The 144,179-nt window shown below is 34.9% G+C and overlaps 8 protein-coding genes, 1 long non-coding RNA gene and 1 pseudogene across 16 annotated transcripts; 4 read left to right on the top strand and 6 right to left on the bottom strand.

Annotated features, from left to right (window-relative positions):
• Positions 1–7,973: 7,973 nt before the first annotated feature.
• On the top strand, positions 7,974–19,157 carry LOC121267013 (annotated as a pseudogene).
• Positions 10,778–23,612, bottom strand: LOC121267014 (F-box protein At5g46170-like). Of its 2 annotated transcripts, XM_041170899.1 has the most exons (4): positions 22,036–23,612; positions 21,401–21,418; positions 11,771–11,780; positions 10,778–10,792 (listed from the first exon to the last, which is right to left on the bottom strand). In XM_041170899.1, the coding sequence occupies exon 1, from the start codon at positions 23,212–23,214 to the stop codon at positions 22,057–22,059; it is 1,158 nt and encodes a 385-aa protein (XP_041026833.1). In that variant the 5' UTR covers positions 23,215–23,612; the 3' UTR covers positions 10,778–10,792; positions 11,771–11,780; positions 21,401–21,418; positions 22,036–22,056. The 2 variants fall into 2 exon arrangements, with proteins under 2 accessions (XP_041026833.1, XP_041026832.1); XM_041170898.1 differs by lacking the exons at positions 10,778–10,792; positions 11,771–11,780 and having other exon boundaries at positions 21,031–21,418.
• A 16,478-nt stretch (positions 23,613–40,090) lies between these two features.
• On the bottom strand, positions 40,091–60,909 carry LOC121267675 (ornithine aminotransferase, mitochondrial-like). Its single transcript, XM_041171663.1, is given in 11 exon segments — positions 40,091–40,434; positions 40,682–40,915; positions 41,961–42,030; positions 42,033–42,040; positions 54,101–54,198; positions 55,370–55,512; positions 56,474–56,539; positions 56,726–56,885; positions 58,913–59,143; positions 59,599–59,707; positions 60,627–60,909. Coding segments are annotated over 11 exon segments (1,422 nt in total). The 5' UTR covers positions 60,767–60,909; the 3' UTR covers positions 40,091–40,271.
• Positions 43,328–44,049, top strand: LOC121267676. The gene is made up of 2 exons (XR_005941060.1): positions 43,328–43,654; positions 43,748–44,049. It is a non-coding gene; the product is annotated as an uncharacterized LOC121267676 (long non-coding RNA).
• A 5,682-nt stretch (positions 60,910–66,591) lies between the features above and the next one.
• Positions 66,592–74,745, bottom strand: LOC121267682 (KH domain-containing protein At4g18375-like). Of its 5 annotated transcripts, none has more exons than XM_041171677.1 (9): positions 74,490–74,661; positions 72,054–72,658; positions 71,179–71,673; positions 70,688–70,927; positions 70,344–70,610; positions 69,209–69,264; positions 69,012–69,108; positions 67,716–67,873; positions 66,592–67,074 (listed from the first exon to the last, which is right to left on the bottom strand). In XM_041171677.1, the coding sequence occupies exons 2-8, from the start codon at positions 72,636–72,638 to the stop codon at positions 67,742–67,744; spliced, it is 1,872 nt and encodes a 623-aa protein (XP_041027611.1). In that variant the 5' UTR covers positions 72,639–72,658; positions 74,490–74,661; the 3' UTR covers positions 66,592–67,074; positions 67,716–67,741. The 5 variants fall into 5 exon arrangements, with proteins under 5 accessions (XP_041027611.1, XP_041027609.1, XP_041027610.1 ...); XM_041171675.1 differs by lacking the exons at positions 66,592–67,074; positions 74,490–74,661 and adding exons at positions 67,307–67,625; positions 74,688–74,739 and having other exon boundaries at positions 72,054–72,657; XM_041171676.1 differs by lacking the exons at positions 66,592–67,074; positions 74,490–74,661 and adding an exon at positions 74,668–74,745 and having other exon boundaries at positions 67,307–67,873; positions 72,054–72,657.
• Positions 74,746–91,880: 17,135 nt separating this feature from the next.
• Positions 91,881–92,219, top strand: LOC121267077. The gene has a single exon (XM_041170955.1). The coding sequence runs from the start codon at positions 91,881–91,883 to the stop codon at positions 92,217–92,219; it is 339 nt and encodes a 112-aa protein (XP_041026889.1).
• Positions 92,220–92,801: 582 nt separating this feature from the next.
• On the bottom strand, positions 92,802–100,005 carry LOC121268024 (protease Do-like 5, chloroplastic). The gene is made up of 8 exons (XM_041172126.1): positions 99,655–100,005; positions 99,005–99,154; positions 98,435–98,497; positions 98,186–98,275; positions 95,292–95,414; positions 94,564–94,651; positions 93,203–93,277; positions 92,802–93,049 (listed from the first exon to the last, which is right to left on the bottom strand). Exons 1-8 carry the CDS (start codon positions 99,925–99,927, stop codon positions 92,943–92,945), a joined length of 969 nt encoding a protein of 322 aa, XP_041028060.1. The 5' UTR covers positions 99,928–100,005; the 3' UTR covers positions 92,802–92,942.
• Positions 100,006–103,721: 3,716 nt separating this feature from the next.
• Positions 103,722–104,603, bottom strand: LOC121267078. Its single transcript, XM_041170956.1, has one exon. The coding sequence runs from the start codon at positions 104,541–104,543 to the stop codon at positions 103,722–103,724; it is 822 nt and encodes a 273-aa protein (XP_041026890.1). The 5' UTR covers positions 104,544–104,603.
• A 7,814-nt stretch (positions 104,604–112,417) lies between these two features.
• On the top strand, positions 112,418–117,711 carry LOC121267870 (peroxisomal (S)-2-hydroxy-acid oxidase-like). Of its 3 annotated transcripts, none has more exons than XM_041171964.1 (12): positions 112,418–112,671; positions 113,963–114,132; positions 114,340–114,464; positions 115,123–115,169; positions 115,320–115,397; positions 115,884–116,008; positions 116,202–116,268; positions 116,362–116,424; positions 116,512–116,581; positions 116,664–116,764; positions 116,970–117,074; positions 117,283–117,711. In XM_041171964.1, the coding sequence occupies exons 2-12, from the start codon at positions 113,996–113,998 to the stop codon at positions 117,466–117,468; spliced, it is 1,104 nt and encodes a 367-aa protein (XP_041027898.1). In that variant the 5' UTR covers positions 112,418–112,671; positions 113,963–113,995; the 3' UTR covers positions 117,469–117,711. The 3 variants fall into 3 exon arrangements, with proteins under 3 accessions (XP_041027898.1, XP_041027899.1, XP_041027900.1); XM_041171965.1 differs by lacking the exon at positions 112,418–112,671 and adding an exon at positions 112,753–112,777; XM_041171966.1 differs by lacking the exon at positions 112,418–112,671 and having other exon boundaries at positions 114,021–114,136.
• A 13,244-nt stretch (positions 117,712–130,955) lies between these two features.
• Positions 130,956–132,395, bottom strand: LOC121267328 (protein TIFY 5A-like). Its single transcript, XM_041171185.1, has 3 exons — positions 132,136–132,395; positions 131,881–132,004; positions 130,956–131,414 (listed from the first exon to the last, which is right to left on the bottom strand). Exons 1-3 carry the CDS (start codon positions 132,219–132,221, stop codon positions 131,199–131,201), a joined length of 426 nt encoding a protein of 141 aa, XP_041027119.1. The 5' UTR covers positions 132,222–132,395; the 3' UTR covers positions 130,956–131,198.
• Between the last annotated feature and the right edge of the window lie 11,784 nt (positions 132,396–144,179).

The following is a 144,179-nucleotide window of genomic DNA, read 5'->3' on the forward strand; positions in this document are numbered from 1 at the left end:
AATTAGACAATGACCCTCAAAAGCTATCTTTCATGTTTAAATTAGTTTTTGATTAATATATTTGTTGGTGGGAGATCAGACTCATGATCACTTCTTCTCCCAACTCGACATTTGGGGTGGTGGTACTGTATAGTGTTAAAATTACTAATTTGCCCCCCCCCCCCAATCCTCCTTGAAATCAACCCTCATGTTTACTTATAATTACAATTTTATTTTCGTTTCATAGAATTCTTATCTCGATATCGTTTATTTTTAGAGAGGAGACGAGTTGAGATTAAAATTAAAAAGTTAAATAAAATATTATTAGAATATATTTTTTAATATTATTTTTATTTTGAGATTTAAAAAAATTGAATTGTTTATTTTATTTTATGTGATAATTTGATAAAGTTATAATGATGATATGAGAGACTTTTAAAATTTTTAAAACTTTAAGTTTTAGTCTTGAAAAGTTTTTTTTTTTTTAACACTCACTAGTTAATATTATTGTTTTTTAATTTTCCCTAATTAAAAATTTAAAATTAGGGAAACAAGATGACCTATAAATTAAGATAGCCAATGATAATTAAGAGGAACAATATCAAGATGTATGTCTATATACACACATATATATATATGTTGATGAATGTACGTATGTATGCATGTTGCATGCGTACACAACATGTACGTACAGTACTTCTTGTGCTTTTTCTCTGAGTTATAAAAAGTTTGAGATATACGTATATTAATAATATAAAGTCACCCTGACGGGCCTGACTGTAGGTATGTATACCTGCATGCGAATATTGACCATGCATGAAGCATGCATGCAGGTGCATTCATGAAGATTTATTTTTTCAGATTTTCCAATGGATTTAATGACGTGTCAGCTAATAAAATTTGGTCTGCATGTATTCATGAGCGCGATATCTGGAAAGAGTGCCCTTACCAGCTAGCTACTGGCCTCTGAATGATCTCCATGTGTAAATGTCTTTGAGAATTAGCTATTTAGCTGTTGGGATCGATAGTACCATATTAAAACAAGACCTCAGTGTGTGTATATAAATATATATATATATATATATATATATATATAATTTTACTCATCATCACTGCATCATTATTTTATTATCGATCACTTTTGAATATTAAACTAAGTTATTTATAAAGAGTAATGAGTTGAGATAATAGAATAAATTTTATGAGATTCATTTAAAATAAATTTAGATGTATTTATAAAAAGTTAAAAAAAATTATGGATCTCATGTTTAAAGAAGTGTTGTGTTAAAAAAAAATTGTAGATTTCATGTGTAAAAATATTTTGAGTTGAGATGAATTTAGTGATTTGACAATTAAATATTTGAATGTTAGACTCGGCTTAAAATTAGAGTCTAAGTTTCAAACGGGACTATTTTTTTCTTAACAAATGTGTGGTGTAAGAATGATAAATAGAAAAACTCTTTATATACCATAGTAATGATCATATATAAAACATGATCAACATACGTGCATCATATTTATTGATGATCTATACATGATGATTACATCACATTAGATAAAATAATATTGAAAAATGAAATTTCACTCAAACTCACAGCCTGATTCTCTGATGATCTCTTATATACATAAAACTAGGAGCAATATTTCTTTTGATGAGAAACGTATATATTATATGGTACTGCTCATAATGATCACATACAACTTAATTAGATTTAATTTCCTGATCAGGAATAAATCAATAACTTCTATATATGCTCGTTTCATGGAAATAATATGACCAGCTTGTTTTAGTATTATATATGATTGATTAAAAAAAAAAGAGAAGAAAATAAGGAGTGCTACATTCATAAAGAGATTTTATTAAAATAAATTCATAAACTAACATAATTTTATATAATAAGTTTGATCCACTTTACAATAAAAATAATTTTACAATCAAACATACCATATAAAACTATATCAGTTTGTGAAATGATTTTTATATAATAACTAAAGCATTTCTTTGAAAAAAGTAAAATAATATTTGCAATCATAGATCAGTGCGTAAGTGTCATGTACTCTTTTAAAAAAAAAAAATATGAGACCTATATAAAAAAATTAATTTTTTAATAATAGATCTTACTATTTTTCATTTAAAAAAGAATATACAACACTTATACAACTTATAACTATATCTTTCGTTAGGGGCAAAAAATTTGATATTCATGTGCGCCCGCGTGTATGTATATATATATATATATATATATATATATATATATATATATATATATATATATAATTTATATATATAATGGTATAGAATGTCCAAATAGTGTCTTGTGCGCTCTACGTTTATCAATGAAAAAAGTAGTATTCTCAAGTCTGTCTATCCTAGCTAGATTAATTTATATGGATTAAGTAAAATAAAATTAAAAATTAAACAAAAAAAAAAAAAACCCGGATGTTTTTCTTTTCTTGAGCCAAGTGCGCGTACTCTAAGAGCTAGGATTAATCATGCATGAGATTTGTTGAGAATAAATTATAAATAGTTATATTAAAATATATATACATGAATATCTCAAAAGCAGTTCTTTTGTTTATTTATTTTTTTAATTTTTGCACCATATCGGAATTTCAGTATATAAATATTCTTAACCTAAACTTTGATATTTTTTCTTTTAAAAAAAAAAAAATTCTCATGAAACCCAGATATTAAAACATTTTCTTGCATATATTAATAAAAAAAATGCTTTAGCTGCACATAGATTTTATAAAAAAAAATTATAAACTAACAAGACATCTTGATGTAATATGTTAAATTATAAAATTATTTTTATTATAAAATAAATTTAACGTATCATATAAAACTATAAAAATTTTTATAAAATCTGTTTTATAAAATATTTTCCAATCACATGCACAGAATACTATGCGTGAAAATGTAGCTAGGTAGTTTGAAATCTAATGTTCAACCATTATTATAATTAATTATATGTAGATATATATTGGCTAGGTACATTCAAAGTCTTTAACGTGAGTTGTAGTACATGAATTAATATAACGTACGTACACTTATGCACATTAAAGACGTGAACATTTGTAATTGTACAAGAGAAGCTTTTAAGTTGGTATGTGGAGTAGGTCCATTTAAATCCCATAATTAATAATTAAGGTACTTTCTGCTCAGAAATAATAATAATAATAATAATTAAGGCTTTCTGATATTATTTCATGCACGATATCGTGTAATATTGGGTGGGTGAAATATTAAATTATATGTGATCTGAATTTATAAATATATATATATATATATTTATATATATAGCTCTTTCTAAGGATATTAGTAACATGATTATGAACTTGAGAGCTTGGGAGTTAAGTTAATATATAATTTCCAAAATGGTGCATCCATCATATATCAGTTCTACTTTTTTTAATGAAAAATAGACTTCATTCATTTATAAAAGAGAAGTTATAGCTGTGACTGATAAATACAGGAAAAAATTCAAATTACAAGCCAACTACTCAATATTGGGGCTCCACCAGTATACAAATTTCTTTGTGACTCATATAGTTTTAACTTCTGGAACTCTCTATAGACAAACCATCTAAGAGACCACATTATGTCTAAAGCAGAGATTTCAAACCCCACTCTCTAGAGGAGGAGAAGACTTTTACTCTGTGGACAAAATGTCCAAGAAACTATTTCTTTTTTTATTATTAACTTAAAATAAAGGAAATAACAGAAAACGTAAATGATATATGGGAAAATAGTGAAATACAGCTTGGAAAGTTATAGATCTGTATTTTCAACCTTAGAGGAAATCAAAGAAGCAAACACATGGATTGTGGTGGCGTTTGAGGGACACACGCCACCTTGGAAGTACAACGGACAATCGAGTCTGAAGAAACCGATGATCCTGGTTCAGAAATGTCGCGAGTGGCAGTAGTAAAGCTCCCCTTGCGGTGGCGCGTGAATGTCACGCGTGCACTTTGGATCACTCATGTGGCTTATGCACTGTTCCGTCCGACGAGATTCTTCACCCTTCTGAAGGATCGGCCCTTTGGAATCTTGCGATGGGATGCGTGGTAGTCACCGGGCTTTGGAGAGCAACAGATCAACATTTTGCCCTACTTTAAAAGAAAAATACAAAAAAAAAAAAAAAAAAAAAAAAAAGAAGAAGAAGAAGAAAACGAAGAACTAGAAAGAAGAGGGAATAGGGAGGGAGGGAGGGAGGGAGGAGAGGAAGCTCCAAACCCCCTCATCAGTTCTAATTGATGATCAATGCTAGCACACATTTATCTATTGTGCTATGTAAATAGGAATGATTTTATGAGTTATAAATAGTCAATCACTCTCAAATATGTAACCTAGTTTTCTTATATAAAAAAAAAAAAAAACTACACGGTACTTATTGACAAAGTTAGAGAAATGATTTGTACAGTTTTTTATTGTGTGAACCTCGCTTAGTACTCCCATTGAAAAAAGTTGTCAAATTTACAACCTACATAAAAAATTCACTTTTTACTGGAGGATCAAACTTTGTTTTTCAAAGAGAAAATGCGATTCTTGCACATATTAAAACTGTATGTAGGATTACTCTTAACAATATTGTAAACAATCCTGAAGTTTTTATTTTTTTATATATTTTGCAAACCTAAATTTCATACTACACATGTAGAAAGCATGCAAGACTAAATTTCATATAAATTGCCATGAGTGCTTTGCTTGTTGCATTTCAAAATGAAAATTATTTTAATCACAAATAGATTTCATAAAAGTAAACTTATAAACTGACGTGATTTAATGTGATACATCAAATTATAAAATTATTTTTATTGTAAAATAAATCTAATTATGAAGTTATATCAGTTTGTATGCTTATTTTTATCTAACCTTTTTGTTGCAGAAGTATTTTTTAAAAGAAAAAAAAAATGCCAAAGGAATAATTAGGAAAGACAATAGAATTGTCTTGGCCACTTGCAGTACTGTAGCAAATCTAAAATCTTTGGCTGTTTTAGTTTTAGCAAAGCCAATGTTGGTTCTATTATGTTTTGGCCTTTTTTATATGGTGCTAGCCAGCCTAGTTAACTAAGAGCATTGGCAATATATGCTCTGGCTATTGTTAAATTTAAAATTTTATTAAAAATTGAGGTTTTGGCTAAAGTCATAATAAAAAAAATAAAAAAAAGGGAAGAGAGAAAAAAAAAAAAAGGAAAAGACGAACTGAATGGTAGAACTTGGAGAATATTTTTAGACTAAAAATTATTTTGGAAATGTACAATAAAACTCTAAACTTGAAAAATAGTTTGACTTTACTATAACTTAAAAGTGAAACATTAGAGTTTTAACTACTTCAATGCAAACTATTTTAGTAATAGTTAGGTAAAATTTGACTAGGCAGTGGTATTTGGCTAGATAATGCCAATGCTCTAATTTTGGCAGTTCAATGCAATTATAATAAAAAATATTATAAGTTTTTTTTCGACTTTGAGTTTGATCTGTCTTATTTGAATTTCAAATTTTTTGTAAACATACACGATTATGAAAAGAACTGTAAAAGGAGAATATATATATGTATCATTAAATTTTTCTTCAAATTATTATATATATAGCATTATTGAGAGAAATACAAAAGAATTGACCAATTAATTAATGGGAAATTAGAAACATATAGCTAATTTTGGTTGTTGCCCTACTCTGCATGAAGGGTGTGCTTTAATTAATTAGGTCTTACTCTGAGCTTTTGAATTTAGGCTTAGTTTAGATAGTAAGGTGAGATAAGATAATCTGTGAATAATACTAAAATAGTTTGTAAATAATAATAAATTATCTAAGTTAAGATGTTTTATAGAGTTTTAAAAAATGAGATAGAAAAAATTGAATAAAAATATTATAAAATTAAAATATTATTAAAATATAATTATTATTTTTAAGTTTGAAAAAATTAAATTATTTTTTATATTTTATTTAAAAGTTTATAAAAAATTAAAATTAAAAAATATTTATATTTATAATATTTAAATATTAAAATAAAATTAGATAAAAGTCTTGCTATTTAAACTATGCCTTAAATTTCTTCTTTAATATTTAGGTGGGGAACTTTAGAAGCTGCAGGCTACTGATGGTATCTCCTCAAAATAGGGGAATTAGTAGCTAGGTTAGGCTATGCTGAAGACAGGCAGGCATGGCCCCTCAGCATCCCTAAAAAACTTGAAAAATGTTTTTATTTTTTAATGCACTTCAATCCTCCACCATGTCTATTTTCTAGCTTTGCTGTGGCCTCCAATTTTTTTTTTGAAATGTGCATTAGATCAGTTTAGGATTTCCAATGCATGTTGTGAGAGTTAAATATATTTAAATAACTACAAATTACATGTTTTAATTTTTTTTTTCCAATTATGAGAAACTATACATTAGAAATTATTGTATTTTTTATGTTTTCTTTGCTTGAATATATATAGTGATCTTGCTGCTATATATCAAAATTACTAATATATAATTCCCAAGCTTGCACCAATTAACTTCTTCAAGGAACCTCATAATTATTAATCTCTTGATAAAATATATCCATCATAATAGATTATTTATTAATTTTTAGTTCTACTTTTTTTTTTTTTTTTTTATAAACCTTCAAATATAAACACTATTAATTAAATTGATAAAAGAATTTAAGACTTGAACCATTTTATTGCTTATTTCTCTCATATTATAATTAACTCAGAAAAAAAAAAAAAGAATTCTGATAAACTACAGGCAGTACTATATTTTCAATAATATATATATTGTGGTCAATAAATCCAATTGCTGTCATAGTGTACTGTTCTACTTTCAATTTGTTTTGGATTACATGCATTTTCCTATAGTTTTGCATCAAAATGGAAGACAATTAGAATAGGATTTTGTGACAATATTATACCATACATTAAATTTTGGATCAATTCGATCGGTTCGAAATATAATTTTGTTAATTATTTTGATGATCTAGAGTTTTAATTTGTTGTTGTAATTTTTATCAATTTTGTTTTGATCATCTGTTCAATTTATTTATATATTCAACCAGATCAACACATGCATATATGCATGAGATCCAAGATGAGTTCATTTGACAAATACCCTAGTCTTAATTTGTTTCCTTGATATATATATATATATATATATAGCTCTTGATCATAAATCTCCCCAGTCCTCCATTAATTAATCTCAATTAATTACTCATTAATAGTACTGCAAGAATGAGAAGAAAATGACAAGTACTAGATCTAAATGGAATTAGTGGAAATGAAAATGATGCAACTACTCATCATGCATGATCATCTATCTCAGTACTACAACACTACTTCCTGCTGATGATCCATCAGAAGTTTGGTGTCCAACTGAACATTAATGCTATATCTGTTGCAACCTGCTTCTTCTTCTTTTGCCCAAAAATTTAACAAACATCTTAACCACTAAAATTCATTACTCCGCTAGCTTATAAACTGCAATGCAATCCCCCCCCCCCCCCCCCCCCCCCCGGTTTTAAGAGTAATAACTAGATACAGTTATGGATTGTGCAAGCGCGATTCATTCCTTTTGAAAAAGAGTAGAGTCTATTTATTAAAAAGTTATTTTTTTATGTAAATTTTATATTTATTTACTTTTTTTAAAGAGAGTGTGCAATGATTGTAAATATCATTTCTCTGATTCATCACTAATAATTTTAATTAAATTGTTTGATCATTTAATTAAAATGAGAATACAATGTGGAGTTACAATTCCAATTCAAGACAACTTTTCTTATATCATATATATATATATATATCTATATATATCTATATATATATATATTGAATCACAATTTGTCCAGAAAATGGGTAATTATTTATTTTATATTTCTACAGCCAAATTAAATAGAAATTTATATATGTAAAGAAAAATAGATAAAAGATAATGGCAAAATAGCAGAAAGGCGAAGAAGGAGGGGCAAAATGCAAAGGAGATTTTAAAACAACTGAGGGAACGGCGCAGTGTGTGTCATTTCCCGATAAGCCCGGTGATTTTGCTCGAACGGGGAAGAAGAACCCTTTGTTACTTCTCTCCTTTAGGGCTCTTTTGAACCTCTCTCTCTCTCTCTCTGCAATTCCCTTACATTCCCCCACAACCCCGGATTTTCCTTTCACTTTCTCACCGACCAAACAAACGAACCAACCCTATTCCTCTCTCTCTCTCTCTCTCTCTCTCTCTCTCTCTCTATATATATATATATATATGTCTCTCCTCTTCGACCAGTCCCGTAGTGTAAGTGCCGGTCTCTTTCCAAATTTTAGCTCCTTAATTTTCCTCTGTCGAACTGAATTTTGTATATTTTTTTCATTAGCTGTACTGGATAAAACGACGAGTGAACTAAAAGTGACGGGAAGGAACTGAAACAAAGAAACAATAATTGGAAACTCGAAGTGCACCAAGTCCGCCCTCTTGACGGGAGTTCCGGAAACACAGAACTTCCAAGAAAGGTCTTCATCTTTGATCTCTCTTATCTTCTACTTTTTTTTTTTTTTTTTAGTTTTTTTGGATCTCTTACTCAGGGTTTCGGAAATCGAAGAGAAAGATATCGGAGAGTTTTGAAGAATATTGTTAAAAAACTTATAGGTTTGGTTTCTTTGGTGTGTGGGTTAGTAAGAAGGAGATTATCTAATTAAGAAGTTGATGGATGTATTTTCGAATGAGCTGAAATTGCAGGTTGCGATTCAAGGAGCTTTAGAACCACAGATCTGCTGTGAGCTCTGGGTGCTTATCCAAATTGTCTAAAATCAAACGAAGTTTCTCAATAACTATAACAAATACAAAGCCGAGGAACCGAGAGCTTAACACCTGTCAGACTCCGACCAATCTTCAAAGTATGCAAAATTTATTCTTTCTCTCTCTCTCTCTCTCTCTCTCTCTTCCCTGTCTTTTGTTGGTACTATACGGACAGTGTTTTTATTAATGGGTTTGAATTAATTATTATTGAAATGGTTAAGCTTGGTAGAATGTCTGGCATTTTTAGGGCCAGCGAAAGCTTTAAATAGGGACTAGAGATGGAAAAGAGGGTTAGGCTCAGATCGGTGAGTGGCATGCTATTTTCTGCCGCTTGAATCTGAAGCACAGAGGCTCAGATCATGGTAATAATATATAGGGTTAGTACCTTTGCTAAAGTTTCTCGTCTTTAAAAGCGTCCACTAAGCTTTTCAAGTCTTTAATGAGAGAGGAGGCATAAGACTCTGAAGCCTCGTAGCTGTGCGTGGACGAAGCAAAACCAAAGTCAGATCTCTGATCTCTCTCTCTCTCTCTCTCTCTGTGAGCTCTGTAAGGACTGATGAGATGCTAAAGCAGCGTACAGCGTGTATACGTATTAGCTATTAAGCATCTGACCCTTTCAGTTTTCTTAACTCGCTTTTGTTTTGGTGGGTAATTTTTGCTTTTGGGGTTTGCAGGGGGCTGTGAGGAGGCTGAGGCTCTGAGGCCGATTCAGGCTTTGCTTTTGAAAGGCGGTCTCTGGTGTGGTCTGCGACTGCAAAAAGCTTAAGCAAGAGCTACTGCTAGCCTTCACTGACTTGGACGGTGATATATCGATCGGTAGCGTAAAAAAATGCCTTTTTATCACTAAATAGCCAAAGTACTCAATGAATTATCGTCATCAATATGCATAGGACACTGCAACCCCACCTGCACTCTCATCACACCTCTTTCTCCATCTAAGGATAAAAAATATCGATTTTCTCTCTCCATCTCTCTATTTATATTTCTCTCTCTAGAAGTAGCAGAAGGATAAGAGAGAGAGAAAAAAAAAAAAAAAAAACTAAGTAGGTGTGTTCAATTGTACGAGTTTCTGTTTGAGAAAGGCATGAAAGTGGTATGGAGGTGGAGGATATTCATGAGCAGGCACCAGCTTGTAAGTTCCCTAGGATTGGAAATGGCAGAAATGATTCTGGCAAGATAGGCTCGAAAGGGGTTCCTGACCACTACCCAGATGATGAGGAAGATGGAGAACTCAACAGGGTTGGCCCAGGAAGCGATGCCGGTGGGAATGTCAACCGGCTTCGCGGCTGGAACCATTCCCGCATCATTAGGGTTTCTCGGGCCTCGGGTGGCAAGGATCGCCACAGCAAGGTCTGGACGTCCAAGGGTTTGAGAGACCGGAGGGTTAGACTATCGGTAGCCACGGCGATTCAGTTCTATGATCTTCAAGATCGGTTGGGTGTCGATCAGCCTAGCAAAGCTGTGGAGTGGCTGATCAAGGCGGCGGCCGATGCTATTGCTGAGCTTCCATCACTAAGTACTTTTCCCGATACCCCGAAGCAACTGAGCGATGAGAAGCGGGCGAACGGGGGTACGGAACAAGGGTTTGATTCAGCTGAGGTTGAGTTAGATGGTGACCCCAATTTCCAAAACCAAAGCCAGCACCTTTCTTTGTCCAAGTCCGCTTGTAGCAGCACCTCGGAGACGAGCAAGGGCTCCGGTTTGTCGCTCTCGCGGTCCGAAATCAGGGTCAAGGCTCGTGAGCGGGCAAGGGAAAGAGCAGCTAAAGAGAAAGAGAAGGAAAATGACTCTCGCATTGCTCAAAACGTGAACCAGATTTCCCACAATGCTTCGTTTACGGAGCTTCTCACCGGTGGAATCAGCAGTGTTAACAACAATGCAAATAGTCCCACTCGCTCAGGGCATCAAAACCCCGGCTGTGAGACTAATTTGTTTCATAAGGCGGCGGCGAGGCAGTGGACTGGTTCGACACCAATGGACTATTTCGACTCGGGGCTTCTGGGGCCTTCTTCCCGAGCCCATCATTCGTCGGGGTTTTCAGGTCAAATCCATCTGGGAAATTCCCTTCCAATGACGATGTCGGTTCCAGCGTTCAATTTATCAGGGGATAATCATTCAGAGCTGCAACATTTCTCATTCGTTCCTGACCCTCTCATCCCGGTGGCTTCGGCGACATCACAGCCAGGCGGTGGGCCGGTTGACTACAACCTCAATTTCACCATTTCATCCGGCCAGCTTGCTGGTTACAATAATAGGGGACCCTTCAGTCCAATTCACCGTCTCTTTTGCCTCACCTCCAGAGGTTTTCTCCTATAGACGGACCAAACGTACCCTTCTTCATGGCTTCGGCACCTTCAGCGTCTTTAGCCATGGAGAATCACCATCACCACCAGTTCTCACCTGGAATATTCGACGGTCGCTTGCAGCTCAGCTATGGCGACGCTAGCCGGCATTCAGACCAGAAGGGAAAAGGAAAGAACTAAGTTCCTGTTAGATGAGCTATCATCTTCGCCCATCTTCTTCCTGGTAAGCTACCGAAATTTCGATCCTTACTTTTTTTTTTTTAATTTTCTATTAGTTTTTGCCTCCATCTTAGTTACATTGCTTCTCTATACCTGTGCTTGTTTGGTTCTTTCCCTCATCGATTACACGGGTTTTTACTTTCCCGTCTCTGATGTTTGTATGATTTTTTTTTTCTCTTCTTTTTGGATCTACGTGTTGTGTGCAATACCATGAACTGTTTTGCTTTCTTGGTAATCATAAAGAACTGAACCGCTGAGCACATTTTTTTGGGCGTCACTTCATGTTTATTTGATTCCTGCATGAATTGGTGTGAATAAAAGATCAGGTGGTTGTCTCCATGTTTGATCTCTTCCTGGTTTCCTTATCTCTAGCATCTGCAACTCCACGACAGGTGTTAGCTTGTGTATTGGCGAGGCCATGTGTTGGGCACTGAATGGAGTACTGGAGCAAGGTATACTTTTTTTAATAAAAATGATACGAAGCTCTTGGTAGCTTTAGAATCCCAACTTTCTTTTCTGCCCCCCAAAATTAACTTAAGCTGCACATGGCAGTAGCTCGGCGCACTGTCGTGTTCTGGAAAGCGTTGCTTAGGGTTTGAGTTGTTAAGTCGTTTGGTCTGGTGAATCAGACAATAGGCGTACGATAGGCTACGGCTGTTCTGTTCGGAAAGGCCATGCACGTAGCCAGTAAGGAAAATCACTGTTGCATCAATAGTAAAATTTTTTAGAAATAATAGTAAACTATTTATATAAATAGTAATAAATTGTTTATAAATAATAATAAATTAGTAAAAGAGATATGCTATATATCAATTATTATTTATTTACATTCTATAAGTTTTATAGGATGTATGATACGAGGTAATGAATAGTAGAAGATTTTTTCGTTAGTCTAAATGTCATAAGCCCCCACAAAGTGCCTTAATTTGTACAGGAGATAACTGATGGAGATGAATGAGACGTTTGGAGAAATTTGAAGAACGAAAGAAATAAAAGAAGTAATAATTAAAACACTTATAATTTTTTTTTTTTGGTCTGTATTTCATCAGCTAGCTAGGTTAGACTGTAAGTGAAAGAGGAAATTAGATTCAATGACTTTTAAACAAATGAAATTTTTATAAATTTCTTAGTGATGTACAAAAATAAAAATTAACAATGAATATTTTTTTTTTCTCAAAAAAAATTGTTATTAATGCACCCCTGGCTTGGTTTGGCAACATTAAGAACATTTCATAGTTGCCAAAACAACATGAAAACACCTTAGAAAAGAATTCTCAACCCAAAAAAAGTATAAAAAACTTCCACAAGGGAGAGCAAAGATATCTCCATGCACTGCCTTGCAAGTACATGTCCCATTGTCACTTCACTAAGCAGGGAAGAGGGTGTGGTTGGGAGATCTACCTCTCGACCCTAGCTAACACTAGGTGTAGAGAAGGGATCTCGATCCATTCTCATGCATGGAGGAGATTCCATCTCTGTGCTAGCTAGAGGGACATATTCTCTATATATGAATTGTGCAGGACGGAAGGGATATACCCTCATTGTTGTGTGCACACCAATGGGATCTGCACCATCGTGCAAATGGCAGAGACACATCTTCTATTCCCTCCTCCCCACATGATGCATTGTAAGGGAGATCAATACTAGCTTGTGTGGAGGAGGAATTACGTGGTCAAGGGGGATCAGATCATCATCACCCCTTGTTTATGGAGGAACCTCACGCACAAGAGGGAAGATCTATCCTCTGCACATTATGCGCAAGAAAGGAGATCTCTCCCCAGTGCTAGAACAAGCAAAGGTAGATATCTTCACCGTCCCCCTTTGTACATAAGGGGGATCGAGATCTTCCCTTTGCTCACCACCCACGGTGGGGTCATTTAGTCCGACCTTGCACAAGGCCAGGTGAGACTGAGATATCCCCCTTTCTTTGTGTGCATTAGGGGAGGTTTCTAGCTCCATCCCCCTAATTCTACACTCTGGATCAGTGGAGAACCACCCCATTATGATGTTTGGGGTGTTGGCGAGGGGTTCTCCCCAATTCCTCGCTTGTGAAGAGAACCCTAATCATGAGGGTTGGCATCCTAAGAGTGATCTCCATCACGCAGTGGACACCTGCAATGCAAAGGATCTCTTCCACCACATTAGCTAGGCAGTCCCTCATCATGTAAGAGGCCACCTTATGTAGTTTGGAATATCTATCTTAGAAAAATTCTTGTGCCTTCTTTTTGCTACTATCTAGTTTTTTTCTTTTCAAAAAAAGCTCAAGTAATTCCCAAGGGTATATAGGCCTATAAATAAACAATGCTATTCGCATGCAAGCTCTTCGAGATTCAGCTCGATATTCATACCCGAGTTCAATTTGATTATATTTTTATTGAATGGACCGTCTATGAACACAAAATTATGATCGATTATTTGTACAAGTATAAACTCAAATACCTTCATATTTATTATTTTATAGAGTAATATCTTCTACTTTATAATGAGAATACCGCTAAATATAAGTACTTAAAAATATAAGATGAAATCATATTCCTAATACTATGCATATTGTTTATCTTTATGAATATAGTCATTGATATATGTAGATCTAAAATACATAAAGATATTCACAAAAGCTCAAGATTTACTTGTTAAAGTAGATAAAGTTTTGCTAAAGGCCTTTGTACCGTCGATATTAGTCTGAACTTTGTTCCCGGACAATCGATCGGTACCAATAAAAAAAGTTATAGATAAAGTAATTATAATATAGAATTTAAAGAACATACTATCAAAACTAAATAGCTCTTGAATAAGTTCAAGCTCGCTTGAATAATATTAAATGAGTTGTTCGTAAACATAAAATGCAACTCGATAATAAACTTGAGCTTGACTCCGCATGTTCAAAATAAAAGTTAATTGAATAAGTCTTGACCCCCCATTACTCACTCAAACTCAACTCGTTTATACATATATTTGGCTTTGATCTGAAGTAATAATTTAAGTACTGTTATATGTTTGCTAAAAAAAAAGGATAAAAACTAATTGAAACCAATCTTTCTAGTTTTTCATGTTTTCTGTAGTGCCTAGTACTTCAGAATTAATTAGCTCCCACGCAATGCTTTAGAAAGTATACTTTGAGTTAAGTTTTCATCCAAATTTGAAAATGGATCATAACTTCGAAATTCATGAATAAGAAGCAAAATTTGTGAATAAATCATTTATACCAACATTAATTATATATTTCAGCAGTCATCTCACTTATGACAACATTAATTAACATATATACATATAACACACACATAAGAAACTTAATTACTTAATTGAAATACTTCTGTAGGTTATTTTGTCTTAAGGTTGACGATCGAGCATAATATTGATCATTATCTTAGGGCAAGTTATAATCTAATTAGTTAATTAAGGAAAAGGGAAATCATGAATTCTAATATAAGTTGCCATGAAGTTCTCTTTTATTACAGCTTCATCTTTCTTTTACGTCCGTTTTCTCATTTTTCTTTTGAATAATTTTATGTTTACAGCTTGAATTTGGAATTATATTATATTATATTATATTATATATATATATATATATATATATATATATATATATATGGGGCTAGCTCCATTTTCATGAACCATTAATAGGTACAATTTATATCCCATATAATTTTGAAAGCTTTGAGCTTTGCTCTTTTATATATATATACATATATAAGCCACGTCATCAATATACTATATATATATATGCCAAATATATACTATTTGTTAAATAATAATTAGGGTTTCTAAAAGCCACATGATGATCATTCACCTACTGTATATTGGTGTAATTATTATATAGTATTACCATCAAGTTAAATTTATAAAAAAATAACATGTCCATGAATTGAAGCATTAGTTTTATTTAAAAATATATTATATATACTGCAAATTATCAAAGCAAGAAGGTTTGCTCCTGTAATTTTCAACTAGTCCCGGCCACTGTATATCATTAATCAAAATTGTATAAAGTAGAAAACAATCTACCAAACTAAATCACTCATTCTACTTAAAGTTTATTTCTTATATAAAATTAATTAATATATTTAATTAAATTATTATTTATTTATTTAAAATTAGCTAGTAGTGATCTTTTAGTTTGTATTTCTCATCACTAACATATGGTATTTTTGCTTTGATAAATTGAAACAAAAAATCTATTTCTAAGCCAGTGCCGATCATAGCACACCTAGGAAATTAAGTGCTTACATGGCATAATTTTTTTGGAAGAGAAATTTTTGAATTTGAATCTTACAAATCAAATTTTTACCATTTTAAGTGATGTGGGTGGTGTGTTCTACACACTAGTTTGAGAATAGAATAACTCTAAATTTAAATATTTGCACACGATGTAGGTCTAAGCTTATTAGTACTTGATGAATATTGATGGGTTCAAGCTTTTGAAGACTAAAAGGTTACTGATTAATGAATAATGTGATATATAGCAGTTTAGTTGCATCAGTGTTTTAGGTAATAAAACAATCGTTCAAGAGAAAAAATAAAAAAAAGGATAAACAACCAATTAATACAAAGAACATTATATATATATAAATCGAATTAAAGAGGCAGATCACAAAAGAAATTGCATGCAGCAGTACTAGTAGAAGTAATCCTCAACTCAAATGAAAAACTCCTAATTAATAACATTGATCAGTTCCATGTTGTCCATAATATACCTAGTTAAAGTAAAAAAGTCATAACTTTTAATTCTGGAATCAGAATTAAAGAAATCTTGGCCATTGCTTTGGAAAGACAATTCAAAGTTCTCAACTTCATATTTTGTGAAGATCGATTTTCAAGTCAAGTTTCAACATTTATGTGGTCAAAAGTGCTTGTCAACATATTTTCCTAGAAACTTTCATGGGACTCTCAATTGATGATGAATTTCAGGTGGATTAATTTGTCTAGAGAGTTCATGACCTAGCTAAAACATGTGAGACTCTCGATCAAGCGATCGATCTTCTCCTCTCAGCAATATCTTGACATGACAAGTACAACATCTATATATGTAGTTTTTCTAGATTCAAAATTTTGCATTTTTAAATTTGGATCTTTATAACCTTAGACCTATATAAGAATCATTTTGCACGAACCTATAAAAAGAAGAATTATTTTGCACGAATTTTTTAGAGGAAGTTTACAGTACGTGTTGTCATTCCTATTTTGTGCTATATATGAGAGACAACCTCAAAAAAATAGATTTTATGCGCGCTTCTAGCTAGTACTCTCTAATATTTCTTACAGCTTTTGTAAACCACATAAAAAAACAAATATGATGATTTTTCTTTTTTAGTTGAGGCAAGTACGTACGTACTTCAGCAAGTAGAGTTCCAGTAGAAGAAACCCACTGATCATCTAGAGATTGTACATGTCATAGTTCTGATTGTTACTGTGATAAGGCTGCAAATAGTTTTGTTGGTATAAGTAGGGATTCTTGCTACTGTTATGTTCAAGGAAATGGTTGTAAAGATTTTGTAATTAGACTTCTTGTAAGTTAATTTTCAAATAGTGAATTAGTTTTTCTAAGTAGCTAGACTGCGCGCTTGCTTAAGAGTGTTTTAAGAAAGAGTTCTACTAAGCACTCTAGGAGATCTTTAAAATTTGGACATGAACTTTAGGAGATCTTAATTTATCTTTCCCTAGCTGCTAGTAACGAGCAGAGGGTAATGATCACTTGCAGCCCATCCAATACTATTCTCACTATGAAGAGAAACTATGAGTACTACAATGTTCCTCCTCTCACATAACAAAGTGCTTCAGATAAAACTTATGATGGGGCTAACCATGCATTTATGTACGTAACGGAGATCGAATATTGATTCTCAGTCTGTTGAATGCTCTCTGCACAATGGCACGCTATATATTGACTTGAATATATAGGTTGATAACATGTTTAAATTAGAATATTAACTATGAGCTAAAAAGCCTACACATGTTCTAAAACAACTTGTTGACTAAATATGATTAATGCATGCATTATACTGATAATTAAAGAGTAGTTTAAAATGTTTTTCACATCATGAAGGTGTAACCTGAAGGAATACCAATTGAAGAAAGCACAATAAGCACATGAACACCTCTCACTAAGGGGCATTTCACATATTCATACCAGTGGTCCTTGTGGTTTTGATCTATATGCTTAGATTGGAGTCTCAAAGTTATTGTCTTAAAGCACACTCCCTGATAAAGGCCGGAACAGTTACATTATATATAGTGAGTTGATTGGCTTTTTTCGACTGTAATTGTTCACACTGGAGATCGATTTCTTGAACTCTCTCTCTCTCTCTATATATATATATATATAGTAATGCTACTCATCATCCCAATTTTCATCATCCTTTTATCATTCTATGATGTGACATTAGATGATTGGAGATTATTATTATATTTTATTTGTAAACCTATTATCTAATGCTACATCATGAGATGATGAGAAATTAGATAATGAATAGATTTACTCATATATATATATATATATATACCGATCAATATATATATATATATGCCAATGTATATGGTTAGAAGTCGTGAATCACTTATATTAGAACTGTCTTTGGCCGTTTGTTTCGTTGGCATGTCCTATGCTGATATGGTCTCATATTGTCCCTTTTTTTGTTCTGTTACCTTATATGCTTTTTATTGCTAGAATTCATCCCTTTTCCTTTTGGAAAAGACATGAATCCTATACTGGCTGCCACTAGAACCCATTGTAGATCTTTCGGTTTTCTTTATTCCTAGAATTAGTGCTGATTCTTCTTGAAAAGGACATACAATGCCACACTTTACACTTTCTATTAGAAAATCAAGTACGTACATAATTTATGACTTCTGGCCGATGCTTTCATATTTCTCATGATTGTGGCCGTTGGTGCTATATATATATATATATATATATATATATATATATATATATATATATATATATATATATATATATGAGGATCATGCTTTGACCTGATCTGCACTTGTCTCTACTCATTGAATTTTGATTAATCTTCTTTTCGACTAGTATTTCTTGCCATCTAGTATATATAAAGAATGCAGTTGAAATCTTGCCATCGAGTGTCGTAGTTAAATCAGTGACTCATGTCCTGATTGAAGATCTATTCATTTGAGATTCTGATTGTTTTTATTATTTAATCTGATCATAATCTAAATATAAAATGATACGAAGATCAGAACTGGCTACACAATGTGATCAACAATACTTCAATACATTAATATGACTTGGTACATATATCTCTTTTCTTCACGAAGCTTATCATTCTTCAATGAGATAATATATATATATATATATATAATTATTTATCTGACTGTATATGTCATATTTTGATTGGTACAAAAATTGTTTGCATGTTGGCGGAAGCAGCTTCCAACTGCGGTTTCTCCATGGATCCCTTTTCTCCTCAGTGAAATGTATATATACTTATAATGATTTTTGGTCCAGTATTAATTTGAATGACAAAAAGTCTTCTTATATAATTTGGATGATGAACAGTGCTGATATATAGTGGCAAACGCTCATATTAATGCAGGGAAATTATGAATTAAGGAGATCATCATCACCATCATCATCATCATCTAAGCGCGCGCAGGCCAGGGGCCAGCAAGCAAGACGTACGTACGTGGGTGAGCAAATGCACGTACGCCTTAGCTGCATAGCTTAATAAGTACCCCCTCCCCCTCCCATTAATGCAATTACGTTTTACGCTTTGGAAATTGTTTTACGTCTGATTTCAAGTCATTCGGCTTGCCTGGATAGATTTTATGATCATTTAGTCGAGCCTAGCTAGCTAGCAGCTCGCAATATTGTGTGTTTTTAATTGAATAATATGACATAATTACAATTCAATTGAAGCTATTCTTTTGAATATTTACTTGATCTGCAAAATCATATTGTCTCTCATGTACGTACCTTTTTGCATGGTTGAGAATAACATGAGTTTTGTGATGAGTCTAGTCTTCTCTTCTCATCACATATATATACCAGAATTAACGACTTGATGAAGATGGTAGGTAATACATCCGTACGTAGCTTGAGTGTGTGTTTATATTAATTTCTCACAAGATTCCTCTCCCCTTAACTCGATCCATTTGATGATGATCTAATAATAGCTAGGATTTATAATTAACAGAATCATCAATATGGTCAGGACATCCTCAATTAATATTAATAACAATTTCATTTTTGTTAGAATCGAATTAACATATATAAACAAAGGTAGACTTGTAGGTGGTGAATGCAGAGCTTGACAACATAAAGGTTTGGGCATGTCTAGTTGTTGCTACCTACAAAAGCCTAACCCTCTCCTCCTTTGTCGCAAAAAAACCAATCAAACATTTATGCCTCATTAGATTGAGATGAAGATAAATTAAGATTAAAATTAAAAAGATAAATAAAATATTATTAAAATATTTTTTAATTTTATTTTTATTTTAAAATTTTAAAAATATTAAATTATTTATTTTATTTTGTATGAAAATTTAAAAAAATTATATTGATGAAATGAGAAGTTTTTAAAATTCTCAAAATTTTAAGTTTGATAGTAAAAATGTTTGAGAATATTAGTAATAATAAAATATTAAATAATAATAAAATATTAAATAATAAATAATAATAAAAATAAATAAAAAATAATAATAAAATAAAAGATAATAATAAGAGTGGAGTAGCGAAATTTATGCTTCAATAAAAAAGGATAATAATAAAAAATAGAAGCCACTTCATAATTATTATTATTGAAAATAAAATCTTGTGAAAGAAGTTAGGTGAGAATAAATTCTATGAAAACCAATCTCTCATAATCAATGCTTCTGTTGAATGACGTGTCAGGTGTAACGTGGCAAGCTAAGAACGCCAAAACAAAAAGATGGGACAAAAGCAGTCACGGAGTTGAATTTAAATAAGTTGAATTATTTACAAAATTTATTTAAGATGAATATAAATGTATTTAAATATTAAAATAAATTAAAATATATTTATATAGAGTTAAAAAAATTATAAATTTCATATATAAAAAAATATTGAGTTAAAAAAAATTCTGAATTATATATGTAAAGAAATTTTAAGTAGACTGATATTGAGAATTGAATTTACCTCAATCTGTTTCAACATCCAATCAGGGCCATATAGAGCTTTGCTATTAAATCAAAACCATCAGTTTCAGTGATTCACGCACTAAATGCGTTTTCTACTCTATACCTATAGCCTCTCTCTGACCAGCAATTATCAGCATCAAACGTAGTGTCGGTGTTACCCTGTGTCAAAAAAACTCCAATGCCTATCCTAGCAATTCAAATGTTTGCCCATGAATTCTCACTGTTTGGCATGTTTTCTTTCTGAAGTCACCTCAATCAGAGACCTAAATTCTGTGCAGCAATTGTCATGCAATCTCTGTCAGAATCGGAATTGTATATCAAGTAATCTTTGTAATCTAGAAAGACTCCTAATATATAATCAAATCCGTACATATCTGAGTCTACAACTCGTCTCAAGCTCGCCCTTTGATCTGGACATGCAACTTGAATATTTCACAATGGCGTAATAAAAAATCCAAAGCAATTTCAGAGAAGACAACCAGAAACACCAATAACCAGTCATACAAGAAAAAAGTCAGGCCGTTATATTGTCAATATTTGTTAATAGGGAATAGAAATGCAGGACCATGAAACCTCTAATGACAATAAACGCCATGGTAAATCCCCCTTTACCCCCACACTACACGACCTGATGTTCATGCTACGAGTAACTTAGAACGAAGCAGAAGGATAGTACATTTCTGTATAAAGTATATGACAAGCATGACATATTCGCACCAGCAATATTCACATACAGATGCGAAAAAAGGAAAGTAAAAGACTACAAACTGAAAGATCATACAACATCATTCTAGTTGCACGAGTGCACCCTTTTACAAGTATATGCCTTTAGTTTAAAACAACTAGAAGATGCATTTCCACCATCTGTTTAAGCATGAAAGGAGAGAGAGACTAGCATTGCTTGCATTTTAACCGGGGATTGGTGTTTCCTTGGCAGTCCAATGCAAGATTTGGACTGGCATCCAAATCCAGATACAAGGAAATTTGTCTTCTAATTCCCTGTTTTGCCAAAAACATGTCTTGAGTGATTGCGCTTTCCCTGGAAAAGTCCAAGTTCAAAGAGAGAGGTGTACAAGACATGTAAGAATGCTTCATCGGTATATTCTGATTTACTTCTTTCAACTAGAATAATTTACAGGAGAGAACGAGAATAAATTCAAAACAGAAAACAATGCAGGAAACTGATGCATTCGTACTACAGCTGAGCCTCAGTCGATATGATATGCAGTGAGCCAGTTGGGGGTGGGGGAGAGGCCGATCATTTCTGTTTTTTTATTCCCCATCATCACCTCATAAACCATCAAGAATACAGCTAACTCGAATCATTTAGTTCTCCCTCTAACCACAACAAATTAGAAGTTCAACAAAATTGAAACTGACCAAAACATTTTTTTCTATGTTTTGGGCACAATAATATTGAGGTGCCCAAAACGTTAAAAGATGCATCACTTTGACAACAGGATCAATCTCAAAGCCAAAAGAATTATTGTTTCCTAGAGAATTGCCATCTAGTGGGTAATGTGTAAACCTTCCCCCCTCCAATAGTTCAAGCACAATTAACAGCACACGAAACCAAATCAATACATCAGACAAATTTGAGGGAAAAAGAAATCCAATTCTCTTCACTTTAACAATAACGATATGCAACATTTATACCTCAGATCCCATTGCTCACAATCAGAAGGAGTTCATCTCAAGACAGTAAGTCCGCCGCTTCACCAGTATCTTTGCCGCAGTGCCGTATGGCTCCTCAAAAGCCGTGGAAACCCATGACACATCCGAAACTTCCTTCCTCGACATTGCCACCGCCGACTGCTCGCTGGGACGAATCGCCACCAGCGTCGCCCCCTTCAAAACCATCCCACCTGGCAGTTCCAAGTGCGGTGCGTACCAAAGGCGCATATTAAGCGCAGGCACTTGCGTCCTCTTTGATGACGACGAAGCCGACAAGGGCTTCACTCTCAGCTCCTCGAGCTGATCCCTGTTCATACACAATACGCCCTGCCCATCCGCATCGGTCAGCACCAGATTATCAAGAGTCTTGTGCTCCGAAATGATCGGCTCGAGCAAGTAATGCCTTGCCGAGGCCGCGATCAAGGAGCTGATAGTCCAAACGACTCGTAGCTTGAGGCCCCCATTCGTATAAAATGACTCCGGAATGCTTCCGTTATCGTCACCTCCACCTCCATTGTTATTGGTACAAAACCCATCTCCATCATTGTCGTACGCGCTCTTCGAAGAGTAGACCACCGAAGACGCGCCGAGAATGACGCAATTGTCGAGAGTAGAACCGAAATCGGCCCTCCACTTCAACAAAACGCCGTCGTCAATGCCCAATTCGCCGCTGGGGAGCTCGATGCGAAGGAACCGAACCTCGTTAAAGTTTTTGAGAACCTGGGTCGGGGAGTGGTGGGTGACGCCGCACTGGTCGACCTCACCATCCTCAGCGAGGAACAACGACGAGGAAGAAGACGACCCGGAAGAAGACGGTCTCTTGGGGCCGCCCAGGAATTGGTTCAAGAACTGGAAGGGTTTGACGATGGTGCCAAAGAAAACAAAACGGAAGAGATTGGAGAAGGGGTTGCGGGATTTGTCGGAGGAGGAGGAAGGAGAGGAAGTGGTGGAATCGTCGTCGGAAATGACGCAGTCGACACGGACGACAACGTTTTCGACCTGGCGGACGAGGGAGTGGAACCGACGGGAGACGACGCAGCAGCGGCCGAGAGCCTTGACGTCGCCGATCTTGTTGAAGACAAGGAGGAGGAGGGAGTCGGGTAATCGGTCGAAGTGGTCGATGAGTAAGTCATCGGGTCGAACAGAGGCCGACGGAGACATTGTATCAACAGTGGGCTTCGGCTTCCGCCTAAACCTGAAAAGAGATATATAGGCAGAGGGAGAGAATACGGGTCGGTAAAAAGATGAGAAGAAGTGTGCGGGGAAAGTGGGTTAGGCGTAGATCTGGGAGACGATAAGGCATGGGTTTGATTTTGAGATTGAGATGGAGATTTGGGAGAGAGAGAAAGAGAGATGAGAAACCAACCCAAAAAACATAAAAAACCGTAATCGTTCGTCTTACAGGGAGATAGAATTGTGGAAATGGTGGAGGAGACACCTCGGGGAAGAAGAGAGGATCATTGAAAGAGAACGAGACGGATCACGGAATCGAGATCGACAGACGAGAGAGAGAGAATCTTGATTAATGCGCGTTACAGCTCAGAAAAAACAAAATGGAGTTTTGCAGTGATCGTTGTTACAAACCATATACTATATTTATATTTATTTTTATTTTTTTTAATTTTATTTTTTTAAATTTATTAATTTCTTTTACTCATCATCTATATATCATACATTTGATAAAAATAAATAAAAAGATTATATATAGTATGTAGTATAAAAATGTTAGAATAAAATTTTTCAAACAAAACGGACATTGAGGTGTCTATGGCTATATGTTTGCACTGTGTTTTTGTATATTATTTTTCCTTCTAAAAGTTTTTGCTAATTTCTTGATGAAAAAACCTTAAGATCAGCCACTATTTGGATGCATCTAATCGCACACTTTACGTGTTGATTAGAGCATTGCTTTCTCTCTCTCAAACTCAATTCACAATAGATGAAATTATTTTCTTCCTCTCTTCCTTGTGTCGTCCCCCACCTTCTTTTGTTCCTCCCTCCACTCAAAGTCGTCGTGTAACTTTCACTGCCCTGCCCACGCAAAACTGAAATTTTCCTGCCAAGTTCCTCAGCATATCTCATACACCGTAGCCACTACTCAGCCACTCAGTTCTTTGTACTAGCAACTGCCTCCACGTTCGGGAGGCAACCTAAGCCACCTCGACGTGTACCCAAGCCTCCACCTAGCACCACCATCACCAAGTTACCGGAAACCATTACTAGTGGCCCTTTGTTTTAAGCCCCTGAAAACAAAGCATTTTTTCCCTCGCTCTGCACCTCTACTGCCAGCAACGCAAGTTGCCAGCCACTCGCCACTGTTCATCGTGCCTTAGTCGTGAGACGCTTCCCCGCGGACTTGCACCGACCACTATCATTGTAACTTCTGACCTCTACTGTACCGGTCATAGAAAATTTATAGAGGTAGTGTTATGTGTTTCTCCATTGAAATAAAGAAAAATACTCACGTTGCCACCAGTTGATCCAGCTCTAGACCCACGACGGAGCAGTCGTGAATCACCAATGTAACCAGAAGACGCCAGTGGTATACCATAGGCTCGTCGTTTCTCCTCATGGTAAACTCTTGCCGATCGTGTTCCTCGGTTTCTTTACCTCTCACGTCGAGGTACAAAAGAAGATGGGCAGGCGACGGGAAGGGAGGAGAGCTAGGCAGCGGAGTTGTGTGGACGGAGGAACGTCGCTTGGGGTCGCTGGATAGAGACGGCGTCGCCGGGGGTGGTGGCCAGAGGAAGGACGCGACGAGGGCGAGGGAAGAGTTTTTTTCGCGCGGGACAAATTTGAATTGGGGAAGAAAACAAAATCGTAAAACTAGTAAAACACACGTTTTGCATTATTAAAAAAAAAAAAACCCACATAGAGTGTGCAATGTGTGCACCGCTACAGTGACTGCTCCCTAGGAGAACTCTTTCCTACAGTGACTGCTCCCTAGGAGAACTCTTTCTTAATAAAAGAAATATTATTTCTCGTAATGAAACCATATTTAATTGTATTATGAATTTTAATATTGAGTGTGAGGATTAATAATTTTATTTTATAAAATCTTAATATTTAAAATTTTACTAATAATATATTTTTCTTAGAAATTATATGATTGTTCTAAGAAAAATTTTATTTATGAGCTAGTGTGGATAACACACATAGTAAAGTATTTATCTGACATCATTTATTTAGGAAGAAAAAATTTAAAATTTAAAATTTAAAATTTAAAATTTAAAATTTAAAATTTACAAATCAAATCTTATCATATAAATAATGTGGGTAATGTGTTCTATATATCGTATTGAAAGTATAATAACTCTTGTACAAAAAGATAAAATGGTGTTAGAATGACATAATATAGCTCCAATCGCTTGTGTGAGGGGGTAAAATACACCAGGCTCAAAATGGTTCTCAAGACCAAGCCCATTAAGGGGCCATAACTAGAAGATAAAGGAAGAGAGAGAGAAATGAGACAGAAAAAGGACAAGGGAAGGCAATGCGTAATGTGTCAGGAGAGAAAATTGATGATTTGACATAAAGTAAAGGGAAGTGATATAAAGCAAAAGGGGGCAGGAGATAAAGGGGACAGGGTACCTACGGTCTCAGAGACTTTTATTTTGAATGCTTAGAGGGATTTTTGGCCAGGCTTCTTGGGGGGCTTCTTCGTCAGCTACTTCTCCAACCTCTAGAGAGAGAGCTCCAGAGAGAACATCTTCTCCACCAAGTATATTTTCAATTCTCATTGTACAGTGAGAAATGAGAGACTATGAGAGATTGTGAACAAGCATATTATAATGGAATCTCCTTATTTTTTGTGCATTTAAATATTGTTTATTGCCATGAACATACGCACAGACACCTTATAGCCGCACTGGATTATCGCCAGGGGCTCCACACCTCACCGATCGAAACCCAGCTCACCTCTATGCATCTGGGAATGGATCTTTCTCCCTTCCGGGCTGCGCCCTTTTTGACATTAACAGCTTGTTTTATGTATCAATTTGATATTCACTGACTTGGACAATAAATAGTTGTATCAAATTTTCATGATAAAATTGGTAACATCCCAAGTACATAATTTCTTTTTCTTATTTATCTTCAATGTTGATGTCATGTTTCATATTCCAGGCAACTCATCGGTTTCACCGTTAACCTACAAAATCCACCAGGGTGAAGGCTCAGGGTGGTAAGGGACACCTCCGATGCATAAGTTAGGATCAAGTCTCTTGTGAGAAGTTCGCATATAGAAAGTATTTGAGAAAGTGAGTATCCTTTACCTGAGCTAATAAATGGCTTTATATACCTTGGCAGGGTGGTCTCGAGTACTCCTTAACTACAGTGCAGGGTGTATACCAAGCGCCACACTAATGGCAAGGTGTCCGCCTGTCATGCAAGTTGTTGTCTTGTCGCATCATACAGGACCCAGTCGTACTCCCACGTCTATCCTTTGTGGCAGGAGTGAGGAATGTGCGCCCACCACTGCTACCTCGAGGACAGGCTGGTGGTAGGCTCCAAACACTACTTGATGCCCCTTTTGACTAGTGCGGCGTGGCGTCCCTTGTCCAATTGCGTGAGGAGTTGTTCATACAAGTGAGATGATTGTCTCTTTTCTCTTCCTGTGTACGTACCCCGCGGGCCTTGCTCGACCCCTCGTTAGGAGTGGGCTGTGTACCTACCAACTAGGCTCTCATGGAAATGGGTTAGTCAGGCCAACATAGGAAGGTGGGAAATAGGGGTGGGCAAAATTCTGAGATTTCAGACTCCGTCCGAAATCCAATCCAACTCCGACTCCATCGGAGTCAGAATGGTCAGAAAACGGTGTTAGAGGGAGGAATGGCTCCGACTCCTGATGTCGGAGTCGGAGTCGAAGTTCATTGGAGCTCCGACTCCGACACCAATTTTTTTTTTTGAAAAAAAATCAGGTGTAAAACTACGTCGTTTTACACCTGGATTTTTTCCAAAAAAAAAAAAAAAAAATCAAACGACGCCCTTCCACTTAAAGTGGAATGGCGTCGTTTGATCATACGGGGGGTCCAAAACGCAGGACCCCCTTCCCTTCCCTTCCCTTTCCTTCTCCCTTCTCGGCTTCTTCCTTCTTCCTTCTTCCTCATTCTCTCTCAACTCTCAAGTCTCACGTCTAAACTCTGAAGTTTGAACGACTGAACCTCCACCTCGGCGCAACAATCCAATCCCTATCTGTTGCCGCCGTGAGTCCTTGCTCCTCCATAGTGCGCGACTTCAATCCGAGCTGACCCCTACAGTGAGAACCTAATTCCGAGCCCTAAGATTAATCCGATTCATAAATTCCTTAATCCGATTCCGAGCCCAATTCCAATTCTGGGTATTTTGTTGTGATTGAGATGATTTTTTTTGTAAATTTGTAGTAAGGAAATGTGTTTGGTAAAGTGTGTAATGTGTTTGTAAGTTTTGTTGTATGCATGCAATGTGTTTGATAAAATGTGTAAGAGATGTTTCTAAGTGGGGTAGGAGCCTTTGATGGTCCAACCAACATGAAAGATATTGATTGTAATATTGAGAATATATTCCCTTACAAACATGAGGGCAGTGACTGCTCCCTAGAAGAACTCTTTCTTGATAAAAGAAATATTATTTCTCGTAATGAAACCATATTTAATTGTATTATGAATTTTAATATTCAACGTGAGGATTAATAATTTTATTTTATAAAATCTTAATATTTAAAATTTTACTAATAATATATTTTTCTTAGAAATTATATGATTGTTCTAAGAAAAATTTTATTTATGAGCTGGTGTGGATAACACACATAGTAAAGTGTTTATCTAACATAATTTATTTAGGAAGAAGAAATTTAAAATTTAAAATTTACAAATCAAATCTTGTCATATAAATAATGTGGGTAATGTGTTCTATATATCGTATTGAAAGTATAATAACTCTTATACAAAAAGATAAAATGTTGTTAGAATGACATAATATAGCTCCAACCGCTTGTATGAGGGGTAAAATACATCAGGCTCAAAATAGTTCTCAAGACCAAGCCCATCAAGAGGCCATAACTAGAAGACAAAGGAAGAGAGATGGAAATGAGACAGAAAAAGGACAAGAGAATGCAATGTGTAATGTGTTAGGAGAGAAAATTAATGATTTGACCTAAAGTAAAGGGAAGTAACGTAAAGCAAAAGGAGGCAGGAGATAAAGGGGACAGGATACCTACGGTTTCAGAGACTTTTATTTTGAATGCTTAGAGGGATTTTTGGCCAGGCTTCTTGGGGGGCTTCTTCTTCAGCTACTTCTCCAACCTTTAGAGAGAGAGCTCCAGAGAGAACATCTTCTCCACCAAGTAGATTTTCAATTCCCATTGTACAGTGAGAAATGAGAGATTATGAGAGATTGTAAATAAGCATATTATAATAGAATCTCCTTATTTTTTGTGCATTTAAATATTGTTCACTGCCATGAACATACGCACAGATACTGTATAGCCGCACTGGATTATCGCCAGGGGCTTCACACCTCACCGATCGAAGCCCAGCTCACCTCTACACATCTGGGAATGGATCTTTTTCCCTTCCAGGCTGCGCCGTTTTTGGCGTTAACAGCTTGTTTCATGTATCAATATGATATTCACTGACTTGGACAATAAATAATTATATCAAATTTTCATGATAAAATTGGTAACATCCCAAGTACATAATTTCTTTTTCGTATTTATCTTCAATGCTGATGTTGTGTTTCATATTCCAGGCAACTCATCGGTTTCACCGTTAACCTACAAAATCCACTAGGGTGAGGGCTCATGGTGGTAAGGGACACCTCCGATACATAAGTTAGGATCAAGTCTCTTGTGAGAAGTTCGCATATAGAAAGTATTTGAGAAAGTGAGTATCCTTTACCTGAGCTAATAAATGGCTTTATAAACCTTGACAGGATGGTCTCGAGTACTCCTTAACTACAGTGCAGGGTGTATACCAAGTGCCACACTAATGGCAGGGTGTCCGCCTGTCATGCCAGTTGTTGTCTTGTTGCATCGTACAGGACCCAGTCTTACTCCCACGTCTATCCTTTGTAGCAGGAGTGAGGAAGGTGCGCCCACCACTGCTACCTCGAGGACAGGCTAGTGGTAGGCTCCAAACACTACCTGATGCCCCTTTTAACTAGTGCGGCGTGGCGTCCCTTGTCCAATTGCGTGAGGAGTTGTTCGTACAGGTGAGATGATTGTCTCTTTTCTCTTCCTGTGTACATACCCTGCGAGCCTTGCTCGACCCCTCCTTAGGAGTGGGTTGTGTACCCACCAACTAGGCTCTCTTGGAAATGGGCTAGTCAGCCCAACATAGGAAGGTGGGAAACATCCTTGCCATTCACCTCCCATTTAAAAAAGGAAAAGTTTAAGGTCTCGTTTGGTACTTTGGTTATACAGATGAAATGAAATGAAATTTGAAAGTTGAATAAAATATTATTAGAATATTATTTTTTAATATTATTTTTGTTTTGAGATTTGAAAAAGTTGAATTGTGTATTATATTTTGTTTGGAAATTGAAAAGTTATAATGATTAGATAAAATGAGATGAAATGAAATGATATGAGATAATTTGTAAAAACAAACCATGCCTTAAAAAGACCCTAAGTTTTCTTAGAAATTAAGTAGCCTTATCCTAAAAGTTTAATAGCCATTTTTCCATACATACATACATACACACAAAAAGTTAACATTAGTTGTAAAATTGACTTTATTGACTTGTAGGTAATGACAACAAGAGGATGTGGGTGAAAATATTCTGCTGCAAGTTGTGAATGAGGTAAAGTCACCTAGGCAAGTTGGATGGGCTTACTTTCATAGCCTAACTTGGTATTGATCAGTACGAATACTATGTTGAGCCCATTAAATAAATGGTTGGCCCAATGATAGATCTCTTTCATCAGTATTTATCGTCTTCAAATTCTTCATTAATCTGTTAAAAAATCAAAAGATTAAATAAAACCTTCCATCAAAAATAGAAAGGAAGTAGGGAGGAAAATCTTAAAAAAACTGCAGATAAGAAAAGATAAAGACCCTTTACTTTAATATTTTCATCATTGTAAAAAGATTTCTTTTAAATCTTGGCCATTCTCTCGTAATGCTAGATTTTTTTACACGGATTGCACACCAAGGAGGGAGTAGGCTGAACAATACTCAAAATTATCTAATCAATTTTGAGACGAGAGGAAATGAAAATTCTGTTAATAGTATTAAAATAATTTGGTGAATAGTATTAAAATGTTTTAGTTAAGATATTTTATTGAGTTTTGGAAAATAAGAGAGAAAATGTTGAATTAAAATATTATAAAGTTAAAATATTATTTGAATATAATTGTTTAATATTATTTTTGTTTTGAAATTTAAAAATGTTGTATTGTTTTTTGTGTTTTGTTTGAAAGTTTGAAAAAGTTGTAATGATTAGGTAATTATTAGATAAAAAAGTTGAAAACAAGTAAATTAAAAGTGTTTTGTGTTTGAGTAATATTTATGAAGAAAATTATGAAAATTTTTAAGATCATTTCATCTCATCTAAGTGTCCAAACATATCCTAAACATTCTACCAATCTTTGGCCCACTCCTAGAAGAGATAACAACTTAACAATCCCTCTCAATTGCAAATAGATGTTTAATTCTCTTCCTTTTACTTTTTTGTTAGGGTGGTTTGGAGTTCGGTAAATAATGCTATAGTACTAAAACCTTCAAGTTTAAGGCCCCGTTTGAATATAAAAACAGTTTCATCTCATCTCATCATTACAATTTTTTCAAATCTCCACACAAAATATAATAAATAATTCAAATTTTTCAAATTCTAAAACAATAATAATATTGTAACAATATTTTATTCCCGTTTCAACTTTCATCTAAAACTATCTCATTTCATCTCATTATCCAAACAGGGTCTAAATTTTTCTCCCTTTCATTCTAAGGCAAATTCACTTGTCTCTAGGTTTTAGATAGAATTTGATAGTAAATAAAAATATGAGAAATATTATTTAGTTCTTATAGTTTACTTTCGAACATAATATAGTAGTTACTAGATAGTAGATTACCAAAAAATAAAAAAGAAATAAAAAAGAAAAAGAGGCCCATTCCTCCTTATGTCCACTTTCCCACCCAAGTTTAGGGAGAGGGGGAGGTGGGGGAGGCGTATTTTCCTTGAGCCATCCTTTTTGACATAGCCAATGGGCTTATGTGGTGGCCATATCACACCAATAGGTAAAGGACATCTCCTCATGATCTATTGCTAATGGCAACAAATGACTTTACCTACTCCACAATAGACCCTTTCTTGATGTGGCTGGAAATCTTATCTACCTTGGATTGAGGTAGTAAATGAGATCCCTTAGGCCATTTATAATTATTGTCAATCAACCTGCATGCTTACGTCTTCACTAGAGGTTTATCTAATCTTCACTCTACTGCATTGTGCGACAAGTGTTCAAATTGAATATTTCTTCTCCTAATTTACTTCTAGAAGCTGTTACCAATTACAAGAGAAGTAAGCTCCTACTTCAATTACTAGCACAATTTTATTATGAGACATTGCAGAATCAAATCTGAGCAAATTTGTTTGATCAAGACGTCTCAAGCATGTCTAGAGAGTCAATTTGCTTGATCGAGACATCTCACGTATGTCTAACAATTTTGCGTGATATCGGGATAATTAGAATAGGGTAGGGCAAAAGATATGTTCTTATCATATTATCAACTTGTCATGCATAAGGAACTTAAGTTAAAAGTTAGAAAGGTACTTTTGAACTTTGCAATGAGAAAGTGAAAGAATATCCTCGTATCAAATGGAAGAGAACCTATATATACATACCCTACCACAACTTGAGGCTTTTATGGACACGAGTATCATATACATTACACACAATGGGCAAGGAGGAAGGAATCAAAGCCATGATACTCATGTCGGCTAAGCCAAAAACTATGATTGCATTGCTGGGAAAGAAATGACAAATTAACTTTGAAGTTTCATAGGAATAAGGAACAATAATCAACATGATTGATCATGTCATGTGTGCTTGCTTGTCACCCAATTGTGCATATGATTGTAAAGTAACCCATGATCTCTTTTGTCCAATATGATAATGGACATTGTAACTACATGGTCCGTCCTTTTGGGAAATGTTGTATGGTGACCTTGGCCTACCTGTTAGTAGAAATGTGAAATATATGCATTAATGCCTCAGTGATTGTTTAGACAACATAATTATCTTAAATTCATCATGTGACACCCACTTTGTAATTAATATTCATGTCCGTACTAAATTAGGAGGTAAATGATGTTACATCCACCGCCATATTTATGACCATAAAAGAAGAATTAGAATAGATTGTATCAATAAATATTAGATAATTTGGAATTTTAGAAGTTTAGAACACTTAGCATTTTTTAATCTATATAACTTTTTCTTCTTTCCTCTATGTCAAATCTTTTGTAATTAATAATCGACGAATGTTACATTTTAAAAACTTGCAATCAAATTTTAAATAAAATTGATAATTAATAATTTGTTATGGTTGCATAACTAGTATACTTTGTAGTGGGTGACAACTTAGTTATAGGACAATTAAGAATGCTTGTTAGTCATAAGACAATTAAGATCAATACATGCTAGTTATAAGACAATTAAGCATGATCGAAGAAGCTGCATAGGTTAATTGTGATGAAAAATTCTATTATCAAGCCGGTATGTACATAGAGCACACTTACTAAAGTTCTTACATAACATAATTTGAGTGAATGGTAAGTTCTACACAATGATTTGAGAATAAAATAACTCACTAGCCGTGATACATTCATAAAGAAAACATATATAATTCTTTTCTTCTTTCCTTTCCTTGCCTTCTTTTTTTTTTTTTTTGGTTTTGCTTGATTTAAATTAGAAAATAAGTTTTTAGCATGCATGCAATAATAAAAGCATCATGAAGATGCAATTAAATTGCCACTCTTGAACGTAATTAGGAATGTTCATCCGGGCCGGGTTTTTTCCTAGCCCGGTCCGGAACTCGAGAAATCGGATTTCGGTTTTGGTTTCAGGTTTTGGCTTAGAACAAATTCGGGCTGGAACTCGAGTTGCAAAACTCGGATACACCCGGTCTGGGTACCAGGTTTTAAACCCGAAACCTTGTTTGAAAGTGGATCCACCAAAGGCCTCACGTGTGATTTCACCATTTTCAAGTTTTAAAATACATGCATTTAAATAGTTACTATCTAGCCCCAACATTATGTTTTATGCCTTGATACAGACAACCTGGCCCATTGTAGACCTTGAGAGCCCCAAGCAGGCCATGAACATGCAAAGGATATAGATAAAAAGAAAGCAGATGAAAAATAATAAAATAATAAAATAAAAATAAAACATTCAAACTAGAAAAAGAAACCTGGTTCTAGCCTGACCTGGGCTAATCCGGTCCGGGTTCCAGCCTGAGTTTAAAACTCAGGTGAGCAAAAGCAAGATCAGCTAGCCTTTTTTTTCTACCTTACTTATGCGTGAGCTCTTTCAAGCAAGTTATATTCAACTTTATTTCATTACATACTCTTACCAAGAACATGGGTTATTTTCATATATTTATTCCTACCAAATGGCATGACTAATTCTATACATGAATTAGAATGATTAATGAATGGGAAAACCTTCAAAACGGCCGGGTGTGTATTTCTCATTTACACCAACCAGTAAAAATCCAGCACATAGTAGACTTATCATATTTATGGTGGATGCACATCCAGTTAAACCCCTCTCCCTTTTCCCCTCTTCCTTCTCTCTTTCCAGTACCTTCTTCATCTTCATTTTCATCTTCTTCCTCTTTCTCGTTTTCTTTCTCTACCAACCAGCCTTTTGCTGTAGCAGGTCTACAGTGCATAAGCAACAGAGCATTTGGCAGAGGAGCAGCAGATGCAACAATAGATTCATCATCAGTGATTTTCTCCCTTTCTCATTTCCTTTCTCTCCTCTGTGATTTTTGTCCCTCTCTCTCCTCAAAGTACTCAAAGCAACTGTTATTTTCGTCCTTTTTTTTTAAATACCAAAACCAATATTGCTCAATATCCATTTCTATGAAATACTGATAGTCTGAACTTTGAAAGCTTAAATCAAGAAACAAACAAGTGGCAATTACTTCTATACGAAACTAGAAAATTCAAACCATATTCCATCCACCTTAATAAACAAAAACGATTTGGCTTCAAAATATGACATAAATTTAGTTGATCAAAAGAAGTAACTGCATAACTCAGTCATCTACTCAATCTGGCATTGTACACAACCTGAGAGCTTGTATATTGTTGGGTACATGAAAACCCCAATTGTAGCCCCCATGGATTTCGGTAGAAGATTCGACTTCAAATGAAAATACCCTCACCTCTCGTCAATGCCCACAGCTCTCTCGGTCTTGCTTGAGGGGAGCAACAATCGGAGACTTGATGAAGGGGAGAGCAGGCTAGGGAGGAGGGAGGGAGAGAGAGGAAGATGGAGAGAAAGGGAGAGAGCGACGGAGGGTGGGGGTAAATCAGAACTGTAAAAAAAAAAAATAATTACTTGTGCATGAGTCTATGTTCTAATTTACTACACTTATTACGTGGCAAATTATGATTTGTTTGGTGTAAATTGACACTAGTCACCCGACCGGTCTGAAGTTGCACTCTTAATGAATAAATGACTTTTCGATAGAGAATGAAGATCACGTTCTGCATATATAAGTTTTAATTTGAACACGAGGACTCCAAATAAGTGAGAGATAGATATGTAAAATGGATCTTATAACATTTATTTGCTATCTATATCCAGAAAGAACTTGAGATATATAATCCTTTTTCAAAATAAGAAAAACATATAACCAATTCTCTAATTAATAAATTAGAATCAAGCATAATTTTGGAGAAGACAATGATCAATTCTAAAGACTCAAAATCAAAACAAAGGAGAGGCTACTCCTTAGGTTGGGGCTCCCACGGAGTGGTCCTCCCTTGTTATCTTCTGGGCATGATGTAAAATGAAAGTTTGAGGTCCAAAAAGTAGGAAAATGAGATTGTCCATTGCATTGTTGGAGATCAGATTACGACCATATCATATATGGTCCAAGCTATGTATTGACATTAATTTAACTTGTTAGAGAGACAAGTAAAGCAGCTGTGCGGCTCCCACCCTTGTCCAATAACCATTCAGAGTTGGGTACAGGCTTTTTGAAGACCTTTAGAAGATCTATTGTGCTGATTACGACTGGGCTTAGGGAGGCAGATTCTCCAATGAATCTATACATCTAGGTTTTCCAGTTCCTATGAATAAATCAAATGTCGCATTAATGCTAGACTCTTTGGTGATGAAAGTTTGTGCTGATCAAATACATGTTGTCTAGCATATATGCCCATAAATTTTCTTTACGTTGAATACTTCTAAGAAAAAAGTGTTAAAAGCTAAATGTTTCTGAAGTGGTTAATGCTGAATTTTCTTGGGGTCATGATGAGGCTGGAAGTTGAAAAAAATGGTATCTTGAGCAAAGGTACTGTGCCTTTTTATTCAAGAATTACACAGCGTCATGTTTCTTAATTGGCTTCTAAATATAGTTGTCGTGTGACACTCTAATGCATGTGGACTATGGAGTCTCTATATCATCATGCGTTATTCTTTGGGGAGTTGGCTGCATTTCTGTGGAAGTTCTTTGCTGATTTGTTCCGTTTTAGAATGGATATGACTCAAGATAACAGGCATTGCTTTGTTACCTTGTTTCATTAGCTGGTCCGTTTAGGAGATCATCATGTAAAGCAAGATTGGATAAGAAATTGGAGGTTAAGGCATCGGTTTGTTAATTCAATGTCAAAGTTGAAGCTATTTCTAAAACAGGTAAGGCTAAAGTTGTCTCTCAGCTTATGTAATGTGGTTTTGTTCAGTAATAACAATAATAACAATAATAATAATAATAATAATAATGTGCTTTTCTATATTAGATGAGGTTTATTTTATTAGATATGCTAACTTCAAATAAAGCGAAATTCTCCTAAATTAGATTTCATGTCCATTTCTCGAGATTGTACTTATACGTCACTTAAGAGATTATTAGAGTATCCTAAAATAATTTCACACTTCGAAATCAAGAATTTAGATAGAATAATTTCTTTAGAAAAATTGAAGAGAGAAATAGAAATGAGAGATCATTTGTATATTTTATTATCCCAAGCCCAAAAACTAACAAAAGACTCATATGGATTATAGAGTCTTCTAGATTAGTTGGAGAGTTAATTAATTGATAGGGAGTTAATTAACTGATATAGAGTTAATAAAATAACCTATCCACCCAACATCTTAACCCAGGTAGACACACCATGAGTTAACACATATTCCAACATCCAAAAAAATTGAAAATTTTAAAAAATTACACTCTCATCTTACTCTTAATTTTATTATCTCATCTGGCAACATTATCCATCGACTTTTGAATTTTTTTTTTTTTAATAAAGAATAAGAAATGATCTAATAGTGATGAAAAGTATCACATTTTACATGGTGAGATAAAAGTGAAATAAAAGTATAGTTTGTTATAAAAAAAAAAAAAAAAAACCAAGCCTAGTAGAGAGATGTTTTTGCAATAAAGAGAATGGACAATTTTTTTTGCATTTAAGTTGTTGATAAATTGCTCTATTTGTATTTGTATCTTTTATTGTTTCCCTTAACCATGTAAATGTTTGTATTTCTATCTTTTATTTATTTATCTTCTCTTTTTCTTTCTTTTTTTTTTTTTAGGTGGGGATTAAGACTCCCTTAACATTTTACTTAAAATGAGAAATAAATAAACATATAAAATGAGTTTCACAGAATTTATTGAACATTTAATACTACATTAAAAGTTTACACGGAAAATAATAACTACTGTAAGATTCATTTCACGTCCTCTACTTGTCCAAATTTGAGAGGAGATATTTTTCGGATGGAGTGAGGTGGGGTGGGGGTGGAGGGACAGGAAGTTTTCTTAAGAACAGGGTTCATATTAACAAGATTGAGTAATTACTGTGGTACCCAAAATTGATAGTGACAGGCTTGTATAAGGCATCTAAAACTGTAAGTGCAATTTCCTCCATAGGTTCTATGAAGAAAGATCCACCCTCAATGATACATAGGCTGCACCTAACCCTTCTAGTCTCTGATATTTGTATGATATGATTTAATTGACAGTTCTTATTCCTGTTTTCTAGCATAGTTATTGTAATTAATAAGATAATTACAATGATAGACACTACTCTAGAATGATAAAAATATTGTCCTTTTGGTCGAGATTAGTGGTACCTTTCTTTGTGCATGATATAGAAAGATTAGTACTATAAATGAACCAGTTTGTTTAATAGCTCACTCGGTACTTACTCGGTTAAACTTGAATTGAACTCAACTCATGAAAAAAAAGACTCGACCGTAAAAGTAAATACCTGCTCGATTAGTAAATGATACATACCCGACTAAACTCAACTCGACTAAGGCTAGTTAAGACTCGCTTGTTTATGCCCGAGCCGACTCATTAGCTCGACTCAATTAAATCTCATTCATATATTGATAAATATATACATACATATATATGTATGTGTAAAGATGATGAAATCTTCTCTCTACAAAAAGGGTAAAAAAAAAAAAAAAAAGAGAGAGAGAGAGAGAGTGAGATTAAAGGCCAAACGTTGTTATTAATTAGTGTGTGTAGATAGAAAATCATAAAGTTGGTCAAGGTACTTGTCGGATTGTCCCCAAAATCCACCTTTTCCAATGTCGTTAGTTTAGCTAAAGCTGGGGAAAAAACAAAGTGTTAATTTCATTGAAAATGGTATTAAACTAATATCTCTTTATGGAAGCATCTCCTTGAAAACACAAGTTTATTGGGTAATCAATCAATTGGAAATACCAAACTGAATTCTAGTTTTGACCCTCCAACCACATGTTGGTGAGCTTTCTGTGTTTCTTGGACAAGCTGCTTCATCTAACTTTGTGATATTTTGGTATAAGTGATGTGAAGGAGCTATGACTAAAAAATGAATCAAACATTTCTTGGAATGATTAGCAATCCCTATAACTTAAAAGAACACATACCTTTTGTCTGATGCACCTGCCTGAATAAGTACACTTTCGATAGCTGCCCATAACTTTCAAAACCAAGATCTTATACTGCTGCTGCAAGTACTGGATATTCTAGGCAGGGCATAAAAAGTGGGATACTTCCCCTTGTCAACAAAGCAATTATAAAGAAATTCCTATCAAGATTTTCTATAATCTTCTGAATCTGATACTTTTTTATAATTCATAGACAAAACATGTCGATCTACGCATTATATATTGGGGTAATTCACATTACCCATGAACGAGATTTACATGCTGTGTCCATAAGCTCATTTTAAAACACTCTTCAAAAGAACAAAGTAATCAAAACACACTCAGATCGTCCGCATGCAGACACCTCACTGCTGCAGAGAAATCATTCTCTTTTTTATTTTCATTTTATTTTAGTACAGAAACTGAGACATCATTAAAGGAAGATCATAGACAAACAGGCCGACCTTACCTGCCACCCACATGCACATGTGCATGCAGAAAATGCCTATAAAAATAATCGCACCCATTCTGGTAAAATGATTAGTCCACAAATCAATAGGTAAACCCTTTGAAAACAACTAACGTTCCAACTTTAAGTAAACCATACAGAAGATTTTTACAGTCTACCATAGGTACAAGCATGTCAATTAACTTTTGCTTTTTTGGTCTCCAATTCAGTTCCCATATGGAAATTTTCTTGTCAGTTTCATCTGGTCTGTTGAGTCCAACACTTTCTGCCCTAATTGATGATACCTGAACAAAATATGAGCTTTTGAGTCTGTAGAGTCTACATTCCTTACCCTGCTATGTTCTTTATACATGTCCTAAACTCCTGGTCTCAACAAATTCCCATTCCCAGAATTGAGGGCCCACCTTCGTTAACATTTTCTTTGAATGCTATTATGCCAACATATTTTCTATATTTTATACAAGAAAAAGTAGAATTATTTTTATAATATTTGACTATCTATGCATAAAATAGTATTTAAGAGCAGATGCGCTTACTAGGTCGATCTGAAGTTTACTGAATGCAAAGTGACAAATTCCATTCAATAAAATAATCAGAAAACAGTTCACACTTTTGCAGCAATTAGTTGCATTATATAATATATCCAGCTAAGGTTAGTACAAAATGTCTAGACCATGTCTCATTTTAAAAGGCTCCCGAATCTCTCAGGGTTTAACATAATCTATTTTTCCTAAAGTTCAATATGCAAAAAAGAGGCAGCATTCAATATCCACCAAAATTCTAGCATTATTGAGTCTATTCCATGTCATCTTTAACATAGAACAATATTAGTCAGAAAAACAGATATACGAGATCAAATAGAACAAAAAAAAAAAAAAAAAACAACGAAGCTATAGTAAATCAGATATTCCGAATCTAAATGTTAGTTTACCCTTTTTGTTCTTTAAAAAGGGAATATATACATATATATATAATATATATATAAAGAAAAAGAAACATGTGGATCAATATCCGCACACGAGAAAAGCGATGCTATTCTTCATCCTGAATTTATCTTCCTTGATTACACTAAATTATGTGGCACATTTCTGGTATTATGATGAATGTTCCAATCAGACCGACCACGACCAGTACACATGCCTTGCTCCATTCCAGCCAATGCTTTGAAAAAAGCACAACATAAACTCAATAAGCTAGATCTCTATGTATGGCAGCTCTAGTAATGAACTTCATTTTCCGTAGTTCTGCTAAGACATTTCCCCGAATTCTATTATACTAAATGGGAAACATCTAAAATGTTCAAACTCATATATGTTTTACTTCTGATCAGTATCTAGTCTCTGGACCTACACGCTCAGGTTAGTTTGTTGTCAAGCATTTGCCCCAACATTTATGGATAGCTTATGCTTCACTCAAAAACTCAACTACAAATACAGTATAAATTGGAAAAATCTCAAAAAATAAAGAAGTGAAAATAATCAGACTGTGCTAACATGTTTATAATATTCTTTCATCATATAGTATATTTGATGAATAGACCAAAAACATCATCCAGATTGAGATGAGATATCATGATGTCTAAATACCACTTGAAAAATATTTAAAAAACTGGAAATGGAGTTCAGAAAATCCATGTGATAGATACGCACGACAAACATTTCTGCAATTACATATTTCTCAGATATCTTTATCTGGAGAACCATACAAGTCTCGCCCGCAACGGTCACATATGTTGGAACTAATTGAGGAGACATGCTCTGGCTTTGCTTTCTGCATCTTTGGTAGATCAAATTCCAGAACATCACAAAGTGCCTTTGAGCCTTCTTGGAGCTCATCCAAACTGAGAATGCATATATAATGCATGTCATAAAATTATAAAAATACAGTTATTCAGTCTATCATAATTTCTATTTGGTGTCTGGGACTCTGGCATCCAAAAGTCCCTCACTTACCAACCTTGTTTTCCCAGTCATAATTATGTCAAAAATGTGAGAAAAAAAAAATTACGAAACCATTGGAAAACTAGTAAAAATGATGAGTTTCAACCACATAAAGATGTTGAATATGCACGAAGCAAGCTTCCTTACCTTATTGAGAGTGGAGGAGTTAATCGGATGATAGTATCATGGGTGGGCTTAGCAAGAACTCCTCTCTCCTTCAACTTTAGGCAGATATCATATGCAGAAATCGGGAAGAGACTCTTGCTGTTGAGCTCCAAAGCATTGAACAAACCTCTTCCTCTAACTTCTTTTATGTAGTTTGGATATTGCTGCTGAATCTTAAGTAGCTGTTGCCTTAGCTCCTCTCCCAGCTCGGCAGATCTATAGAATCAAATAATATAGAGACAATATATACACATCAAATGAAGAAAAACAAAATCAAAGCAAGAAAACAGAAACACGACCATGGATATATGACAGGAAGCTGGAAAGTGAGCATGGCTATATCAAATCCTAAATTTATTCTAGAGACAAAAAACCCCACTTTCTAATCCAATTGAGTTGGCAGGACAGGGTTCTACCAAAACCTTTGGACTCTAGTTAAAAGGGAAAAAATCAAATAGGTTGATGAACAGATTAAAACCAAGAGTTATTCCAAACTATAATATTGGTGAAATCCAGTAAACAAACAGTTCATGCTGAAAATCCACCATTGCTATGAACTAGGGATGGTAATGGTTCCAAGGCCATGCCCCACCTTTAATGGTTTAGAGGCAGGTTGGCGTTTGAATAAAGTGATCTGGGCAGTTTACATTCAGGTTTTGAGGCCAACATGGTAGTTTATAACCATTACTTTTGCACCAGACACTTAGTCGTAAATTATGTTAACTTTCTCCTCCATGCATTCACATACTTTACTTCATTCGACGATGATGCGCCTATAATTTATAGGAATAAACAAAAAGTTGGCAACTATAATGTCAAAAAATGATTCAGCTTTCAATTATATATAGTAGACTAACAGGGCCACCTGTTCTGTATGCCTTGCCTTGGGCTACAGACATGGGAGGATTTGTACTTCACTGGGATTGGCTGCCATTCTAAATGCATGTTAGAGACTTTAAAACAACAAATCTCGGGATGAATATAATTTACAGAAGTGACAAGTGTAGTAAACCCATTAATCATCACAATGCATCATTAGCACAAACATAAATTGGGCAGTTTTTTCCAGTACTGACAAACACAAAATCAGGTCTTGACTAATAGTCTTTTCCCCCTTTAAACCTTGATACCTTCTGAATGCCCAAACCAATGTAATCAGAAAAGAAAACACTTTCTGTCATGAAGCCATTGACTTAGCTTTTCTTATCCAATTAGCTTTATATGATCTCAATGATACAACAATAGGCAGTGGATTTGATACCTCTCAGCAAGTTGCTCATCTTTGATCACGTTTAGTGAGGCAATAGCAACTGCACTGGCCAATGGATTACCCCAAAGGTACTGAGAATGTAACAGACAAAAGAGATGTGAACTCTCATGCAATAAATCCCAACAGCAATGCCAATAAAGTAGCAGAATTAAATGAAAGTAAAAATATTACAAAAAGAAGAAGCAATTGTAATGACAGTAGCAGACTTAAATAAAAGACAACAAAATATGGAAAAGAAAAGTAATTGTAATGATAGCATATAATAATTTTAGGAAAAATAAACTTTGAAGAGTCACCTAAACAGACAACTCTTTCCAAATCAATGTTTTTTTCCCTCTCTTTTTGTGAAACAGAAATAAAAACTGTTTAATAGAACAGAATGGCAAATATTGTAATATAAAAGAGACAAAAAGAAAATTGAGAAGTAAAAGATGCCCACTATGTGAAATGTTTTCCAAAGAAATAGTTTATGGTCATGGCTCCTCACTATACTAGTTTATCAGCCATCTCAATTGTATTTCCATATACTTAAAGCAGAAGATGCCTGCAAGAACCAAGTGAATAGACTGAGGTATATTGCCATATTCAACTTCTTCAATAGACTCCAATACATGGTAACATGAGCTCGACTTGATAAGAACGTCAAGTTCCAGCCATGTTTGAAGAAAAATAAACAGTTCCAAATACAGGCTAGGCTGAATGAAATTAGTATTCCAACCTCACTCGTCCTTCCAAGAACAAAGGAAATAGGTAAATCATGTCACTCTGGACTCTAGACAATTGACTGTTTGAATGTGAGTGCCACAGATCAAAGGTAGGCAGCAGATCGAAGGCTGATACACTCGATCTAAAATCTGAGATGATGTTTCTTCTGGTAATCTGTTCTACGAAACTCTATTAGTCTATGTATACAATTTTACAAGCCGAACCACAACCCAAATTAATTGGAAAAAAATCCAAATAAAAAAAGGATCTATACTGCTTGTCCCATCCAAACGAGATTAACATCTGCCTAGACCTGGACACACCATTGTCCTGTTGGTAGTTTATGCGTGTGGGTGCAATATCTTCATCTTCGCCTGTTATATGCCATATAACATTATCTATTCATATACCTTCTATCAAAAGATTATCCATACGACAATGGGGCCATGTCTTGGTAATAATTTCTGAATGAAAATGTTTACTGATAACAAAAAGATAATTTCTGAATGAAAATATTAAAATGGATTTTGGAGAGAAGATCCTCCAGATCAAGATAGGTAATGCTAGTAATTAAAGGTTAATTACATAAAATGGGGGCACGGGAAGAAAATACTGTTATGTATATCATTTAGGTCTTTCTATACTTAGGTCTTTCTATATTTAGATTGTATAGCAGAGAATTAGGTTAACTATAAATAGTCTTAACGTGTGACAGAGAAATCGGTAGAAGAAATATCTAGCAAGTTGTAACTCTTTTCTATAAATAATGAAAGAAACCTAATGGAAGCGGTATTAAGACCAATCTTGACATGGTATCAGAGCCCCTACTCTGATATTCATCTATGTGATCTTAATCCTTAAGTGTTGGCGTGTTGCGATAGGAGGAATTTTTTTCCTCTCACTATTTCCGCAAGTTTCTCTTGTTTTTTGGTATTCTTGGTTGGGAGTCGGAGTTGTCTGTGGTGTTTTCACTTGTGGCTGTCAGAGTTATTTTGGGTATTGCAAACACTGTTTTGCCTTGCGGGCTCCTTCTTTGGGTGCCTTCTCGTGGTGGTTGGGCAGTTGTGGGGCAGTCGGCCATTTCTGTGGCAGATGGCAGTTTCTATGGCGGTCGACTCCTTCTGTGGGTGGCTGTGTGGTGGTCGGCTAAGTCTGTGGTGGTTTGTTGGTGCTTGTCGGCAGTTTCTGGGTAGTTTCTGGTGGCTGAAGACGCACGGGTGTCACCTTTGGTGAGTATCGGCAATTTCTGTGGAGGTTTTTTGTGGCGGTCCGAAAGTTTCTGGGTGGCTGTGTTGCAGTCGGGTCACTCTGCTGGTTTTCATAATTTTTTGGGCAGGTATCGAAGTATTCTCCTTTGTCCGTAAGGTATTTCTCTTTGAGTTTGGCTTATTTTTATCCTAATTTGAGTTTGGCTTGCCGCTTATTTGATTGACTACTTGAGCATATTTCTCTCAGTGTTTTTCATCATGTAATTGAAAATACAATTGTTCGCTTTACTGGAAAGAATTTTCCTACATGGGAATTTCAGTTTAAGATGTTTTTGAAAGGAAAAGAATTATCAAATCATATTGATAATTCTACTAAAGTTCCCACTGATGAAAAAGAACTTGCTCAATGGGAGGTCAAGGATGCCAAGGTAATCTCTTGGCTATTGGGGACGATTGAGTCTCACCTTGTGACCAATCTTCGTTGTTTTACTACGGCTCAGGCTATGTGAGATTATCTTCACCGTATTTACCACCAAGATCATAGTGCTCGGAAGTTCCAATTAGAATTGGAAATTAGTACTTATAATCAAGGCAATTTACCTATCGCACAATTTTATTATGGTTTCATTAACCTTTGGTGCGAGTATGCTGCCATTGTTCATGCTAAGGCTCCCACTACGGCACTCGCGGCTCTTCAAGCAGTTCATGCTGAGAGTCAACGCGATCAGTTTTTAATGAAGCTTCGGCCCGAATTTGAGCCTGTTCGAGCTGGTTTGTTGAACCGTAATCCGGTTCCTTCTTTGGATATTTGTTTGGGAGATTTGTTGCGTGAAGAACAGCGATTATCCACTCAAATAGGTATGACTTCTGAGAAGGTCTTTTCTGAGACTGTGAATGTAGCCTATGCAGCACAAGGGAGAGGAAGGAACAAGTTGCAATGTTTCAGTTGCAAGGAATTTGGTCATATCGCTCGCAACTGTCCTAAGAAAGTTTGCAACTACTGCAAGAAAGAGGGTCATCTCATCAAAGATTGTAGAGTACGACCTCAGAATCGTCAATCCCAAGCTTTTCAGGCTGCTGTACAGTCTTCTTCTTCATCTTCTGCGTCGCCTACTGTAAGCTTTGATTCATTTGTTCTCACACCAGCATGGTCCAACAGATGATTGTGTATGCTTTTACGGCCTTAGGCCTGCAAGGTATGGGTACTAACTCAACTTCTTGGATTGTTGATTCGGGTGCTTCTAATCATATGACTGGTAATACGACGGGTCTCCATGGTGTTCGTAAGTATAGAGGCATGCAAAATATTCAGATCGCTAATGGCAATACTCTTCCTATTACTGCTATTGGTAATTTGGGCTCTTCGTTTCGCGATGTTTTTGTCTCTCCTGGATTGTCTACCAATTTGATTTCTGTTGGACAATTGGTAGATAAAAATTGTGATGTTCACTTTTCTCGTGGTGGTTCTCTTGTGCAGGATCAGGTGTCGGGGACGGTGATCGCGAAGGAGCCTAAAATAGGACGTTTATTTCCCTTACAATTTTCTATTCCTAATGTTGTTTCTCTTGCTTGTACGGCTACTGCCAATACTAATGAAGTCTGGCATAAGAAATTAGGTCATCCTAATTTTGTTGTCTTGACTCATATTATGAAACATGGTTTTTTTGGGCAATAAAGATTCATTTTCTTCTTCTCCTATATCTTTTAATTGTGCTACTTGTCATCTTGGTAAAAGTAAAACTTTACATTTTCCTGCGCATGGTAGTCGTGCTTCTAACTGTTTTGAGATCGTGCATACTAACATTTGGGGTGTGAGTCCTGTTATTTCTCATGGTCAGTATTGTTATTTTGTGACGTTTATCGATGATTATAGTCGATTCACCTGGATATATTTTCTCCGTTCTAAAGCTGATGTGTTTTCTGTCTTTCAAAAATTTGTTGCACTTGTTGAGACACAGTTCAGTACTTGTATCAAAACTTTACGCTCCGACTCAGAGGGGAGTACATGTCTCATTATTTTCAAACTTTTCTTCAGCAAAAGGGGATCATTTCTCAGAGTTCATGTCCTTATACTCCTCAACAAAATGGAGTCGCTGAGCGTAAGAATCGTCATATCTTAGATGTCATCCGTACTTTGTTGATTGACTCTTCTGTACCTTCTAAGTTCTGGGTAGAAGCTTTATCTACTGCTGTCTATTTGATCAATCGTTTGCCTATTGTTACTCTAGATTATGATTCTCCCTATTTTCGACTATTTGGCATATCTCCTGAGTATCAATCCTTTCATACCTTTGGGTGTGTTTGTTTTGTTCATCTACCACTTGTTGAGCGTCACAAGCTTGCTGCACAGTCTGTCACATGTGCCTTTATGGGATAGAGTCCTACTCAGAAAGGATTTGTTTGTTATGATGCTCGTGCAAATAAATCCCGAATCTCACGGAATGTGATTTTCTTTGAAAATCAATATTTCTTTCAGTCTCCAGGTTATTTCTTTTTTTTTATAAGTAAGAGATAAATATTATATATATGAATAAAATAGGCATAGCCCATGTACACAGGATGTATACAGAAGAACACCTAAATACAATCTTCATGCGATAATTTAAGAACAAGAAATCATGAACATTGCCCTCCTGCAATACAATAGCTGAAAGCCAAGACAATAAAGTGTGGAACAGAAAATTCTTCAACTTAGCCAATGTGCGTTCCTTATCTTCAAAACAGCGCGCATTTCTTTCCGTCCAAATACACCACATGATGCACAACGGAATCATCTTCCGTCCAAATACAGCCTTGCATCTTCCTCCAACAACCCAACAGATCCACCACCCTCATAGGCATAACCCAAGCAACCTCAACCCTTTGAAAGATCTCATCCCACAACACCCTTGTTACCTTACAGTGTAGTAAGAGATGGTCCACCGATTCTCTATTCTTTTTACACATGTAGCACCAATCCATGATTACATATCCTCTCTTCCTCAAATTGTCCGTGGTCAAGATCTTTCCAAGAGTAGCACATCAAACAAAAAATGCTACTTTAGAAGGCACACGAGACCTCCAAATATTCTTCCAGGGAAACGGAGTATGCTCTTATGTTGTCAAGATCTTATAATACGCCTTCACTGTGCATAACTTATGATTATTAGCCCTCCACTTCAATCGATCTCGCCGGGCTGTAGGGGTCCCCATAGAATATAGTAAGCTGAAAAATTCTGCAACAATAGATAATTCCCAGTCATGAAAATCCCTACTAAAGAGAATGTTCCATTGATACGAGCCATGAGAAAATAACTGCATATCCGCCACTGACGCCTCCCTGTTAACTGCAATACGATATAGAGCCGAAAAAGCACTTTTCAAAGCTTGATCTCCACACCACATGTCCCTCCAAAAACTTATTCGATTGCCCTCACCAACTACAAAACGGGTTTGATTTGCAAAGCATGGCCACCCTTTCCTTATAAACTTCCATAAACCCACACCATACCCCCCTCTCACTTCGTTGGAACACCAACCACCCCTAGCGACACCATATCTAGCGTCAATAATTTCCTTCCACAATGATCCTTCCTCCAAGTGATTTCTCCAAAGCCATTTTCCCAATAGAGCTTTATTAAAAGTTGTCAAGTTACACACTCTCAATCCCCTATTCACAACTGAGGCACAAACTATTTTCTATCTAACCAGATGAAATTTCTTCTCCTTCCCCATGCCACCCCATAAGAAAGCCCTAAATAATTTCTCCCTCCTGTTTACCACCCCTGCTGGCATAGGAAACAAAGATAAAAAGTATGTAAGGAGGTTAGTGAAAGTACTCTTAATAAGAGTGAGACAACCCCCTTTTGATAAATACACCCGTTTCCAACCAGTCAACCTTTTCTCTATCTTCTCCACCACCCCATCCCAAGTAGCTCTATTCTTAAATGTTGCTTCCAATGGAAGGCCCAGATATTCCATAGGGAGAGAAGACACCCTACAATCCAGAAGGCTTGCTAAACTGAGAATATTAGGAACCGCACCCACAGGAACCATTTCAGACTTGCCAAGGTTCACCTTGAGCCCTGACACTGCTTCAAAGCAAAGTAGCAATGCTCGTAGAGTTTGGATTTGGCTATTATCCGCTTGGCAAAAGACTAAAGTATCATCTGCAAAAAAAAGATGTGAGATGATAGTAGGGCCACTAGAGCCATTGCCCACCTGAAAACCAGCTAAAAACCCTCCCCCAACAGCAGCCTGCACCATCCTACTTAGAGCCTCCATGACTATAACAAATAAAAGTGGAGATAGAGGATCTCCCTGCCGCAATCCCTGTGAACTATCAAAAAATCCAGCAGGTGTGCCGTTGACTAGAACTGAGAACCGGGCCGTTGAAATACAATAACGCATCCATGAAATCCACCTCACCCCAAAGCCACACCTCTCAAGCATGTATAAGAGGAATTCTCAGTTCACATGATCATACGCCTTCTCCATGTCAAGCTTGCAAAGAACACCTGCACCTCTCTCCCGAAGTCTGTGGTCCAAGCACTCATTTGCAATGAGTATCGAATCAAGAATTTGTTTACCCCGAATAAAGGCGTTCTGGGACTTGGAAATAATATGCTCCAACACCGGGCTAAGCCGGTTGGCAAGGACCTTAGCAATAATCTTGTACACACTACTAACCAGGCTTATTGGACAAAAGTCCTCAATAGTCGAAGCCCCGTGTTTCTTAGGAATGAGAGCAATAAAAGTCGCATTAAGGGATTTTTCAAACTTTTGGAAAGAGTTAAATTCACTAAAAACCTGCATTACATCAACTTTCACAATGTCCCAAGTTTGAAAGAAAGTCATAGAGAAACCATCCGGACCCGGTGCTTTATCCTTAGCCAAACCATAGATGACCTTGTAAATCTCTTCTTCAGCAAAAAGTCTCTCCAGAACACTCGCACTCTGCAAGTCAATTGCCTCAAAAGGCAAGGCATCAAGCTTCGGCCTCCAAGAAGCCGATTCTGTGAGAAGGGTCTCATAATAGCGTACTATATGGTTTTCTAGCTCGGGAGGAGAAGAAATCACTTGAGAGCCTAATTGAAGTGCCTCAATAGCATTATTATGCCGATGTGAATTAGCCACTTTGTGAAAGAACTTAGTGCACCTATCTCCTTCTTTCAACCAAAGGGCTCTGAATTTTTGACGTCATGAAGTCTCCTCTGACAACAGAACTCTTTTCAAGTTTGCCATAACCATGCCCTTCCTCAAAACCACCTCCTCCGAGGTATCTCCCAATAATTCTTTGCCCTTTAGCTCTTGCAATTCCTCCAACAATGTAGACTTCTGATCGTCAATGTGACCAAAAACTTCCAAGTTCCTCTTCTTCAGGTCTTGTTTCAGCGTCTTTAACTTGCCTGCAAGAATGAAACTTGGAGTACCCATGAACTGATATGATGACCACCAAGCACTCACCATCTCTACAAACTCATCCGCTGATAGCCACATGTTTTCGAACTTAAAATACTGGCGACCCCTGTGAATGCCCCCACAATCTAAAAGAATAGGAAAGTGATCTGAGCTGACTCGAGCTAACCGTTTCTAGCTTACTTCCGGATAGTGGGCTTCCCACGAAGGGGAGACAAGGAATCTATCCAATCTCGACCAAACCCTCCCATTTGACCAAGTGTACTCTCCTCCCACCAGGAGAAGATCCATGAGATCCAGATCAAAGATAAACTCAGAAAATTCCTCCATAGCCACAGAATTTCTATAATGCCCAGATCGTTCACTAGGAAAGCGAGTAATATTAAAATCACCCCCCAAACACCACAACACTTCCTACAGTGAATATAAGCCCGTCAACTCTTCCCACAACCTTCTCCTATCCCTGTCTACATTAGGACCATAGGAACCTGCAAATGCCCATTCCCATCCATCAACCACATTTTTAAACAAAGTCGCAACCGAGAATTCTCCAATACACTCCTCAATCGCCTCTACCACTCTTTTATCCCACATTAGTAAAACTCCGCCTGAAGCACCCAAAGAAGCCAAATAAGCCCAACCCACATACGAACACCCCCATAAACTTCACACAATTCTTCTATCAATGAATTGCAACTTTGTTTCTTGAAAACAAACCACATCACCCTTCCACATCCGCAATAAAGATTTGATACGAAGGCATTTATTGCGATCATTGAGCCCCCATACATTCCATGATAAAATCTTAGGCTTCATAAAAACCTAGATTGCCCCTCCCTTTCGATCTATCCCTTCCTCCACTCCATTCCTTCACATCATAGTTAATGGAACAAGTTAGCCGTCTAAGTTCTCTATCCTGCTTTGAAGCTGATTTTGAATAGCTAGCTTCGAGAGCTACAAGAAGGGCCTTGAATTGTTCCTCATAACCTCCAAAAGAAATCCCAATAACAGCTTGAATCTCCTCTACCTTCTTGAAAACCCAATTTGACGGACAATTCTCATACTTGGAGCTGGGAGGGAGTGTACAAAGAGGAGCTAGAAACGCCCCCTCCTCACTAGGACTGTCAAGGGCAAATAAAGCCAGTTCTAAGCAACAAGCTAAGTCGGGTTCACCACTGGGTTCAACCAAATTTAATTGGTTCACCACCGGTACATCACATAATAAAGCCAATTTCTTTACCTCCCCAAACTTGTTCCCATCAACAAAGCCCAACTCTAGTGGTAAAAAGCCTGGCGGAGACCCCTTTAACGACAATCCATGATACAGCATAACTGACTACAAAGGCAACCCATCTGGGCCACCCACCAACCTACGCGACTGGATCTGTGCAGTCGATAGCTCACGCGATGGCGACGGGAGATCAACACAAGCAGACCCATCCTCAACCGACACTTCTACCAACTGACCAACCTCTGTGCCGGTGCATAGTAACTATTCAGACTCACCGGGATGGTTGCCGGTGACCGGCGAAAGTTTCTGTGCCGGTGTGGAGTCCGGCACGACACATATCGGCTCTGCAGGAGGGCCCGTTGCCTGGATCGTTGAACCCATCACGGCCAGCCTTCCCCTCCCTTGATAAAACCGCCGTTCAAACTCACCAGGATCATCGACGGTGACTGACGGAAGTTTCTGTGCCGGTGTGGAGTCCGGCACGAAGCTTATCGGCGCCGCTGGGGGGCCCTCTGCCTGGACCGAAAAGTCGGTTCTACACCCGAGTCCGATTCGAAGCCTGCCAGATTTTCTTTGGGCCTAACTCTTGACCCGGCCCAGGGACCTTAGCCTTCCCCACCCTTGAGCCCATTACTGCCGTCCTTCCCCTGCCTTCATTAAACCCCAACACATGGCCCAAGTCCATCTTCACTTCTTTTCCTTTAACACAGCATTTAAGGCATAATAAATCTTCCATAAGAGCCCCTACTTTCTCCTCCATATCAACCAATGCCCGTAGCAGTGTATCCTCATTTAGCCCCAACAACACACTGCCCTCTCCCTCGTTTCTACACACGATCTCTGAACTGGACACATCTGGTACCACTGCACTCACGCGAGGCAGCACCTTCTGCACCACCTCACAGTACGAACGTGAACCATCAACCATCGACGATGGAGCACCACCATCTTCCTTATGCCCCTTCAGCATGCCTGCCTGAGGAACACAGACCCCTCTATTTCTCCCACTCAAAACAGAAGAAGAAAGAGTAAGCTCCTTAATAGTGTCTCCAAATTTCCTCCACCCCTCACCCTTCCTCCCTTTCGGTACCACTATCATACCCCTCCTCTTATCATGCCCAAACTCCGAAAGGGAGAAGAACCTGCCATTGTGGTTGCATCCCCTCTGCACCATTAACACTGAGTTTCCTCTTCTACGTGTTCTTAGAAACTCAGAGGAAGCCAAAGAAGCAACACAATCCCTCACCGTAAAGCCCAACCACCCCAAAGCTTCATGATCCAAGGAAATATATTTCATCACACGACTACTCTCAGTGATACTCCACCACCTATCATTCTCCTTCCTAAATGCAAATAACTTCTGTTCAATGAAAACATCTCTGCACATTCCCATCAAAACCAACCAACAGCGCCAACTTGATAATCACCAAACTGGACTACACGAAAAAACTGGACTACACACTAATCATCAACAGAAATAACTCCATTGACAACCCACCTCCATAAGCAAAAAACCAAGAAAACAAAAAATGTACAGAGAGAAAATAATTGATAAGTTCAGAAAGAAATGTCTTGTCACAAATATTAGAGCTCATTCCAGGTTATTTCTGATCCTCCTATTACTCTTCTTCCCGCTTTTGATGATGTATCTTCTTCTATTAAGCGTTTTCAACCAGGTATGGTGTATCATCGATGTCTTTCCCCTTCTTCAACGCCCCTTCCAGACACTGATCCATCATCTGATTCTGCGGTTCCTATATCTCGGCACTCCACCCGAGTTACACATCCACCGGATAGGTATGGTTTTCCTCACATCTTGCTTACTGCCACTCTCGACACTATTTTTGTTCCTCACTCTTATACCCAGGCATCCACTCAAGCGTGTTGGCAGCAGGCTATGCAAGAGGAAATCCAAGCTCTTCAAGACAATCACACTTGGGACCTTGTAATTTTTCCCTCTAATGTCAAACCTATTGATTGTAAATGGGTGTACTCAGTCAAGTTTCAAGCTGATGGCTCACTGGACAAATATAAGGCCCGCCTCGTGGTTCTTGAGAATCGACAGGAGTATGGTATTGATTATGAAGAGACATTTGCACCTGTTGCCAAAATGACTATTGTGCGGACTATCTTGGCACTTGCTGCGTCGCAAGGGTAGTCTCTCCGGCAGATGGATGTGAAAAATACTTTTCTACATGGAGATTTGAAGGAAGAAATTTATATGTCCCCACCTCCCGGCATGTTTGCTACACCTTCCTCAGAGGTTTGTCAGCTACGCCGATCCTTGTATGGATTGAAACAAGCTCTGCGTGCATGGTTTGACAAATTTCGCTCTAACCTACTTGCTTTTCATTTTACTCAAAGTCAGTTTGATTCCTCTCTTTTTCTTCGCAAGACTTCTGTAGGAATCGTATTGCTTCTCGTATATGTCGATGACATTGTGATTACTGGATCAGATACTGAGTTAATTAAGCAATTACAACAGCATCTCAAGGCCTCCTTTCACATGAAAGATCTTGGTCCCCTACAGTACTTTCTTGGCCTTGAGGTGCAGCTTACTCCAACTGGTACGTTGTTACACCAGCACAAATACACGCAGGACGTTATTTCATTGGGTGGTCTCCAATCGGGTAACTCTGTTTTTACTCCCTTGGAGGTAAATCTTAAGTTTCGTCAGGAAGAAGGAGAGCTTCTATCAGATCCATCCTTGTATCGGCAGCTTGTTGGGAGTTTAAACTACTTGACGATTACTCGTCCTGACATTTCTTTTGCTGTGCAACAAGTCAGTCAATTTACGCAGGCTCCCCGACATCTTCATTTAGCCGCTGCCTGCCGCATTCTCCGATATCTGAAGGGCACCTCTACACGTGGGTTGTTCTTTCATAAAGAATCTTCCTTACAGTTGATGGGGTATAGTGATGTTGATTGGGCAGGATGTGCGGATACTCTTCGCTCCGTTATCGTGGTGCATATTCTTAGGCAATGCACTCATTTCTTGGAAGAGTAAGAAGCAAGATAGAGTTTCCAAGTCCTCTACTGAGTCTGAGTATCGTGCTATGTCTTCCGCATGCTCTGAGATCACATGGCTTCGTGGGTTATTAGGTGAACTTGGTTTTCCTCAACTGCATCCCACTCCTCTTCATGCTGATAATACCAGTGCTATTCAGATCGCCGCTAATCCTGTCTTCCATGAGCGTACGAAACATATTGAAGTCGATTGCCATTCCATACGTGAATCCTTTGACAAACATGTGATTACTCTCCCTCACATTTCCACTGAACGTCAAACTGCAGACATATTCACTAAAGCTCTTTCTCGGCACCGGCATCAGTTCTTGGTTGACAAATTGATACTTTTTGATCCACCAGCATCAATTTGAGGGGGGATGTTATGTATATAATTTAGGTCTTTCTATATTTAGATTGTATAGCAGAGAATTAGGTTAACTATAAATAGTCTTAACGTGTGACACAGAAATCGGTAGAAGAAATATCTAGCAAGTTGTAACTCTTTTCTATAAATAATGAAAGAAACCTAATGGAAGAGGTATTAAGACCAATCTTGACAAATACAAGTTGTAAATGCAAACCTTCCATGCTCTCCGGGTCGGATACAAAGCATCACATCTTTGTCTGCAAGCACTGCACTTACAGGTATCACTCCACCACCCAGTGCCTTTCCAAGTATCTTAATAAGACAGCCACAAGCAGGAAAACTAAATCATTTTATTACGGTATATTGGAGCAGTATATATGATCATAAAGTTAGCTAAACAAAGTGGATACCAAGCATAAGAAAAAAGAATTTGTGAATTTCAGCTGCAAGTTTTGTTCTATATATCTCAAAATTAACTTATACAACAAATAATTTACTCAAATAACGACATCTATTCATCATGCAAGACACATCATGACAAGAATGGAAGGAGACAAGTTTAATCAGGCAAGGAAAATAAAGAATGAAAATAATAGTAAATTTTAAGTATAATGTGAATTCCTATATAATTATTCTTCACTTGTTTCTAGTACTGCATGTTGGCAATCACAGCCTCAAGTGGTCTTGTGTGACTATTTATGGAATCCAATAATAAGATAATTGCTAGGTGAGCAATTGAAATAAATTCATTATAAATTCATATATATATAACAAATAAAAAAAATCATGATATAAAGCTTCTGCATGTAGACAATGTATAGTCAAATTTTCCTCAAGTACAAATCCAACAGAGGCAACTGTAGCCTTCAGGAAACAACCAAGTTCTAAAGATTTTTTAAGAGTCTGCTTTCCAAGTCCTCTTACATGATCTTGGTTTCAAGTTCTAAATAGAGAGCAAAACTTTCTTAATCCCACACAGAAATATATAAAGAGTGATGTAGACAGCTTTGATGTCAAAATGTGGAGGCCTCGGCATCTCAACCCTACAAATATTTGTGCATATTTATATTGCAAATTTTTTATTTGGAGGCCAAATTGTGGGTTATACATCAAAACCTCAAGAATATTTCATTTGGAGTAAACATTGTGGGTGATCTATTAAACTTGTTTCACACACCAGTCTTCATACGCTTTGTTATCAGGATATAAAAATGTACCCAAAAAGGCAAAAATGACCAAGTGCCATGACCATGCGAATGTGCTATGAGGCCAACATACAAACTAAGTATCATCCGATGTAACTAGCACAAAGTATAATGTTTCATATAAACACCATTAATTGAAATATTTCTACATTCACATCCAGTACTTTTTTTGTAAGTTACATTCGCATCCAATAAAAAGTCATTGAACTATTAAGAATCTGGCATGGGGGGGGGGGGGGGGAGGGTGTTGGGACGCAGAGTAGAGGGTCAGTGCTCACCACTACATCTGGGCGCACTTCTTCCCAGTCGCAAGCCAGCATTTTTCCTGTTCGTGCTAAGCCAGATTGTACCTCATCAGCAATCATTAAAACATTATATTTGGAGCATAGATCTCTGACAGCTTTTAAATAACCATCGGGGGAATAATGACCTACCAACATATAAAGGAAACTAAGAGATGGAGAAAAAAAGTGGATTTAAGATGTGCTAAAAGCAACACTCGCAACCCCTCCCTCTAAAAGAGAGAAAAAATAATAAAAAAGAGGCAGTGCTAAAGCAAAGAGGGAGCTTTTTCTTAAAGATGCAACGGGGGAGCTTTTTTATTTAGAAATGATCTGTACAAGCCCCAAATAGACAAGTCTTGCACAAGCCTTTGTAAAAAAGTGGACCCTACCTTGAAAAAGTGTAAAAAAAAAAAAAAAACTATTCTTTTTTAGTGGGACCCACTTTTTTACAAAGGGCATACACAGGGCTTGTCTATTTGGGGCTTGTACCTAGCATTACACTTAAGTAAATGATTGTATTAATGAGAATAGGCATAGCCCAATTATTAACGAGGGAACTTTTTATTTTCATAGTTCAATACATTCCAAGAAACGTATATAAAAAAGGACCCACTTAGGAAGGTTAACTAATTACGAATTCAATATCAATAATTTTGACATGAAAACTGGTTAAGAAAGTCTTATCACTCACCAAGAATCTCAAAACCTTCCCAAGCAAAGTTGGTTATTTGCCCTTGCTTGCATTAAATGGTTATTACGTGTGGTTTGGTACAAAACTAGACACAACTGTGGTACAGGATACATGTCAGATTTCAGACAAAGTGGCTAGCTCTCATTGCCAGTGTCACTTATTGAGAATAGCAACTGGGGATACAACTCACAGAATAGTATGTGATACAAATTGGATTCTAGTAATTAAGCACATATTCTTTAAGCGTATCATCCAAATGACGAGAAGAGTGTGTTCCCGTTTCAGTAGAGATGCTCTAATTCGCTTGCAGCATAGTGTCTATATTACAGACCACGCTAGTAATGTTATAAACTGTTCATTGTTAACTTATCCCATGCAGTTATAGTGATCAAATATTCAATTCCAAAGCACACGTACCCCAGCCTCTCCTTGAATGGGTTCAAACAGAAATCCAGCTATTCGATCGCCATTTTCTGCACCAAATTACAGAAACATGCAGTAAATAGTGGACTCTCATCTACCAGTTTTAAAACAGTTTAGATGAATGATTAAAAAATGGTGAACTATGTGATGATATATCCAAATTAACTCAAATAAGGCTACAGTACAGCAAGAACAAGAAATAATTAATTTAGGATAAATTTCAGTGATTTTTAAACCTTTAAAAAGTTTCTCAAGAGCAGCTGCATCACCAAAATCAACTTTAAGATGGCCAGGCAACAATGGCCCAAAACCACGGGTAGCTTCGTTGTCACAGCTCATGGAGATAACAGCCAACGTACGACCATGGAAGCAGCCACAACACGAGACAATAATAGCCTGCATATGGCTCACTTTGAGTAAAGCATCTGAAATCATAAACTTAACCAGTCCACAGATCACTTAACAAATAACAGAAAGTAGAAGCTTTAGGAAAACACTTAGGTGCCGTTTGGATAGTGAGTTGAGATGAGATGAGTTGAAATGAAAGATGAAAGTTGAATAAAATATTGTTAAAATATTATTTTTTAATATTATTATTATTTTGGGATTTGAAAAAGTTGAATTGTTTATTATATTTTGTGTGGAAATTTGAGAAAATTGTAATAATGAGATGAGATGAAATTAGATTAGAAGAAACACTTTCACTATCCAAACGGGGCCCTAAGTAGCCATCAGCAAATACATTAACAAGTATAACTTGACAAATAGAGAAAGGATAGCAGCAGGCTTTAATCTCATATCACAGATTGTAACAATTTTGATGTGAAAACAGACTAACATAAACATATAGGCAGCGTTTGGTTACACAGATGAGATGAGATGAGAAATATGTGAATAGTAGTGAAATAGTTTGAGTTAAGATGTTTTATAAGGTTTTGGGAAATGATAGAGAAAAAGTTAAATAAAAATATTATAAAGTTAAAATATTGTTAGAATATTATTTTTTAATATTATTTTTGTTTTGAGATTTAAAAAAGTTGAATTTTTTTTTGTGTTTTGTTCGTAAGTTTGGGAAAGTTGCAATGATTTGGTAATGATTAGATGAAAAAGTTAAAAGTTGAAAATTTGAAATTGAAAAGTGTGTGTTTAAATGGTGTTTGGATGTTGAGATGAGATGAGAATGAAATGAGATGGTCCGTGAAACCAAACGGGGCCATAGATGCAGCAAGTATAACAAATAAAATAGAAAAGCTTAAACTTGCACAAGTTAAGATCTATAAAGTTCGTATTTGTAGCAGAAATACAGAGGTGATATAATAGAACATCAAATTTCTAACATTCTTTCTCTAGCATTACCAAATTCAGAATTTAATAAAAACATGAACTTTATCATCCAACTTTTTTTTCATTGGTAAAAAGGACCAAATTTATCATCCAACTTGTAAAAGAAGTGAAGGATCTAGAACAAGATAAAGAAAGCCCGCTAAGATGTTTTCATCCTCCAAAACAAAAACCAAAGACAGCGGCAGCAATGAGGAGGATAAAACTGAAGCTATTAAAAGCAAAAGAGCAAGGATGTACATGTCCAGATTTAAGTAGCACAATTATAATCTTCCTCAACAATTACATTGTGTTATGCATCTGTTATCGGGTTAAATCTTCGTAAAAAATGATTTTTCCGAGACCAGAATGTGGTTCTCACATATTAAGAATCATTTTCACTAAAATTCATAGTCATAGTTTGCAAACATATGCGAGGCCCTCATAGTCCAACTCAAGAATAGATTGAAGCAATATGCACAGAACCATGATCTTTCAGCCCAAAATCCCTGGGGGCTGGGGCCTATGTCTCAGATTGTGAAACACCATGAAGATACATACCTCACTACTTGAGCTTACCTTATGCTTGATATAAGAGCCTCATGTATGGGAAAAAGATGAGGAGCTTTAACCAACCATTAAAGACTTTAAGAACCATAAATGAGGTTTTCATTTGTCTAGCTTAACACAAATGATTATATTGAATGCACTAAACACAGTAGGTTTCCAACTCAATATATTCCTTCACTAATAGTAATACACACTTTGTTCATAACATAATAAAAGTATCAAACATAATTAAAATTCATTAATATAGTACTGTGCTTTGTCATCACTGTTTGCCTTCTGAAACTATGATCACCATCAGTGGAAAAATTCTCTTTTATTTCAGCTTCATCTACTTGTCCTTCTTATGTACTATTTGCATCAACATAACTCACTAACCAGTTCATATCACAATAAGCATATATGGGCAATTGAGTGAGGCGTCAGTGGCCCTATTTCAGGTGAAAGGAGAGTTCACTCCACATACAATAATTTGAAACACGCAAAGCAGAATAGTAGGATACTTCTCAAAAAGCATAACTGTCCTGAGACTCTACCTCGTCTTTAGGAATTTTTTTCTTCTCGTAACCCCATTTCCTTGCCAACTTCAGAGCTGTTTCCACACCTTCTGCACCGGTGTTCATAGGAAGTACCATGTCATAGCCAAACATGTCACGCAGACACTCGGCAAATATTGGAAATCTATCATTGTAAAAGGCTCGAGAGCTGAGGGTGAGCCTTTCTGTCTGCTTTTGTAATGCTTCCATGATCTTAGGATGACAATGTCCCTACGGCATTGAAGCCATGAAGTTGAATAGTGAAAATCTCATTTTAAATTTAAAACAAAAATGAAAAGTGAGGCAATAGTCATGAAGGAAAATTTCTTCTCAAGGACTTCTACATTTCATAAGCTCCTTCTCTAGCTTCGGATTTTATTCAAGGATAGAGGAAAAGTTGCTACAGTATCTTGAAACAATTTGATAAAAGTTGGATTTTGGAATACAAAGTAGGATAATGATACTTTCGTGGATTTGACAAACAGAATTATTTTGTATTTCTACTTTGTAAGTGGGTTTTGGCAAGACAGATCCATGCCATCTGACAAGTTACATAGGTTTATAACGATTTCCAGATTTCAACTTTGGAGAAGGCTTTTTTTTGTAGGAAACTTTGGAGATGGATTTTATTTCAATCATAACTTCAATTGGCATATGTCATATCATAGCTAGTTCATTCTACAAACCTGATTAACTGCTGAGTAAGCTGCAAGGAAATCCAGATATCTGTTGCCCTCTGGATCCCATACAGATGATCCATTTGCTTGCGAAAATACAATGGGGACTGGGTGATAACTGCATTTGAACCAGGAATGCAGCTTGGTTTAGGATACTTAGCAAGAAACACTTGATAAATGACTCCAAGAGAAGGATATTATATATAAAAGACAGAGAGAATATAACTCCATTGCAGACTACTGAAGTAACCAACACACACCAAAAACAAAGTACATAAATTTCCACAACCTAATATCACTTTTATTCAGTCAGCACAAGATTGGTAATTGGAGTGCTTTTCCTCATTTTCTTTTATAAGTAAGGATTCATTTTCCTCATTCTTCAACCTATTGTACTCCACTAGGAAGCGAGGTGGTGGTGAAGATAAGATTTGGTGGGTTTTTCCAGAAGAAGGAAGTTTGGTGAAGAAAAAAGAGAAGCTGACACAATCTAGTAAGTTTCCAGTCCTTTTTTTTTTTTTTTTTTTTTTTTTTTTTGTAAGTGTAAGTTTCCAGTCTTTATCCGCGTTGTAGTTTAAGAATCTAATGCAGTCTTGCGAGCATGCCTCTAGGAACATAGCATGAGATCGATTGAATATCTAGACAATCACTTATTGTTCTAATGACTTCAACATAGCATATATACTCAGTTCTACGATTATCCACAACGTCTGAATCAGTCAAAAAAAGATTCAGAGAGTAGACGCTAAGAGGTCCAAGAATTTAATTAGTAGTAACTAGCACGGAAACCAACAATGGAAAATGAAACGAATCAAAAGAACAGAAAACACGACTCTTCTCATAAAAGTAAATACCGAAAACACTACTCTTGACCATATTAGACAATTGACCCCGCACATACATGTCGAGAATCCAGAGAGAGAGAGAGAGAGAGAGAGAGAGCATTAGACGAAAATAAGAAAATCCAGAAGCCAAAACATCAGTTAAGGTTCTTCAATCATAAGCATAGGGTTTGAAGGAGAGAAAAGGATGCTCACTTGTGCGCACTGTATTCATATTCCAAGTTGATGATTTTTTGAGAGCAGGAAGTAACCTTGCTGGCTTCAGGCACAGCACCGAAACTCCTTCCCTTGCAAAATCTAAGCGACAATGACTGCAGAGCTCTCCTGCTTGCCATTGAAAAGATTGTTTTCAATCACCCTTTTTGTTGTTCGAATCTCTCGACTGCCCCCACACACTATATCTTTCATGGAATGTAAAGGGAAAGGTGTTGCGATTGGTATTTTATCATTGGCTGTCGTTACGCGGTGATACGCCTCCCAATGCATTTCCTTCCATCCCACATAAACGTAGGAAATGCAAAAATAAATTAATTAAAAAGTATTTTACTACAATCAATTAATATACTTATATCATATCATTAAAAATAAATCCTAATTTATAAAATTGCAGTTTATTTATTATTGTATAACTTTATTTTACTTTATTCTATATAGTCAAAGAAATAAACAAATTTCTAAATATAATTTTATAAATAAAACAACAAGATAGTTTTTTTTTATATAAGATTTCTAGCCAAAAAGGTTATTATTAATAAGAAAAAGAAAATAGAGTAATAATTTGTACAAGTTTTAAATAGACAAGTCAGCGTAATTTTTTTTTAAAAAAAAGTAAACTCCACCATAAAAAAATGATAAAGAAAATCTTTTTTCTTTTTAGTTTGATCTAATATTTTACAAAAATCATGTATGAAACTTATCCATTTGAAACTTCTTGTTATTGTTATTTTCTTCTCACTTCCTTCATTTCCAATCTCCTCTCTCCCCCACCTGGCATGGCTCCCATTGTTTTAGGTCAAGTTTGGGTATATCTATTGCATCCACTCTTCTAAACCAACCACCACCATCAAAGAGGAAAAAAATTCTACTTTTTCACCATACATAACAGCACTGTAAAAAAAAGAAAAGAAAAAAAAGTATAGAACGAGGAACACCCTTCTAATAAGAAAGTAGTGGTCACTACCTTATATGTTGCCTAAATAAGACGGATTACGGGGAAAAAAAAGTGCTTCTTATGTTGGAATTGCATAATTTATCATGTTGTATGGACCAACTAGCATGTATCTCTACTGAAAAATGTCCTCAATAGTTAACACATATTTGAATATGAGAAAAGATATTTACAATTATGAATTGTGTGACCACTATATAATCGTTTTAAAAAAAGTGAATAAAATATAAGACCTATATAAAAAAAATTATTTTTTTAATAGTAGACTTCACTCTGTAATTACGCGATATTTACGCACTGCACGGTTATATATAGAATTACTATTTGAATATTATATCTGATTGAATCCATATAAAGTACGAAAAATGCTTGATCACAATGAATTCTAGAAAATTAGTCAACAAACTATATTATTTTAATCTTTCTGATTTTTTTTTTTCTTGGGATAATTAAAAAAAATTGATAGTTGTCAAATGGAGGACTCTCTACTATCTCTAATTTCCTCTGATTCCAAGGAGATCGCAGCATCTCATATGCTCACATCTTCTCCTCTCCCCAACTGTAATGTCCAGTACCTTATGAACTTGAATCGAGACAAACATGGAAAGAAAGAAGCTCAAATGTCAAAGCAGAAAGCATATTCAATGCACGTTGGAACTTTATTTCTTGGACTCTAATGTTTGACAACAATATTTACAAGCAAAGTACATGTATATTCCAACCCCACTACCAGCATTTCACACCTACAATTGTGAGACACCTTGCCACATTTTCACCAGCATTCATGAAATCGGTAGGAATATATTGTTAAGATACACTTACCATAAAACAAATGGTACATTGTGCTGCCACCGCTGCTGAATACCAATAATAGAACTATATCCTCAACGATTACCAAAACACAACACCAGCTTCGTTGGTTCTCTGAACATCAACACTGATGATATCTTAAGTGTTGATATCTTTGGAATGAATAGAGATGAGAATGTAGAGAGGATATATTTTCAGATAATCAAGATTGGCAAGGGACCCTATGCCCTATGGTAACCATTCGTCATACAGATGGAAGCAAAAACGATGGTTTTCAGCAGGATTTGTCGACTGTCCTATCATTTAAAGAAGTGTTCCTATCTAAAAGCTTTTCATCTCCTTGCTCGCTGGAAGTTCTCAAATTTTCTTACAGAAAAGAGCGTCTCTATCACTGCCGATATTCAAGAGTCTCATTTTGGAAACAAGGTCATCTAAATAGATCTACGCCATAAAGCAGAAAGTCCCAGCATGGCATGCACATTGTTGCAATTCACTCTTTCGCACAGAGAATTAAATGTTGGACATAATAGTTCCAACAGAACAATTACGCAAATTTGAGGAGGAACTGTGGTTGAAAGGCAGCATCAACAACAATGAATGCTACTATACAGGATTAATTACATAGATTTGCATAGCACGATAGGATCAATAAGAGAGCCAGATAAACTACAAGAAATCAATATCTCAACAAAATGTAAGCTGATTGCCATTATAAAGAACTCAAGAGAAAACTTTGAGGTAATGCCAAGTTTTCTTGTCAATGTCAAGATACTGTTATGGCTCAATTCAAGGACTGACGGCTCGTTTGGCCACTTCAAGTATCTCAAAATTTTGTAAATAGTAGTTAAATAGAGTTGAGATGTTTTATTGGATTTTGGGAAATGAGTGAAAAAGGTTGGGAAATGAGAGAAATTGCTTAATATTATTTTTGGGAAATGAGAGAGAAATGGTTTAATATTATTTTGGAAAAGGAGAGAGAAATGGTTTGATATTATTTTTGTTTTGAAATTTGAAAAAAAAATATTATTTTTACTTGCAATTTTCACATACATAACAATTTGGCGGAGTAAAGCAACCTTTGTAGGTGCTTTACTCTGCCAAATGTTCTTCCAAGGAAGTGATTTCTACCTTGGGCAATAAGAGTCATAAAAGGAGCGTACAGAAAAATTGCCTTTCCTGGAAGGCCGCCACTCTAGCTTATCCTCCACTGTGACAGTAGGACTAATGTTGTATAACAAGTTAAAGAACTCCACCATGACTCCTACTTCCCAATCATAGGCCTCCCGAATAAAATTAACATTCCATTGTTGCGCCCCATTATTAATATCCCTCAACTCAGCCACCACGGCATCTTGTTTGCTTGCAATTATGAAAATAGCAGAGTAGACATCCTTAAGAGCCATATCTCCAACCCAAACGTCATGCCAAAAACTGATTCTATGGCCATCCCCCATACACAGCCTTTCCGAATATGCTTCCATAACCCCATCCCGTAGGCCCCCTAACTTCATTAGAGCACCAACCCCCCCTTATACTTGCATACTTACTATCAATCACCATCTTCCATAAGGCTTCTCTCTCATAATTATATCTCCATAGCCACTTCCTGAGAAGAGCCTTATTGAAGGCCCTCACATTACGAACCCCCAATCCACCACCCCTCAAGGGAGAGCACACATTGTCCCACCCAACTAAATAGAACTTAGACTCATCTCCAAGTCCACCCCACAAAAAATCTCACTGAAGCTTCTCAATCCACAAGGCAACACTAGCGGGAAGAGGAAATAATGACAAGAAATAGGTGGGAAGGTTGGAAAGGGTACTCTTTATCAATGTAATTCGACCCCCTTTAGACAACTACACCCGTTTCCACCCAGCCAACCTACGCTCTATTTTCTCTGACACCCCATCCTAAATAGACTTAGCTTTGAATGATGCTCCCAACGGTAGGCCAAGGTACTTCATAGGCAACGAAGAGACCACACATCCCAATATATTAGCCAGCCCCCTAACATTAAGCACTTTACCCACAGCAACCATCTCCCTTTTTGAAAGATTTATTTTTAACTCGGATACCGCTTCAAAATATAGCAGAATAGCCTTTAAAGATTTAAGATGACCTGGATTGGATTTGCCTCGCAAAATAACAGCGTATCATCTACAAACAAATGATGCGATATAATGGTAATACCATGGTTAGTATCCCGCACTGAATAACCTGAGAAAAAGCCACCCTCCACTAAAGTCGACAACACTCTACTTAATGCCTCCATGACAATAACAAATAAGAGGGATGATAGTGGATCTCCTTGGCGCAACCTGGAATGGGATTCTCTTTAGAGGGAGGTTATTGACTTCAAATATGGAAGAAATAGGGGAGTTGGTGCTCTAAGGAGGTGAGGGGGGCGTATGGAGTGGGTTTATGGAAGAAAATTGGCAAGGGTTGGGAGAGTGTTGCCAGTCATATCTGTTTTGTTAGATTTTGGCACAACATTTGGTGTGGTGATCTCACATTAAAGATGGGGTTCCCTTCCTTTTTTGTCCTTCTAATAAGGAGGCCTAGATGTTGGACCTTTTGGTCAACAACAACGGTTCTTATCAGTCGAATGTTCATTTTACTAGAGCTGCCCATGATTGGAAAATTGGTGCTTTTTTCTAAGTTTTTCAGTTCCTTACATGCTGTGAGGGTTGACAGTTTTGAGGTAGATAGGATGCTTTGGAGGCCTAATGGGAGCAAAAATTGTTTGATCTTTTCATAAGGTCTTGAAATCCCATAATAGTCAAGACCTCTATAGCCGCTTTCTTCATTTGAACTACCTCTCTTGGAAAGTATGTATAAAAAAAAAAAGTACCTCTCTTGGAAAGATCTTGACTATGAACAATTTGAGTAAACGTAGTCTAATTGTCATGGATTGGTGCTATGTGTGTAAGAAGAATGATGAATCTGTGGATCATTTATTATTGCCTTGTGAGATGGTTAGGGCGATTTGCGATGAGATTTTTAGTAGAACGAGAGAATTGCATGGGAGATGCCTTGGAGGGTGGTGGATCTTCAAGATTATACCCAAGTGGCTACAGTTTGAAGAATGATTCATTTGTGTCTTATGTGGCGTATTTGGCTTGAAATGAATGATAGATGTTTTGAAGATAGGAAGTGCACTTTGGAGGAACTTTGAAATCTTTTTGTGTCCACTTTATTGCTTTGGTTGTCTGTTGTTGTACTCGATGGAAGTAGTGCTCATGATTTTCTTGTTTCTTTTTCTGGTTCCTCGAATGTAATTAGTTGTTTTCCTTTGCCTATATACTTGGGTAAAGCCTATTTCATTTTAATAAAGTTACTTTTACCTATAAAAAAAGGCACTGCAATGTATGTAACAAGATATCCAAGGAAGCCCAAGATTATATAATAATTTGAACAGAAGTTCTACAACTACAAAAATATTTTACAAAAGTAAGCTCACAAACTGATGTGCATTCATATGATATGTTAAGACTTTAAAATAAAAGTAACTTTAAAATCTAATATACCACATCAAATCACGTCAATTTGTAAATTTACCTTTGCACAATCCTTTATGGCCAAAATATTTCTCTACTTTGCAATGTCTTCCAAGATTTAGTTTGGAAAAAAGAACCATTGCCCGACTAGTAGATTCTAAATATGGAAGCTTGTGGGGTGGGTTGTGTTCTAATGAGGTCCAAGGGTCTCATGTGATGGGATTATGGAAGACTATAATGAAATGTTGGAGAAAGTTTTCTAACCATATTAGATTTGCCAGACATGGATACAATACGTTCATAATCTGGCATGAATTGTAGCGTAACGACTTGGCCCTCAAAGAAGTTATGCTAGATGTGTACACTGTTGCTCGTGCCAAGGATGCTATTCTAGTGGACAATTTGGAGATTATAAGTAATTCTCCCTAGTGGAATATAAGATTCATCATAGTGGCTCAAGACTGGGAGGCAAATGCTTTTGAACAAAATTGTATTGACCAAAATAATAGGCAAAAGCCCAGGTATACGAGATTTTTTTAATATGTTTGTTCCACTAGATTGAGAAGAGGAGATAAGGACAAGATTTTTAGGCCCTATCAAAAGAGGGATGTTCAATGTTTGTTGTTTCTATAATATCCTTATTCCTCGTGTTGACAACCCATTTCTTTGGAAGAGTATTTGATGGACAAAGGCCCCCTTGAAAACCGTTCTTTACTAGTACAACGTCTCTAGGGAAGATTCTCACCACAGATAATCTATGGAAAGGACACACCGCTGTGATTGATTGATGCTACATATGTAAGAGTGGAGAGTCCGTTGATCATCTTTGTCATTGTGAGAATACAAGTGCTCTATGGAGGAACTTCTTCAATTGGATTGGAATGGCTTGGGCCAAACCCAGAAGAATTGTGGGTCTCTTTTATTCCTGGAAAGGGTACGGTGGCAGCCTGGAAATCACAGCAATGTGAAAAAAGGTCCTACTTGCCTCATTTGGTGTTATTTGGAAGGAAAGGAATGCTAGAATCTTTGAGGACCATGGATCGGCGCTGGAGGAGCTCAAAACATAATTTAAGAATACCTTTTTCCTTCAGAATGCTCCAATAGGTGTCTCTCTCAAATACTTCATGTGTACTAGAGTTGGCACCTTTTGCCCTTCTTGAAAGATTCCTTATAAAAAAAAAGTTTTGAAAAAACCTCTTACATCTAGGATGTCACAAGATAAAAGTGATGCATAGAGGGAGAGCTCATCAATATGAGAAGATGATTTCCCTTCTCTTCCCATAGCATTAAGACATGAAAACCAAGGAGTGCATTGAAAGAAGATATCATCACTGACTGCACTGCACTTCCCTCGTTGGTAGAAAAGATATTTCAAGCAGAATCAGAGAGTGAGGATGAATTTCCAGAAAAATAGCACATATATTAAAAGTTTGACAATTATGATCATTGCTGAAACTATTTTCTGACATGAACATCAACTTTATAGAGTATGAAAGCCTTGGAAATAAGATGAACTCCACATTCTTAAAGACATGGTCAGGCAAAATAACACGAAAGGAACGAACGATCCTACTTGTTCTAAGATACTGCTGAAGGAGAATAGATGAAGCGGCAAAGAAGAAACCTATATCATGAAATATAAAGCCTGCAGGGAATGTTCCCACATAAACTCGGTAGGCACTGCTGTGGGAGAACAGGAGTATCCCAGTTAAAGAAGCCTAGAAAAGAAGCCCTCTTCAGAACCAAACCTAAAGGAACTACGGAGAGGAACCATGAGGGAGCAAAATCCAAGAATTTTAACCATTCACCTTCTATCTAGAAGCATCTTCAAAACTCAGGTGGCCATTATAAATGCCTGAACCAAGTTTTCAGCTGCACGCTTCTGTTCAGGTGTGCCTGTTATATGGGCTATACGATCACCCCTGGAAGTTTTGGAATCAGAAATCTCTATCATTGCACCAGATATCTGGAGGGAAAACAAGGAGTTAGAATGTTAACCAGTCCCACGAATAGATTAATTATCAAATAAATGAATTGAAAACAAATCAAAACAGCTAACAGGAAAACATCAAAGTATAAAGGCATCTGTTTATTTACATTTGGTGTCCCATTTATTTCATGTAATAACAATATATATATATATATATGAAAAATGGTCTCCAAAACCATAACTGAGACAAGTATATCTGACACAATCCAGCATCTTGAATGAAATTTAAGATATTGACATGGCATAGCAAATATGACACCAGTAACAGCATCACGGGTACAAAGAGTCAGAGAAAATATAAGGTGGTGTTTGGTTTGGGGAATTCAATATGCCCCGCAGCATCCAGATTCCTGGAAATATAATACCTGGAAATCTTTTTAAAAAAAAGTAAAAGTAAAACTTTATTGATAGTAAAAGGCAATAGCCCAAGTACACAGGAAGTATACACAGAATACACCTAATAACCACTAAGCATTAGTGATGGATACAAGCAAGTTATGAAAGCTGTCCCCATTACAAACAATGACTAATGCCCTGGAAATCTGAAAGACTAGCAATGTAATCTCGCCCACATTTTATTTAACTAGAGTTTGGTAATCTGCAAAAGCAACTATATTCCATTTGCAACAAAACAATGTAATACACAAAAATCCTAATGTGATTATCAATAATCTTAAAATATACTTACAAAAAATCTTAAAATATGTCCTGAAACAAATGCCCCCCAAGGGTTTTAACAATAATGTCTATGCCCTTATTTCCAAAAACTTGGTGTCATGACTATGCTGTTACTCTTCTTCCCATGAACTTATATATACATATTTAATATTATTATTAAAAAGAAAATGAAAATGAAGTTCTGTTTCCATACCAATTCTGAAATCAACTTGATAAAGTATTTTAATTTAGGGACACGCTGGGAAGGGCCAAGCATGAGATGAATAAGGCATTTTACATGGCATATCAAGTTTAAAAAAAAGTCATGTATATGGACATTGACAAGAATACTTCAGATTTGTTTATCTTGATTCCAAATATGCTTTACCTACAATAAGAATATCTTTGTAGTGCTTGTAAAAAAAAAAAGAATATCTTTGTAGTAAGTCAAACCAACCTTCCGCATGTTGCCAATATTGGCCCCTCCTTTACCCATTACCTTACCCACTGCGTTAGCAGGGACCAAAATCTCAAGTGTGGAAGTGGGAGGCAACCTGCATAGGGTCACGGAGTTAAAAAGCAGAGCCATATAGAATGTATTAAAGCTGAAGGAAAAATCTTCAAGACCAGATCTCATAAAAATAATATACCAACCCTCCATATAGCTTGGATGAATATGTGGGCATGGATCCGTAGCCATTGTCGCCCATCTACCAAAAAGAAAGAAAAGTAAAAATGAATGCTAACAAAAACAGTAAGAAGAAATTTGATGACTTAATTGAATCAGAAATAAACATCAATCAAAGGTACAGAGTTTTTTTTTATAGGTGAAATTAATTCAACTGAAAAATCGAATGGGTGTGTTTCAAACCATTGACCTCCCATGGGGAAGGGAGGTGTCCAACCATTTGACAAATTTTCATATAAAATGCATTGAGACTATTTAACAGAACACGAGAACTTTATATTTTTAGATCAAACATCATTTCCAAATAACTAAATTGAAAAAAATAAAGACATTAAGCAAGAAAAAACCAGTTTAAAATAATAATGGCAAAAAAGAGTATAAGCCAAAGGCATTTATTTGGATAGAGCTGTCACTCGAAACACATGTTAATATGCTATTGGTCTTGTACTGCCATAGCAATTTTACAGCCACCTAAAATATCTAAAATGGTTACGGTGATGAATATGACAAGAGTTTGGCAACAAAAGCTTCTATCAAATACAGAACAAGGTAGAGCTTTCCAACCTTTGCAACAAAGGGAGAAGAGGGATGTCAGGATTTAGGAACTAATAAATCACCAGTGGCTCATTACAATCAGACAAAAATATAGACAAATATGCATTTAATATTTGGACAAGAAATATGCATTTAATATTTGGTCAAGAAAAAACTACACATTTAATATTTGGACAAGAAAAATAAGACTTTGCTGCTTTTTTAACAGAGAAGAAAGAGCCCATCTACTCCCTTGCACAGACAGGTGCCATATCACAGGAGACGCATCGCTAACTGTCGAGAAGAGCAACAAAGTGATTAAAGCGAGTCATCTGTCAAAATGATACATGTCATTCTCGAAATATCTTATACCAATCACTCTTTCACAGAAAGTGATTGATCTTAAGCTCCTAGATTGGCACCAAGAAAATTGCAAGCTTCATCAATACTAGCAATAACAATGATGAACATAAGTCATGCTGATGCTGATGATGACTTATAAAAAAAATGATGAAAGCTATAGTCAAGGGTGAAATGAGAAAAACAAAACAAACAGCATCAACACACCGACAAAGAACCATATCCATAGAGGCTGCTTGAAGAAAGCATGCCCAAGCCACTTCCACTCTCAACCCTCCAATCATGTCCAAAAGGGGCAACTGTGGCAACAGAAGGCAAGACAGATGAAACTGAAAGACTAGAGCCAGCAGAGAATAGAGAATCTGCACCGAAAGCAGGGTTATGACCACCATCTCCATCTTTCAGGACATCATCACGGAGCCTTAAAACAATCTGGATAAGTGCATCTCTAACAATGCCAACTTCTCCAAGCACCTTGAGGAACAATTTCTATATCATATATCACATATCCAGAAGAAGTACATAGCCCACAAAAGATCTATAAAACAAACCTCAACAAGTTCATCATTTACAGCAGCACAATTAGGCTTGTCACTTTTTGAGATACGGACATCAGCTTTAGTTCTCTTACGGATCTCATTTATAATTGAGCCACTTTTTCCAGTGATGCATCCAATGACCCTAGATGGAAGAAGTAGTCTAACAGTAACAGTATTATCATCTTCATCATTGATCTTCCCTTGCAGCAATAAAACAGCTTCAACCGCCATGGATTTCAGATCATCAGGTGACTGCCAAACAATGGAAAAAGTAAGAAGCTAACAAGTATTAGCAGATGAATAACACTATACTGCAAATTGCCAGGGTGAATTGGATGTAATTTGACAATAAAAAAAATAAAAAATAAAAAAAAAACATAAAATTCACAAGAACACTTTTTTTTTTTTTATAAGAAAAAAATCTATAAAAAAAAATCCACAAGAACTATAGAATTTCAAAAAATAATAAAACAAAATGGAAAGGCCATATAGCAGAACTGTACCTCTGATGAAGTAATCGTGATGACACACTCATCACAATCATACTTGGTATCGTCAACCTCGATACGAGCACCACAAGCCTGTCTTATGCTTTTAATGGTACCCCCTCCTTTGCCAATCACACGCCCAATCTTGTCAAAAGGACACAATACTCTTATAATTAACTCCTCCGATTGTGAGGCACTGGTGAATCCAGACGCCACAGGAAGGGCAGATGAATAAAGAGGCCATGTATTCCCTGTATCTGCATAACGCTGGAGATCCTGCACATCTGTAGCACCTACAATTGAAGGAACAGATCTAGGAGTGACAATAGGATCCGCACTTGGATATAGTCCACCTGGTGGATAAATAGGGACATCGGATGGGATGATAATGCTTTGAGGAGCTTCCGGTACTGAAGTCTCAAGAGGAATCTCTTCTCTAGGAGTGAACTTGTACATAATTGCAGAAACTGCAAACAGAGCTTTCTTCACAGCCTCTGACTCACCATTAATCTATTCATATGAAAAGAGAATAATTAAAAGCAAAGAACTTATCAGACAAGAACTTTCGTAAAGGTGAAAATGAACCCATGGATAAAAGTCACGATGAAGGGAATAAACATATATGTTATTTTATGCATAATTTGTATACTTCTTGTGCAATTGGGTCACGCCTATTTACTTGTTCTAATAAAATTTATTTTAATTACAAAAAAATTATGCATAAGATCCAATTAGTAGAACTAGATAATGTTGCATGACAAAAGAAGTACTCCAGTGTTCCACATTCATTAAAAAATAAACTTTTTTTTATAGGTAAATCACATTTTTATTAATGCAAAAAATAAGCATAGCTCAAGTACACAATTGACTAAGCTATAGCAAAGACTAACCAGGACAAAATTGTCAAAGTCCATTGCACATGAGTTAGTTGGATCAGTGGCATCCTTGGCCATGACTTTAATGTTTGTCCTTGTCTTGCTTCTCAGTTTCTTTATTGTGGCTCCAGCCTTACCAATGATATTTGCAGATTGGCTAGATGGAACAAGAATTTGACATCCCTCCTCATCCTTTCGCTTATTGTCAGAATCTCCCACAGTAGCCACGGCATTTGCAATGGCAGCATGAACTTTGAGAAGAGCATCCTGTGCAGCACATAAAGGTTCCCTGTCACTAAAGTCATCATCAACCACCTCTTCCTTCTCCTTAACATAACTGTAGATTGTGATAACACGGTCTTTAGCACCTGGATATGGATCAACAACCTTGACTTTTGCCCGTGTCTCTTGCCTTATTGAATTTATTACTTTCCCACTCTTACCAATGACACTTCCAATAACCCCATCTGGACATAGTATTCTATAAACAACCAGCTTGTCAGTACCTCTGTCATCTTTGTCATTCACCCGTCGCTTCTGATTCTTATTGTCCCCACCGTGGTCCCTCTGGGATTGAGATCTCTTCCCAGTCTCACCCATCTTATATGTTAATTGGCTCCTGAAAGTGCAAAAAGAGTTCAAGTTTAATACATCCACAACAACCACTAGGTCCAGTATGCGTCTTATAACCTTCTCTCAACTTCTCAACCCGAATTCACAAACTGTACAATTTTCACTAAATCCTAAAATTAAAAAATAATAATAATAACTCATGCTGCATAAATTTTTATGAGTAACAGATTCATATGACTTCTATGTTAAGAAATTAATTTCTTTTTTATTATTTCCTGTTTCTCCCATGCAAACACGAACAAGTTGAAAAACCACAAAAATTACAGTACAAAAGAACTCTATCATAAGTAACAAATCGCACAAATTGTGTGAAACCCACAAACACAGAAATCCCTCTATGCCTTCTATAAAAAGTATTTGATAAGTATATGCCTTCTATAAATACCAAATTGAATATCGACAAAAATCACATACAAATAACACAGAAAATCGGGGAGGGGAGGGAGGAAGAGAACATCAATTTAAGGCATGAAATTGTGGGGCATTAAAATAAAGCCCTCAAATATAAGACTGCAACTTATCAAAAACAAATATATATATAAGACTGCATTTGTCTCGATCAATAAATTTCTAAAGATAATTTTTTCCTCGAAAATAACGACGGGAAAATAAACAAAAAGAAAATATAGGTAAACTCTTAGCTCTAGCATTGGTTTCTCTATATGAATCTTCAAAATTACATCTTTTGAACATTGATTTTGCATAACAAGAAAAACTCTCACATTGGATTATGCATCTTTAAACCAAATAATAAAAAAATATTATTATTTTTTATTTTTTATTTTTTATTTTTTTCTTAAAATTATTTTTTTTATATATATTTTACAATTAGCACCATGTGCTCAAAAATACAAATTCTATATATCTAAATATTATCAATTTCATATATCAAAATGACCAATTTTATCAATAAATATTAATATGTACTAAAAAACACTTTGTATAATCAACTTAATACAAATTTCATATATCCAAATCATCTTAATACAAATTCCGCAAAGTTGATTTTAATGGGTAGGAGAGAGAAAAAAATATTAAAAATAATGTTTGGAGAGTGAATAGTGCTTCTTTAAACTTGAAAAAACACTATTCACTATGTAAAAATTTAGAGATGCATAAGTCAATGTAGATAAATTTAAAGACATATTATGCAAATATGAAGATGAAGATAGAGATGAATAAGCCATTGCTAGTGCTCAAAACCCTTGGACAAAGTATGTAATGAATCCAATTAAGTTGGGCCGGGCTTGATGGACCTCCAAATTAGTTGTTACTTTTTATTGTATTTGAGTTGTTAATCTGTTTAGTGGCCCATGGGCTTAGTTGGTTCCGGTCAAATAGAGGTGTTGGCTCGAGTAGTGGGGAGTCCTTGTGGGAGAATTATCTTGAATCAGGAATATCTTTTTGTTGATCATCTGGAGGTTGGGTCCCTCGAAGAACCCGTAGCTATGAATCAATGGCTCTTCTGAGCTTTTTATCAAACAATTCCCGTGCATTCCCATTCCTTCTCCATACAGTATTCCTTTACAATATATTACATCCATCATTACAACCAATCAACATGGAAACATTTCCTTGCATTTCTCTGGTTTCTTTAATACACGGATGCAACCCATTCAACACCACAACAGAAGCACAAGAATAGTCATTCCATTTATTCATCTCATTTATTACAGTCACTGCAATCCTCGTTACAAGCATTTCATACAATCATTTCTGTTTTCTTCATCTACTCCTCTAGTGGGATCTTAACAAAGTAACTCAGTTATCTACGGATAAAGAAGGAAAATTAATATCGAATAAAGAACTTCTGTACCTAGAACTTGGAAAGCTGCAAACTTTAGACCGACTCCGAAAAAGATAGAGATATTAGGGTTAACGCAAAGGGTTTATTAGGTGGAATATTTGCTTACAGGAAGGGGGGAAAGAAGCAAGAAAATATTACAGAAAAGGCAATAACAAGAGAGAGTTTTCGAGGAAGAAGATGTAACGTTACTTGGGATTAAAGAAGCGCACCCTTGCAATTGTAGACTGATAAAGAAAAGGCCGTGTACCTCCACCCCTCTCTCTCTCTCTTTCTCTCTCTCTCTCCCCTGTATAATATACAGTTAAAACACTTTCATACGGCTAATGTTTTTTTTTTTTTTTTTTGTTTTAAGTGGTATTCCCACTCTACTTTTATCTTATTAAATAAAATATGATCTATTTAGTACTATTAAATAATTATTTATTATATATTTTTTTATTATTTAATGATAATTAATATATTACATATTATTTAATATGATCAAAATAAAATAATAATGTAATGTATACTCTTCATCTATTCCTGATTTAAAAATAAATTAAACTGTTTTTTTTCTGTCTGTTAATATCAATATTAACAACAAACCTCGTATCAATATTAATATTATTATGCCGCCTAGTTTGTTTCTTTATTTTGATTATTTATATATTTAATTTTTTTTTTTAGGTTTTTTTTTAACTTAATGGTTAAAGCATTGATTGTATTGATGTATTTTTTTTATTTTTTTAAAAATATTTAAATATGTTAAAAAATATGAAAACAAAAACAAGAAAAAAATAAAAAGCCAAATTTGTACTGGGCGCAGCTGCGCCGCTCTTAACAAGAAACCTCATATCTCAATCACATCTTACCCCATCTCATCTATAATTATAGATCTATTCAGATAGTGAAATAAGATGAGATAGTTTTAAATGAAAGTTAAAAGTTGAATAAAATATTATTATTATTATTTTAGAATTTGAAAAAAAATGAATTGTTTATTAAATTTTGTGTAGAAATTTAAGAAAATTGTAATCATGAGATAAGATAAGATGAAATTGTTTCTGTATCCAAACGGAACTTAAGCTTTAAAAAATAAATCAATTTTTTTTAACAACAAATAATTTTGATAATAAAATCATTTTTAATATTACAAAATAAAAAATTAGAAAAATAAAAATAAAAAGACAACATAGTGCCACCATCAATCACCACTTTGTGGTAAATGATAGAGATAAAACTAGGTGTGTAAAAATTAACCGAAAAAATGGAAGACCGACCCGAATTGGGACCAATTCCCTTAGTTCCTGAAACCGGCAGGTTCCGGTCTGGTTCCGATTCTATATTTTTTAGGACCGGACCGGTTCACTATATTATATATTTTAAATTAATTTTTTTACTATTATATATAATATTTTTTATATTATATATAATATATATAACATATATTATTAATATATAATAATATAAATTATAATTATATATAAGATAATTTTATTATAATTTATAACATAAAATTTATTTGATCATATACTTTAACATAAAATATATATATTAATAACATTTTACAGCCTAATAAATTCTCAACATATTCCTTTTGATAAATACATAATACATTAGTATATTAATTAAATTTTGCTTTAATTAATTAGTATAATAATGTATATTAGTATATTAATTACATTTTATGCCTTAATAAATTACATTTTATGCCTTAATACTATTAAATTGGAAAACCAGACCGAACTGAACTTGAACCAGTAAAACCAGAGGTACCGGTCTAGAAGGGTAACCGATGCGTAATCGGTTTTCGAAAATACAAAACCGATACATACCGGTTCAGTCTTAAATTTTTTCCAAAACCGAACTAGATTGGCTACACCCTTAGATATAACCGGTTTGATCAATTTGATTTTAGACAATTTTTAGTGTAATTATAAGATTTATATGAAAAAAATTAAAAATCAAGTAGACTCATCAGACGATACTTAATGTTCAAATCTGATCAATAGGAGTAATCGATACGATTTCTATCTGAAAAAAAAGGATAGAGAGAAAAAATTTTATGGGTGACCCCGACGATTACACTGAGATGAAAACATCTATATGAGACAGGCTAAATTACTATTGCAATAAGTGTAGGGACAATCAAGAATTATCCCTGCCGCGGCACCTACCACATCAGGTAATGTTATTAAAAAAAAAAAGAAAAAAGAAAAAAAAAAAAGAAAAACGAGGGAAATTGTTTTGTCTGTAGCTTACCGAGAAAGATTGCTCAAGGTGCAAAACCAAGCTTCAGAGAAATCAACTAGGGCGCAAGGTTGAGGAAGCTTTCGGCTTGCTTGAGGAAGCTTTCGTCGCCGTCGTGTGTCTTTGGGTCGTCGTCATGTAGTTGTATGTAGCTTACGGTCTATTAAACCGTAATCCCTCCTTCGTTCCCCCCTTTCCCTCTCTGGGTTTTTGTTTCCTTCGATTTCTTCCCTCCCTTTCCTTTTCCGAAACCCCCTTTCCCTCTAGACCTCTAACCCCTTCGATTCCTTCCGCCTTTCCCTTGACCCCTTCGATTCCTTCCCCCTCACAGACCGACCCACAAAATCGACATTCATCTTCCTCAAGCATGGCGACCAAGTTCCACCGTTATTAGTCTTCCACCACCCCCGCCTAGTGCAGTGCCACCGTTGCATCTTAAAACAGTGAAAGCGTAGTCCATTATTTCCAAACTCGGTGCTGTCCATCCCATGTTCCTCCACTCACGATAAGTCTATCCTCTTCACTCATTCCTCTTCCATTTTGCATTGTTAGAAATTAGAGATTAGTAATTTGACGGGTTGGGGAAGTTTGGGTATTTCGATTTTTCATCAAACACTGAGGTCATTGTAAATTTTTAGAACTACAATTTATGTTCTTGCATGTGTACATTGAACTTGTACACGGGCCGCAAAGCTGACCTGCTTTCACTTATTGGTTAGAATTGTGTTAGAGTGAGAAATAGTTTTGCAAGGAATGTGGCTTTAGAAGGCCACAATCTACTGCAAAATTAGCTTTTTAAGAGTGCTTTTTTGTGTCAACTTTAAATTATCTTGAGAGTTAATAATGATTCAACTTTAAATTATCTTGAGATAAAATTTAGGTTTAAGGAAATTATTTATATTTGGATTCAGATCAAACTTTAATCTAGGAAATAAACAAGCTTCTTTCAAGCGTGCAGTTTATATTGAAAAACATTGTATAGAGCAAACTTTTTTTTTTGTGCTTATTTTTTTAAATATATTTTGTTTCTATTTTTACTTTTAAGCAAGCTCCCTACAATGGTCATTAGCGTTGTAGTAGTTAAGTGTGTCCACACATGCACATACATATCCTCCTCAGCTGGTGTATTCTCTCTTCAGCTTCCATGCATTCCCATTTTCTCTTGTGCTTTTGTCTCTATGAATATGAAATAACCATTGGCATCTGTTATAAACATGGGATAAAAGATTGATGTAGATAGCTAAATATTATGAGTGCAAGCACAGGAATGTGTCTCTCAATCTAGAAATTTGTCCATTGTTTGCATGAACAGTCCACTTGGGATAAATGTGATTCTAGATTTTATAACCAACTTGTCCTCCTTGGGAGTTCATGTCTAGGTCAATGGATCTTTAGGCCTTATTTGGCTGAAGTGAACTGGTGGATTACATGGATTTCGGGATAGCATAGTTTATGTGGATGCTTGTTAAAACATGCATTCAATGGAGTAGATTGTGACATTCTTATAAATGCTTTATGATTGTATGTTCTTGATCTAATTGATCACATACATTTATCATATCATTAACTTGATTCATGCGCCCATTAATATTATTTTCAACAAATTTCTCTGTCATTGAAATTGTAATAACCTGGAGGATGGCTTCATAAAAAGAAATCTCTCACTTATCCTGATGCGTAGAATTGATTTAAAGCAAGGTTTCATATTAAGAATTGCAAGATACTCTTATTTGCGTTGGAATTTTTTTAGTACTTATTATGAGTGGATGATTCTTTATTTTTATAATTGAAAATGGTTTCCTTGCTCAAAGAAATTAAAAGAGTTTGTTGCCCTGATTTTTTATCCAATCATCCTAGTTATTTCAGGCAATTTCTCAGGTGTGACTAGTAAGTGTCTTATTCTACCGGTACTTGCAAACCACATACTTAAGGAATGAAGCATTTCTAGTTCCGGGTTCATAATGTTAATAAGTTCTTTTTTAGAATTTTTTATTTTTTATTTTTTGGTTACCAAGATTCTATATGCATAACATCTATGTATGACATACCTTCATATACATACCTGCATAGATATAGCCTATATGCATACAAATATACATGGGTGGCTGTAGAGCCCTGCTGGGAGCTCCTGCTGGTACATTTCATCTATGTTTTTTTTTTTTTTTTTGTTTTTTTTTTTTTGCTTTTTTTTTACATGCATTTTTCAACATTTTTAAATAATAATAAAAAATCAAAATATCATTAAAAAATAATTCTTTAATCATTAAGTAACAAAAATTTTTAAAAAAATCCCAACAGGAGGACTAACATTTTCCAATATACTTTTTTTTTATTAGTGTAAAATTTTAAATCTCAAATGGACAAGTTATTTTCCAATATACATATATGCATCTACAAATATTTCCTTAATTGAGATCGAGAGATGAAGTTTATCATTAAACTATGTTTGCTGTCATTATTGGATTTATTTATTTGTGTACATACCTTATGGACCATGTTTGGTCCTTCCCTGGAGTGAGGTGTGAGAGATGAGTTTCTCAGTGCAATCTGCTACTTGTCATTTTAGGCTACGTCTTACCTTTTATTGTTCTAACAAATTGACATTAATTTCTAATTTGCTTTATTAATTTATCTCAATCATGCCCTCTCACCCTATAGTTCCTTTGACGTCACTCTCCGGAACATCCAAATCCCTGTCAGTCTGAGCATGTTAGCTGATTTGCTTAACATCCCTCGTGTTACCGAGGCCCCATATCCATAGGCCAACACCTCTGGTCCTCGCAACCCTGCTATCTACACCCGCTTGTGTGGATATAAGGTAGCTTGGAATGGTCGGACACCCATTCCTACCAATAAGTTCTCCCCTAACTATCTCTTTCTTAGTAGGGTCGTTCTTACTAACCTTTACCCAACCAACCATTATAGTGACGTCGGCTATGACAGAGCCACTTTTCTTTATGCACTGATCAATGACGTTCCCATTGATATGGGAAGTCATCTTTGCAAGGTCATTTTAGAGGCTCATCAGTCCAATAAAATTTGGACGGGATTGCCTTTTGCAAGTCTTGTCACTCGCATTGCTCTATTTCACTATGTTCCTATTCCAAAGACAGAGCCTAGAATCCCTCTGAAGGCTCCAATTGGTCGTCAGACCATTCAGCTCAGTCGTGCACACATTCTTCAATTCCCTTTTGATGATGAAAATCCTGCACCCAGTTCGCAGCATCCTGTGCAATGCCATCAGGTTCTCAGCCATCTAGCTTAAGACCATCCACCCTTGCACCGGAACCGAATTGGCCGGGAATAAAAATGGTGCTTGAATGTTTGAGTCGCATCTAGACTCGTCTTGACCACATCGATAGTTATCTTGATCACATTGTTGCTAGTCTTGAGCACATCGATACTCGACTCGATAATTTGGAAGGCCATCTACATCGCATTGAGGATCATTTAGATACTTGCATTGATAGCATGGATGCTCGTGTAGATGGCTTACATATTCATCTTGAGCGCATGGATACTCGATGTGAGAGTCTGATATATCATTTATATACCATGAGTGGTAAATTTGATATGCTCCAAAACACAGTCCTACGACGTTTGAACGAAATGGAGGAAACTTTACTAACAAGCGGTTCTGAGGATGATGGGAATGCAGGTAACGTTGGGCACGTTGCGCAACCTCCTCCAGATGCTGGTCATTGATCTTTTTGTTTATTTACCTATCATAGGATACATGTGGGTGAGATATGTTGTAAATGAAAAATATTAAATTTCCTAGGGCACACATGATTGTCTTGATTAATTGTATCAAGTAATGAATTGTACAGGTCCTGAAAATTGTATTTTATAAACTCAAGTAATGAATTGTATAGTATCATGAAGATTTTCTTGATAACTTCCATGCCTGTCATGTTCTTCTTATGTCTATACTTGTTCTTTCTTTTGCTTGTTCAATTCAGTATCCCACCCCAATCCCCCTCCCCCTCCCCCTCCCCCTCCCCCAAGTCTAGTGCAAATAACTGAAGATGTGTTAAGTCCCAAATTTGAGTCCCAAATTTGAGTTAGGAAATTTATATCCTTTTACCCTGTATTGATATGTTACATATAAATTCTGGTCATTTATGTCTAGGAATTTTTCTGTCTTTTTGTAGGGGTTTCTTCAGGTTTGAAGTAAGATATTCAGATCAAATGGAGAACATCTCTGTTATTATTACTGCACAAGCCTGCTCTGTTTTTTTTTTTTTTTTTTTTTTTTTTTTTTTTTTTTATGTCTCCAATCTTATGCAATTTTGGGAGCCAATGTGGAGTGGACTTTTTGTAAACAGATGGGGGAAGAAGCTAAGGAATTGATCCTAGAAGGCCATGTGGAAGTGATCAATTTTGCGCTTTAGTCAATTCAGTATCTTGGGAAAAAAAAATTGATTGGATCATCACCATGAATTAAATCTTTTTTTTCTTTTTTTTTTTTTTTTTTTTTTACACTTCAAGTTAGACCCTGTTTTCTTATATTTTGTGGTGTTCTGCTCAAAAGATGTGAAAGTTGTTGCATGTCAATACTACCACTTACTAGTGTCATAATTGGTTAGGACTATGCTTGAAGACGATTTGTCTGGATAAAGAATATCAGACCATGCAGTTAATTATTCAGATAGTATTTTTTTAATCCCAGGGAGCCTACTAATACAGTGTTAAGTATTATTAGCATCACGAAATGAAAGGACTAGGTTGTACCATAACTCCCTAAACTCAACATATAGTTTCAAAGTACAAAAAGGCTTAAAATTGAGGAAAGAAAGTTTTACATGTAGGAAAACAAGTCAGAGAGTTCGCTCGAAGGTTCGCTCGAGCGACCTTCGAGCGAACCACGTCAAGCTCAAGCAAAGCTTGAGCGAATATCGAGCATTAGTGTTCTTTATGTTCTCAGATCAAACTTCAGCTTGAGACCGCAGAGTCAAAGAGTTCACTCGAAGGTCAGCTCGAGCTACAGTTGAGCGAACCACTTGAAGCTCATGCCTAGCATGAGCGAACTCTCTAATTCTGTGGTCTCAAGCTAAAGCTCGATCTGAGAATATAGAGAACACTCACACTTGATATTCGCTCGAGCTTGAAGTGGTTCGCTTGAAGGTTGCTCGAGTGGACCTTCAAGTGCGAGCAACCTTCAAGCGAACTCTCTAACTTGGTGTTCTCCATGTTCAGCTCGATCTGAGAACATGGAGTACACTCATGCTCGAATTTCAAATCGAGCTTCTAAAGGTTCGCTCGAATTTCGCTCGAGGACCTTTGACCAAATTCTCTAACTTAACAGATATTCCATGTTGAGCTCGATCTGAGAACAAAAGTGACCTCTCTATAATTTTTGCCAGTAACGTATTGAAATACAAAATTTGAATATTAGTACAATTTAGAATTTGTGGTGACTGATTCCACTTCTCATGGTGGCCTGAGACATAGATCTAAAAGTGACAAGTGACAAGAATAGAGGACAACTAAAGATCATAAAGAGCAAGCTGAAATCAAAGGTATGCATGTATATATATATATATATATATATATATATATATATATATATATGACCATTCAACATAAGCATTCCCATATTTAACAGTCTCATTTGTTAAAAACAGTCTCATTCAATTATACAAAACTCCAACATGCTATATTTGGTCATTCAAAGCACACAATTATAGTCATTCCCATTTGGTCCAAAATAACGAACAAATCAACCTACTATATATATATGACCATTTGACATAAGCATTCCCATTTGCTTCAAAAAATTTCATTCAAGTACACAAAACTCCAACCTGCTATATATGGCCACTCAAAGCACACTTACATTCTAGTACACAGTTCCAATATGTACAGTCCAATACACTCACATCAAAATACATTCCAATACACAGTTCCAATACATTCCAATACACTAACATCAAAATAAATTCCAATACACAGTTCCAATACATTCAATATATAAAGAGTATTTGAATCTTAAAATTAAAACATCTCATTGTACCGGTTGTGATCCATCCAGCCCAAATTGCATTTGTAACGAATAATGTTTAAATATTAATGTGATATTGATAGTACAATCTGAATATTAAAAACTCACACTTTCTTGACTTGCAAACCCTGTTTCGCAGAGCACGGTTCCACTAATGTTGCCTTGTGATACATATTTGTCAGAAAAATCTACAATATTTTAATTCAAATATAAATCCTTAATATACCTGCATGTCAGCAACATTTGTCATATCTATGTCTGAAGTACCGAATAAATTCATGAAAGTACCCACAACTGGTGTATCTCCTCCATCACGCTATTAATCAAGTAAGAAAGTACAAAATTTATTAGTCATAATTGTTGTTATAAAATATAAAAACAAAAGTCATTAAATATATGCACCTCTTTACGTTTCCTATTTCCTGGTGCATTTTTCGTCTTCGCTTTAACTTTCCTCATGTCTATCTCCATCCTGAATGCTCTCTTCAGAGATGGGAGTCTATCTTTCCCTCGCACAACACGTGGACTGAGTACTTGTTTAGAACTATCAATTGTAATTGTGTCATTTGTCGCATAACCAACATTGGAACCCATTTAGATCATCGATGTGATTTCTTGGTTGTCACGATACAAGTCAATCATTGTATATAGCTTAGTAGTTGCATCCTCAATATGTTGTTTTGAAGCCGCTGCATAAGTGATCATCTGATAACAGTTATTCAACAGACTTGAATATCTATTACAATCTGCTGGCTGATCCTCTCCCTCATAGCTGTTGTGGATTAACTTGTATCTCATCTTGATATCCTTCCTCCATCGATCTAAAATGTACTTATCTAGCACAAATTTCATCCCATTCATTTGAGTACGGCTAAAGTGTGCCGACACAAGATCTCCCTCATCTCAAAGAAACCACAAGAACACTTTCCAAATATATTTTCCTCACTAAATTCCACATAATGTTTAACCAGCTTAGTGAACTCTTCCAAACGAACTTCATCCTCTACTAGATAGGTTTTTACTGCACCATCACGCTTAAGTAGCTTTGGATCCATATCAATGATGTCGGTAAGTTACTGCTGGACTTTCTTGAATTTAACATTCGTATACAAATCTTGAAACCTCTTCTCAATCGGAAATCTAGATATGCAGAAAATTGTGACATTAAATGTGTGGAAATCCATGACATTTTCATTCTCAATTTTTTTTTCAACGCGTTCTCAAACTGGTCGACAAACTCTTTCAAGTTTGTCTTAACATGAACATAATCGTAAAAAAATGTATTTATGCTCTCGCTTTGTTGCGTTGTACTCATTCCAGCCCAAAAAACCTGTTTCAAGAATGCCGGCACCCAATGTTCACGCTCAACATATAAACTTTGCAACCACGCTTTCTCATGTAAGTTGTAAGTGGTAATAAACTGATCCCAACATTGTTCAAACTTTTCAACGGTTTGGGTGTCAAACACACATTTTATTAAGTGATTTTTCATCCCACTTTTGTAGGATCCATAGGAGCCAAGCTTCTCTGAGGACTTTCTTCAGTATATGTCATAGGCAAAATTTATGTCAGCTTTTTGGGAAAACAATAGGGATTGCATTTTTCATCACTCTGTCCTGATCAGTGATAATAGCTTTCGAAACTATACCATCCATACAATGCAATCAAGTTTGGAATAACCACATAAAGGTCTCGGTATCCTCATTGGAAATCAAGCATGCTCCCAACAAAATTGACTGCCCATGGTGGTTTACACCAATGAATGGTGTAAAGGGCATCTCATATCTATTTGTCAGGTATGTGGTGTCGAATGTGACCACATCAACGAAATATTGATAGGTTGCTTTACTACGGGGGTCTGCCTAGAAAACATTCTTTAACCTCCCGTCATCGTCTAAATCTATCAAGGCAAAGAACCCAGGATTCTTGTACTGCATCCCTAAAAAGAACTCTCGAAGCGTTCTAGCACCACCTGTGCCAAGTCTTAGATGTATTGTCTTGTCGAATGTAGTTACGACAATCCTTTTCTAAGAACAGAAGGTTTTCGAATCCAACCACGCCCACAACAAGAGATCCGAATCTCTTATTCATTCTGATGCCAGCCAAATCATTTCTATCTAAGACCCTTTTTACGATATCATTGACTTCTCTATTACATTGAAAGAAGCGAGATTTTTTTGGACTGAGGCCGTGGTTATGGGTATTATGAACTGTAGTCAACCAGAACTTTCCCTCAAATTTTAAGGCATTAATCTTTGCCTTACATTTCATCTTTTTTGTCGGATATGGGTTGGTGACATTGAAAGTCCTATTCTGGACATTCCCACCGCGGACACAAGCAAGGGTAATATATTTAACAGCCTCATCATCTCCTCTGTTAGTACTTTTTGTCATCATCTCAAACTCGCATTTCTTACCATATTGCTTATAATAACTCACTAAATCTTTAAGGGAATTAAACTCCATCCCCGACTTTGGCTCCTCAATGATACCATCACCATCCATCTGCACATTCTGAGATGTCTCAGTACTGCCGTCCTCAGTTTCCCGTGGATTTGGTCTATCCTCATTACTTTCTTCAACTCTAGAGGATGTACATGGTGCTTCAGTTTTCCCACTATCGGGTCTATTATCCTCTGAACCAACTGGTCTGCTTGTAGCGGAGCTTGTATTGATGAGAGGAGTCGGAGATCCCATGTCATGTTGAAATGGGTAACCAGCATTTTGCGCAAAAAAAAAAAAAAAAAAAAAAAAAAAAAAAAAAAAAAAAAACTCCTAAAAATAAGCCAACTTATTAAAAATTAATATTAACATGTTATCACCACCTGTATGTTGAATGGATATTGGTTGCCAATTTGTAAATTGGATATGGCAGAAAAGCCGTTAACCATACAGGCTTTGGTCGATAGTAACCAAGCATATAATTTAGGATGTTTGGACAAGTTGATGGTATGTCCTAACATGAAAGAGAGATTAAGTTATTTATGTATTTTGAAATTAAATATTAACTCAACAAATTCCAATTCAATTTTGATATATTAAATGATATAACATACCGCGGATTGAGGATTTGAGGTAGATGGTGTTAGCGTAGATGGCTATTCTTTCCCGTTTCCCATGCTGAGAGGAAGACAAATGCATCGTCAATATATCTCTTAAGAATTTCTATTAAAGAGAGAATCATTGTTGGCAAAATTATTCTTAATAGGGCTTAGTAATGGAGTTAATCATGCAAGCTATAAATATCTTATTCTCAGGGACTTTTGCTAATGGCCATGTCCCACTAAAATATGCCACAAATATGGAAAAAGGTCTCAATAATTGGAATCATAAATTATTTATAGTATCTACAGCAAGCTAAAATCACATGGGGTCAGCTATAAAAAGGTCTCAATAATTGGAATAAGTAGTGTATGTTATATTGTATAAAAAAAAAAAAACACTTACTTTATGTCTTTCTTGTTGGTATCAAATGAAGTCGAGTGGTGTAGGTTATTTGGAAAAACTGCAGGTTAACCTCATGCTGCTTGTGTATTCTATGCCTTACATTACGATATGAAATGAAGTCATGCATGGATAGAAGTCGGAGTCTTTCATTGCACTGGACTAAAACTTGTCCACATTATACAAGCTTGCAGCAAGCTTTTGCTCATAATAGTGGTCCTTTTATCGAACTTATCATAAATCCAAAAAAAAAATATCAGATTATGTACACACCCAAAATAACTTATGACAAGTGGTATTGTTGCAACATCTATACCAGGATCATGTATATCTTCTTCTACTCCATGTAAAGTAATACTCTTTGTACTGTGAAAGGCATATCTGGGAAGTAGTTAATCTTGTAGATTTTAGAACTAGAGCAAACAAAAGTTTTCTTCTCAAACACATCCCACAAGCGTTCAATTCGGGGAAAAGATTATTTTCTAAGTTTTGCAAATTCTTTTTCAAGAAAAAGTAAGCTATTAATGCACCATGATAAGGTCACATGATCAATAATACACCTAATCTAAAAACCTAGATTTTATTGTCCCAATTTTATTTCCGATGGTATCAATGAGAACTAATCACTGACCAAAAGGTGAGAAATAATTCATTCTTGAATAAATTGACCCTTGGGCCTCAACTATGTTTTATTTGGCCAGGTGCACAGAGTGGAGTTTGTGGTTTTCTGTATTGGAAGATTCAGTGGCGTCACAAGTTTTACTTAACATAGTTTAGAACAGATAAGAGTTTGTAAAGCAATGGCAGTAATATTGCCCTTCATGCTTGTATATGATGAAGGTATGCAAAACAGTTTTAGTTAACTACTTGTATATCTTGCAGGTATAACAGAGTATCCAACATGAACGTATTCTAGTTCTACTTTTCTGTGAGATAATTTATATGATATTTGTGCATGCATTATCGATCCAACCTATCTCAACTCTTCTATTAACAGCTCCTACGTTTGAGAATGAAACACTCGGTTGATAGACAACCCAGAAGTTGTTATGCTATATCAAAATGGAAAAGGTCCCAGTGAAAGTTTCCATGGGCATAACACAATTCAATATAGCATGCTATATATGCAGCTCATAGCCTCATAGAAGATCAAACCTAATAAATTTCACTGAGATGATGGCCTGACCCGGATCCACCCACGAACTCTGCAGTGCTTGTGTCCACGAAACCACCATGGCGACCGCAGACCTCCCTCTCTCACCCACGACGCCGCGACTCAGAGATTTGTAGGCTGTGACGACGGCTAAAAAAACAACAGGACGGCGACCCAAAGACGCACGACGGCGACGAAAGCTTCCTCAAGCAAGCTGACGAAAGCTTCCTTAAGCAAGCTCCCTCTCTAGTTTCGCTCTGAAGCTTGGTTTCGCTCTACAGCAAGCTGACGGCTACCACAACTACGAGACGACGACCCAAAGACGCACGATGGCGACGAAAGCTTCCTCAACCTTGCTCCCTGGTCGGTCTCTCTGAAGCTTGGTTTCGAACCTTGAGCAATCTTCCTCGGTAAGCTACAGACAAAACAATTTCTCTCATTTTTCTTGTATTTTTTTTTTTTAATAATATTACCGCTGACGTGGCAGTATGCCACATCAGCAGGTGCCGCGGCGGGGATAATTCTCGGTTGTCCCTAGACTGGTATCCGAGAAACGACCAAACTCGCATGTTCTTCTTCTTCTTCTTCTACACTCCCTCTCTCTGTTGGATGATTGAGACACACGTTTAGGAAAGCATACCCAAGGGCATATCGGTGTAAGTAAATTCTACAGGTATAAAACTCCACCCAACTCAAGATTCTTACTTATTCGTACCATTAACAAGATAAAACCCACAAGTTCTTTTGTTTCCCCCCCCTTTTCGGGGTCACGACATTAACTCGTTTGGTATAATTTGTTTCTTATATTGTAATTGGAAATTGTGATCATGCCTTGTAGTTGATCCGAGGCTTCTTTTGAGAACCACCATTGCTTGTAATGTCTTTTTAGGTACATTAATCACTTATTTTAAACAGCATCCTGCTGTACTGTGTAGAGATTTGGCGTAGTTTTCAATGGAAATTCAACCCCCCCCCCCCCCCCCCCCCCCTCTCTCTCCAATATACTAAAAAACTAAGGTCGTTTTGGGCTTTGCTTCTGGGTATGTAATCTTTGTAATGTAGGATAGGGATTTGCTTTGCCCAATACATAAAGAGTTGCATATTTCAGTTAGTTTTATCTTAGCTTGTGATACCGAGTAGGGAGAGATTGTAGAGAACGTTGCAAATGGAGTAGGGCTGGGTTGAGGTAGTATAGAAGTTCTTTTACGGGCTTTGTGAATTTCCTTTTAATCTGCTTCAGACTTGGTGGGATGCGGGGAGTATGGTGTGCAAATGAATGAGGTCAGAAACCTTTTGGGGTTTGGGTGTGGAACAACATTAGGAGAGGGTGGGGGGACTCTAGTTCCCTCGCTTTATTAACCTTATGGTGGGTGATGGATTTATAATTTTTTATAGTAGGATGTGTGGTATGGGGACCAACCTTTCAAGAATATATGCAGAGGTGTTCTCCAGAGGTGTTCTCATCACAATGAGGTTTGAGATGCAGTACACTTGCAGACCTCAGATAATGTGCTCCAATGGAATTTCATAAGATCAGTCCATGATTGGGAGTTGGATATGTTCTCTTCATCCTTCAATCCGTTGTAATCTCTGAGGTGGAGAAGCGGCAGTGCTATTGAAATATATTGGACTCCATCCGAGAGACAGAACTTCGAGGGTAATTCCTTTTTCAAACTGCCTCTCCCTTTAGTTGGCCCTTCTTTTCCCTAGAAGTGTATTTGGAGAAACAAGACGCGGATTTGGGTAGCATTCTGTGTTTGGATTGCTGCCTTGGGAATGATTTTAATAATAGATATTTTGAGGAAAAAAATATATGCTGGTATTGTAATGGTATTGTATATGCGAAGAAAATTGGGAAAATATTGATCTATCTTTTACTACATTGTGAGCCAGCGAGGAGCTCATTGGTTGCAATTTTTAACACCTTTGGTTGAGTGGATTATGACTAAGGGGGTGATGGACTTATTGACATGTTGGCAGAATCCTTGTGGGGGCCACATAAATTCAGAAGTTTAGAAGATGACCCTCTATGCTTGATGTGGTGCATCTGACAAGAATGCAATGTCCAAACTTTTGAAGACTCAGAGAGGATGGCAATGAAGCTAAAAGCCATATTGTTCAACAATCCCTATGCTTGTACGAAAGCTCACAACAGCCCTCAAGTTTCTAGAATCTAGCCTATATTATTTTAAGGATTTTTGTTCTTTTTCACCTTATTGTCAGTTGGGTCCTTTTGTATACTTCATGTGTACTTCGGTTGCACCTTCCATAAAACTTGCAATACTTATCAAAAATAGATTTTACAAATGTGGAAGATATCTCTTTTCAGAACTTTTTTTATATGTAGACGGCACTCTTGTATCGCTGTATCATTCGCCAGTTATGGTGTAGGAGACTGTGGCTTATAAGCCTGCTGTAAAAATGAGAATTCTTGAGTTGAGGCAGCTGGGAGTGAGTGGCAAGGGAGCAGAGGGTTGGCTTTTGCAAATAATGGTCTCGCGCATTTGCACGGTTCTTGAAACAGCAAGGCAAAATGGCCAAGATGAACAGCCTGTATATTTAGAACAATTATAGTTCTCTCATGCTTAATCTTCCCACCACATTGACTTGTTTGTGGATGGAAAGAAAAATAAATGTCTTTGAGGATGTTTGATCGTTCACCCCTATATGAAACTTTTTCTGTACCGCTTAGTCAGTATTGCTAAAATGTTTTTGTTGATAGGCTACTTTCTTAGCCTTTTTGGATTTTTTATGCTGGTATTTCTTCCTTTATTGATGTGAGTTTGTGTACCTTGCATGTGCTGACCCAAGATCTCATTTTTTATTTTGAAAATCGCTGTATCATACTTGATGAAAAAGCATCTGATCTGATAAGCTATGATCTGTTTCAAATTTGCCAAAAAATTATTCAGCTTAATGCTCCTTGATTACATTGTAGGTGTAGTATACACACTATAAAATTTAAGCATGGTCCAGTATGCGCTTTGTATGTCAAGAGCTCTACCCCAAATTACCAGAGCATGACCATTCTCCTCTGGGTTGAGGTATGGCCATCACTGGTTCCTTTCCCATAGTACAGATTATATGAAGTAAAAAAGTGATTGCTGTAACACTAAAATACCCATCCCTAGAGGTTGGCTCAAGTGGTAAGGGCCTTGGGCTAGGTGGTATGCTTCTTCCAAGTTTAGGTTTCAAACCCTTAGGAGCAAACAATTTCTAGGGGCCATTTGACTGGTGGAATTCCCCTTAAATTGCTTGAGGTGCACTTGTAGGAAACTTCTTTATGAGGGCTTGTGTATCCCCAGGATTAGTCAAGACTTTGTTTCTACACTACTATGACAATAAAAAAGATAGTCCGTTATGCTTGTTTCCTCTCCTCTATTGTTTTATATCTACTTAATCCTAATCCAATCATGCATTTTCTTTTCTATGGGGAAATAAGAACATATGTCAAATTGGTATCCATTGGAAGTTGTTTTATTCTATGAATTAGCTGCTTTTCTAGAAAATTTTCTTGTTCCTTTTTAGCATAGCTGTGAAAACAAAATATCTCTCTGAGAAAGGACTTCGTTCTCTCTCTCTCTCTCTCCCTCCTTTTTTTTGGTGATTGGAGGATATAAAACTCTTCAAAAAGTATAACACAGTTGGTACCCAAGTATTTGGGTAGCACATGAGAGAAATTTGATGAGAGAGAGAGAGAGAACTAAGAGAATAAAAATGGGACTGAAATCTAAAGTTTAAAAAGTACAAGCAATCCATGGTTAAGGAAAAGAGTTTGCAACTCAATATCATCAGCCGCTCGTAAAGTGGTCCAATAAACAGAGATGTCAACTTGATATATTAAAGATCCTCGCCACCTAAAATAGAGCGTTTTGTTTCTTGCCAAATGCACCACATAAGACACAAGGGAATAACATGCTAGATCTCGCCCCTCTGATGCATACAAACAACTTTCCATCATAAGTCTGCAACCTGAGATAGTCATTCTTATTTGATTTAGTTTATGTTAAATAGCTACTTTCATTCATGCTGCCAGTCCCCTTCTTTCGAAGAAAATTATATAGATTTTCAAGTTTATAACTTGATTTTTCTTTTTTGTGATACAATTCCTATTACTCCTGGTAGGTTTCCCTCTGTGCACCTTCTCTGCATTATATCCAGCCCATCATTTTATTCAGTTTCTATTAGCCAGTATGTTGCATGCTTGGTTTGACCAAGTTCATCCATATCCCTGTTTAATTGATGGTTAATTATAGGTTTTGTGACGCTTGGAATAATATTAATTGTGGTGCAAAATATGAAAATGTGTTGCCTGCATCTTAGAATTGGGGAATCTTTCTTTCTTCCATAAAAATTATACAAGAGGTACCGTCCTAGTAAATCATACAACTACTTGGTTTCCTATATCTCTATTGGGAGGTAGTTTCTATGGTCGGTACATTACCATTGTTGATTTGGTGACACAAGCTGGACATAGTTTCTATTTAGTTAATGAACTTGGCTTATCAGAAAGCAAAAGAGTTTACAATCTCTTTTCTTACACTTTTCAGATTTAGTGATTGATTCAAGTGCATGGATCAAGAAGTGGAGAAATCCTTGACTCTGGCAGAGAGTTTAGACGTGTCTAACTCAAACCGTTCGAACCACATAACTCGTGTAGGGAATCTGCTGTTTCGCCAAATGCTTGTGGGAATTAAAGATGGACGCTTTTTCTTGGGCACCTTCCACTGCATAGACAAGCAAGGAAACATCATTCTCCAAGATGCTGTGGAGTATCGTAGTACCCAACGGTCCTCTCCTTCTCCCATGGAACAGAGATGCCTGGGTCTCATTCTCATCCCCTCCTCTTGTCGTTCTTCATGTCATGTGGATAGTTCTATTGAAGAGCAATTGTCACTGCTAAAGGTTTAGGGATTGAGAGCAGTTCTGAACTTCATAAGTTTTATGCTCGAGTCAATGAATAAGAAACGTGACATTTCCCTTGTTTGTGATTATTATGTTGTCGTATCCTGCATCGAATAACTGTAACAGGCTGTTACTAACAGCTTTGCTTTTAAGTGAAAGCATTTGTTGTAAGATTTTCGCTTGAAATAATGTGATGGAGGAGATGGTTTGACCACGAGCATACAGAAGAATGCTTGTTTCTTTTATCCCCTTCTTTTCCATAGGTGGTCATGAGCATGAATTTTTTAGAATATGTGTATCTTCAACTACGTTTTGACTATGAACGGTATATTTTTAAGCAAAGTTGCTTCTGCAATTGAGGTTGTATTTTTTATGTTTTAAGCAAAGCAGCCCAAGAAGAAGGTAAGAAGAATTTGCATCCGGACAACAGTCTACGAGAAGGAGTTTTTTGAGAGGCAAAATTTACTCACTTGCCATGAGTTTCTTTCAGGGATATGAGTATGACAAACTTTAACTTAAAATCGAAGCTCAGAATGATCAGCATGGTGGAAAGATGCATGGTGAGAGAGATATTATGTTATATTATGATAGAAAAACAAAATTCTCTTACGACGAAAATTATACAAAAATTCAAGAAATGCGAGACGGAATTTTCACACACCATATAGTTATAACATGGTGCATCTATTCAAAGAAGCCCACTAAAATTATGCCATTTGACAAGCAAGATCAAAACCTGTCTTTATAAGATGTTCCATAGACAATAAGATAAGGTACAGTTCGAACAACGGTGTCGATTGGTATTGCAAAGTTAACACCAGATGATACTCCTGTCCCTGCAATTCAATAATAAACCAAAATCATTCATAACTTTTGAACATAAGTAGTTTAGCTTCTAGCATCTTTCCTTATATTTGATTTCATCATGGAAAAAAGGGAAATATAAATCTTTCCATATTTAGTAGTACTACAATTCATAATTCACTCACCTTTGCGAGTAAAAGTTGCTGTATTAACTCCAATGACATGGCCATGTGAATCAATTAATGGCCCACCTGAATTACCTGAAAAGATTCCATCTGGATCAAAATGGTGTTTTTGTGCGTTGGTTTGAAAGCTATACATGGCATTTATCCCCCATGTTCCTGTTGAAATTTATGTTCTAATACAAGTTATTCTGAAAATGATTTAGATGCATTTAGTAAGACTACAATTTATAAGATCCTAATTATGATTGCTAGTAATTTATGAGTTTTAAGTTCATAGTTAGTGAGAAAAATTGGACATTTTGGCCCATTTGAATAGTGAAATGAGATGAGATGAGTTGAGATGGTTTGTAAATAGTAGTGAGATTATTAGTTGAAATTAGATGAGATGAGATGAGATTATATGTTTCATCTCACCTCTGTATCCAAACGGGCCCTTTATCTGCCTAATACAGAATCACGATGTTAGTAACTTGTGTATTTTAAGTCTGTGGTCAGTGATAAAATCATACGACTTATACGCAAAGACTAAAACATACTCATTATGATAATAGGTGTTGATCATATAATGGTGACATTTAATAAATATGTTGATAAATTTAGAATATATTGAATAGGACTATCATGAGTTTGCTCCTATTAAATTATTATCGACTTAACAAGAGTATAATTAGTTTAGTCCTATGAGATATCTTTCCATTAACATATGAAAAGAGAAATATTTGAATCCCATTCGATTTAGGATAAGAATGAAAGAAACTATTCCTATGTTATCAAAGTTAAAGAATGAAAGAATAAATCTTACAATTAGGATATGCTCCAAAGAGTAAAAAGACTAGAATGATCATTCCATGATGAACCATCTATCCTGTGTTGTGTGCATTACATGCAGGGTATAGATGAAAACAATCAAATATAAATGTTCATGTGATGATGTGGAGCGCAAACAATATCGATCTGCACAGACATCTTTTTGTTCTTCTTTAAATCTTGAGATGAATGATTGTGATATTGGAAAAGGGTAGTCTCTTTCAAAGACTGAAACAAGGTTGTAAGAAGACAAGGCTCTGTTACAGCAATGGAGCAGGGGAAATGGAGATCAGCCAAGTGCCACTAGGTAATGGCTCATCGTTTTCAGGGTAGCTAATTCTAGTGGTCTGATTTTACAATCCCTCATTAATAACAAAAAGCAACTGCTGCTTTTAAAAAAGAGTATGCTTTTTGAAAGTCAACAAATTCCATATGATGGGCTTAAAAGTCATTGCATAAGTTGATATGATCTACTTAATAAAAAGAAAAGGAGATGTCTATCAAGACGTTTATAAAAAGACTTTTAACATATTTGAAAGGAAAGTGTAATTTACCTGCGTTGATATCAGCATCTGTTTGAATAGCTCCTCGAATAGCACTTCCATTTGGTGAAGGTATCTCCCTTCCTAATCCACTGACTACCTGCACGACTTAAAGTAACCGGTACATAGATGCTGGGTTTTTTACTACCAATAACCTACTGGATTGAAATATGTAAGCTAAATACACTAGAGGACCTACATTAAAAGGGGAAAATACACTTTTGACCCCAACTAATTAAGTGTTTTGCACTTTGCACCCTAAACAATTAAAATTAACACATTACACCATCAAACTACAGCCAATTATCAAACAGAACCTTCGTTAACAATTAGGATTGTGCCCTGTCACCTTTTTTCACCATCTTAATGGCCAGACCTAGCCAGAGGGAGCTGTTTGACAAAAAGTTATAGTTAGAGGATGCAATTTGTCAATTTTGATTGTTTGAGGTATAAAGTGTAAATTGTATTCATCCACAAACTACAAAGTATGTCTTGATAATTATGTGAGAGAAAATAAGTTCAAAGCTAAACTATTTCTTGAAATTAGATGAGATGAATAAAATAAAACATTCTCCATTGACCATTCAAAGTACTTGAAAACATTATTGCATGGTTGAATAAGTAATTGAAATAGATAATGACCTAAGTTCTAATATTACATGGTTCACTACTACCTACTTGTTCTCAAAATAATTTTTTAGTGATATTAAATGCATACAAATCATATCACAGAAATTTACCCCAGTTGTCAGCGTGTTCTCATATCCATAAGGATTTCCAATGGCAAAGCAGCTCTGACCCACAAGTAAGTTTTGTGAGGTGCCAAGAACAACAGGCTTTAATTCATAACCTTCAGCATCAACCTGCATATGATATTAGTTTAGGCATCACAAAACATTTTCTGTATTGCAAAGAGCAGCATGTTTTATTAATTATATATGGAGATGACATTACTTAAGATACCAATGCATATATATTATTTTAGTCACTGTGAAAGTGACTAATCCATGGTGCAGGTCAAAGTTGAATGGCATTCTGTCTTATCTTCCACCAATACTTTAGAAAGAATAACATTAATCCCAGCAAAGCTAGGTTACCCATCCTATAGGAGCAATGTTGTTGACTCCAAGAAACAAGGGCAGACAAAGGCATCAATTGCTGATTACTGTGATATTAATCTAATAATTTTGTTGGGGTGCCAGTTCAACAAACTGAACTATATAATAATGATTCTATGCAATGTGATGGGTTTTTACAGTTCTAGAGTTGTCTGTCTGGCTGCAGCTAGGTGGTCTTTATTTAGACACTTTGCATACAGTTGATGATTGAAACTACATAAGCTTCCATACAGTTTAGTATGCTAGCCAAGCATGGATTTAAATTTAACAAGCTCCAACGCGGGTTAGGTCTCTTCTTGTTTTTCTCAAGAATGATAACAAAGAAGCCTCTAATTGGGCCAGCCATGAGTCAAATCCATTTAGCTTGGGGATTCTTAAAACACTGATAAGACTAATAGAAAATGCACCATTTAGCTGGAGCTTGGCTTTAAAGGTGACCTCGTATTCATTATCTGTTAACAAGTCAATCTCCATGGGACTTCCTTTATTGGATTTGAAAATAAAATTTACTAAGGTCCTACGATGGTCCAGTCCACCATTGGGTTTTGTCAAGTTGAACATTTATGGGTGTAGTTTGGGGAATCCTGGTGAATGTGGCGGTGGAGAGGTAGTTCGGGATTACAGAGGGGGAATCTTGGGTGGTTTTATGGCTTATTATGGAAATGGTACCAACACAATGGCTGAGACTAAGGCTTTTGCTTGATGGTCTGCGAATATGTAATATGCTGATGCAGTCTAATCTCGAGGTTGAAACTGATTCCAAAGTGTTGGTTAACTGGTGGAATGGACAGGGTGATGTTCATTGGGCTGTGCAAGAAGACTGGGAGAGCATTGCTTACTCTGCAAAGGAGTTGAACATAGTAGTTAGACACATATATAGAGAAATAAATCAAGTTGCTGATTTTCTTGCTAAAGAAGGTGCCAAAGGAAATATGATGGATTTTGAGCGGGCCCCCAAAGGAGATAACAGGCCTGTTGAGATTGGATAGGATAGGATTGCTGGTAATACTTTGTAAGTAATAGGTTTTTGATCTTTTCTTATAAGGTTTTTAGGGGCGATGAAGGTTGTTTCCACGGTTTTACTCAGCCATAAGTGAGGTCTTTAAATAAAAATACTACTTTAAAAAAAAAAAAAAAAAAAAAAAAAGTCAATCTTCATAGCTTGCCTTCAAAATAAAGTTCTGCTTGGATCTTGCATCTCATGACAATCCCCAATGAGACTCTTAACAGCCCAATTTTAACCCAAGCTTAAGAAGCTTGGTTCATTTCACAACCATACACCCCATGTTATCTCACACAGATTAATTGGCATAACACTTAGTGTTTGTGCTATTTGTTTGACAGGTCATTTACCTCTGCCGTAGTCAATTTCATCACAATCATGTAACCAGCATAATTGTCACAATAAACAGTGGGATTAGGATAAGTTTATGTCATCTAGCATTAATTATTTTTTGTATCAAGTAAAAAATCTGTTCAACCCTTCCATGTATTCAAATGTTCAAAATAAAACTTAATCTGGTTATGCAGTGAACACTAATGAAGATAGATAGTATATGCATTTCAAAATGCTATGCCCAAATATAACAGTAACTTCATCTTTTCGGCTAAATGATCATGATACTTGTTTATAAGCCTTTCAAATATTTATTGCAGCATGATATCAATTATTTTAATCAAGAAATAGATAAATTTAAGCTTTAGTTGTTATAAGCCACTTTTGAGCTATTAAGATTACCTCTTTATGTTATGTTTCATAGAGGCAGACAGTAACGAATACAACTATTATGAAAGCTTCCATTGGATGGCTAACTCACTCTATGTTCTTTTTCAGGATAGTATGTGCAAACTGAGAAGGATTATTAAACATTTTCCTTAGACAGTCAAGTGAGCAACTATTTTTGTTATCAGGTCCCTTTATTCTGACCTAAAAGTTCACTGCTTGCACCATGCACCTAGCCATTACCTCACTTGTCATTTTTCTCGGTACCCACATCCCACACCCATTTTTATGATAAGTACCCACATCCAGCACCTGGAATTTGTTTGGAAGAAACCGGCCACACATCTCACATCCTTGGCATTTAAAGCTTGCCATGTAACCATACAGTCCTTGGGAAGCCGATTAAGGTTCACGTAGATAATTTTTATAACAATGATTGTTTTTGTGATTAAAATGGAGGACAAGAATTTACCACTCCACTCTTATCTCAGAAGAAAAAAGTGATCATCCATATGGGTAAACTTATCAGAAGCATTTTGACGCCTCTAAAAAACATAAGCAGTTCTATTTATAACAAAATAAAATACAAAAGCAATGAACTAATTATTTATTTATAATGTCACTATGTCTTTCATAACAGTGTATGGCTTAAGCCTTATTCTGAATGAGGCACGTAATGGAATATACCATAAATTGATTCCAGCTTTTTCCCATTGAGAAAGTATTTGTCCATATTAATGATGAGGAGCTCAAAATAATAGCAAAGAAAATACCCTATAGTTTGACTGAATACCTTAAGTATAGCCAGATCATATGCTGGATCAACACCAACAATCTTGCCTTCCCTGTAAAAGCCATTGCCTTTTGCATCTACTAGATAAACCTGTCAAAAACGCACCAGGAAAACATTACCACTCAGAGAAAGGGGGCATTACCCTAGATCAAGAATAACAAATTTATTTGGTACACCCGCAACCATTTTGGGAAAAGAAAAGAACCAAAAAGGAAAATTAATAAGAACTAGAAGAAAAGGAACTAAAACCTTACAACGATGTGCACCACTCCCATCTGTAGCCAGTTTAGCTACAACATGGTAGTTTGTAACCTGTCATACACAAAAAGGAAAACTGAATCTTCTTGATAACACTGGAGGGAACCATAAGTTGCAAGGAAAATAATTAATTGTGCTGATGAGTATGCATATTCCTAACTTATATCTACAATTCAAACTTACAGCATACCCCATCTTGTAATTTTCTCACAACAAGCACAAATTCAGGTGCATGTGTAAGTAACAGCAGAAACTATGAGAGTAAGATTTCATAAATTTATTATTTCCTATAATTATATTACATTTACCTTCAGGAATAAAAAAGTATGTCAAAATTTCAGGTCTTTCAGGGAAGTGAAACATTCAACTCAACCTAGGTGCTGCATGATGTTTTTTTTTTTGCACAGATAATCCAGTATGTAAGATTTCTCTAGGGAATCCAGATATCAGCTCAGAAAAGAATGACTGCATGACTACTGAACTTAGCAGATAAAGAAAACAAAGAAGAAATTGCATATAACACTACAAGACGGATTCAGATAACTACAAGGGAATGCTTACAATGTGACCAAACTTATCCCAGATGAAGCCTGAACCTGTCCCTTCAACTTTTGCATTTTCATCCTCAATAAGATTGACGTCAGCAGAAGAGGTCTTGGGGATTTTATCAATTTCAAGGTCTTTAATGAAGACAACAGAAGGGGAAGCTTCCTGCAATAATTCAAAAATAACTATGCCAGTTAAAGTAACATATGCACGGCAAAGATAGAATTTGCATATGTAGAATAACAAGACAACATCACACCCTCCCGGGGAAAAAAAAAATACCCCAAAAATCATAAAGATAGGACAACCATTATTATCAATGCAGATGCTTCTCCAGGTGCTGCTATACGTTATTGACTGCTAATTCAATAACAACAATTAAGGTCTCTTTTCTCGAAATGCTTGTGCCATTATTTGAGAAGGCAATTAAGCAGCAGATTACATAAGCGATGCAGCATATGGGCAACAAAAATAATGAAAAAACTCTTAACCCAGATGCGAATTAGTCATGAATGTTGATCACATCAAATTTTTCCGATCACTGACTTTAGAAACCAAATGGGGAAAAATAAATTTCACAGAAACACAAAATAAATAATCAGCTGGAGAGCACCATAAAAACAACTGCAGAGAGAAGAAAAAGTGTGACCCGGAGAGGAAGAGACCTGGAAAAGTTGCACTGCTCGGTCTTCTTCTTGCTGAAGCTCATCCAGTTGTTGCTGTTGGGCAAGTGCAAGGTGAAACGAAGGTGGTGATGAGGAACTAAGAGTGTTAAAATTGAGCAAGGAAGCCACTAAAACGCTTGGACCAAAAACTATAGCCCTCCGACTTGTCAGGTACTGGCTCTTCTTCTCTGAAGAATTTGAGGAAGAGGCATTAGTAATTGTGTGAATTGGAGAAGAGTTCACCGGCCGCAGAGAACCCAACACCATCACCATGTTATTTTCGTTCTTACACGAGTCTCCAACGGCCCAACTAATAACTGTTTCTTTTTTCCTCTTTATTTTCTAGGATAAAGTAGGCTGTCCGGCCACATGCAGGTTCCGAACACAAAGCTTTTGGTCGTCTTAAATCGATTCCATAACAACAAAATCTAGTTGATTTGGGCTTTAATTTATTTAAGATAAATGCTTTAATTATAAATAAATTTTATAAAAATAAATTTATAAATTAAATTGAATGTATAACATCAAATTATAAAATTAGTTTTATTATAAAATAGAAGATTAATTTGTGAGATTATTTTTACAAAATTTTTATGTGATTGTACCATTTCTCTTTATTTAATTGAATTAAAAGAAATTTTGATTTGAGATTGAAGTTGAAAAAAGTGAAAAAGTTGAAAAAAAAAAAGACTGAATTTAGAGAATATTGTTTGACAAGCGCTTAACATTTGCTCGCTCTAGCGAAGTAAAGTTTGCTTTATTAGGTTTTTGGTTTAATACTTATGATATTTAGATTGACATTTGGATTAAATTTTTATGATATTTATATTTAAAATTATTCACATTTGTTATTTGGATTCTAAATCTGGATTTTCACACCATTTTAAATAAATTAGTATTATTGAGATGGTGAACTTAAATTGATAGGTCTATTGGCTCTTATTATTATTATTATATAATGTAATTTTTGAACGAGACCAAATGAGCGGATGATTAAAGGAATTTAATAGATATCTACCTCATTGAAGGCATAATGCATGCAAAAAGAAAAATTATTATTGATATTATCATAATTATATATATAATGTAGTTTCTAAACAAAGTCAACTGAGCAGGTGAAAGGATCTTAGTAGATGTCTATCTCACTAATACATTATGCATAACACATAATGCATGCAAAAAGAAAATTCATTCTTATCATCATCATCACCACCATCATCATTATATATAATGTAAAAACGAAACCAACTAAACAGGTGAAATGATCTCAATAAATATCTACCTCACGAATTCAATATGCGTAACACATTAACTTTCATATATATTATATAGTCATTACATGAGATAATCTTGTATTAATGTGACAGCAAAAAGTTTTCCTACTTACTCCTCTAGCTAGCTATAAATTAGAAGGGGTTGGTGGGAAAATTTCGTTTGGTTACTCAATTCATGATTATAACTTTTTTAAATTTTAATATAAAATATAATAAATAATTTAACTTTTCAAATTTTAAAATAATAATAATATTAAAAAATAATAATCTTAATTCAACTCAACTTAACTCAACTCAATTTAACATCTAAACACAACCTTAATTTCTCTCATTGAGGAGAAGCAAGTCCCGAAATAGGTATACACTCTTGGAAATTTATTCGAACAAGTCTCTTTCATTTTGCTGTAATTGTGAAAAGCGACTTTATGCAATTATGCAGTGCATAAGGGGCGGTGGGGTTGGTTTAAATATTGTAGAGAAATTGAAGGAACCCATTTCCGTCGCTAGACGTAACTTTATTTTGCAGTAATCATTGGATAAACAGTTCTTTTTTATAGAAGTCGGTATTCAAAACACAACCTTCGTTTAATCGTCTTATCAGGTCTTATTTATTTTTAGAGATAAAATAAGAAGGATTGAGATTAAAATTAAAAAATAAAAGAAAATATTATTAAAATATATTTTTTAATATTATTTTTATTTTAAAATTTAAAAAAGTTAAATTATTTATTTTATTTTATATAAAAATTTTAAAAAATTATAATAAAAAGATTGAAAAATTTTAAAATTCTCAAAATTTTAAATTTTAATCTTAAAAGATCACTCAGAAAATAGTCCTCCACAGAGGCTTTGTCCACCAACTGCACCAAGAAAACACCTACTTTACTATGATTTTTCAGAACATAGGATAGTTGCAATTTGCAAAACTCTGTACCATGTACAGTTCTAAGTTCACATGAACAGCTTTTTTAACAGGAATATCGGAGCAATTTTTGTCACCAAACTTTCATTATATACCTGAGAAATGATTTTTACAAATTTAAAATAGATAAATCTCGTACAAATCCTTATAAAAAAAATAAATTTCACTTTAAAAAAGTATAAATATATATATTTATATATAGCTTAACTAATTAATAGGATTTGTATCCAAACAATGAAAGATATTAGCATCAACTTTTATAAAAAATATATATTGTAAGTCATGCGTTTATTGTAAATATACTAAATAAATTATGAGAGTGCATGGTAGAATAAAAAATATTTATGTTCTAACTTCTTTTATTTTTTTAAATAATTGTAATGGATCTATATAATAAGTAAATGGTGCAATATTTACACATGATCGACTTGTAAGAATAATTAGCTGTAGAAGTGTTATGTAGTGGACTTGATCTGATAATAAGTTGCAACTAATTAACATATTATATATCTTAAGTTAAAACTCTGTTTTTAAAAAAAAAAATTAAAAAATTAAAAAATTCTAGCAATGTTGATTCCAAAATAGTAATTAAATAATTTCGAGATCAGGTAAAAAGCTCCATCTTGGATATTTGCATTATCATGCAATCTTATTCACAATATGCGAGGAATTCAATTACAAAGAGAGTATAAATCCTTTTTTATACATATAATCTTCGTCCACAAATATCTCATATATTGTGTTATGGTCTAATTTTTTTAATTGACAGTAGGTATTCGGGAATAAAGCCCTTTATAATTATTCCGGGAGGGATTGCATTATAAGCTCCCAACAACTAATTTCTCGTAAATACATTTTAGATAATTCAAGAGAAAATTTGTCAAATCCGTTGGTGTCAAAAATATTAACTACAAAAAAACTGCTTATTTGTAAACGGTTATTTTCAATAAAAATGATTATTTCCTGTCAAAATGAAAATTTTTTATTGCAAATAATCGTTACGTTGCAAATAATCCGTCAGAACATCTAAATACGACCTGCATAGCACCATTACGCCATCTCTAATAAGGTAATATATATGGTACTTAAATCGTCAATCATTAATGATGTGTTTTGATTTTACTAAACCAAAATTATAATATGTTTGGCTTTAAAAGTCATAAGCACATATGGTTATCAAAAGTTTGTACTATTATCTTGTCAAACACATTAATTAAACCAAAAGAGTATAACATGATGATGGCTAGGCAAAGTGAAATGAAACTGAAAGTAAAATAAATATAGCCTATAATGGCAATTAATAACTTATAAATAAAGCAACAATAACGTGCAAGTATATATCGTTTTCCTTGGACCTCCATATTTCGGAAGTAGAAAAATGAAACCAATTAAAGTGGTATTTTTTGGAGAGAGACAGCTCTAGCAAGCTAGCAATTACGTGCAGAAGTCCAAGGCATTTACACTAACCAACATGGAAAGATAACAAAAACAAAGTAAAAGACATGCATAGGGAACAGAAAAAGGACGTACTACAAGACACATCAAACTAGAACATAAATAAGAGAAACTCAAAAAAAAAATAAAAAAATAAAAAAAAAAAAAAAGAAGAAGAAGAAAAAAAGAAAAAGCAAGCAAGCTACTCATCATGTTTTTTTCTGGATTATGATCTAGTATTACTAGTCTTCATGTTCTATGGAGTAAGAAGACTTTTCCTATTCCTATTTTATATTTCGCTGAAATTTCTAGATACATTACAAGAAAATTACTTATTTATTACATACTAATTATATTTTCTGTCAAAATGACTAGTTTTGGCTAAAATGAGAATATCCTTATCACAAATAGTCATTTTTATGGTAAATATCAACTCTTTATAAATGTTGATTTATCTTGTAGTGATATGATTGAAGCCGAATCTGTCTATTAAATCTATCAATAAACTCTTCAACTCTTCTGTTCAGTTCCTCATCGGACATGGTTGAAAACTCATTATCTTCCAATTGATCATCACTTGGTTTATCATGCTTTTGATCATCATTGTCAGACATGTTCTTGCTCTCGTCATGAATCACGAGGAGTTTATCTTTTCCTGACTTTCTTCCACGAGAACTTCTTGCATGAATCTTATGATCAGCTTGTGGGGTAAGAACCTGCTTCTTTTCTTGCAAGTTTTCATGATTTCTAGGCTTTTTCGAATCATGACTAATATTGGCCATGATAGATTTACTTTCTGGGTATAAATATTGATCCCTTTGATCTTCAGCTAATATTTCTTTCTTTTCTTGAAAATCATCATCATCATCATGATCAACGTCCTCTCGCTTGGGATCAGTACTTTCTTTGACAACATCTGGGTATTGTGAAACGAAGGATGAAACGTTATTTTTCACTTGGCTATGCATCATCATCATGTAATCTTCATAAAGATCATCATGTTTCTCTTTGGACGAAGAGAAAGCACCATAGTCAGCAGCAATGATGAGGATGAGAGTGTTGGAAATGAAAAACCAGAACTTGGTGGTGCTGAAGAGGGTATAAGAAGGAGATAGATTGAAGGTATAAAAGACAGAAATATAAACAAAAATGGAGAGAAGAAAGGCAAAGAAGGAAATTCCCTTGGCTTTTTGAGGATACTCTTCGGAAGAGAATTTGCAGATGGATTCTCCCACCCGATTTGGTGGGGTTTTGGACATGTTTAAGGAAGAAAGTGAGAGGCTGATTATCGTGGGAACAATTCTAGGGCTTAGAGGTTTTTGCTATGTTTTGGTTCATTAAACTTGAAGTTGGGACGTAGATCATGTTCGGTTTATATAAGATTAATCAGGGTGCATGTTAATAATTGAACAAATCCAAATAGTCATTCTAGTATCAAGTTGGTGTGTAGAGTACACCATTCACACACTTAAATGATAATATTAGATTTGTAAGATTTAAATTTTAAAATATATCTTTCAAATCAAATTATACCACGTAGATAATATATGATATAGAGATCTTAAGATAACAGTATTCACGATAAATTTCTTTTTAATTTTGAGCAATGCTACGCATCACAACTCTATTTTAAGATTAAATTTTCAGGAAGTAGAGGTTGTTGAGAGATTGGAAGAAGCCAAGAACATTGTACTTTAATTGGTTGTGTTTTGACAGCTACATAAGCCAAATTTGCTAAACCAAGTCAAATAGCAAATGCCAAGTCATCAAAATAAGACATGATCATGATCAGCACAATATATGCCATGTGTCTGATCCGTATTCAACCAACATTCTGTGCTGTCAACCACGCCGTACGTCATAATTTATGTGTTTTTATTTTATATTTTTCTAACTTCTAAACATAGACCAACATTAATTTACTTATTTGTAACTGAGTTCTTCTATTTATAAGTGGATATATATATATATTGAAAATATATCATACACAATTAATTTAATAAAATTTAAATTCCTTTTTCTATTTCAAATTAAATCATGGTTAATTGATTTGCAGGATGTAATTATCCCCTTATAAACATATCCAACTGGCCTCCTAACACCCACAAGAGTTATAATTTATAAATACGGACGGTGTAGTACCGTCGTTTTAACTTCTAAAACATGATTAGTGGTTGATCCACGTGTCAGACTCCAAATTGCGGTCCCACCATTGAGAAGTATTAATTATATATGATAAAAATAAAAAAAAGGATTTGACTGCGAAATCATCATCTGGCAAGAAGATCATCATGTTGGGTTCACCATGTTTCTAGACATTGAAAAAACACCAAGTGTTTGTTGTATATATATAATTTATGTTGTTGGAGAACATGAAAGGATAGAAACAAAGCAAGCAAGCTAGCAAGATAGCTGTCCAGGTGTCTGTTTTATCTCTACAAGTGTTTGACTATTGAAATTAACCAGATCGAGGTAGGCTGACTTTTAGTAACTCTCTGAAAGTCTGCAAATAAACATTCAAGATGATCATGATCATGATCATAAGCAAAGCTCCTTATTCATCCCTTTGAATATACTTAATTATTAATTGTCTTACATATACATGGATTACTATACATGATTAATTAAATTGGGATGATCCACAAGTAACAGCTAGCTAGCTAGCCAGCCAATATTCTCTTTCAAGTTGCTGGGTCTGGATTAATTAGCAGCTTGATTTTAATTAATTTTACAGGTGTAAGACGGATCAAAGATGATGAAAATATTAGAATTTATCATAAGATTGTGAATAGTGTTTGTACACACACATATCATATATATATATATATATATATATATAATATCGAATAATCATAAACTAATATTCATTGGTCTCTGTGATTGGCTCTCATTTTTTACACAAGCTTGGGGGACAAGAACTCGTGGGGTAAACAAGGAGACCTAGTGGCACGTGCGGATTGGTTCCCACTTTCTCTCTTAAGTGATACAATCGTGAATTGCCTACTAGACTTACTAAATTCTCAATAATAATTATTTATGGAATGAGATTTTTAACATGACCAGAATCCCATAGAGAATGATTCCTTTAAGGCAATCTACTGCCCGTTTGGATAATAAGGTAAAATTAGATGAGTTGAGATGATTTATAAATAATACTAAAATTATTAGTTAAAATTAGATGAGATGAGATGAGATGACTCTGTATCTAAATAGATCCAAAGAAATGATTATTTGGGCTTCATGAGGTATATTTGGCTTGAAAAAATGGTCAAAACTTTGATGAAAAGGAGCGCTCTTTAGTGAAAGAAATTATAGAACGAAAATGAGCTGTGTTTACACAATATGATGATACTCTCGTGAAAATATTTTTTCCACAAGTTAGTGATGGACAGAGGAAATACAGGTGCTCGAATTGTGCACAAATAATCTCTATTTATAGACCACAAGGCACTGATTGGCAAATGTCACAACTATTGATAAGTGACACAACCGTTTGACTCAATAAAAAGATTGTGTCTATTGACACTTTCTCAACCGACACCCCTATGAGAATTATCACCATGGAGAGGGTCTGAATCCAATGGGTACACTACTTGGTGTGTGATTATACTCCTTAGATTTACATCTCCCACTTGAACACAACAACAATAATGAATCCAATTGATTATGTTACCTTGGTACTAATTTAATTTTTCCACAACTCAACTCTCATATACAACTCCTGCAGATCGGCGTCAGAGTATGACAAGTCTCTACGTGTACGTTTTTGTCATTAACTTATCTGAACACATATTTTACCATATATGTTCTCACTGATCACATATTATGGATGACTTCATTTACTAAATTTTTAGTGAACAACATCAATTCTCTGTGACTAAATAAATATTTCTATTACAATTGACAACTTCAGTAGAATATATCAAACATGTATCAACATGCGCTAAACAATTATTAAGTACTTCCTCTAAAGGTCATTCTCGAGACTTTCCTTAATCACTTTATCAGCAACTTTACAAATAATCAACTATTTACTTAGGTAATCAACATGCACTAAAATTTTATTAAGTACACCCCCTCATATTAACCAGGTTACCTTACTTAGGTATCTTTCATTTCCATTATAATCACATGTTTTCTAAATTTCTTCAAAAACAATCCCTTCATCATTGGAGCTACTATCATCTTAGTTGAGAAAACAAAATTAACATTAACTTCACCTCTCTCAACTATATCCAAAATACAGTGATAATGCACATCAATGTGTTTTCCTTTGGAACTTGGTGTTCCACTTTTATTAACGAGATAACAGACAAATTATCACAAAACACATTGACTGGTTTGTGGATGTACCCAAACTCAAGCTTTCAATAAAGTGTTTCATTCACATCGCATTACTCACTACAATACTACAAGCAATATACTCTGCTTCTATTGTGAACTTAGCAACAAAACCCTGTTTCTTACTCATCCAATAAATTGTTGTTCCAACAAATAGAAATATATATCCACTTGTAGATTTTCTATCATCTATATCACTTCTAAAATTATCATCATTATAGTCGATAAATCACTAATTTCAAAGCATAATTTCATATTTTTGATACCTTGTAAATACCTTAATTTACACTTTACTACTTGCCAATGTTCTTTACTTGGATTAGATTAATATCTGCTTACCAATCCTATTGTATGGCAAATATTTGATCTCGTACTTATCATTGCATACATGATGCTTCCTACAACTTGAGTATAGGGAATTTTAAGTATTTCGCTTGTTTCCTCCTTATCTTTTGAGCACATACTCTTTACTCAAAGTATGACTTTTGCAAACGTATACTAAAGGATTTCCAATTTTTCATACCAATTCTTTTAAGTATTTTTTCTAGATATTTTTCTTAATCTAAATATAGCATATCTTGAAATTCTTATACCAAGAATATATGCGGCTTCACCTATGTCTTTCATTTCAAATTTAGATCTAAAAAACTTTTTTGTTTTATCATCATATCTAAACAATTAGTTGCTGGTAATATATTATCAACATATGATGATAACAATGTTACTTTATTATCATTTTTTCATATGTATACATAGTGATCTAGTAGATTCATTTCATATCCAATTTCTAAAATTGCTTGGTGAAACTTAAAGTACCATTGTCTTAAATATTGTTTAATTCCATACAGTAACTTCTTCAACTTATAGAATTTTTCTTTATATTCTTCAATTTGAAATCCTTTTGGCTGAATCATAAAGATGCCATCTTTTAATTCATCATTAAGAAAAGTCGTCTTTACATCTAATTGATGTAATTCTAAATTCATCTTAGAACAATAGACATGATTATTCTTACTGATGTGAATTTCGCCACATGCGAATACGTATCCACAAAGTTTATACCTGATTGTTGAGTGTATCTTTTGGCAACTAATCCTGCTTTGTATCTTTCCAAACTTTCATAAACCTTAAATCTTCTTCTGAGAACACATTTGCAACCAATAGTTTTTCTATCCTTTGAAAATTGAGTTAACTCCCAAATATTATTTTTATTAATCGATTCTAACTCCTTCTTCATGGCCTCAAGCCATTTATCTAAATCGATGCTATTAATTGCCTCAGGATCATTTTCTAAATTTTTCAAACTAGTATTTAAAGCATAATGATATTGAAATAATATTGATGGTCGTTTGTTCTTTTACTTTCACTGTCTCCAACATCAATATCTTAAAATTAATTTTTATTTGATTTTCATTTATTTCCATTACTCTATTCGAGTAACATCAGGATTTTCATTATCAGATTTATAGTGATTTGCTGATTTTCAAGATCATTCAATAAATTTATTTGATCAACTAAAGTAATTAGGTATGTATTTTTCCAAGAAAGTGACATCTCTACTTTCTATCTATCTTCTATCAAAGTGATAAAATTTGTAGCCACTTTCTTTTTCTACATACCCAATAAACATGCATTCCCAAGTTTTACTTTTCAATTTATTCCTTAGCTGCATTGGGATGAGTACTTGTGCCTTACAACCCTACACATTAAGTTTGCTTAAGTTTGATTTATATTTCATCCATATTTTGTAAGGTGTAAGAGGTTTTAGTTTGGTTTCAACTCTATTCAATATATATGATGCAGCCAACAATGCTTCCACCCAAAAATGTGTCAATAGATTAGCATATGTCATTATTGATCTTATTATATCCTATAGAGTTCTACATCGTCTTTCTGCAATGTCATTTTGTTGAGACTTTTATGGCATAGTATAAATATATCTAATACCATTTAGTTTGTAGAAACTATCCAAAGCTTTAAATTCTTCTCTTTTATCACTATTCAAAATTTTAATGGACCTGCCCAACTGAGTTTATACTTCTACTTTATATTATTTGAGTTTTTCAATTACCTTTGGTTTGTGTTTGAATAAGTAAATATGCTCATATCTTGAATAGTTATCAGTACAAGTAATAAAGTACTCAATTCCCTTGTGTGTTTTAGTTTTGAAAGGTTCACAAATATTATAATCTATTATTTCAAGTAAATATGTAGATTTTCAATTTTTTGGAAAAGATTTACTACTCAGTGTGCATTTGATACATGGTTCACACATATCAAAATCTTTCGAGTTTATTTGTAGTATTAATTCATTTTTATACATTCTAATCATTTTATTTTTATTTATATAACATAATCTTAAATGCCATAAATTTGTACAATTTTCAGACACATTCATATAATTATAAATAGATATTTTATTATTAATATCAATATTCAGTACATATATATTGTGGTCTTTCACACATTCACTGATAAATCATCCTTAGTAATAATAACGGTTCTAGACTTAAACTCAACTATGTAACTCTAATGATATAGTAAATGCACAAATATTAAATTTCTACGAATAATATGTACATAAAATACATCAGTAAGCAAGATAACGGAATCATTGACATAAACGTTGCATGTACCTTATCCCAAAACATTGCAATACGTGTTGTTGCCTATATATACTCTATGCTCAGTTGTTTGTTTTTCTTCAAGTTTAACAAACATTTCTTTATTCCTATAAATATGACTTGTTGCTGCAAAATACCCACAATAAATCTGACTATAGTTCCATGAGCATTACTTTTGAAACCGTCATCACAATTTTTTTGCTTTTCCTTTATTATGACATTGTGATTTGAAATACCTCTTCTTTCCACATTTAAAATTGTTTTCAATAAATGGTTTATTTTACTTCTTTTTCAACTATCTTTTTTTCTTGAAGTGTTTTCGCTTAATCGTATTATGTGAAGAGTGTGTGTCTTGAGCCATAATTAAACTAGATTATCCATTCTCTCTGCTCTTCATTTTCATTATTTCTTCTTCAAGTACTAAAAGTACCGAAAGTGAAGTCATTGTTATTTTCTTTCCACAATGTGTTAAACAAGTAACAATATAATTTCAAGATGAAAAACTATTAAGTAAGGTTGTAATTTGCATTTCATCGCTAAAAGGAAGACCAACATTATATAATTATTTTGCAATCAATTCAATTTGCAATATACGATGGCCCACACTTTCATCCTTCTTCATGCAAGTCATATTATACTTATCTAACAATAATTGTATATATAAGTATCATCATTCATAGTCTTCAAAAAGAGGAATGGGATCATCATTCATCCAATTTAAAATCAAGACTCTTACCCAAAAGCATTGTGTTCTTCCCATTTATCTCTAATTCTTGTGATGCTTCCACTTCCACTTTGGGCATTTTCTATATCTTCATACTGCATTTGTGTTGTTAATGTATATAAGATTCTTTCATGAGTTAGAAGAAAAATTATATGCCTCCCCCAGACCTGAAAATTCCTTTTGGCTGAAAAGTTTTTCGAGTTTACTATTTTTGTCCTTTGAGTGGAAATTTTCTAGTAGTTTTCCTCAAAGTAATAACTACTTACCAAATTTTGTATATTTCCAGTATACTCAATACCTCTATCCATGATTTGGAATAACTTGGTAGATGGATCCGAAAGTTTTCGAAGATGATTGTATTATGCAAGTGTGGTTGCCAAACCAAGCACTTACCTATTAATAGTATTGCGAGAATACAACCTCTTTGTCATGACGAATTGTGCACAAATAATCTCTATTTATAGACTACAAGGCACTGGTTGGCAAACGACATAATCAATGTAAGGGATACAATTGATTTTCTAGTTCCTAACTTATAATATATGTCCTCTTTCATATGCTAAGCTTACTTGTTTTAACAAAATATTATTTTACTTATTATTAAGATAAAATTAAATAATAAAATCTACCTATTTCTATCAGTTTAAACTATTAAAATTAGTGATGATTTCATATACTATTAGAGTAGACCCTAAATTTGAATCCTGACTATACCATGAGTTTGATTATAAATGATTTTGGAGGTAGTATAATTGTCTGATTTTCTTTGTTAACAAATCAAGCCTAATTTTGATAGAATTAGAAAATTCTACTGCTTGCAAGTTAGTGCGGAAGGTATACCATCCACACATATGATGATCAGATTTTGACAAATATTTATATGTATATATATACTAAACAAAGAATTTAAAAAAAATACACAAATATATATATTTATATGTATATAAGATTTAGGCCCGGTTTGGATAAGAAACACTCTCAATCCATCTCATCTCATTTTATCTGATCATTACAACTTTTTCAATTTTCATAAAAAATATAATAAACAATTCAACATTTTTAAATCTCAAAACAATAATAATATTAAAAAATAATCTTTCATTCAACTCATTTAAAATCATCTTATCTTATCTCATCTCATCTAATATTGTGCAAAAGCTTTCATCTTATCCAAGACGACGACGCATGGAATCATGGATTATATGGCACCTTCGTAAATCATAGCAAATAAAGAAAATGACATTTCAGGGTCTCTCATCTTCTGATGTGGTTCATCACAAACGATGGCAAACAACCCCACGTGTACAGGAATTATGCCAAAGCGCGCGCGCGCGCGCACGCAAGCAGGTTCATATATAAAATTTTTGCTGCCATTATTTTTGTGACGAACAATGATAATGAACAAAACAACGCTCACCACACAAGTCTTGCGATTCCATGAAACAGATTTGGTTGCAAATGCCAACCTCGAAAAGCCAATCCGCATGACTGTCTTTCTCTTTCAACCCTTTTTGTCTTTCCCTCCCTATTTCTTCCTTCATTTTATCTCCCTTTGTTTCTACACACTACTGTATGTTCTTTTTACTTGGACACTCCTCTCTCTCTCTCTCTCTCTCTCCCTCGCTTTCTCTCCCCAACATTATCTTTAGCTCTTCTCCTTGACATCCCTTATCCATTCTTCCCTCTCAGGAGCCCAAGGTTTGTTCTTTGCTTACCCTCTGCTTTATCATTAGTCTTCTATTACTTGGGTCTTCGCTCACTGAATGATGCTTACTTTAATCTCATGAGAGATGAAGTAGCTAACGTCTTTTGGTTTTATATTGAAGTGGGTTGTCCCTAATTTTAAAATCCTTTTGCGTTTTATGTTCATATCTTCTAGTCCATAATGGTTGCAAGCTCACTGTTCGATCTGTTTCCTGAGATAGGATAACATCAGAGTTGAAGATTTGCGTCCATTATATGATTTGGGATTGCAATCTGGAATTGTGTTCCATTTATTTGGCGTTAGCAAAGTTTGATATCATGTAGATATATTGTAATTTTTGAAAGTGTTGATGTATATGATATTACTTCAGAGTTGTAGCTTTCGTAAAACTTGCCAGGAAACAAAAGCACAAAGCTTTTCGATTGTATTGCGTTCATTACTTTTAACCATAATTTCTCCATGAATTAACTTTTTATGCTAAAATGTTTCATAATATAGCAACTTTTTAGACATACCACACGTTTTTATTTTTTCCCAAGTTTTCTTATAATGGATGCTTTTCTCAATTAGTTCATGTTTGGAGATGAGATGACATTTTTTTTCAAAATCTTTTATAATTTCTTTTCTAAATATCACTCATATACAAAACATTTTTTAAATTTAAATATTTATCTTTTTCATTTAATCCTTATCTAATTATTACAACTTTTCAAAACTTTTAAACAAAGCATTAAAAAAATAATAGAGAAATGCTAGTATGCCGCCTAAGTTTACCCTCTCACTTTGACCGCTTATGTATTTAATTTTTTTTACTTAATAATTAAGAAAGTGACTTTTATTTTTAAAAAATATTTAAATATGTTGAAAAATATGAAAAGAAAAAGAATGGAAAAAATACAAAGATAAATTTGTGCTAGACGGCATGCCCAACAGTCATTGTTGGACGGCAGCCTAGTACTACTCAAAATAATATAATATTTTTAGATTTTAAAACAGAAGTAATATTAAAATAATATTTTAAAATAATATTTTTATTTATAATATTTTTTTCAATTTTTTTCTCTCTTAATTTTCAAAATTTAATAAATTATCTGAATTTAAACGATTTTACTACTATTAAAAAAAATTATCTTCTCATCTTATTACCGAGACATGCCCTTAGGCCTTAGTTGCGCCTTATCCTAAGAGTCTTGATCGTATTTTGTATGTTATTCTTTCAACCCGCTGAAAGAAAAGATAGTATGAGGAGGTGTACTTCTTTAAAAATTTTGAAACAACTTTCAGATTCTGGGGATAGCATAACAATCCTTTGGAAAGATGGAGATCACTAATGTCAGCGAATATGAAGCAATTGCAAAGGAAAAATTGCCGAAGATGGTTTTTGACTACTATGCATCAGGAGCAGAGGACCAATGGACTCTTAATCAGAACCGGCAAGCATTCTCAAGGATTTTGTAAGCTATTCTCTTGACAGTGACCCCAAAAGTAGTTTTCCTTTTGGTCTGGTGCGGCTAATTTGGCTTTCTTTTGATTATTCACGCTTTTGCTTTGACATCTAGCTATTCTGTACTTGAGATTTTCCTACTTCTTTCTGTTCTTTCACCTCAGATTCTTTGTCGGACCTCTTCTCTCACAGTTTATCTTTATTTACTGAAAAATAGGTTTCGACCTCGTATTCTTATTGACGTTAGCAAGATAGACATGACAACAACTGTTTTGGGCTTCAAAATCTCAATGCCCATCATGATTGCTCCTACGGCCATGCAGAAGATGGCTCACCCTGAGGGTATATACCTCTTCTATCATGGACTCGTTCCATGTTCATATATGAGTAATGTGTACCTGTCTTCTTTAACTATATACATGTACGTATAGTTATATATTTCCCTAATTTGTACACAGTATGTTGATAATACATACTGCATACATTATTCATGCCTTGAATCTGATCATAGGGTCGATATAGGATCAATTTAAAAATGTAATTCATAATGGTCCCGATATGTATCTGCTAATTTTAATCTACTCTAATTTTGGTACAAAGTGCATGTTTGTACCTCATGTATGAAAAAATGTAAGTGAAGCATTTTAAAGAATGTATCCCCTTGCAAAAGAAGAAAGGAAATGGAGGTAAAGGTCCTCTACAATGCAGTTGTGAGTCATTTCATATATAGTTGCTTTTAATGATCTCTAGTAGTCCGCTTTTGATTCTTATTTCAAATATAAGGTAAAATTACTTGTTGGTAACTCTCAAGGTGGATTCTTCTTTTTTTTTTTCCTAACCACATGGCCCCTTTTAACATCATCCATTGTAATGGTGTAGCTGCACTTTCTAGAAACTATTTTTTAATCAATTCATGAGAATCCTGAAGAGTTTATAAAGACATTTGGCTTCTTCATATAGTCGGCTTGATCATTCACTTAATAAAGTAACTCTCATGCAGGAGAGTATGCAACTGCAAGAGCAGCATCGGCCGCTGGCACAATCATGGTTTGGATTTTCACCAAGTTTCTTCGAGTTCTTTTGCCTAAACTGAATTTAATCCTTTCTTACAACTCCTTCACAGTTTTGGCTTTGATATATTGACATCCATATTTACATGTCACCCCTATTCTATTTATGCATAATTGGTTGTTTCAGACTCTATCCTCATGGGCTACTTCCAGCGTCGAAGAGGTTGCTTCAACAGGACCCGGCATTCGCTTTTTCCAGCTTTATGTGAGTGCGAGAGATCATCCCCCACTTTTTTTGATAATTTGTTTTCTTTCTCTTGCCTTTTGCTAGGATCGCTAGTTTTGCAAACTCTCATTGATCTTGGTTTGAGCATGACAGAGAGTTACTATGCAACCAAATCCAGCATTCTAAATTACTATGCAACCAAATAGGACAGTACATGAATTTCTCCACATTCTCCCATCCCATCTGGGCCTGTTTAATCTTAAATTAGTCTCTTGTTGCTATTGTTTTTCTTGCATGATGGTAGAAAGATTCAAATTGGTGTCAAAATTATACAAGCTGTGTTGTCCAAGACTAGTGTCCCTCTGGCTACTTTTGATCAAGAGATAATTACGAAAATGCGTTTCTAATTGTCACTTTCAGAATCATTAATGTTTATTATGTCCCAAAGTCTATGATGCTTACAAGGTCTTCAGTTATTGTTTAATGTTATTCAAATTAACAAGGATTTCTCTGCTTATTATTCAGGTTTACAAAGACAGGCATGTGGTTGCACAGCTCGTAAGGAGAGCTGAAAGGGCTGGTTTCAAAGCAATTGCCCTTACTGTGGACACTCCAAGGCTTGGTCGCAGGGAGGCTGACATCAAGAACAGGTGAACATTCATTCAAACATACAATTTGGAAATAAAGAAAGGAAAAAGAATTACAAAAGTTCACTTCAGTACTTAGCTTCCCAGTACTATATCTGACATAGTAAGTAGATCTAGTGGGAGAGTTACATAAAATCAACACTACAAGTTTTTTCCATTCTTAAGGGACTTCATTGTTTGATGTCTTCTCGAACAGATTTGTGTTGCCCCCATTTTTGACATTGAAGAACTTTGAGGGATTGGATATGGGGAAGATGGATCAGGTGGCTGACGTATATGATCTTTTAATGTCAAACAAAACATATCTTTTTTTTTTTTTTTCTTTGTAATTTTCCGCATATGGGTTTAATCTGCAGGCTAATGATTCTGGCCTAGCTTCATATGTTGCTGGACAAATTGACCGCTCTCTTAGCTGGAAGGTAAGATGGCTGTTTATTTGTAGAATTTCTTGAACTATGAGCTAGACAGAAGAAATTAATTTTTAAGTAGCTCATTTATTTGGACAGGATGTCAAGTGGCTTCAGACAATCACCGATTTACCAATTTTTGTGAAGGGTGTAATTACTGCTGAGGATAGTATGTATTCTGAATCCCTTTCCCCCCAACAAGCAAAATCAAGCAACCTTCTATTTCAATGCTAACCTTGTGATCAATGCAGCAAGGCTAGCCATACAAGCTGGGGCAGCTGGTATCATCGTGTCCAATCATGGAGCTCGACAACTTGATTATGTTCCTGCAACTATTATGGCTTTGGAAGAGGTAATTAATATTCTTTGCATCAGTACGATTTTTTACCGTTTGATCGGTTCAATTGCCATCATGAGCTATGGCCTACTTTCTGAATTTTGTATCAGTTTCCATGCTCAGTTTAGATCTCCCTAATCATCTTGATCATGTTTTCACAATGGCAGTTGAAGTTGCAAAAAATGAACCTTATAATTATGTTCTGATTGGGATGAATTAGGTTGTCAAAGCTGCACAAGGCCGAGTTCCTGTATTTCTGGATGGCGGAGTTAGGCGTGGGACAGATGTCTTTAAGGCATTGGCTCTTGGAGCATCCGGCATATTTGTGAGTAAATAATACACACACACACACACATATATATATGCTATATGGCTATTATGTATAGCAATGAAAAGAAATAGTTACCTTTTGAAAGTTTTTCACGATCATTTCGGTTTGTATACAAGCCGTAGGGCCCCCCTAATTGCTTAATTAGCTAGACTGTCACTCGTGTGGTGATCATGATCTTGCTTTATATATATATGTATATCAGATTGGAAGGCCGGTGGTTTTCTCATTGGCTGCTGAAGGAGAGGCTGGTGTCCGAAAAGTGCTTCAGATGCTTCGTGAGGAATTTGAACTGACAATGGCATTAAGTGGTTGCCGCTCACTCAAAGAGATTACCCGTGACCACATTGTGGCTGAATGGGACCGTCCTCGTCTTCCACCCAGGCTGTAAGATCACCATGCGTGCATGAATGCTGCTGCTATGCTAGCTAGTGCTTCTCGTTCATTACTGTGCATGGTTGGAAACTTGGAATGCTGAGTTTCAGGAACCTATCTATCATCAGAAATAACCTATATATCTCATGACTTAGGGTTCCAAAAACATCTTGATCAGCAGTTCAAACTTCTGTAGTTAATGATGATCATAAAATTGTCATGACATTTTCCTATATATATATACAGCAAATTAAGCTACTTTTGCATTCTCTGTATATATATTATTTCCAACCAAATCATGAGTGCGTATGTACCATTTTTCATTTGGAAAATGATGCTAGCTAGTTAGTATTTTGTCGGAGAGTAAAATTAGATACAAGCTCCAAATGCACAAGCTTTGTGCAAGTTACTCGTAAAAAAGTGGATGCCATTAAAAAAAAGTGAAATTTTCTCATATTTTCATGTTAGAATCCACCTTTTTATAATAATAAAAAAAGAACCTGGCGCTAGGCCGACTGTACGTTTTAGACTTGTATATGTCATTATTATTTGTTCTTACCCATAATTATGTCCTGAATCCTGGTCAATTGACGACATTCACTAACCAACATCTTCCTGATGTAAATAAAGTTTTGTTACGTCGAGTGTGTATATATATATATATATATATAATATTTATAGAGTAAAGAATTTTCTAAGATTGTTTTTGAGAACAGGGTAGTAGGCTTTTTGAGTTTTTATTATTAGATTAATTTATATAGTAATTATTTTTAATATTAAACATTTTATTTGCAAACTGATACGAGGACGTATCTCCATACCACTAATTACATGTCATTCACAGTATTGTTTGTAACTTATAAGTAAATTGACTCTTTTAAAATTTTGGAAAATAGTTTCTGTAGAATTTTTTTTAAAGGTTCGGAGGGATTTTTTATACTTTTTCTCCTGTATTTTAGAGAAAAAGAATTATGAATTTATTTCAAGCTTACAATAAAAATTTTGACATTTGTTTTAAAGAAAGGCAAGGGGTTTGAGTTTTAGACATTTTGAGTAGGCTTAGCAAAAATTTGAAAGTCTGAATCTGGCTCCATTTTGACCTTGCTTTGGCTTTGCTTCGATTTTGACAAAACGTAGTTAGAGTTGGAGTCGAATGTGTCATTGGACTGATTCCCATTCCGATCTAGTCTGACTCTAATTTTATGCTCCGACTTTGTCCTCCTATTCCGACTCTGAAATTGAGTCCGATATTATAATATGTTATAAAAATATGTATTTATTTATCTATATATATTTATCATATATACAAGTATAGTTATATAGTTATATAACTAGAACTTATATAATTAAATTCAATAATATACTAATATGAGCTAATTATTATAAAATAATATACTTATACTATAATATAATATAAATAGAGTAGTGATAGTTTAGTATATGTAAATATCATTGTATTACTAGTATACATAATCAAGTATAGAAATAAGTTAGACACTAATATTTAAATAAGTCTAGTATAATAAGTTAATAAGATATATACTAATTTACTAAAGTATAATAACATATAATTAGACACTAGGAAGTCTAGTATATAATTAAGTTAGAAATAAGTTAGACATGAGTATAATAACATGTAATTAGAAATTATAATATAAATCTTGTATAGAAATAAATTAGACATTAGTATAGAAATGACTATTAACTTTAGTATAATAGGTTAATAACACATAATACCAATTTACAAAAATATAATAACATATAATTAAACATTAGAAATAAGTCTAGTGTAGAAATAAGTTAAGTATAAAAGTAAATTGGCAGTGAAAGATTTAATTTTAGTTTTTAATCTTTTTGAAAAATTGAAATTTGAATACCCACAAAAAATTCTTTTTTAATTGGGCTAAATATGAACCTAAAATAGAAGAAGCCCAAAATTGAAAGCTCAAATCTAGGGGTGATTTCGGTCCGGTCCGGTCCGGTCTTGGGCAATTTTGTGGACCAGACCGAATCTATTCGGTCCAAGAATTCTCCACCCTGGACCGGACCGAGTCACATATAGGACCGGTTCGGTCAAGTCCATTTCAGTCCGGTCCGGTCCAGGGTTGGTCCAGTCGGTCTGGACATGCCTAAAATGGGTCATTCAGCCCATCTAAATCTGATTTTTTTTTTTTTTGCCAAATTTTAATTATTTTCGGCCCACTTCAAATTTTGTACATTTTTTTTAGCTAAAACTATTAAAAAAAAACTTGATCGTGAAAAATATAATAATAAAAAAAACTAATCTATATAAAAAACGAAAAAACCAAAAGAAAAATAATACTCCAAAAATTATTACAAATTACAAATTACAAATTATAATCTAAAACTTAACAACTTAAGTACTTAACATATAATGGGTAATTTACAGAGCCAGAGAGTATGAGACTCTGCAGAACAAAAGCTCTTAATTGAGGTAGTCGAGTTGCAAGGTCCAAAGTGGGGCCACTGGCCCACTGCCAACAGATTGCCCATAGGCCATAAAGGATGATATCTTCCTGCTTAGTACCATAGGTTTCCTCAAGACACTTGTATGCAGCTTCAAGTTCAGCATACAAAAGCTGCATGTTACAATCTAAATCTGCCAATAAATGGAAGCTGCATGTCACTTCATTATAAATAAATTTTAATTTTATAAAATTACCCTTCATTTAATATGAAATTATAAAATAATTATAAAATAGTAGTAAGTATTTTTTTTTTTATCGGTAAAACAGTTGTAAGTATATATATCATTTCCCATGAAACTAATATATTTTAAAAACTAAACTGTCATGTAGATCCCAAAAAGATAGAGGCCATGAAGTTAAGATATCCATTAATGTAGAAAATTAATGAAGTTATTATAATTTACAGCCCAAACTGAATTGGAATAAGTTTAGCGTCATTGCATGCAAAATTTGATAAGCTCCAATCCTTTCATATCTTTTATTTTTCGATCACATAAATTACTTCCAAAATTTCCACAAAAGCAAACTTCCACGAATCCATCTAAAGGAAGAACATGATAGAACAAGTTTCGATAGATATGGCTTTATAAATTGAGTTGTAAATAGTTGACCGAGTAGACAATTTAAAGTAGCTAAAATCTGATAAAATACCACATAATTTTAGAGCCTAGCTTACCAACAATCTTCTCACCTCTTTAGTCTTTAATCAACATTAGGTGTAGGACCAGGGCCAATAGGCATTGAATTTGGCGCCTCTACAGAATCAGCAAAGTTCGGGTCCCCAACAAGTTCTATCCATAAAAATTTTAAACAAAACGAGTCAAATAAAATTACATAACAATGATAACATAGAAGATAAAATAAAATAAACCACAAAAGATATCAAATAAAATTTTATTACATACCCATATCCAGCTACTTCTCAAAGTCCTCCACTTCATCCATTAAAGTCCTAAGGCTTATTGGAGTAGAAGAAGAACGAAACCAGTTTTGTGCACATATGAGACCCGTAACACTCATTGAATTTAAACTACTTCGGAAATGGTCAAGTATACGACCCGCAGTGCTAAATGTAGATTCAGAGGCCACAGCAGTTACCGATATTGTAAGTACATCGTGTGCAATATTTGAAAGTACGCGATATCTAGCTGAATTCACCTTCCACCAAATTAGAATGTCAAAACTATCATCTTCATCCTCACATTTTTCAGTTAGATATCTATCAACTTTTGACTTACTTTCCAAACTGTCTTCTGACTGCAACTGCTGCTTAAATTCGGTAATCAAATTTGCATTTCTACTGGCCACCTTGTCAGTTGAAGGAGCTACATCTTCATTTTGGAAACTTGTGCGCTGAGGAGAATGCCATTCTTCATTTTCCTTGTATGCCTCAAACATGCGGATAAATGCATTTTTCACCTTCCAACTGAAATCAATTTTTTTGTATGATCATGTGCATACATTTTTCCCAACCCAAAATCAAGATATTGCATCTTGTAGCGAGGATTAAGAAGAACACCAACATATAGCAACATATTCTGATTTTTCAAGTTCTCACAATACTTGTCAAACTTTCTCTTCATATTTGTGGCCATTAATCCCATGACGGGATTTCGTTCTTCACACTCCATGTTAATGGTATCTTTAATAATAACCAACTCCGAGAAAAAAATATTACAAGTTACATATTCACCTACCAAGAATTTTAAAGTTGCATTATGGAATAATTGAAGAAACCTCACAAACAATTGTACCTTCGCCTAATCGGATGCATTGGGAGGCCCTAACTTCTTTGACTTTCTCGTATTCACCACATGGTCTACATTTTCATCATCGACATCGTCATCATCGTCATCTCCAATACTACTAAGGAAGTAAGGATCTTCTTCCTCCAACCGATCAAAAGCCCTTTTAAATTTTGAAGCCCTCTCCAGCATAAGATAGGTGGAGTTCCACCTAGTCGGTACATCTAGGTAAACTAGGCTTTTAGATTGAATCTCTTCCAACTCCACACATTTCTTAAATGTACTCCACCTTTGAGGAGAGGATTTAACATACCACAACACCTCTCACCTTCGCAATAGACTCATCATACTCTTTTAACCCCTCATGAATGATTAAGTTCAAAATGTGGGCACAACATCGAACATGCAAGAATTCATGTTTCAAGATCGTGTCTCTCCTATACTTTGTTTTTTTTTTCAAATAAGAAACAACCCCATTATTAGAAATTGCATCATCAAGTGTGAGTGCAAGTATTTTTGGTCGCCCCCAATCATGTAAACACATCTCTATGCCCTTACTAAGGGTATCACCATTGCGATTTTCAACCAAACAAAAGGAAAGAATCATCTTGTGTAACTTCCAGTCATCATCAATAAAGTGTGTTGTGAGACACATATAGTTTAAGTTTTGCACGGATGTCTATGTATCCGTAGTGAGGAAAACTCGCTGCCCGAAGAGCATTTCTCAACTTTTATTTTTCCTTAAAAAAAAAAATTAAAACAATTCTTGGCAACCGTCATACGAGATGGAATCCCTACCTACTTAGGGCAAACCACAAGTATAAATTTCCTAAAACCCTCTCCTTTAGCATGCCTAAAGGGCAACTCATCTAGAATAATCATCTCTGCTAAGGCTTGTCGGCAAGCCTCAAGACTAAATGCAATAGGCACAAGTCCTCCACTACCATTACCACTTCCTCCCTCCACCTTCCAACCTAGAGTGGTCTGGGATTTATCCGTCTTCTTAAACGGACATTTCTTACATTGATGCTCAATGTGATACTTCATGTTTTTCGTACCATTGGTCTTCGTATCACATGTATATGAAACACCACAATAATTACATGCAGCCCTAGGTTTACTTGGATCACCTTTTGGTATTTTTGTAATGTGATCCCAAACAAAATACCTAACTCTACCTCTTTGTGACCCACCAACTGATTGATCACTTACATTGGATGGGAGTGTAGGTGGGCGTGGGGGTAGATGCATGTTTGGTGTTGACTCTTGCACATCATTTGTAGAAGACTTCATCTATAAAAAGGATAAAATAATTAGAAAACAAACATTAATAGTTAAGGAGGTTCAATAAACAATGGACAGTTTCGAACAATAAAATGACACTTTAAAGCAATTCCTATATGCCAAAAAATTATCAAACAATTCCTATATATAAACTATAAAGTAATAAAATGACACTTCTAATTATAAGAAATTACCCGTTGTGTTGATCTTGAAGTAAATAAAGTAAATGAAGTAAATAACTTTATATTTTGTCTATCATTTTTCCTATTTTTCAGTCATTACTCATGAATGTTACATGTCTAGTAATTGCCTATAAACATACATTTTTGTTTACTGTCCATAAAGTACTCATGGTAAATTCTATTTCATACTCTACAACACTACTTTGTTCCTTTGAGCAGCTTCTATACATTTTAATGGGTTGAGTTTTAATGATTTTCTTGTATTTTTTCCTCTTTCTAGTTAGTGTTCCACTTGTATATATAATGTGTACTTAGTCTATGCCATCTGAACTCGGCTCAAAAAACCTTTCCAAAGGGGTGGTTTTTGGAAAGAAAAAAAAAAAGAAGGATTTTTTTGCTTGTTTTTAAGTATTTTAGTTTTACTTTTTTTATGCGGTGATTGGTGCTGATTTGGCACCTGTAACAATTTACAAACGAATTACCTACAAAAAAAGAAAAAAAAGAAATAGTTTACAAACCTATTTCTAAGTTTCTAACGGAGATACTCTTTTGAACTTTTGATCATTATTAAAGCCGCATGAAGTAAAAAGTTTAAGAAAAACAAATTCCAAGAGTAATATAATTTTGGAGCAAAATCATTTAATTAATCTAGCAAATTAGCAATGGAATTATACGGAGGTGGGTTGGTGTCATGGTGATGCACTGATGGCAAAAAAATTTATCACAGATTCACAATGAAAGGGATGTTCCCTAGAGCATCAACTACCAAGTAACCAAGCAGATGTTCCCTAGAGCAAAACAAAACCATTTTTATCACAAGGAAATAGAAACCTGTTCCCAGAGAGAGAGAGAGAGAGAGAGAGAGAGAGAGAGAGAGAGAGAGAGAGAGAGAGAGAGAGAGTACCAACCATCAATCGGGGCCTGCTGCAGTGCTGAGACGGAGAAGACGGAGGGTGGATCGCGATTTGCAGCGCTTACGGTTGGCGAGATTACGGGAGGGCGCTTAGGGTTTGCGGAACGGCGGGAGGGGAATTGGGGAAAAAAGAACTGGAAAATTGGAAATGATTTTGGGGCGGGGGGGATTCGGGGAAGACGAAATGCACGCATCAATTAGTCAGGTTATATTCCCTGAAACGACGCCATTTGGATCCAATTTGGACTCCAAACAGCACTGTTTCAGGGAAGTTAAATTGGAAAAAAATAATTGGGTTGCGTGAAACGACGCCATTTCGCGCAACTCAATTATTTTTTCGCTCGCAGTGACTAAAACGGCGCCATTTGGGTGCCATTTTGTACCCAAACGACGCTGTTTTTGGTAGCAGATTGTAACTTTATTTTATATATGTGATTCTTTTATCTTTTTGGCACATAAATTAATTAAAAAAATTATTTAAATTAGTAAAATTAAAATTAAATAAACTACTTAATGTGGATTATTTAATTAACTCATTAAAAAAATAATTAATGATAATTATATTTATGATGTTAAATGTTAATTGCTAATTTGTTACTAACTTAGAGTATGTCACATTGTCAATGAGTCAATGACTCAAATTCAATGTATTATAAATTTATAATAATTTTCAATTCTTCCATGTTCCATCTATTAAAATTTTAAGTTTTTACATTTTGTATATGTAAATTTGTAATATGATTAATAAATCATTGTATTAGGTATATCATTATACGATGAATAAATCATTGTATTAGGCTATTAGCCTATTAGGTATATATAGTTATAACTTATAACTTATAGTGATATTAATACTATACTATTATACATATATTATGCTATAATACTATAACTTTTATAATATGCTATTAAATTATTAATACTATAACTCTTATATGAGTAAAGTTATTATAACTTATAATAGTTATATAGTTGGTACTTAGTATAATATAATACTTATATTATACTAAATAACTATAGACTATACCAATACTAAATTACTAATAGTAATAGTAATATATATTATAATGATATAGTGATACTAATGCTATATATTTTATAATAATACATTAATACTATAGACTTATAGTGATTAGTTATTATGAATCATGAATCCATGATTAGTATAAGTTATAACTATATAATAGTATTAGTATTAGACTATTAGTAAATAGTAATATACTAATATTACTTATAGTGACTTAGTACAAGTTATAACTATATTATAATATTTATATTATAATGATATAGTGATACTAAATAAATATTAGAATTAGTAAAAAATTATAAATATTAGTATTAGACTATTAGTTAATAATTATTTAATGGTGAGTTAGTGATAGGATTAAGTTAATTGGTTAAATGAAAATTATATAATTAATATATATAATTTTTTTAAAATTTTCATTCGGTCTGGTTCGATCCGAAAAACCCCTGGACCGTGGACCAGACCGAATGAAATCGGTCCTATAAAATTCGGACCGAGACAGATCGGGACCATTCCCGGTCCAGTCCTGTCGATTTTTCCGGTTTGGACCGACCGATTCTCACTCCTACTCAAATCCGACTACGCTCCGACAAGTCAGGATTGGAATCAGGTCGGAGCCTACACAAATCGGAGTTAGAGTTCGGATTTAAACTTTGAAAAAGTCAAAGACTTTGATTTGTCATATTTGACTTAGATCTTGTTTATTTTTATAGATGAGTTGAAATTAAAATTAAAAATTGAGTATAATATTATTTTTATTTTAAAATTAGAAACAGTTAAATTATTTATCTTATTTTATATAAAAATTTAAAAAATTTATAATAATTAAATAAAATGATATTAAATAATTGAAAAGACTTGTAAAATCAATCCTGACCGATCAAAGTTAGTGCTTTCCCCTAAATTTTGGAGCCCCGAATTGCAAAAGCCCTGTGGAGGAGGATCTGAACAAAACAAAAGTACAAAGCCAACCGAACAAAAAATTTAAAATATAGCTTCTCCGTAGAGAGCTAGGCTACCAGCCAAATTAATAGACCTAAAATCAAAAAAAGCTGGACATACATGATAGTACAGCAAAGGCTACCCCCACTCACATCGGTAGCCTTTGCATTGAAAACGTTTTTTCTTTGGGTGCAACTACTGTATCGTTTCATCTTAACCGCTGGCCCATCAACATAAAAAAGTTTTTTTTTAATATATTTAAAAAATAAAAAAATACATCAATATATTTAAAATTACTTCTTTAATCACTAAGTAAAAAAAAAAATTGACCAGCAGTCAAGTAGAAGTATCAAAAAAAGTGAGAATAGTAATATTTTCCTTTTTCTTTTTATCCCATCTATTTTTAGTAAGAGGAACGATTATATTATATAATTTATTATATAATAATATTATAAAAATGAAAATATTTTTATAAAATATAATTATATAAAATATTATATAAAATATTGTGTATAAATTATTTTCCTTTTATTAATGTAACTTAAGCCGTCCAAGTCATGCTTCAAGATTCTCTGATATATTAAGGTAATAATGCTTCATGTAAGTCTGATTTACAGTTTGATGGCATTTAGCTTTTTTCGTGAAAAATATTTTAGAAACTAGCTGTTCTCATCTGGCCGGTGTCCCACTTCTGTAACAGAAAGAATAAATAAATCAAGAAAGAGAATGAAGAAAAATATTCTTAACACAGATGGCTTTAAATTATTAATTTATTAATTGATTAAGTACAGATGACATGTACTATATCATAAGTTGGACCAAAGGATCCAATCACCATGCACCATCTTCACTTAAAAGCATATATAATATTAACAGTTTTAGGGTGTTCCCTTAAATAAAAATGAATAAATTTAAAACTTAAGTGAAGAATTTTTTTTTGTAGAAAAAATGATATTTGAATAATGCTAGATACATTTCTATAGTATGTAAGTCTCGTGCACTCTCTTTTAAAAAAATAATATTTATATTAAAAAAATAATTTTTTCATGTGGTTTCCAATTTTAAAAAATTTTTTTAAAGAGTATGTGAAATTTGCACATTCTAAGATTGTAAATATCATTTTTTTTTTAAATAATAGATTCCATTTTTCTCAAAAATAGCACTCGAAATTTACAAAACCTAAATTTGTTGAGCTTTTTTCTCGATAAGTGTAGTCATTTTCATCATTTTTTTTATAATGATAATCACACAATATATTTTATAATATATTTTATACTATATTTTAAAGTGAGGATATTTTTATAAAATAATATTATTTTTATAAAATATCTCTATTTTATAACATTATTATATAATATATTATAAAATGTATTATGTGAATATCATAACTCCGCCTATTTATATAGGTCTCCTTATAAAATACTAGCCAGTGAATGTCAATGCATGCAACATGCAGTAGTAGTTAAGTTTCCGAGACACTTTCGACGAAGCCTTCCGGATTTGAAATTTTGGTCCTTGTACGGATCGACTCCTCTTCATTTAATAATACGTATTAGACGGGCTGCCAAACTTTTACGGAGATCATACTCCATGTATGCAGCAAGAAAAAAGTTATTATGCTCACCGTTTCTTACTCCTCTACTTGACCATTCGGAAAGTTTTTTTTTTTTTTTTTACTTAATAATTAAAAAAATGATTTCAAATATATTGGTATATTTTTTTATTTTTTAAAAATATTTAAATATATTAAAAACATATGAATAAAAAAATAAAAAAAATTATAAAAGTAACTAGCGGTAACAATGAGCGGTGCTACTCAGGTGGCAGAGTAGCACCGCTCAATATCAGCCATGCAGGTTGTAAATTTAGGCATTGTTTGCTTTCACATTAATCTATCCTCAATTCATTTCATCTAATCCAATCATTATAATTTTTTTTAAATTCTCACATAAAATAAAACAAACAATTCAAATTTTTTAAATCTGAAAATAAAAAATAATATTAAAAAAATATATTCTAATAATATTTTATTTAACTTTTAACTTTAATCTCAACTCATTTAATCTCATCTGTAAAAACAAACGAGGCCTTAATTTTTTTAGGAAAAATATACATCATGATTTCGCTATATAAAATTATTAAAAACTGACACTTTATATATATCCTTTATAATTAACTAGATTTGATGATTCACATTATTCCATATTTAATTACTATTTTTCTTTCCTCTAAACAGTCATAATTTAATTGGGTGCAAAATATATATCAATTTTAATAATTTGGGGTGCGATGTATCAATTTTAATAGTTTCCATAACAAAACATAAATATATATATATATATATATTGATAATTTTGAGGTATAAAACCTGCCTTTTTCTTTTACTATCACGATATAAACGTGTGTGTGTGTCTACATATAAATATATATATATATATAATACAGGTGGGGTTCCTTCAAGATGACGGCCTTATCCTAAGCCACGTACTACTGCATGGAATTGATGACAGTTGTTGGAACTGCCAATTAAGTTCTACCAACCGGAATTTGTATGCACTTCCATGATCCAATGGTTGAATTAATTCCCACCAATGATGATTTCGACATCCTACCGTACATTCCATATATATATATATATATATATATAAAGGAGATCTAATTATAGTTTTAATTGCTTTCATGTCTCAACATTTAAGAAAAACATCCATTTAGTTATATATTATATATATAGTTCGTACTCGAAGTACTTCTGCATAATTTGCCAATTCTTGTTACCTTTTTTTCTCGATTTATAGAATCATGACATGCACAAGTTATTATGTGATCTCTAGCTACATAGCCTAGCTAGCATTTGCCCACTTCTTGCCACAACTATATATATATATATATATATATATCATGTCACGTTTGGTGTAATTTTATTGAATCAAGACTTTTGTTTTTCATTATTTTCATAGTTTTGCAATTAGGTATATATGTTGATCGTCCCATCCTCCAATACTAAATCAATTAGGCGGGAGATCTAGTCGACGGAACTTGGCGATCGATGATGTTGTTAATATTGTTATAATCAGTACTTTGGTTTAATTGATTTGAAAGGAAGAAGACGAGATTAATTAATTAACGGGGATTAATCAACCTTAAATTAACCCTATTGAGGATAGAGCGGCAGAAAATCGATGTATAATATTAATAGATATGAGTCTTATCTCCTTAATTAGACTTGTGGTCTATAGAAACTTGAATCCTCGACCAATTATCAAACATATATATATATATACACACACCTTATCGTACAGAATGTGTTTTACAAGTGAATTGGTCGATCTCAAATATGAATTGATCATGTTCTAATGTGGACTAGTAAGAAATTAATAACAATTTGGTATGAGATTTTGGTCTGTATCGATTGGATAAATCTCTAAGCTTTGAAATTGAAGTGGCCGGTGATCGATCAATGTATGCATTAGATTGGTTCACAATATTATAAAAAAAATACTTATACGTTACTAGTTATATGCAATGAAAAATGACTATTTTTTATTATAAAAATAAGTTCAATCTCATTGTAAATAGTCATTTCCGTCACAAAAAAACTCTTAACAAATAATCATTTCTTTTGTAGTGTCGCTTAAAAGATATATCCCTAAGTGCTGAGCTTCGATCGCAACAGGCTGTCCTCCAATTGATTGAAACCAATTCCATTTTTTTCAGAGAAAAAAAAATATATATATATACTACTTGAATATAAAGCTAATTACGATAATTATAAATGTATTGAAAATTAAATAATTAAAATACTATATATATATATATATAGAATATTGTGAGGAAAAAAATCACAATTATCTAAATATATAATGATCTTATAACTCGTCTTTTCAAATAATCTTTTTACAATAGCACTAACGCATGCCCTCGTGAAAAGACAGGGCACTAAGTGAAAATTGTGACCTAATATAGCTAGATACCAAATGAATCAATCACGTTTTTTTTAACACTCTTGATCGATTTAACCCCAATAATAGTGTTAAACAACAATGTCAAGGTCAACATACAGATCATCATCAGTTGATCCCATTCTCCTCAAAGTTGTCAATCCGTTCGTCTTGGGTTGGATTAATTGTATCGGGTCATTCGTTTGGATTATTAATTGTATCGGGTTATTCTACTATTAAAAAGTTATATATTATTTGATAATCATACGTGTAAATCACTTTTAAATATGTTGTATTTGTATGAAAACAAATTAAAAAAATATTTTCTAAAGTAGAAATAATGATTATTTAATTTTTTAAAGATTATGACCACATTCTTAAAAATTTAAAAATTATAATTATCTGAAAGTTGTATAGATATTTTCGTCTATTGACAATCTTTTTAAGATCAGAACTATATTTTGAATTATATAGAATAGTAAGTTTGAAGAAAAGTACATTTGAGAAAAGTAATGTTTTGCTTATAATTTGAGATTTAAAAGTATTTTAATATAAAACATGAGTACCCAAACAACCTAATTTTTTTTTATTATTATTAAAGAGTTTTTAAGTCTATTTAAGCACTTTTTAAGACTCCTAATACAACCCCAATTAACAAGTCCCGAGTTTGAGTTTTTCAATCCACGACTTAATTTTTCAGTACTAAAGAAAATATAAATGGCAGTCACTTATCTTATTTGAATAATTTTGGTCAATTTAAGAACCCACAGATTGATGATCATTTAGTTAATTATTAATCGAGTCAAATTATTCGGTTCGACGATTCATGAGTGGTTCAAATTAAATTATCAACTCTAGTACTGATCATGCTCTTCATCGTATAACCCCTTCATGATCAGTACCATCGACCGTCGCAATTAATCAATGCAATACAAAACCTTAGATCGCTTAAGAAATTACTAATGATAATTAAAAAACCAAGATCATCAAAACTTTATATATCCATGTTCAAAACTCAACAAAATAATAATAATTAATAATAATTATATATACACAACATAACTAGCTAGGATTAATTGTAGAAATTCTAAAAGATCGATCATCTCTCCATTGATCTTCAATACGCACGTAATTAAACTACTCAATGTCAATTATATATATATATATATATGTAGAGAGAGAGAGAGAGAGAGATCAGAGATGTAGATGATGTATTAATTGATTGGCTAATGATCATGATGGTAAGGTGATGTTGCCTGGTGGTGGTTGCGATGCTTTCGCTTCTGGAGAAACCGCTGCAGTGACCTCTTCATAGAAAGACCAGCAGTGGGGCTATATAGCGGAGATTGCAGGCAGCTTGGTGAAGTGGGGCTCGACCCAGTTGGAGTTGTTCTCATTCTTTCCTCTATTTCTTTATTGGCAAACAATAGAATAGCTCTAGCCTGCGTCATTAATATCATACAACATTAATACAATAATTATATATAGGAATTAATTAAAATCTATGCGTTTAATTGAGGCAGTCATGTAGGCGATCATATTCAATTCTTGGAATTTTCACCTAAAACCTTTAAATTTTTTCTAGTAATTGGATGCTCATGTATATGTACTCCTTGAATGTGGCGATTTTCTCACAAAATTACAACAGGAAAACAGATTTTTTTTTTTTTCTTTTTTGGGGAAAGTAGAAAAACAGTAATTCAGAATTGCAACTACAAAAAGTCAAAAACTCATCAGCCGACTTAATTAGTTTTAAGGCAAACCAAAAGATCAGCAGTTCTGAGAGCATACAATAGGCAAATGTATCTCAAGCTAGGAAAACCATGCAAATTAAGACTAGCTAGCTAGGAATTAGGAAACAGCTCACAAATATTAATTTAACCTTTATATATATATATATATATGTACCTGAAACTCTGTAACATCAGAAACGCAAATCTTTCCATTGTAAAAGATGGTCAGCGGTTGCTGCTGCTGCTGCTGCTGCTCTAGGTGTTTCTGTTGAGGGCTAATTCCATTATTCTCTTCCATCCTTCAATCAAATACACATCACAACATTCAGAAAATACTTCTCCCTACCATTCCTTCTGATAAACATACATATAAATATATCAACACCCACAGAGAGAGAGAGAGAGAGAGAGAGAGAGAGAGTGAGTTTACATGGGATGGCCGTGATCGGAGTCCATGGAAGGAAGAGAGGAAGAGTAGGGAAAAAGGCGAAGTTCCAAGTTACAATTCCTCCTCATACTGAGAGATCTGGTGGCGATGGTTACCCAAAAGAAACAGAAGAAAGGGTTCTGGTTTTGGTAGTAGTGTCAGGAATTGATATCATGACAGAGGTGGAAGACAAATATTGCGGGTGAAGAGGATAGGTTATATATATAGTTATATATATATATATAATATAATACATGTGAGGAGGAAATTAAGGCCCCAGTGATCGAGTAGGCAGTACTACTTTTCGCACATGTTGTAATGTGGTGTAGTGTACCCCACGTACGACATCGTCATCTGGATTATTAGAAAAAGCAGCACTTCAAAGTTCAAACACGTAACGAACAGAAACCAGGCACGAGGTATTGGCGGATCGAGGAGGTTTGGTTTTATTCCCATTTCATGCACGTTTTCAACATTTTTTTTTTTTTTTTAATTCTCTCTCCCCCCCCCGGCCCACTGTCCCAGCTCCCTAGATCTACCGTTTCCCAAACTTCTTTAAATTTCCCTCTCCTACCAAAAAATCCGCCACCTTTATCTTTTTTATTATTTATTTATTTAATTGGTCATGTTTTCTGTTTGAACTGCTTTCGTTTTCACGCACGTGCCTATTCAGTCGGCAAAACCTTTTTCTGCGTTGCTAACGTTTAATTTGTCGATGGCTTTTTTTATTCAGTAGTACTGGATGTACTAGCATCTCGATCAATTGCAGCTTTGCATGCCAACTACTTAGATCTTGAAACTTGACAGTTGTTCTTTCTTTTTTTCTTATCTTTTATTTCTTTATTTTATCTTGTTATTAATTATTGATCATTTTCACTAGTTAGTTTGCCCTGATTCCACTTCACTTCAAGGTTGAAGCACTATCTTTTTTAGTAGGGGGTGCTACCCTCACCCTTGGATGGTCGGTGTAACGTCCTGTTCTCGAGAGTCCAGAAATTTAATTCATGTTACCTGATAATCAACTCCAACATTACTAATATACTTCTAAAAGCTCCAAATCAAACGTAAACACTTCAGATTTAATTAACCACACATACTCGTATATAAAATTCTCAATACAGTAACCCCAAAAATTACCAACTTCTCTACATGTTACTTAAACTCACATTTCAACAATATAATTATCAAAAATCACCAATACTCATCGAAAGCTTTCTATTCTTAATCCACTATTCTTAAGTCATCTCACTCAATTCTTCATAGTTTGGATCCTCAGCTGAAATAGCTAAAAATCATCTGAAAATATTATAGATAAGGGGGTGAGTTATCAACAACTCAGTAAGTAAAGAACATATACTAGTATATAAACATGAGCATTTTCAGAATTCAGAATGTAGTACAAAATATTTATTTTCAGAACGCATAATCAAAATATGTTATCAAAAATTTCAGAGCGAAGCTTTCAAATAAATTTCTTATTCAAAATCATTTGGCATGTCAAAAATCTGAGACCTCATCTTGATCGTATCGGAGCATCACATCGGGACAGATACCATGTTTAACTCCCGTGGTAAGGTTATAAACCACTATTATACCCGTGGCTGGACCGTATCCACTATTATAACCCATGGTGGGGCCGTATCCACTATTATAACTCGTGGTTGGGCCTTATCCACTATTATAACCTGTGGTTGGGCCTTATAACCCGTGGTTGGGCCATAACGGAAACCGAGCAGAACATCAGAATCAGACTTTAATCAGAATATAGAATCAGAATCTTATGCCAAGGTTTTCAGATGCCACATCATATCAAAACCAAATATTGAATAGTTTCAGATAATTTCTCATGTTCAAAATAAACAGAATCAAAGCATCTTCATTTATTCACAACAAAACTTTTAGATTTTCATATTCGCTCATTTTTGCATGATCAGAAACAGAATACATAAAATTAGCTCATGTCTATACCAGTCATGACAAAAATAGTCTCCTATACAGCTTTCATGCATATGCAGAACACATATCTGAGGTTGTTTTCTGATTTCTTTTCAAAACAAACATGCATATTTTCAAAGCAACCTCATTTTATTTTATTTTATTTTATGCAAAGTCTAGCATAGGAATCCCGCTTACCTGGACGACTTAACTTTTCAGAATTTTCCTAAAAAATGTCGAGTCGACTATAAGTCGTCACCTATAAAAATAATCACGTAATTTTCGTAAGTTTTCAATCAATCACGGATTTCGATATTTAAGCCTAAGCTTCTAGAATAACCTATTTTAATTCCTCAAAACTTAAAACCCTCATAATCCCAAAATATATCATCACTTCCTAAAATCACCAATATCCACCATAACCAACGTCAAACTCAAAACACCAATATTTAAACCCGAAACAGCCAACAAATCTCATAGCATAAACCAATCACACAAACAACTCCATCATTCAATCCAACCGACCCCCGAACTCCTCAGACTCAGTCCGGCATAACCAACTGGTTCACAGATAAAATGAGTTAATGCAAAAATACATTTAAATCACGAAAGCTCTTTGGGAAAAAACTTACAATGCTATAAATTTTTTTTGACAGATCACGGGGGTGCAAGAGGTGGCGACACAGTAACAGAACAGTGAAAAATGCACTATGGCCGTGGGTCTCAGAAACTCACTTTTGAACGAAGGCAAACCAAGACCCGAGATTGATAGGGAAGGGTTTAGGGATGTCGGTGAAGTCAATGGTGGTGGTGGTTGGCCATGTGTGGCGGTGTGGGAGGTGTTTGGAGTTCAAAAAGCTCAAAACGGAAATGTGGATGATGGAGCTTCACCAGTGGCGGATCGGAGCTTGGGATGGGTGGTTTAGGTTGCTAGGAGGTCAATGAAGATGTGGTGAAGAAATGGTGGACGGAGGTGGCGCGACAGCGGCGCGCGAGCTCAAAGGGCGCCGCAGCTTGATGCCGTGTGTGGGGGCTCAATGCGGCGAGGGAGGCGCTGAAAGCCGAAGGGGGAGGTCGCCAGAGGGTGGGGAAGGGAATGAGAGGGGTGGTGTCGCCGGACGGTGGCACACGGCGGCGAGCTGGTGGATGACCCACGAATGGGGAGGGGGAGAGCTGTGTGCGCGCGGGAGAGAGGAGAGAGAGAGAGAGAGGAAAAAGAAATGGGGGGAAAAGAAAAGAGGAAAAGAAAAAAAATGAGGGAAATAAATGACGTTCAATCCTCACGTCTTGGGTTACAAAATGATCCAACGAAAATTATTTCAAAACAAGAAATTTAAATAAAATAATTCAAACACAAAGACTACGTAAAATAAATAATTAAATCCAACAACACAATAATTTTAAAACCCACAAACAAATAATTTAAATTAAAGAAAAATTTAAATGCAAAATAATATTGAATACTAAGAAAGCACACCAAAATAGATTTCACAACTTAAAAATCATGAAATAAATCAACGAGAAATCAAATAAATTTTAAAATAAGATAACCAATATTTAAATTAATTAAAATAATCATTTAGTTAAAATACACTAAAATATGGGGTATCACAGTTGTAGAGGCCATTAGCTCTGCCTCCCGCCCTTGCATGCGCGGGGTGGGAGTTGCCCGAGGCTTGGCCCAGCCCTTCGTGGGCGGGTGCTCCTGTCCACATGTCGGGGTTGGATTGGCCCCCACGGCCATCCAACTCAATTAGACAAAGAGATACCTGAGGATGGGATGCAGGGGTGATAGAGAGAGAGAGATGGCTTAAGTTTTAAACAAAACCTAATGTAAAACGACAGCATTTTGGAGAGTTCTTTCCAAAATAATGTCATTTTATTTAAAAAAAATTATTATTTTTAACTAGACTGGATAGGCAGGGTAAATCTCGGGTGGGCCTAGGCCCAACATCGGCCTCGTCCCCTAGGCTGAACGGGGTGGGTGGGGTGGATCCCCACCGTCCACCCCTACTTCCTAGTGCTCAAGGTACTAATACTCATTTTCTTGAGGGCTAAGTAACTACATTATTCATCATGGTATTTTTTTTTCTCTTTGCAAAAAATGAGAGGTGAGGGCGATAAGCGTAACAACCCTTCCTAGGCATGGCATAGGAGTCCATTCCCACTGCAAAATGTCTGGTTTGAGCCATAGCTACTGCCTCAAGGGCGAGCCTATCATCACATCACCTTCAAAGAATCCAGCTGGTTTAAAACCCATCTCATGGTCCAAATATCAGACTTTACTATTACAAGTAGTTTCAACTTATGTCCTGACTCGAACTCCTGAACTCGAAGTCATGAAATACCATCTCGTACCAACTGGGCTACCACCTTGGTGGTTATTCATCATGGTATTCATTTGCTTTTTTCTGTTCTTTTTATTCTCCCTTCAATTAAGTTTATTCCCAGCCTTGTATTTTAATTTGATCGACTTATCTTTTTTTTAAAAGATAATATTAATTTATTGGAAAATGATCGAGTGAGTAAATAGAACTTAAATAAAAAATTTATTTTTAATTTTAATAATGGATCACACTTTTTTTAAAAAAATGAATATGCAAAACTTGCCCAACTTAAAATTATATATAACGTTACTCTAATTTACATTATTTAATACCACGGTTCATGCTAAAATTCAATCAAAACATGCAACCACCTCACAGTTTTATTATAAATGTTGCATTATAATACGCATTAATGTTGGAACGTAGATTTCAAGAGTATAAATTGGACACGTGTCACGATTATATCTATATTAGTATGACATGCCATTAGGGTTATGGTCCTATGGACAATAAATAAACCGAAAGTCCAGCTCTTATCTGCAAATAGAAAAACAGAGTACACCTACAATATTTATTTATTTTTGAAACGTAAGGGCTTTTCATTAAAAAAAAAAATTAAAAGCCAAGGAGAAAACAGGTAATTAACAAAAGAGAAATAAAGTAGACCGAAAAGCTGAACAGTGAACATGACCAAAATCCGCCACCTGTTATATATACGTTGCTTGCGCAATCGTCTTTGTCGACATGTGGAATGCAGGATGCGGTGCGTAAATCACTAAATGCGGAGCACGTTTTTCGCGGGCTAGCGGCTCGTTCACTCCATTCCATTCCCTCTAGTACGTACTGTACAGGCTTTTTTTTTTTTAATTTAGAGACTGTCCCCTACATGTTTGTTAAATAGTTTGTTCCACGACAAAGACGAGAAACTTTCAGGATGATGCTGCATGCTTTTTTCTTCATTCAAATGATGACGAGTACAAAGACTTGAAGACTTGGATAATTTGTTGGGACCTCATGAGGAACTTGTATAGAGATTTCCAAAATGTTTTCCACGGAAAAATTGAGAGTACTCTTTTGTGCTTGTCTAACAAGAATAGACAAGAAGCACTAGGCCAGTCTGGCTCCGATCATATGCATGTTAGGTTTGATCTGTACAACAACACTGACGTACACTTCGATCTTTGAAAAATCACGAGATATATATATATATATATATATATATATATATTGCAATTACTTTTCATTGATGTCACTTATATGCCTTATAATAAAATTGTTTATTTGTGATCAGTTATTTTTTAAAAAATACTATTTTCTCTTAAAATGAGTCTATTTTCATCATAAATAGTTATTTTCTTCGTAAATAATCTGTCATAAATATTCATTTTTCTTTTAATAACGTGTCTATTTTCCAAATTAAAAGCCTTTTTGGCCTCAATTAATGGGTTGAAATTATGCTCCACTAAATTAAGTGCAAAAATAACTATTAAGTAATGTTTTTTAGTTGAATTTCTGATCATCCTTTAGCAGTAAAGCTAGCATGCCTGCCTGCCAAGTACTTCAGTCTAGAGGAAATGAATAAAATGTTGTTTAATTCTTGAAACTAGCTAGGATGAGAGAAGGAAGCCATATGTTGTACGTGTTAGTTATGAAATGTGGTGACACATGATGAGGTTCATACATGCATGCTTGAGGTACTGGCACATAAGTCTTAGCTAGGCATGAGGTTAGGAAAATGATAAAAAAAAAAGACACGTGTCTTGGCTTGAACCATTCAAAAGGGAAGGAAGAAAATAGGCTATGTATCTTATGGAAGGGGGTGGAAAAGGAAGGAGGAGGGGACCTCAATATAATTTCCCTCTTAAATTCTCTAGAAAGTGTAATTTTGGTCAAAATATAAAGAGAGAATCATTCAAGAGTGATATATGGTGCTCATCAAATTTATTTTAGTTGTTGATGTTTGATATATATAGTTTTGTTCTCTTATTTACTAATAATGTACATGCATCTCTATACGCAATATCATGGCTGAAGGTGTTGACAACACCACTTAAACGTGTGCCTAAAACCATATTTTAAATGGTACGTACCTAATTAAGCAAGTCCTATATATATATATATATATATTTTAGGAATATAATATATCCCCGATCTTCTATATATATAAATATATATTCCAATTTGGAAACTCTATCCGGCTAACAAAAATGATTGCAAAACTTGAAACGTGCCACACAATTTGCCATTGATATAAGGCTTTAGGCCCTATTTGATAGTAAAAATATTTCATCTCATCTTATCATTATAAATTTTTTAAATTTTCACACAAAATATAATAAATAATTCAACTTTTTTAAATTCTAAAATAATAATAATTTTTTAATAATATTTTATTTAATTTTCATTCCAACTCGTCTTATCTCAATTCATTATCTACCGGATCTTGATTGGTTAATTTTCAAAAAGATTAGAGTTGAATAAGTTTCTTTTTGCAGTATTTGTCATTTTGGCCCAAAAACGTGAAATTGGAAGGAAAAACTTAATTATCACAATCATCACCTCCAATATTCCTACTTTAATACTTTTATTAAGTCAACAATTGCTGTCCAAAGTTGTTACAATTTCTTTTAAAAAGTTGTTTGTTAACTGATTGGGTATCTCTAATGTAAGTAAAGTGGCTTGTCTTTCTATGTGAGGAAGCCATTTTTTCTTTGCATGCATTAAATGCAAGCATGCTTTGCAATTCAAAAGAGAAACCTATGACTCTAGGTGCAATATTATATTTTTCTACTTAATTTGAGATATTTCATTCTTTGTCTGTTCTCGAGTCTAGGATTGTTCATCCGGGATTTTTTTTCAGCCCGGTCTGGAACTCGGTTTTTCAGGTTCCGGGTTTCTGCTCGAATCAAACCCGGGCCGAAACTCGGGTTTGAAAACCTAGACTAATCTGGTCAAGGTACGGGTTAGAAACCGGTACCCGGATCTTTTTTTTTTTTTTTTAATAAAAACCAATATAAAAACAACGCCGTTTTGATACCGGTTAGATACTTCCCCCCTCCCCCCGTGTCTCTCTCGCTCTCTCTCTCTCTCTCTTGCTGTCTCGTTACGCTGCGGCTAGAGAAAATACAAAAACCCTAAGCCCCTGCTTCCATCACCGTGATCCCATAACCGTCGCCGCCCGTCCTCACCGCATCTCCGTCGCTGCATCTCAGTCGCTGCATCCCTGTTGTCGTTGGCCTTTCCCTCTTGGGCGTTGTTCACTTGTTTGGGTACTCTCTCTCTTTCTCTCTCTCCCTCTCCCTCCCTGTAACTATGATTCTGTGCGTAAGGAATGGATGAGGTAATCACTTGGTTGATAATGGTTTGGGTTATTTATAGATTCTGTATTTGTTGATAATCGGAGTTAATGTGTGTTGGTTTCTGTGGCTTGTGGGCTCTAAGCCTCTATTTTTCCTTTTAGATTTGTATTGTTTTGTATATATTTTATTTGTTGTTGAGTAGAGTACTGGACCTCCATTGAATTTCTGGATTTGGTTTTAATTGTTAGGGGAATACCCAACTTGAGAAATGGTTGTTTCCTTTGATCTTTGTTCAAATTTTGTGTGAAAACTTCTCTCTTACTTGCATATGTTTTGGTTTGGCTGCTTATGTACCAATACCATATACAATTGCATATGTTTGCCCTGTACTCCTCTCTTACTTGGGAAAACCAGATTTCAGTTGTCCTGTGACTCTATGGTCCAATCTGATTACACAGGCATTTAACCTTATCCAAAGCAATCATCATTGTTAAGGAGAAAGCTTGTCCTGTTCTCCTGTTTTACTGTTCCTTTGTGACCTACTCGTAGATAAACTTGGAGATTTTATTTTGGACCCTTGGATTCGATTATTAGAATCTTATGGGGTTATAACCAACACTATGATGTCCTACAGATTACTGTGGTTATTTATATTGTCTTTCCAAGTAAATCGAGTCTGCATGTACGTAGGGTTGGGGGGCGAGCTGGCCAGCCCCCACCTTCCCTGCACCCCAGCCCACCCTTAGTACCCTACAGCCCAGCTTAAAATACTTATAATATATATATATATATAAATGGTTAATAAAACGACATCAATTTGGACTTAGGTTTAACCTAAATCTAACCCCCACCCTCCTCGGTAGTCTTTCTTTCTTTCCCCTCTCGTTCTATCCTTCCCCTTGGTTAAACCGAGGTAGAAACCTTTCTCGTGATAAGCTGTTGATTGAAGTCTAATCCCATTACATGTTACTTTTTGTATCTGTTAGGAATAAATAACCTTGTCTCTCACAAATCTTGTTCCTCATCTCATGTTACTAACCTAAATTTCACTTAGAACATCAGTAATGGAATGCAAAACAACGTGTCTGGTTTCTAGCTATTGAGGGTACCATTGGTAATCTTTTGACTGATGCGTTGCTACTTTTGATAGCTTATTGATTTTGCAGTATGGTATTACATTAATGGCATTAGTTAAATTATAAGCAAATCTAAGTTGGATTATTATTGCTCAATGCAAAAAGATATACATGAACATCCGGATCAGTCAAAAACTATAACGAAACTGGGAAGTATAGCATTTGGATTTGGCACTATCAAGCACTCAAAGTTAGAAAGCAGCCCACTTCCTACTAAATCAAAACCTTCATATTCCCCATTCCACATATTACCTATGCTCCCAGCAATTGCCCTGCAAACAATGACAACCCTCTTTATATTGTTCACTCTTGTATATATATAATTGCATATATATACTTGCATATGAAATTATATAATTCCATAAATAATATTGTAAATAAGAATTTTAGCTTTGTAATAAATAAGAATTATATAATATATAATTCTATCTCTCTCTCTCTCTGTTATATTTTATTATATTTGATTATTAGTGTTTGATTATTTATTATATTGTGTTTGGTGATTTTTATTAATCAATAATAGATGGAAGAAGAATATGTGAGTTGTAATGTCGGTACAACCTAATGGATTGGTGGTGACTCCTCGTCTATTCCAGTGGATGTAGAGGAGCATGGGAGTATTCCAATCCTTTCATCCACATATACACAACAACCTACCCATTCCATCCCACCTTTACCCAAGCAATAAAAAAAAACACCTAGTAACCAATCGGTGGTTTGGGAACACTTTACTAAAGTGCAACCTATTGACCATAATAACCCAAAAGCTCAGTGCAATTATTGCTCTAAGCTATACAGTTGCCACTACAAGAATGACACTTCATCTATGATACACCACCTCCAGAATGCATGTGAAACTTCCCCTCTTAGATTTAAAGGAGTTGGAAAAAGTCAGTCATCTAGTGTTAAGAGGGATGTAGAGGGAAGAGTGTGTAGCCCACAAAGTCTAGTGAAGTATGATGCAGAAAAACTTAGGGTGTCAACCGCTAAGTTTTTTATTAGGTGTGAATTACCTTTTAGGCTTGTGGAGAACGAAGGGTTTGTTGAGTACGTGGCTGATTTAGAGTCTCGATTTACTTTGCCATCCTAAATCACCAAAAAAATTGTTGGATGGTCAAAGAATTTCTCTAACCATCGATACCTGGACATCAGTGCAAAATATGAAATATATGTGCATTACTGCTAGGGGTGATACCCGCTCCCTACGGGGCGGGGCCACCCCTCCCCCGCCCTCCGCCCCCGCATATGCGGGGGTGGGGAATTTCTCCCCGGACCCCGCCCCGGCATGGCGGGGGCGGGGTCCCCCGTCCATTGGGCCGGGGTGCGGGGGTGGACCCCCACCCGTCCGCACCCCCCGCCCCCATACTGGGTCTTTGGCCCAGTACATTTTTCTGGGCCCTAAATGGCCCAGAATCGGTTTTTGGACCACTTTGGGCCCAGAATTCGTTTTTGGGCCATTTGAGCCCATTATTTAGATTAAAAAGTATATAGATTTAAAAACAGGAAAAAATATATATATATATAGAATCATAGATTGAACTATTACGTTATTAACTAATTAAGTAGTAATCATCACTAAGGCAGTAAGGCACTATGCTAAAATATTTTGTTCACAATTATACAAATTAAGAGAACTAATAAACTATTACACTATTACAAACTCCTCTAAAAGAAATAAATATTACAAATTGTACAATTAACTATTGTAGCAACATTACAATTAATTATAAATTAACAAAATCATAATTTTTCAATTTGATCAATTTGATTTTGGGGTGGAGCCGTAGCGGTGAGTTCACTGAGTGGTGAGTTATGTCGATTGCTGTGAGACTGAAAATCAAGATCATAAAAGTCAATAAGTTATAAAACCTGAAATATTAATAAGTTAAAAATAAAACAAATTAGAATTAAAAAGTTATAAAGATGAAACAAAATTTTAAATGCAAAAAACAATTATGGAAGAAATTGTGCAAACCATGACAATGGTGGGTCCAATACAAAGTCATACTGCATCGAAGGTAGCCGTAGACGTCGTCTCATGTATCACTATAAGTATTAAATTTGAAATCAAATTAATGAATACCAATTAAATGAAAATAAATAAATTAAAATAAGAAATTATAAAATGAAATTAAAATAAATACTAGATCCAAACTGATCATCACTATCCTCCTCGACGTCGGCCTTCTCATACTCAAGAACATCCGGAACATGAATTGGAGTTCCCTTGATCCAATTCTGCGTGCAAATCAAAGCCTCCACAGTGGAAGGAACTAATGAACTCCGAAATGAATCTAATACACGTCCTCCAGTGCTAAAGGCCGACTCTGAGGCTACTGTGCTAACAGGGATGGCCAAAAGTGTGCGGGCTATCTCTCCAAGGATGGGATACTTCACGGCATTCACCTTCCACCAACTTAATATATCAAAATCTCGTGAAAATGGTAGAATCTCTACTGCTAAGTATCTGTCTATCTCTGGCTGAGCCTCTACAGAACTCCGAAGGAAGGGGGTCTGCTCATACATCTCACCCCACTCCAATCTACGTCTTTTCCCAAACTCGACTTCAGGAAACTGTGAGCTTGAGGCTGAGGGGGTAGGTGTAGGTGCCGCAATATTACCACCCCGCAGGGTGGAAAACTCATCAAATAATCTAGTAAGGGTTTCCCGAACCCTTGCTGCAATAAGCTCTGCCCATACTTGCCCGTACGCAAGGCCCAATCCAAATATCATGCCATCCAACTTATACCTCGGGTCAAAGACGACAGCTACATATAACAAAATATTAGCCTTCGTTAAATCTCTCCAATACTTGTCGTACTTTGTCCTCATAATCAATGACATCTCCCGCATCCTAATGTGACCACCCGCGACCATGTCATCTAATTCTTCTTTTACCCTACATATTTGCTGACATACAATATTGGATGTAGGGTACAAAGTTCCAGATAGCCTTATGGTGACATCGTAAAAAAGCCTCAAAAACTCTACAAAATTAGTTACAATTTCCCAATCATCCTCTACGGGTTTTCTCAATCCCCCGTGATCATCAAAATATTTAACATATTGGATGTTTTCGTCACCCAATAATGTAAATGCCAGTTTATATTCTTGGGCCGCCTCCAACATCAGAAATGATGAGTTCCATCGTGTAGGCATATTAGTACAAAGGCCCCTCTTAGATGTTAGGCCCGCAGATCTCGTAGCAACCTTGAATTTGTCCAACCTCGAAGGAGAAGATTTCACCCATCTCACAGCAGTCCTAACCCGAGCAATCGAGTCATGAAGATCTCTCAAACCATCAGTGACAATCAGATTCAGAATATGTGCTGCACATCTCACATGCAGAC

This window comes from Juglans microcarpa x Juglans regia, chromosome 5S (assembly GCF_004785595.1).
Source record: "Juglans microcarpa x Juglans regia isolate MS1-56 chromosome 5S, Jm3101_v1.0, whole genome shotgun sequence".
Classification (NCBI taxonomy): Eukaryota; Viridiplantae; Streptophyta; class Magnoliopsida; order Fagales; family Juglandaceae; genus Juglans; species Juglans microcarpa x Juglans regia.

What these genes read in the sequence shown, in the direction of transcription:
- LOC121267014 (XM_041170899.1), bottom strand. Translation starts at nt 23,214, where the DNA reads ATGTCTCCGTCGGCCTCTGTTCGACCCGATGACTTACTCATCGACCAC.
- LOC121267078 (XM_041170956.1), bottom strand. Translation starts at nt 104,543, where the DNA reads ATGTCCAAAACCCCACCAAATCGGGTGGGAGAATCCATCTGCAAATTC.
- LOC121267682 (XM_041171677.1), bottom strand. Translation starts at nt 72,638, where the DNA reads ATGGGTGAGACTGGGAAGAGATCTCAATCCCAGAGGGACCACGGTGGG. An exon ending in ATGGATATGGTTCTTTGTCG is followed by an intron (nt 69,265 to 70,343) that starts GTGTGTTGATGC and finishes TCTTTTTGGTAG; the next exon opens with ATGGGCGACAATGGCTACGG. An exon ending in TCATCCAAGCTATATGGAGG is followed by an intron (nt 69,109 to 69,208) that starts GTTGGTATATTA and finishes GACCCTATGCAG; the next exon opens with GTTGCCTCCCACTTCCACAC.
- LOC121267077 (XM_041170955.1), top strand. Translation starts at nt 91,881, where the DNA reads ATGGATCAAGAAGTGGAGAAATCCTTGACTCTGGCAGAGAGTTTAGAC.
- LOC121268024 (XM_041172126.1), bottom strand. Translation starts at nt 99,927, where the DNA reads ATGGTGATGGTGTTGGGTTCTCTGCGGCCGGTGAACTCTTCTCCAATT. An exon ending in GTGGTGCACATCGTTGTAAG is followed by an intron (nt 98,276 to 98,434) that starts GTTTTAGTTCCT and finishes CGTTTTTGACAG; the next exon opens with GTTTATCTAGTAGATGCAAA. An exon ending in AGAACACGCTGACAACTGGG is followed by an intron (nt 94,652 to 95,291) that starts GTAAATTTCTGT and finishes TAAGTCGTGCAG; the next exon opens with GTAGTCAGTGGATTAGGAAG.
- LOC121267870 (XM_041171964.1), top strand. Translation starts at nt 113,996, where the DNA reads ATGGAGATCACTAATGTCAGCGAATATGAAGCAATTGCAAAGGAAAAA. An exon ending in GAAGATGGCTCACCCTGAGG is followed by an intron (nt 114,465 to 115,122) that starts GTATATACCTCT and finishes ACTCTCATGCAG; the next exon opens with GAGAGTATGCAACTGCAAGA. An exon ending in TGTAATTACTGCTGAGGATA is followed by an intron (nt 116,582 to 116,663) that starts GTATGTATTCTG and finishes TGATCAATGCAG; the next exon opens with CAAGGCTAGCCATACAAGCT.
- LOC121267328 (XM_041171185.1), bottom strand. Translation starts at nt 132,221, where the DNA reads ATGAGGAGGAATTGTAACTTGGAACTTCGCCTTTTTCCCTACTCTTCC. An exon ending in TCCGATCACGGCCATCCCAT is followed by an intron (nt 132,005 to 132,135) that starts GTAAACTCACTC and finishes ATTTGATTGAAG; the next exon opens with GATGGAAGAGAATAATGGAA. An exon ending in CTGATGTTACAGAGTTTCAG is followed by an intron (nt 131,415 to 131,880) that starts GTACATATATAT and finishes TTAATGACGCAG; the next exon opens with GCTAGAGCTATTCTATTGTT.